Raw genomic sequence first — 144,179 nt, 5'->3', positions numbered from 1 at the left:
TTCACCACATACAAAGGAAACAGCATAAGACTAAGTAGTGACTATTCAGCGGCCACCATGGAGGCGAGAAGGCAGTGGCATGACATATTTAAAATTCTCAGAGAGAAAAATTTCCAACCAAGAATACTTTATCCAGCAAAACTCTCCTTCAAATTTGAGGGAGAGCTTAAATTTTTCACAAACAAATGCTGAGAGATTTTGCTAATAAAAGACCTGCCCTACTTTAGATACTAAAGGGAGCCCTACCGACAGAGAAACAAAGAAAGGAGAGAGAGAAATAGAGAATTTTGACATATATAGAATATTACATCCCAGGTCACCAGGACACACATCCTTCTCTAGTGATCACAGATCTTTCTCCAGAAGGGACCGTATGCTGGGACATAAAAACAAGCCTCAGTAAAATAAAATAAAATAAAATAATGAATTTGTTCAAAGAACATTCTCTGACCACAATGGAATACAAATAGAAGTCAATAACCATCAGAGACTTGGAGAATTCACAAACACCTGGAGGGTAAAAATGAGGGGGAGATGAAAACATTCCCGGATAATCAAAAGCTGAGGGACTTCATCACCAGTGATCAGTCCTATAAGAAATGCTAAAGGGAGTTGAGCAGGCTGAAAAGAAGGGACACTAAACAATTGACTGAAACTACATGAAGAAATAAAGATTTCCACTAAAGATCACATAGTAAATATAAATATCAATACTACTGTATTGTTGATTTATAACTCCACTATTTACTTCCTACAGGATCTAAAATACATGAACTATAATGATAAATCAGTGGTTTTGGACTCAATGTAAAATATGTAATTTTTGACAAGAACTACATAAAAGTGGGGGAATGATGGAGTATAGGAACATAGTTTGTGTGTCATATGGAAGTTAAGTTGGTATCAAAGAAAAACAAGATTGTTATAGATTTAAGGTGTTAAATTTAAGCCCCATGGTAAACACAAAGAAAGTATCAGAGAATATGACCATAGAGATGAAAAGTAGAGTAGAGGTTCTGAGAAGTGGGGGAAGGGGCAATGGGGAGTTAAGAAATGAGAGTAGAGTTTCTCTTTGGGGTGAAGGGAAACTTCTAGAAATGTATGGTGGGAAGGTGATAGCATTGCAACATTCTAAATGTGATTAATCCCACTAATGGAATGCTAGGGAGGGGGTGGAATGGGAAGATTTAAGCTATATATATGTTTCCACAATTGGAAAAAAAAAAAAAAAAAGACAGTCTAAATAGATGACAATTAAATGCCAAGGATGATCCTGGATGGAATCTGAGGATGGAGGAGAGAAGGCTCAAAGGGACATAGATGGGACACAAGAAAAAAAAAAAAAGGAAAAATAGAATGTAAGCTTTATATCAATGTTGAATTTCTTGAACTTCTTAGCTGCGCTTAATGAGATTGCATAAAAGAATGTTCTTGTCCATGGGAAAGGTATATGTGAATTATATGGTTTGTTCAAAGATATCTGCAGCTTGCTCTCATATGTTCAGAGGACAGAGCAATAGATGATGGATGATAGATAGGGAGGGAGGGAGGAAAGGAGAGAGGGAGGGAAAGAAAGAAATGGTGGTGTGACAGGATCTTAAAGGTGATGGATCGGGGTATCAGGGGATGGGGGTCGGGGTATGATGGAGTTCTATGTATGGGGTTTGTACTGTTTTTGCAACGGTTCCTGTAAGATTGAATTTATTTCAAAATAAAAGTTATTAAATTAAAAAAAAAAATCAGTAGTGTTTCTATATACTAGAAATGACCTGTATACTAGTGATTACCTAACCAAGGAAGCAATTCAGAAAAAATTCCATTCACAATAGCAACTAAAAGAATCAAGTATCTAGGAATAAAAATAACCAAGGATATAAAGGACCTGTACACAGAAAACTAAAAAACATTGCTAAAAGAAATCAAACAGACCTAAATAGGTGGAGAGACATTCCGTGTTCATGGATAGGAAATCTGAATGTCACTAAGAAGTCAATTCTACCCAAGTTTATCTACAGGTTCAATGCAATTCTAATCTAAATTCCAACAACCTACTTTGCAAACTTGGAAAAGTTAAGTTATTAAATTTATTTGGCAGGGGCCTCAAATATCCAAAAACATCCTAAAAAAGAAGAAGAAAGTGGGAGGAATTATACTTCCTGACTTTAAAGCTTATTAGTGGTCAAAAGCCACAGTGGTCAAAACAGCAAACTATTGAAACAAAGATAGATATTTTGATCAATAGAATCAAATTGAAAGTTCAGAAATAGACCCTCAGATCTATGGTCAATTGATTTTTGACAAGGCCCCTAAATCCACTGAAATGGGACAGAATAGTCTTTTCAATAAATGGGGCTGGGAGCCCTAGGTAGCCACAGCCAAAAGAATGAAGGAGGACCCCTACCTCACACCCTATACCAAAATTAACTCAAAGTGGATCAAAGACCTAAATATAAGAGCCACTACCATAAAACTCCTAGAAGAAAATATAGGGAAGCATCTTCAAGACCTAACATTAGGAGGTAGCTTCTTAGACCTTACATCCAAAGCAGAAGCAATGAAAGAAAAAATAGATAAATGGGAACTCCTCAATTTTAAACACTTCTGTGTTTGGACTTTGTCCAAAAGGTGAAGAGGCAGCCAACTCAATGGGAGAGAATATTTGGTAACCATATATTTGACAAGGGTTTGATATCCAGTATATATAAAGAAATCCTATAACTCAACAATAAAAGGATAAACAACCCAATTATAAAAATGGGCAAAAGATATGAATAGACGTTTTTCCAAAGAGGAAAAACAAATGACTAAAAAGCACATGAAAAGATGTTCATCTTTGTTAGCTATTAGGGAAATGCAAATTAAAATCACAATGAGATATCATCTCATACCTACAAAATGGCTGTTATCAAACAAACAGGAAACTACAAGTGTTGGAGAGGCTGTGGAGAAATTGGAACTTATTCACTGTTAGTGGTAATGTAAAATTGTACAGCCACTGTGGAAGATTTACGACCCATCAATTCTGTTACTTGGTGTTCTAGTTTGTTAATGCTGCCGGAATGCAAAATACCAGAAATGGATTGGCTTTTATAAAAGGGGGTTTATTTGGTTATACAGTTACAGTCTTAAGGCCATAAAGTGTCCAAGGTAACACATCAGCAATTGGATACCTTCACTAGAGGATGGCCAATGGTGTCCGGAAAACCTCTGTTAGCTGGGAAAGCACGTGGCTTGTGTCTGCTCCAAAGTTCTGTGTTCAAAATGGCTTTCTCCCAGGACGTTCCTCTCTAGGCTGCAGTTCCTCAAAAATGCCACTCTCAGTTGCTCTTGGGGCATTTGTCCTCTCTTAGCTTCTCTGGAGCAAAATTCTGCTTTCAAAGGCCATCTCCAAAATGTCTCTGTAAGCTGAACCTCCTCTCTCAATTCCAGTGCATTCTTCAAAGTGTCCCTCTTGGCTGTAGCAAGCTTGCTTCTTCTGTCTGAGCTTATGTAGTGCTCCAGTAATTTAATTTAGACCCACCCTGAATGGATGGGGCAATACCTCCATGGAAATTATCCCATCAGTCACCTACAGTTGGGTGGGGCACATCTCCATGGAAACACTCAAAGAATTACAATCTAATCAACACTGATACGTCTGCCCACACAAGATTACGTCAAAGATAATGGCATTTTGGGGAACACAATACATTCAAACCAGCACACTTGGTATATATCCAGAAGATCTGAAAGCGGGAACACAGACATTTGCACACAATGGTCATAGTGGCATTATTCATAATTGGAAACAATCCTAGAGTCCATCAACAGATACAAGGATAAATAAAATGTGATATATACATATGATTGATTATGCAGCAGTAAGAAGGAATGAGGCCCTGAAGCATGTGACAACATGGATGAACCTTGAAGACATAATGCTGAGTGAAATAAGCCAGACACAAAAGGACAGATATTGTATGATTTCACTAATATGAACTAACAAGAACATTTAAACTCTGAGTTTTAAAATTGCAGAATATAGGATACTCTTCTGGTTTGCCAAAGCTGCTAGAATGCAAAATACCAGAAATGGATCAGCTTTTACAGTGAGGGGTTATTAGGTTACAAATTTACAGTTTTAAGGCCATAAAACTGTATCCTCAGCAAAAGGATACCTTCATTGAAGAAGGGCCAATGGCATCCAGAACACCTCTATGGCTGGGAAGGCACATGGCTGGCATCTGCTGGTCCTTTGCCCCAGGTTGCATTGCTTTCTCCAAAATGTCTCTAGGTTTCTGTCTTAGCTTCTCTCTCTCAGCTCCTGTGCATCCTTGCTTGTTTCTCTCTAAGTGTCTAGGGTCCTCTCTTAACATCTTCAGAGCAAACTCTGAGCTTCATCTCTTAACTTAACATTTCCAAACATCTTTCTGTCTGCGATTCCAAACATCTGGATCTGTGTCAGCTCTGAGCTCTCCCTCTCTCCCTGAGCTCTCTTAAGGAGTCCAGTAAACTAATAAAGACACATTTGAATGGGCAGGGTCACATTCCCAAGGAAGTAATCTAATCAAAAGGCCCCACCCACAATACTTCTGCCCCCAAAAGATTGGATTAAAAGAACATGGTTTTTCTGGTGTACATAATAGATTCAAACCAGCACAGGTACCTAGAGATAAACAGAAGCTAGGGAAGGGGAATGGTTACCTAACATGTACAGAATTGTTAACAAGGTTGTACTTAAATGAATGGATAGAGGTGATGGTAGCTTGTTATTAGGATTATAAGTAATGGTGCCATATTGTAGTTGAATTTGATTGAAAATGACTGTTTAAAGTCATGTATGTCACTGGTTAACAATACAAATATAAGTTGTTACATTAACTACTACAAATGCAAATAATAATAATAATAATAATAATAATAATAATAATAATAGAGGGGCTTATGGGAACAAACATAGCTATTGCAAACCATGGACTACAGTTAACAGTAACATTTCAATATTCTTTAATCAACAGTAGCAAATTTACTACACCAATACTATGAGTCAACAATAGGAGATGATAAGGGGTATGGGAGAATTAGGGTTTTATTTTTTTTTCTTATTGCTGTTCTGGAGTAATGAAAATGTTCTAAAATTGATCATGGGGATATATGCACAACTATGTGATGATACTGTGGGCCAGTGATTGTATACTTTGGATGATTTGTACAGTGGGTGAATATATCTCAATAAAATTTTTTTTAAAAAGGCAAAGGCTACAACAGGTGATTCTTAGAAGAGTAAATACAAATACCTAAAACCTATAAGATGGTTAGCCTCACTAGTATTCAGAAAAAAAAAAAATGGAGATTAAAAGGGTAGGATCTATTTTCACTCACCAAATTGGCAAAAAAAATAAAAAATTTAATAACATTATAAATATTTACAAAGGTATGGGAAAACAAGTACACAAAAAGTGCTGGTGGACATAAAAACTAGTATAGCCACTTTGAAGTCAGTATGTCCATGTTCACATACTCTAAGATCAGTAATTTCAATTCCTATTATCTATTCAAGACCAAAAACACCAAAAAGATTTGGTGATTCCCAAACAAACCTCACACAGATGTGCGAATAAGCAGATGAAAAGATACTCAACATCACTAGCAGTTAAGGAAATGCAAATTAAGAACACAATGAGATAGCACTTCATACCTATTACAACAGCTAAAATAAAAAATGCTCACAAATGCTAGCAAGGATGCACAGAAACTGTCTCTCATGCCCTGCTGGTGGGAACATAAACAGTGCAGCCACTCTGGGAAACAATTTTGCAGTTTCTTAAAAAACTAAAGATACACTAATCACATGACCCAGCAATCCCAGAGAAATAAAAACTTGTATCCACACAACGCCTGTACACAATTGTTCCTAGCAGCTTTATTTATAATAGCAAAAATTTTAAAAATTGAAAACTAAAATGTCCTCAATAGGTGAACAATTAAACAAAACCATGGTATGTCCATAACACGCACTACTACTCACTAGTAAAAAGAATTAAACTATTGATACATGCAATAACTTGGATGGAGTTCAAGGGCATTCTGCTGAATGAAAAAAAGACCATCTCCAAAGGTCACATACAGTACAATTCCATTTATATAACATTCTTGAAATGGCAAAATTATAGAGATGGGAAACAGATCAGTGGTCACGAGAGGTTACAGATGGTGGGGGGTTGGTAGATGAGTGTGACCATAAAGGGATGGCACAAGTGAGATCTTTCTGCTGATGGAACAGTTCAATCTCTTGACTGCAGTGGTGATTATACCAATCTACACAACTGATTAAGTGACACAGAACTACACACACCCATTTTACCAATATCGTTTCCTGGGGAAACTGGGTGAATGGTACACAGGGCCTTTGTGCTATTTTTGCAACTTCCTGGGAATTTGCAAGTTTTCAAATTTAAAGGTATAAGAAATAAAATAGAAATAATAAAGGCAATACTAAATTATAACATGAAACTTACACAGATGCTAAAATAAAATAGCTTCTTTCCAGATTTTCTGATTGTGAAATTGTAGATCATTTCATCAAAAATGGTGCCCCTGCTGGGTTGGGTAGTAGTTAGAGCACACGTGCACTTGGTCTTACTATTCTTAGCCAAGAAGCTTCTAGCTCAGTATTTTTTTTTAATTATAGATTGAGATTCGTTCATGAATTGTGAAGTAGAGTGACAAGCTACCAGTATTTATTTTGAATGAAATAGAATAGAGTCACCTAGAAAATATCAGAATGCAACACCTACAGTAAGGAAAAGTATAATTTCATGAAAGTTAAAAATTTTATATGTGTGTGTGCACACTGACTGGGTCACAACCTAAAATATATTTCTTACTGGGGGTGCTCTGGTTTGCTAAAGCTGCCTTTATGCAAAATACCAGAAATGGATTGGCTTTTATAAAGGGGCTTTATTCAGTTACAAATTTACAGTTCTAAGGCCAAAAGGTGTCCAACAAGAGGATACCTTCTTTGAAGAATGGCTGATGGTGTCTGGAAAATCTCTGTTAGCTGGGAAAGCCCTTGGCTGGCATCTGCTGATCCTTTGCTCCAGGGTTCTTGTTTCAAAATGGCTTTCTCCAAAATGTTTCTGGGCTAGCATCTCCAAATGTCTCCAAGCATCTCTAAGCATCAGCTCCCAAGCATCTTTCCAAAGGTCTGTCTCAGCTGCTCTCAGGGCATTTTGTCCTCTCTTAGCTTCTCTGGAGCAGACTTTGGACCAGCATCTCAAAATATCAGCAAGCATCTGGGTCTCCTGGCTTAGCATATCTTGGGGCATTTTCCCTGCTTTTTGTGTGAGCTCCCTTTAGAGGACTCCGATAAACTAATCAAGACCTACCCTGAATGGGTGGGGTCAAATCTCCATGGAAACATTCAATCAAAAAGTCACACCCTAATCAAAAAGATTAATCAGTCTGTCCCCCCAAAAGCATATTTTTTAATGCAGTCTTGTGGACTATGCTTTTGGGGGGACATAATGTATCCAAGCTGGTACAGGGATTACCAAAGATATTTTTAGAAGACATCAACCTAGAGCAAAGCCTTCCCATATTCACAAGGAAGTGTGTACAGGGGAATCTAGGGATAGACCAGGGGCAATTACAGAAAACGGGGAACCGAAACATCAGCAGCAGGGGAATAGCTAAAGAAACTGTGATGCTGTCAGACTATGCAACACTGTTGTGCTAGCTTCCTATTGCTGCTGTAACAAACAAATTACCATAAACTTAGTGGCTTGGAACAAAAAATGTAGTATCTTATAGTTCTAGAGGGCAGCAGTCCAGTACAGCTCACGCCAGACTAACATCAAGGAATCCACAGGCTGCGTTCCTCTCTGGGCTCCAGGAGAGAATCCATTTCCTGCTCACTCAGGTTGCTGGCAGAACAGCACATCCTTGCACTTGCAAAACTGAAGACAACATGTTCTTGCTGACTGTAAATTGAGGGCGGTTCTCAGCTGCTAGAGGTCACCACACTCCTTGGATCATGGCCATCTGCTTCTATCTGCAAAGCCAGCAAGAGCATGTCCTTCTCCCATTGCACCTCTTGGACCTCCTCTTCTGCCTCCCTCTTCCACTTATAAGGACCCTTGTGATGATATTGGGCCCACCCAGGTAATCCAAAATAATCGGCACTTTTGAAGCTCCCTAACTTTAATTACATCTGCAAATTCCCTTCTGCCATATCACAGATTCCAGGGATTGGAGTAGCTATATTTGGGAGGCCATTATTCCACCTACTACAACCATGAAGCTGTTTTTTAAAATGAGGTGGAACTCGGTATACTGATATGGCTACAGCTCCAAAATAAATTGTGTTGAGTTAAAAAAACAAGAATGCTCTATAGTGTACATTACCTCACATGCTTTTAAACATATATGCAAATACTACAGATTTTCCATGGGTGTGTGTATATGTATATAAATGCATAGAATAAAGGTCTGGAATGATATGCACCAAATTGATAATCACCAACTGACAGCCTCTAGGGAGGCAGGGAAGACACCATGATTGAAGGGGTCAGAGGGGACTTCAGCCTTATTTAGTATGATTTCCTTTTCAAAAATGAGAATCTATTCATTCATGTATTATTTGGGTAATTAAAAATTGTTAATAATACTAAAGTTTTAAAAAAGGATACCAACATTCCTAGGAGCCAAGTATAGGTAGATTCATGGATAAATGTTTGTTGAATTCCAGCATTAATTAGTCAAGTTTTTATACATTTTATTTCATAGACAAAGGGAAACGAGAACCAGGGAAACCAGCCCCAGAAACACATTTGCCCCATCTACCGGTGTCAGCCAGAACTAAGTGTTCAGTTTCTGTGGTACCAGCACCTCAAGAGTGGGCCTGACCAACAAGCACATGAAATGATGCTCAATATCATTTACCTTCAGGGAAATGCAAATCAAAACCACAATGAGATTCCACTTAACCCCCATTTGGATGGCTATTGTGCTGTTTTGAAACTGTTATGGATCCCAGAACAGCTATGATCTTTTAATCCAATCTTGTTGGGTGGAACCTTTTGATTGAGTGTTTCCCTGGAGATGTGACTCACCCAACTGTGGGTGAGAACTTTGATTTAATTATTTCCATGGTGATGTTACCCTGCCCATTCCAGGTGGATCTTAATTAGATCACTGGGGTCCTTTAAGAGAGCTCATGGAGAGAAGGATCTCGGAGAAGCTGACAGAGACATTTTGGAGAGAAGCTAAGATAGTAATCCAGAGTTTGCTCTGGAAGAACAAGTAAAGATGCAGAGGAGCCTAAGAGATGAAGCCCAGAGTTTGCTCCAGAGAAGCTAAGAGAGCACTTGCAAATGCTTAGTGAGATACAACCAGGAGAACCAAGCAGAGAGCTGAGAGAAGCTAAGAGAAACAGAAGCCCAGAGACATTTTGGAGAAAGCCATTTTGAAACCAGAACCCAGGAACAAAGGACCAGCAGATGCCAGCCACATGCCTTCCCAGCTGACAGAGGTGTTTCAGATGCCATCAGCCTTTCTTCAACGAAGGTATACTCTTGCTGATACCTTAGTTTGCTTAGTTTGGACACTTTTATAGCCTTGGAACTATAAATTTGTAACCTAATAAATCCCCTTTATAAAAGCCAATCCTCTTCCGGTATTTTGCATAATGGCAGCCTTAGCAAACCAGAACAGTTATTATCAAAAAAAATGGAAAATAGGTGTTGGCAAGGACATGGAGAGACTGGAAATTTTGTGCATGGCTAGGAAGAATGTAAAATGGTGTAACCACTGTGGAAAACAGTTTGGCAGTTCCTCAAAAAGCTAAACATAGAATTACCATATACTCAGAAATTCCAGTTCTAGGCATATACCTAAACTGAAATCAGGGACTCAAATAGATCCTTGTACACCAATGTTCCTAACAGCACATTCACAACAGCTAAAACCTGAAAACAACCCAAGTGTCCATCAATGGAGGAATGGATACTCAAAATATGATATATCCATAAATGGAATATTATTCAGCCATAGAAAGGAGTGAAGTTCTAATACATGCTACAACATGAATGAACCTTGAAAACATTATGCTAGGTGAAATAAGCTAGATGCAAAAAGAAAAATGTTATTTGATTCTGCTTATACGAGGCATCTAGAATAGGCAAATCATATAGACAGAAAGTAGAATTGTGTTACCAGGGGCAAGAAGAGTTATTGCTTTAATGGGTAGAGTTTCTGTTTGGAATGATGAAAGTGTTCTGGAAATAGGTAGTGGTGATTATCGCACAACACTGAGAAAGCACTTCATGCCAGTGAATTGTACACTTTAAAAATGGTAAAACAGTAATTTTAGATTCTGTATATTTTACCACAATAAAAAAAACGTTAAAAAGAGCAAAAAATTAAAAATAAAAAGAGTGGGCCTGAATGGCCAGCAATGAAATCAGGTCTTCTGCTTTCCTCTGCCAAGGTGGGAAAAAAAAAAAAAAAAAAAAAAAAAAGGTGGTGGTAGAGGGGAGGGATCCTCACTCATTTCAATTTCAAGGCTGTGTCCCAGAGCGTCAAGAGCACCTGCAGCTCCCTGTCTAGCCCCAAAGCCACCCTCCCAGCAGAGGAGTACAGGCCAAGGGAAGCCCAGTGCCTCTCCCGAGGAGGAATGCACACAGTATAGGATGTACATAACAGGGTAAGGAAAGAGCTCAAGGCCACTGTGCTTCCAGCAGTACTCCAGCTCCACCTCTCTACACACACAGGAGCACACACATGCATAAGGAGAATGTTGCATTTTTGCCAGGCCCTGCCCCACTGGCAAATCCCATTCTCTCTAATGCCCCAGAAAAAGGTCACAAGCTACTTTGTCTCCTATTTCCCAGGACCCAATTGCAGACCTGGGCCTTGAGTATAACCCCCAGCCTTCTACAAAGAAGTCTGCAGATCAGGGGTCAAGATAAAGCCCAGGACCGAGGAAGGGCAGTGACTCCAGACCCCAGCACAACGTGCCACCACTTTCTCCACCCTCCCACCCCAACCCCAAAGCTCCTGCTCTCTCCCCATCAGCAGATTGATGTGGATCCTCTGTTCTCTGCCTCACACTCACATGAAGGAAACCTCATACCCACCCAGATAAACCGAGTTACAGATGAAGCAAAAACGCTTCCTCGAGAGCATGCTCTATGGGAAAGCGTACTTTGCTCTTCGTTCCCCGGCCTTGTGGTTATAGAGATCCGAGCCCCGGCTGCGGACCCTCACCCCTCTGAGGTCGATTGGGATGCCCCAAAGAGAAGGCAGCAGAATATGAGACAAGGCAAAGGGGCTCAGCTTGAAAACTTTTCTGGCTACAACCTACAAGGTCAAATGAACCCCAGACCAGGAGGATACCGAAACAAAAACCAGAAATTTCACCAGACCAGAAAACTAAACCACTATTAAGGAATTTTTTCAGCAGGAGGGAGAAACAGCAGCCGGCTGGTTGCTAAGGATATTCAACATGGGTCTGAATTATTAGTAGCCCACCCAGACCCCAGGAGATGAGACAATTAGCAGGCAGTGCCAAGGAATTCAAATTACGTAATTAACTCCGAGACCCTTCTGGCCTCCATGCTAAATTTATCCAGGACCACCAGGGTTCCAGTATATTTTAAAGGGAGAGGGGCTATCTCCATACCCAGGGGGGAAAGGGCCAACAATATAGAGGAAGTAAGGAAACTCCTGCACAAAATAGGACTGGTACCCTGGGTATCTTATCTTAAGGCCTACCCCAATAAAGATTTTGCTCAAGGGGAAAGGGAGCAAATTAGTTGCTGAGAGCCTTAAAATGGGGTCCGGGTTGCCATTCTCATTCCAGGAGGGAGGAAAAAAAAAAATAGGCAATTGGCTGTGTCACTGAAGAATCCAAGCCCACCCCTACTGGCTTGAGAAACTCCAAACAGATGCCCACTGGCAAAGAATTAATGAGGCCCAACTGTTACTTAAAGGGATTGAGATGATGCGATGGGCATACCATTTCTTTTGAGCACACAGACAAAAGAGACACTGGTTTGTCTCTGGCCCTGGCACCAAGTCATGGAAAATTTTCTTACAGTGGCCATATTAGTAGGTAGCCTTGCTCAGCCTTATTAGCAGGGCTCATACTATCAGGAGGTTGTGGACAGGGGAGAGCTGTTGGCAGGACACAGATCCTGGTATGCAGCCCCAGGCAGCCACCCTACAGAGGGCCACCAGCTCCTCCTCTTGCATATCAAAGGCCCAGCATGTGCCCTCCAGGGAGTTGTGACTGTCGGAACAATTCATTAAACGGTTACCCTGAGTGGCAGCGCTTTTGTCCTTACTTTCCCCACTTTAGGTATTGATGCTTAAACACACTGCCTGGAATCAGTCAAATCCTTGGCTCCCTTGGTAGGATGCTGTTCCAGTTTGCTAATGCTGCCAGAATGCAAAACACCAGAAATGGACTGGCTTTTATAAAGGGGGTTTATTTGGTTACACAGTTACAGTCTTAAGGCCATAAAGCATCCAAGGTAACACATCAGCAATCGGGTGCCTTCACTAAAGGATGGCCAATGACGTCCAGAAAACCTCTGTTAGCTGGGAAGGCACGTGGCTGGCATCTGCTCCAGAGTTCTGGTTTCAAAATGGCTTTCTCCCAGGACGTTCCTCCCTAGGCTTCAGCTCTTCAAAAATGTCACTCTTAGTTGCTCTTGGGGCATTTGCCCTCTCTTAGCTTCTCTGTAGCAAAAGTCTGCTTTAAAAGGCCATCTCCAAAATGCTGCTCTATAAACTGCAGCTCCTCTTTCAGCTCCTGTGTGTTCTTCAAATTGTCCCTCTTGGCTGCAGCAAGCTCGCCTCTTCTGTCTGAGCTTCTATAGTGCTCCAGTAAACTAATCAAGGCCCACTCTGAATGGGCGGGGCCACACCTCCATGGAAATCATCCAATCAGAGTCATCACCCACAGTTGGGTGGGTCGCATCTCCACGGAAACACTCAAAGAATTACAATCTAAATCAACACTAATACACCTGCCCACACAAGATTGCATCAAAGATAATGGCATTTTCTGGGGGACATAAAACATCCAAACCAGCACAGACCCCCTTGGAACTGCTCCTGACAATCAAGGTGATAAATGCTGCAGTATCTCCTGAACCAAGGTATATGCTGCGCCGGCAATAATCCGAGGTCTCCTGAAAAGGGGAGTCAGTAAACCTACCATCTCCCCATAGAACAGCCCTAGTGGGCCAGCTCTTAAAGCCTCCACCAATGAAGGGCCATTAACCATCAATTATTTCAGCCTCCATGCACAAGTCCTGCCCATCAAAGCTCCTATTCCTAACATCATCCAATTAATAAAGATATACATAGGAGCATGGGCAATTGCTTTGCTGTGACAGATTTGGCCAGCGTGTTTTACTCAGTGTCAATACCAAAAGGAAAAGAAATTCCTAACTGCTATTGCCAGGGCCTTAACAAATGGCCTTTAAAAAACTGCTTACGACTGGCACTATGTAGCTGACAGCCGATTAAGGGGCAACTCTAAAGGGGGCCTCTGAGAGGACTTAGCCACACTAACACATCATTTACAAAAATGAGGCTGGGAAACAGCACCCTTTTAAACACAAGGGCCATCAAAGTCTGTCAAATTCCTGGACATCATCTGGTCCTCGAAGGGCGCCTGGATTCCCACCATCAAACACAAGCCCACCTCAGACACAAAGACATGCCCAGCACCTATGAGGCTTATTCATGTTCTGAGATAACACATCCCACACCTCTCACCCTCTTTACAGCCCGTGTACAAAATCACAGGCACATCTGCTGCTTTCCGCTGGGGAGAGCCCAACAGTGCACCTTACAATTGATACGACAGGCCATTTCCCAAGCCATGTTCCTTGCCCCACCAATAATAGACTTTAAATCAGAGGCCTTGGTTGCCACTGAATAGGCCTCTTGGAGTCCTTGGACTAAGCTCTGGCTGCTTATTGGGCTCTTAAAAACAGGTGCTGACAAGGCCACAACAGGTTGACCTGCGCACTCAGATTCCCATAATGTCCTGGGTGAGAGAAAATTCCCAGCAGGAGCTCAGCACAACCACTGAAGTCTCATCGGTAAAGTGGAATGGTAAAGTGGAGAGGGCTAAACCTGACAAACAAGGCCTTTCCAAATTACAGAAGGATGCAATTTGTAATTACAGGAGGATGTAATTCCCCCATGCTTAGCTCCTAGCCCACAGATCTTAAGACACTGTGAAGGCACCCTCATTGCCCCCTCCTCTAGCCAAGGAGGGAGCCCCCTGGAAACAACTGTCTGACGTGGAAAGAGAGTCAGTATATCTCACTGATGGCAATGCTATCATATGCAACACAGCTCGCTAGAGGACCACAGCATATCACCTGGCGTCAAGCACCCCACTTACCCATGTTATCTGTTCGGTGCCTGCACAGTGGGCAGAGCTGGGAGTGGTCCAGATAGCCTTCCAGGATGCTCTGAGCTGCCAGTTGCCCAATCTCCAAATCTTCACTGATGTTTGGGTGGTGGCCAAAGAGCTGACATGGGGGTCAGGCTAATGGACACAAAATAATTTTCCTATAAAGAAAAGTTCTTGTGGGGGGAGGTCCACAATGAAAAGAGCCTGCAGCCTCACCCATTTCCTTACATGCTCATCTCACCACACCAGAGTCACTGTTCAACGACATGGCTGATACAATTCTTTCTTACACAGAATAGCCAGTGAGCCCCTCAGAAACTGACCACTCAGGCCTCCCAAGCCTCCCCTACAACTAGTGGTCTGGGCCCAAAACACCTCAAGTCTCAGAGGCTTCTTTGCCCTGGTAGAGTGGGCACATAAAAAGGGATTGCCTCTGGGCTCATCGCTGGCTGGCCAAAATAGTTACTAATGGCTGTGATTTGTGCTCCAAAACCAAACAATGGCATCCCATAGATGGGGTCACATTCCATGGCATGGGTTTAAACCCTTCTCTCATCGCCATATTAATTACATGGGGCCACTTCCCATCGCTTCCAAAGCCACTGGAAAGTAAAGATTACAGCTCCCAAACCAAGCAGTGGAACAGCCTGGGTTGCTTTTAGAGGTTGTGCTGGTTTGTATTTATAATGTCCCCTAGAAAAAGCCATGTTCTTTAATGCAGTCTTGTGGGGGCTGATGTATTAGTGTGGATTAGGTTGGAACCTACTGGCTCAGTATTTCCATGTAGGTGTGGCCATGCCCATTCAGCGTGGGCCTTGATTAGTTTACTAGAGTCTTATATACGCTCAGACATAAGGAGCTCACTGCTGTAGCTGAGACAGACATTTTGAAGACGGCCATTGGATGCCGACACTGACATTTTAGAGAAAGCCATTTTGAAATGCAACCTGGGAGCAAGCAGACGCCAGCCACGTGCCTTCCCAGCTAAAAGAGGTTTTCTGGATGCCATTGGCCATCCTTCGATGAAGATACCCAATTGTCAATGCGTTACCTTGGACACTTTATGGCCTTAAGACTGTAACTGTGTAACTAAATAAACCCCCTTTTATAAAAGCCAATCCATTTCTGGTGTTTTGCATTCTGCCAGCATTAGCAAACCAGAACAGAGGTGAATACCAGTCACATCAAAAAATGACCCCCCTTTTCCCTGCCCTGAGTGCCCATTACCCATACAAGGTACAACGTCTGGGCTGGCAAACACCAGACATAGAGTGAGCCCTGAGAGAAAGCATTATGCAATCTCAACCACCTGTGCCCACTGAGCATGGCTGAGGACCCAAAGCCATCCAATCTTTATATAAAATGGGTCCATGGGCACCAATGCCGCATAAATTTTTCTCAGCCCAGGCGTAATAACTAAATAAGAGTCTCATACAGCACCAATGGCCTGGCTATTGTAATCAAATCAAACCTGCATGGCTAATTGCCTTCTACCCCAGCCAGCTGGAAATGCTATTCTAAGACAATAGCTTAGATTGCAAAGAAAGCCTACAAAAAGTCAACACCCAATTGGCCTATCAGCATAGACAAAACATATTCTTCTTATGGAGGGAAATGCAGGGGGCTGCATGGGAACACACAGCCAAACTCTTGGCTAGGTGCATCCTAGACGACCCCCTAAAAGTCTTGAAGCTCTGTGATGACAACCATTTTACAAAACCAACAGAGATATCATGACTAGAGCTGTCCAATGGTATTTAAAAGCCCATGACAAAATTTCCCCATCCTTTATGGATTGCTACTTGGGAGGGATACCCACCCCTGGGTTGGCCCCCTGGGGGCACCACCTCAGATGACATCGCCCCAGCCCAGGACCATGTCACTGGAGAGGACTTCACCTCAGGTCAAATCCACCACAGGAGTTAGAGTGCAGGACTCAGAGCGCTGCTTGCAGCTCCAGGGCTCAGACTTGGAATTATACCCCACAGAGATTGCCAACCAGCTGCCCAGGGAACCTGTGCAGTACCTTGAAGGCTGCAAAACCATTAGCCACCCCCTCCACAACCATCAGTGCGTCTGCTGGCCAAGAAGCAGGGAGTGTGTGCTATGACCAGCAAGGCCTCCACATACACATCAACAACTCAGGACAAGTCCACTATAATTTACCAAAGATGCAATGGCAGATACACATTATTAATAATATCTCCAATACTTGGTTAACATGTATCATTCCTCCTCACTATCTTCAGGCCTGCACAGAACATTTTCTCATGGCTAAGCCCCACTGCCTGGGGAGACTGGCTCCACTAGGCTTCCAATTATAGTCTTAGGACTAGTTTCAATTATGCTTCTGGTACCCTTATTTAGCCTGATCATTCTAATAATGAACAGCTTAAATATATCCCTAAGTATCTTGACACTCAGATCATAGCCATCTTAAAAAATGATGCTGATGCACTATGGGGTGGACAGTAATGGCATAAAAGAAATTATACTTGGTGCTTCCTCATCCTGCCTGGCTTAGTCTAAGTTTCCCTTTGAGCGACCATCCAGTTAGCCCTGCCCTGAGTGTACCACAACTCACAGGGCCTGTACCTCCATACAGTTTGGAGTGTTTGGAAGGTTTGGATGATAAGAACCACCCTTAGCTTCTCCAAATGGCCCCTGTCTTTTTTTCTCTGAACATGGCCTCTTGCCCTTCTGTGCCACATAATTGACTAGCAAGGCCTATATCTCCTTATGGCTTGGATGATGAGAAGCTGCCCTCAGCTTCTCCAAATGGTCCTTGTTGCTTCTGCTTTTCACACCATATAGTTTGAAATTTCTAATCCCAGTATCATGGGAAAGCCCTACCCTCTTGTTTCAGTTTGCTAAAGCTGCCAGAATGCAACATACCAAAAATGGGTTGGCTTTTAACAAATGAGGATTTAACAAATGAGGATTTATTAGTTTACAAGTTACTATTCTAAGGCCATGATAATGTCCTAATTAAGGCATTAACAAGAGGATACCTTCTCTGAAGATGGACGGCTGGCATCTGGTGTTCCTCTGTCACATGTAAAGGCACATGGCTGGTGTCTGCTGGTCCTTCACTCCCAGGTTTTGTTGCTTTCAGCTTCTGATTCCAGTGTCTTTCTTTCTGAGCATCTGCGGGTTCTCTCTTGGCATCTCCAGGGCATTTCTCTCTCTCCAAACTCTCTCCAAATGTTTCTGTCTTTTATCCTCTCATAAAGGACTCCCGTAAAGGATTAAGACCCACCTTGAGTTGGGTGGGTCACATCTCAACTGGAACAACCTAATCAAAAGGTCCCACCCACAACAGGTCCACACCCACAAGAATGGATGAAAAGAACATGGTCTTTTGGGGGGTACATAACGGCTTCAAACCAGCACACCTCCCCTCTGGGTCACAATAACAGCAAGAGCCCAGGACCCACATGTGCCTCTTCCCCACCTCCTCCATGGACCCTCGCAGGAGCTTCTTTCCAGGCCAGTGACATTCTCTGAGTTTTGGCAAAGTGATCTGCAGTGAGCCATGCTGGGCCCACTCCTAGCACTAAGGATCCAGTAGACCCTTCCAACCACCCTTCATCCTCCTCCTCCTCCTCCAGGGCCTTTGATCTAACAAAGCTGTCCTTCATGCATTCTCGGCTCCCTGTCACCTCAATCACCCAAAGAACTTCCACACAACATCCAAAACACCCTCCCAAATAGTTCTGGCCTAAGTGAAGGCAGCCCAAAGAGAACTTATTTATACACAGAGAGAAACATGCTCTTCCCTGGCTGAGGATCTGGCCCCCATCCTTGCCCACCACCTAGTGAGAGGAGTCTGGCCTTGGCGAAGCTCTGTCCAGTGAGATGTCCACAGTCTCCTCAGGACCTGGTCCAGGATGCAACATTTCAGAAGAACCAGAGACGTTGGACTTCAGGCCTCCTGTGCTCATCTTTAGTAAACGTAAAATACATGTCTGAAAACCCAGCTCCCTTTGAAGACATTCATCAGCTCCTTGGGCACTTTCATCACTCCAATTCCATGGTCTGATTGAGACACCTAAATTGATTTTTCTGGAAATTGCAGGTATTAGCTGAATCTCCATTATGCTCCCTCTCATCAAACAGTGTTAAACTCCAGGTGGAGTGATGACCTGGTTCTGGGGCTCATGTGCCCTGCCAGCCTGGCCTGCATGTGGGACTTTGATGGAATTTGATTATCAAATCTGCATCTCCCATCTCAGACATGAGCCCCAAAGGAATTTCTATCTTGATTATTTGTGCTGTCATTGTTTTCAGGTTCTGCAGCTGTGGGAACATTTTCTTTCTACCCACAACAGTCTTTCTGAGCAGTAAGAGAAAAACACTGGTGTTCTCTACCCTTCCCCCCAAATATCCTCTTCTCCAGGTACCGCCATGAACTCCCAGCAGTGGCCAAGCACTAGAGATGTGCACAGGCCCAAGCTTTGCAGATGAGACAGAGCAGGTATGAGGCGCTCACAATCTGGAGAAAGCAAGACATGGAGGAGATGCAAGCAGGAGGGTCCTCAAGGCAGGGGTTCTAAAATGGCCACCGCAGGAAATGGCTCTAGCAGCCCCACCACCAAAGAGCTGTTTGAAGTTAATAGATCCCTACAAGGCACCCTGCTCTGGAAACTCTGGTCTCCTGTCCAGGGTTCATGAGCCCAGGACTGGGGTCCCTCACTGTCACCAAAGCAGGACAAGGACACAGAGGAAATCAGGGCCTTCCCTGTCTGAGGCCTGGCCTCTTTGCACACAGCACCCCCAACCCCCCAAGACCCCAGATAGTCACCCATTATCGGAGATGATGAAGAGAAACCCCAAGAGAAAATAGTGAGGGCTGCTGTGTGAGAACAGGCATGACTGAGACATTTTTTTGAACCAGAGAAGATAGGGGCAGGCTGGCAGACGTCAATACAGAGTTTAGAGAAGAAAGAGGGGACAAAGAAGGGAGGAGTCAAGCCCAATATGGCCACCTTCTTAAGGGATACCGGGGAAGGTGGTGGCACAGGAAATTCAGGAAGGGGGACAGGGAGCAGAGGCTGGTGCCTAACAAAGTGCTCCACCTCTGGCCCAGCCGTGATCCTCTCTTCTCTGGGGCCTGGGGTTTGCCAGAAACTTGGATCCTGGCCATAGCTCCTAACACGAAGTCAGACAGAGCCTGTAGTAAGCAAGCAAGTATGGACAAGTTCTCTCTGGACACCCCAAAGCAGGCAGACCAACCACCCTCCTTTCCTGGGACTGAGGAGCTTCCCAGAAACCAGACTTTCAAGGGTTAAGATCAGGTAAGTCCAGAGCAAAACATGATGGACTCCGAGGAGAACCCAGGAACACAAGAAAAGCTCTCAGATCCAACTCCCAGAGATAAATTTCTGCCACCTTTCTCTTCAGTTCTCATAATCCCAAAATTTACTGAATCCAGCACCCAAGCCAAGTGGCTTACACTGCAGGGCTCTAGGACACACCTTCATCTTGTTGACCACGTCCTTCTTCACAAACCTGGCAAAGGCTCCCTCATCCTGGGAGAAGGTGATGCGTACAACACCAGACAAAGCCCTCAGGTCCGTATGACTTTGAAGCCTCTGCCTTTCCAGTCCCCAGGGCTCAGCCCTCACCATAAAGGGAGGAACAGAACCACCAGTGCTGCCTGTGCCATCATCATAGCTTTATAGACACTGCCTTGAGAGGGGGCTGCCTAAACACAAAAAGAGCAGAGCTCAAGGATATTAAATACAAATGCAATTTGGTCGGGGCAGTGTTTCGGGTCAATGGGGATCCTTTCTGATTACCCTATAGTCTTGGGCCCAGGGGAAAGGGGAGAGCCAGGGACTGGGTACAGCTTCTTTCCAGGCCAATGACATTCTCTGAGCTTTGGCAAAAAGACCTGCAGTGAGCCATGCTGGGCCCTCTCCTTGCACTAAGGACCAGTGCATGGAAAGAGGTTCTGACACAGGGAAATGGAAAGCCAGCCATACTCATCTGCCACCAGCTACTCAAGTCCAGGGATGTGCCAGAGGGAACCAGTGAAAGTTGATACGGGTTTTGCAGAGGAGCAGCAAGGCTTCTGTTGTGAGACTTATTATGAAGACCACTGTGGGCCATGATGGATTCCCTAACTGGAATTCCATTTGTTAACCAGTCAGGTGTTACGTGAACAAGTGTCCCCAGGGGTACAAGGCAATTGAATATCTCAACCTTCAGTTCCACTTTACTGGAGCAGGACACACCATGTTGATTTGATGTATGAATGCAGAAGGACAAACGATATAAAATATGGAAATATTCTTCAAGATAAATAATTTTGCAAAGCTAGATAAACTAGATGGAGATCTTTCCCTTCAATGCTTTTTCTACTTTGGCTCATTTTGATTATCTTTCTTTTTCCTCATTTAAGAATACTAGCTATGGAGGCCTTCGAGGGAAAACAAGGTGCACAATAGAAAAGTTAAAAGTGAAAAGAAATTCTGTAGCTAACCAGCAACCCAGGTGTCAGTGTCCTGAGAAAGGACATATTTGTGGGAATGGTGGGCCTTCCAGCTGCATTTGCCGAGCACCCCTCAGCCTTTCCCAGGACCTCAGGACAAAACACCAGTGAGAGAGTGAGAACCCAGAGGGCAGGAGAGCATGAGGGGAATTTGACCAACATTGCTTCTTGTTTCCATTGACAATTTCCTAACCCCAGAAGAGGCAGGCCCGTGTGGCAGCCTTCTCTCTGTACTTATACCCCTGGGTCTTTGGAAGATAAACAGAAGGTTTCAGGAGTTTAAAGTGCTTTCTTCAAGGGCAGGTCAGAGCTGAGCTGACACTCTGTTCTCCTCCATGAGACCAGCACTTCTCTGCACTCAAAGGGGCTGTGAGGGAACTTTCAATAACATTTCCTATGAGAGGTGGTAGCGTTGGGTGTGTGGCAAAGCCAGAGAGGAAAAGCGGTCCCACAGCAAACAACTAGTAGAGCCTGACTTACAGGCCCAGCTGTTTCCCGCTGCCTCTTCTGATCTGGGATTTTGCTCATGTGCTATAAAAACCGGCAGAACTGAAATAGAGTGGAGACGGGAGGGTACCTTTAGAAACTTTAATAAGCTACTTCCTTTACAACCTGGTTGCTCAGAGTAACTCCAGATCCCCACAGGGTGCCTCCTAGTCACTTCTACCGTTAACAGATGAAATGTGTTGAATTGGTGGCAGATGACTATCCTCACGACTCTGAATTATCTTCCCATTAAATCAGATTGCTAATAAAGTAGCTTTAATGTAGAGTATGAATCTTTGAGCAGTAACTGCTTACCTCAAGTTTTTGTACTCAGTATCCCAAAATGAATCTCTAAATCTCTAAACAGAAGAACATCTGTCACAGCAGCAGCTTTAGTCAACGTTAGACAGCAGGGCCAACCCCAGGCCCCCACCAGGCATAACGAGGCCTTCTTGGCCATGCACACGTGCCCACAAGCAGCCTTCTCCTCCTAAAGAGTTGACAGTTGACAATACAGGACCACCCCCCAAATGTGCCTTTCCTCCCCTGCCCCAACCATGCACAGAACCCTTAACCACACCAAACATTTATCTTTCTTCCATGGCCAAACACTTAGGTAGGGGTAATCTGGAACAGAACAGTCTTCCCCAAGTGGAGAGGCACAGTGCTGGTGTGATTACCTTCCATTATGGGTTGAATTGTTTCCCCCCAAAAGTTATGTTGAAGTCCTACCCTTCAGTACGTGTGACTGTAACCCTATTTGCAGATATATTCAGGTTAAGAAGATGTCGTACTGTTTTAGAATGGGCCTAATCCAACATGATGGTATCCTTATATAAGAAGAGAAGAGAGACAGACTGACAGACACACACACAGGAGAATGCCACATGACAATGGAGATAGATATTGGAGTGATGTGTCCACACGCCAAGGAATGCCAAGAATTGTCAGGAACCACTAGAATCTGGAAGAGGCAAGGAAGGACTCTCCCCTAGAGCCTTCAGAGAGAGCCTGGCCCTTCAATTCAGTCTTCTGGGCTCTAGAACAGTGAGAGAATAAATTTCTATTGTCTTAAGCCACCCAGTTTGTGGTGATTTTTTACAGCAGCTGTAGGAAATTCATACACATTTCCAAAGTCCTTTAATTTGGTCACAGAGTCAATTGGTCCCAAAATCTAAATCATCAATGATTCTGCTCTGGGAAGAGAAGAGACAACATAGAGCTCAAAGTCTTTCTGGCAGCATGGGAGAGACTAAAATCCAGACTCCAAAGGGTAAGTTAGGGATTCCAAAAAATACCTGAACTGAAACACCACCTACCCTCTATTTTAACATTTGTGCCGTGCCAGGCCTAGTGGTGAGCATTTGCTTTATCTCACTTCATTCTTGCAACCACCCAGGAGGTTGGGATTGTCATCCCCAATTTACAGGTGCAGAAACCACAGAGGTGAGTGGCAGGTCCACTAGTAAGTGATAGAACCTGGATCCAAACCTAGGTCTGTATAATCACAAACTGTCTTCTAGCAATTAAGACAATTGTACACACACACCTCTAAAATGTACTTTGTGCAAAGACATATTAAATGAAAATAGAAGTGTGCGGCCACGACCTTCCTAAGATGCATGTCAAATCCTCCATTAACACTGATGGACACGGTTGGCCATGCTTCTTCCATGTCAAGACCCTCCTGCTGAAGACTTGAACTCTGACCTTGCAATCTCACCAAGGACTTTCCCAGGACACGCAACAGTCCTGTCTCAGGGCTGGTCATGGCATTCCTTATGCAAGATCCAGGCCTAACACACAGTGTTTATGAAGTCATCATCTCCACCACCACAACAAGCAGAAAACAAAGGCAGAAATAGGGTCTCTGTTTCATTACAAGCTGAAGCAACACTTGTAGATTTAGAAAAATTAAAATCTTTGCTCACAGTCCACCAGCCACAGCAACGGGAAACAAGCAGGACTGTGAAGCACGCAGCTCACGTGGGCAGCCAGGAACTGCTGTTGAAGAGCAAACTCAGAAGGAAACAGAGAAACTGAGTCCTGACCTAAACTCACTTGAATTTCAGCAAATACCCATTTCTACGCAACAAGGCACCTTCCCTGAGGAGGGATATCGGTGAGGTGGGGCTGGCACCGGGGCTGAGCCTGTGGTCTAGCCCAGCTTGGCTGCTGAGATGCAGCCTTTTCTAAGAACGCCCTACTTGTGATGCTCCAGGATCCAGGGGTGTCTCAGGCCAGCCTGCCAGTTTCTGGGCCCCATTTGGGGTCAGCACAATAAGAACAACAGATCTTGCTATCAGTGAGCAATTGCAGGGCTGGGTCGAGACAGGTGATGTCGCTCCTATCAAATTTGGCCAAAGCAGGAGAACTCCTAAAACTGCCAGTCCTTCCTGGCACTGGAGATTAATCAATAGTTTAGAAATTAATTCGATATATAAAGGGTCCAGTCCAGTATCTGGAACATGGTAGTTACCCAATAAATACATGGCAATTATCACTCTTACTCTTATCAGTGAGTCAGTGTGGCTTTTTTTGTGATCACCTAAGTTACAGATGAATGCATCTGACATAAATGTTCCTTAAGTACTGCTGAAGAGTTTCTATTACAATTAAGTATTAATTAACTTAATGATCGTTGTAGAAATCCCAATTATAACTCGGCGTTGTGAGTTATCAAATTCAAGCTCAGCTTCTCTTTCCACTGCTTACTCCCATCTCCTGCAATAAGATGTTTACGGTTTCAATTATTTTAGTTCCAACCACCGTGATCACTGTACTTAAAATTCAATCGGGCTTCTAATTTTAAACATCTTTTTTGTGTATGGCGCCAACAGTTGACAAGCGTCCTGAATTTAACATCTGTTCTCAGCAGTAAATTGTTTTAAATTTGAAAATGGAAAACACATATAAGGCAATGATGAGCAGCCCTTGCACAAACGGTTTGTGGCTGTGCATGAGCAACTTCCTCCATGACGGCAATGGGGGGATAGATGGGCCTGTAGGCAGCAGCATTAGCTAAGCAAGAAGGCTGAGCAAACTGCTTGGACACCCAGCTGCCACAGGGTGCCTTTTGCCTAACAGATAACAGGTTGTTTTATCTGTACCCAGCAACTTGCTAGGCAACTGTTACCGGCTCACTCTTGTTTAAACCCAGTAAACTGAGTTTCCCCAGAGCTATGAATAAAAGTAGGGTCTCTAGGGAAATCTCTCACAAGATTTCAGACAGCCCTCTCTGGGGATCTTGTTGACCTCCGGTCAAGAAACCATCTCCGCATGGCTCCTCCCTCCTGCCACAACTGCCACTGGCCTCTGTGTTGCTGTCACTGTCCCTGCTAAGAGTCCGCTGTCCAGGCAGATGGAGGTGGGACAGGGGGAATTGAGCTGGGAATCATCTCGGATGTTGTTCCCCAGCAAGACTCATAGACTGGGGTATGAGCTGATAGAAAGAGGGAATGCGGTGAGGGCTGAAGGTTTTTTCACAAAGTGAGACAACCATAGAATCATTAAGTGCATGAGAAGAAAGCAGCAATTTTGGCAGGTAGGTGGCTCAATCAGATGCTAATTATACTCAATCGGTAAAACTGTGAAGGTAAATAAATACGAACTGTTAGAAATATACTGTATCATTAAGGATGTGTGAAATTTTCAGTTAGGAATTTTAATACTGTAGTTCTCTAGGACAAAGCTTTCTTAACACCCCAGCCTTCCACTGGGCCTTCTACAACTGCAGCTCCATAATTCAAAAATTTTCCCATATAATCAGCCCTGACTCAAAACCTTCCTGCCTTCTCTGCCTTGAACAAATTCTGGCTTTTGAGGGAGAATCTGGCTTTCCAGGGCCCTCGGGATGGGAAATGTGGTCCTTTCCTCCCTGCTCTCTTATCATTACTTCCCCAACTCCAATATCCTCCTTATATCACATGATTGGCAACTCACTCCCCAAATACTTTGGCATCTGACACCCATATTCCCCTCCACTCCCAGTCCTTCCCTCCTCCTGGGTGACCAAATCCACGTAGGTAACCCATCCTGCACCCTGACCACTTCACATCCAGAGGCCTCAGATCAATATCCATGACCTCCTTCCACTCCATCTCAGCCGCGCATAGTCACACCCTGCACCTTGTCATCTACTGATATTCCCCTGTCAGAGTCACGAATTCAAACATCACACTCTGGGACCACCACCTCCTGTTTCCAGCTTGTTAGAATACTGCTGCTCTGGACATTCTTTGAATGGTCCAGGACCCCCAGCCCTTCGTCCCTGCCCTTCCTTCCCAATCCATCAGTGCAATGCTGGGACATGAATAGACAGATCAGTTAAATGTGGTTATCTTTTTCCCGATGCAAATTTGAATGCTTTTATTGCTTCACCAACAATGTAATGCAGGTTTTGACTTGAGATATATGTGTATATGATTTTTAAAAATCACTTTCATGTCATTTGAGCAAAAACCTGAAGGAAGGGAGAGAAGAAGTCACATGGCTTTCTGGGAAGAACATTCCAGGCAGAGAGAACATCAAATACAAAAGTCTTGAGACAGTACCATGCATGGCAAGTTCAAAGAACAGCCAGGTAGCCAGTGTAGCAGGAGCGAAGCAGACAGGGGGTCGTGGTGGGAGATGAAGTCAAAGAAACAGCAGGATGGCGAACAGAGGTGCACCACGGAGGGTCTTAGCAGCTATGTGAGGGCAACGGATTTTACTCTGATGAGAGGGAAACCATGAGAAGGTTTTCAGCAGAGAAGTGACAAGATTCAACTTGCATTTTGAAAGTTCCACTCTGCCTGCTGGGTTCAGAATAGGCTACAAGGCAGGGCAAGAGTGGAAGCCAGGATTCCAGGTAGAGGGCTACAACAATAACCCAAATAAGAGGTGGACAGGGAGGTAAAAGTGGTAAGAAGTAGACAGCTCTATTTGGAAGGATATCTTTTGAAGTTTGAACCAACCAGATCAATAAATAGAGACAGATACAGAAAGAATGAGGCAGGTACAGATGCATATCTGAAAGGGCATCATCTTTTATTGCTAAGGGAAACATGTCACAGAATGGTATACATGATCCTCCTCACACTAACCACAGTATATGTTTTTATATGCAAAGGAAAATATTTAGAATGACACATACCCAAACTGCTAACCATGATGGCCTTTGAGGAATCGAGACAATAGAGGATTGGAATGGTGAGGGGGACTGTCATCTTTTCCTTCATATGCTTTTTCTGCAGTTTGGTAGTGAGCTCCCCTTCACAAGAGGTGCTCAATCCCGGGCTAGGTGACCTCTTCACGGGTAAGTCACAGAAGGGAGTCGCGCATCATGTCAGATGACATATTGAATCTCAAGAGTCTCTCCAGCCTTGGGCTTTCTTCCCAAGCTAAACAACGTGAGAGGTATCCCCAAACCCCTCTGAGCCTCAGTTCCCTCCCTGGTCAGACCAGGATGACAGTGAGATAATGTCCATAGCGTGCAGCACACCAGGCACGCATAGACACTCAGAAAGCATGAGCTCCTCTCCCCTCACCAAAAAGGATTCCAGAGAAGTCCAGGAAGTGGGGCCCCAAGGACTTGGAGTGCCCCAGGATTCCTGGGCTCCAGGGAGGCAGGGAGGCAGGGAGGCGGCTGGGCTGAAAAGGACTCCAGCACCTCCCCCAAAAGGGCCAGGGTCTACCTCAGAGGAAAAGGCAGGCCTGCTTCCCCAGACCACCACAGGGAAAGGTGAAGCGTACTGTAGAAATACCCCACTTTGCCAGGAACAGCACTGAACTCCCCAAAATTTCAAGACAAGTTCAGAAGTTCCTGATGACTCGTGACTGTTTCCTCTTGGCTTGGGAGAAGACCAAGGGGAAAGGGGAATAAAAGCTAAATGCTATTTATCTAAAATCACTAATAGTTTTTGAGAAGCTATAAAATGTGCGTGCTCTTGCCAAATGTCAGAAAAGCTTTGATCTCCGTTTTGGCCGGAAATGATCCGTTCCCTTCCTAATGCAGATATATGGGCTTTGTGCCTCAATCTCTCCAGTCAGATGCACAGCACATTCTTAATTATTTTGAAATGATTAAAAATGGAGCCATAAATCCATGCTTTGACACTACATGGTGATTTGACCCCCAGACATATCATAATGGGTTATTAACAATGCTTCCCAAATCCATTGAAATTTTTTTCCAAAGCTATTCGCTAATTAATAGCTGTTCACACAGTGATCATTTTTGAATAATTATAGAACTGAGCCACATTATTTTGTGATGAGAACATAATTATGTCCATTAAAATTATTTGTATAGTTTTTAACCTTCTGCCAGGAATAAATGAGGCTAGTCTAAGGGAACACAAACTTCGTGACAATATCTAGAGGTTATCTCCTCTGTAACACTTCCCAAAGTTTACTTTGTAACCCAGAAACTTAGAATTTGCCCTTCAAGTTTTCCAGAGCTCCTGTAAGCAGATGACACTAAGGAAACATCTAGGAGGGAGAGCCCCATAACCTTACATCCTTCATGCCCCCCACTCTGTGACCATTGGGATCCCTTTGGCCTCTGGTCTTCTCCCGCCATGACACCCCCACCCCCACCCCACCCCTCCAGTCCATCCTCCTGGCTAAGCCCCTAGCACTCCTACTTCCTTTGCATTGCTTCAAATCCTTTGACTGATTGTGACCGTCTGGAAGGCAAGTTCTCATCTCCCTCTCTCTCTGTACAGAGAGCCAGTGAAACTACACTTTCCTTGTCCAAAACGACATTACCACGTAGAGACAGGTGTAGGAGCTTGCTTAGTTCACAGTCGCATTTGAGAAGCAGGCTTGCTTTCAGGTCTAAAGACCTGGCTTCTTGCTGGGAGTGCCTGAGAGTGGGTTTGGGGTAGAAGGGAGCTGCCTTACTGCCTTCCCAGTTAGGAATCCTTCCCAGACTCTGGGGGTGTCCTGCCTCCAAGACAGGTAAAACAAGAGGCCCCAAATCCACGGGGCACACTTGTACTAAAACTTTTCATTAATTATCTAAAATCCTAACTCGACTGTGCATCCTCTATTTTTCCTAACAACCCTAGATAGGGGTGAGATGGAAAGCAGGGGTCCACCTTTGGGCACCCCCACTCCCAAGCAGCCCAGGTGATCTCCCTCACTCTTAAAGCGTAGTCTGACGAGGGGCTCGGAGCCACAGTCACTCCATCCCCACCAGCACAGGTTACGTACATATACTAGACTCAAGTTCAGAGCTCTCCAGGGCCAGAAATCAGACCTTGGCCAGAAGTCTTTTTCAAAATAACTGCTTCTTCTTGCCTCGACTCCTGCCCCAAGACCACTTTTCTGTGTATACCCGTCATCTGGATGACTCAACTCCTGCCCTAAGCGTCCACCTTCTCCCCCTTCTAAGGAGGCAGCCTTCTCTCCCTGCAGCGCCCTCCCCCCAGAACCTCTGTGGACAGCAGGCAGCTCACCCCCCACCCCGAGGGCGCAGGCAGGGATGGCTCTGTACACTGGTAGCTACAAGTCCAAGAGAGAATTTCTCTCGCACCGTGCAGGCAGGTGGTTCCAGTGGGTGAGGCAGGAGCGGCGACGGCGAGGTTCACTGTGGCGGGCGACTGGGCCTCCCTCTCCCCCTCGCTGCGGGCTCGCCCCTGGAGACGAGGTTTCCACAGCTTCCTGCCAGTCCCCAGGTTCATTCTTTCATTTGGTCAGCAGATTGAAATTTGGTCAACAAGTTGAGCCCCTACAATGTGTTCTAGACACTGGGATATATTAAAGAGGAAAAGGACAAAGATCTCACAGAGTTTTGCAAGGAGCCATATGCCCAGAAATGCCAAACCTCAGAAGCAAAATAGTAGCAGCTCAAATGGGAAGCCAAACTCTCAATACTTGAAATAAAAAAAAAAAAGGAAATTTGGATTGAAAATATTATCTCAAGAAAAACTGAGAGATGGGCTAAATAAACTTTAAAAATGATAAAACAACATTAATAAATACATTCAAAGATGTTCTTTGGGGAAAGCACAAATTTAAATTAGTCAAAACTCTGACAAATATTAACAAAAAGAATTTTAAATAACAGATGAAACAGATACAGAGGAGGTGTTAGAAGCGTGAGACACTTATCAGCTCTTATTTTTCACTAATGAATTTGAATATCTCAATGAAATGGATGATTTTCTGGGAAAAACAAAAATTATCAAAATCAACCCTATAAGAATATTTTTTAAAGACCGGTAATCTAGGGAAAAGTTGAACAAGTTATCAAATAATTACCTCCATAAAAGGTGCTAGTTCCAGATGTTGAATTTAACTTTTAAAAAACTCGTAGTTCCCATGACATATGAACTGTTCCAACACATGGGAAAAGATGAACAGAAACATAATTTATTTTATGAAACTACCACAATTCTAACAGCAAAATCTTAGAGAAATAGAAAAGGAAAAAACCTCTATGGATACTCCTCACTTATTAAAATAGGTATACTAATCCTAAATAAAATTCTAGAAAATAAAACTCAACGTGAATATTAAAAGAATAGTGCATGACTGTAAAATCATGCTTACCTCAGGATTTCAAATATGGTTAATGTTAAGAAATCATTCAAATAATCTCGCATATCAAGGCATCAATTTTTTTAATGATCATTTTATGTTTAGACTCATAAATTTCAACATCCATTCCTCATGAAAATTCTAAAAATTGGGAATAAAATGATACTTGCTGAACACAATAAAGCACATATTGTATAAAGAATTTGTCTTCCATGAGGATACTGCTTACATCAAATGATTGTATTTTTAATGATATGACACCAGTAACAATGGAAATATACACATATATACACTTACGTGTGTGCATGTTTCCCCTTGGTTATTCTCAGATTCATTTTTTCCCCATTTAGCATTTTTGAAATAAGAATCTTGCAATCAATGTGTAAGACTAATATTAAGTAACTCTTTTCCCTCCTCACCCCATCCCCCAAAAAGCTACTATTTAATTGATGGCACATCTTACAATGAATATCTTCAATTTGAAGAAATAACACATCTCAAATGAACAACTCACATCATTCACACCAGTGTAACACCTGAGTTTCAACATGAAAATCAAGAACAAGATGGAGATGCTCATTATTGCCATTATTATCTAACACTGTTCAGAAAGTTCCAATCAACACAATAAGAATTAGTGTTTAAAAAGTAACTATCAAAAATGAGATAACTACCAAAAATACTATCATTTTCACTCTTTCACTAATGATATGATTGTATTCCTACAAGATGCAAGATAATTTAATCTAAAAATACTATCAAAACTAATAAGAAGAGAGCTCAGTGCAGTGGATGAAAATATACAAAACTCAATGGTTGGCAAGGGTGAGGAGAAACAGACACACTCATACGCTCTTCATAAGAATTTAAGTTGGTAAGATGCTGTCAAACAATTTGGTATTGTGTACCAGGAGTCTTCAAATGTTGAATTAGAAAAGTTAATTCCACTTATGGCAGATACTATTGCCATCCCAAAAGCCACCCCTCCTCCTTTCCTTTTGCTTGAGGAACAATGTCCTGTTACTTTTTACCAGAGAGATCTAGATCATGTAAAGCAAAGTCTGCTAGAGATAGTCATCCCTGGAAAGAGAGAGCCCTTTAGGAAAAAGCCCTTTTGTTCCTACTCCATTCCTTCCTCCTAGAGATTCTGTCAAGCAAGGATGTGATGCTTAGAGCTGTGGCAGCCATTTTGGGCCATGAGGGGACACACTGCCAACACACTGAATGATATAAAACATCTGGTCTCCTGACAACATCACTGAACCATTGCCCCAGGCTAGAAAGTCTTTCCCCTAAACTCACATCTGAACACATAGTAGGCATCCATTATTCATGGCCTTCTAGTATCTTTTTTAATAACCCCTTGGTATTTTGGTAGTTTCACACAAGTCCTACCTGCCCATATTCAGAACCCAAAAAATCCATTTATCAGACTTCCTTATTGCTAGGCTGAGGGTGTGCATCCAGGTGCTGCCAATCAGACCCACCCAGATGGGACTTGGACTCGAAAGGAAGAATGTAAAATGGCAGCCAACTGCAAGGATCTCAGTCTTCTAGTAGGTGTGGTGTTGGAGGCAACTGGTCCTTCTAGAATCCATGGCAAAGCTCCTGGAGTCCAGTCCCTGGAGTGATCAGTGTCAAGCAGAAGGCAATGGCAGCTGTGGTGTTCCACTTGAAGAGTCCCACAATGGAGAGCAGCACTGCATAGCTCCCAGCTGTGTTGCATCCAACCTGAGCTCTCTGCACCACTCCATCCTCCGGACCTGCTTAATCTCTTGTATCAAGAATCCTTTCTGCTTAAGTACCAGGATTCTCTCATTTGAAAATAAGAAACTTGACCAATAATTTCACCTCTAGCAATCTATTCCAAAGAAAATAATCCAAAACCTAGAAAAAGCCTATACAGTGGACTATAGCTGTAATCAGTAGTGGTAAAAAAAAAAAAATCTTGAAACAAATTAAATGTCCCACAATGAGACTTTAAGTAATTTTTAATAAAGTTACCTGCAATCTATAAACTCTAGTAATATGACAAACTACTCTAGACAATAATACTTTAGTACAAAATCATATTTAGTTTGATCATAGCATTATTAATAGCAATAGAAGTTTCAAGTTGTTCCGTTTGTCCAGTGAGTACCTCCTGTGGTAAACACCCTTGGGGGTGTCTGTCCAGCCCATAAATCATCCCATCTTTCCTGAGAATTGCCTTCCCACAACCACAGGAGTGGGCCCTAGCATCCTCATGAGCCCACTTCCCTAGCCACAGCTAACGTGGGGACACTGCCTGACCCAAGGTGGGTGAGCATCTTCTCCAGGAATCTGGACTCAGAGTAAACTTATTAATTTCCTCATGTGACTTGAACTGGGGGACAAGTAAGAGCTCAGGGACTACAATTGGCCATCTTCTTCTCTGTGGCCAGGAAAGGAGGGAAAGCAGGCCTGCAGGGAGAGGAGAGAGAGAGCACTGACAGCTCTCCAGGTTCTAGTCTCAGTCCCTTCTTGGGTCCCAGCTTCCTTCCTGTCTTTGAGTTCTGGAAGAAACTCCTATGTCCTTATAAAATTTTTTGCCATTAACTAGTTTAAGTGGGTTTCTGTTATTCAGAACCACAGACGATTTACTAACACGTTTCTAAAGATGAAACCTCAGGATACCACGGACAATCTAAGGGCACCTCATCCTCAGATTCCTTCTCAACTCTGCCCGCCTCAGCGTTTGCCATCCCCAAGGCCTCCCCTTGTACCTCAGCCTGCATGGCCAAGCAGGGTTTCCCAGGCAAGTCTGGCCAAGCTAGCTTGGTGACAGTGAGTTGTGCTGCTCCTTGGCTCCCTGCATTGGGTTGGGGTGGGGATGGGGAGGAGAACAGGAATAATCCAGAAAGCCTAAAGCCATCATCATAAGAATGAGCTTGCCTTGACTGGAAGGACAACAACAATTTTGGAACTGGGAGTTGCTTAGAAGCATTTGGGCAGAGCCAAGAAGAGTAAGAAAGCCAGCCCAGAGATTGGGCATTTTGAAGAGAAAGCAGAGCTCCATGAAGCTGCTAGAATATCCAGGCTTCACAGAGATAAATGGGTAAAAGACAACATTTAAGGAATTTGCTTTGGAACCCCTGCCTGGTAGTCCCCTCAAGGAAACCTGCAGGAAAGCTGTTTCTTATTCTCCCCAATGGATTTGAAGTCAGATGTGCACATCTTTTGGATGTTTAATTGTACTGAGATTGTCTTAATGAAAGGAGGTCCAGTCTTATTCTGATTTCAAAGGGAGGAAAGCCAATCCATGCACTATTCAGAGGATAAAGGATGAGATTTCGTGGTTGTAATCCCAATACTGAGGGGGAAGGGATCCATGGAAAGTTTCATACATTTTCTGAGAAAGCACTGCCAGTGCCTGTACATTCAGACAACCCCCCAGAGAGCAGAAGGTGGTCTGGTGTGCAGAAAGCCCCCAGCTGTCCTTCTGCACTGCTGGCAATGGAACCTCTCCAGAAGCCCTGCTTGAAATGTAATTCAGTTAATGGGGATGAGTTGTCTGCTGATCACAATGAATAAAGCCTTTGCTGATGTGGAAAATCCAGAGCCTCAAAGGTCCAAAACTGACATGTTTCCTCCACAATGCCCTGAGAGAAAGCATTTTCTGGAATGTCCATGTCTGCACATGTGAGAGCAGTTATTATCCTCCCACATGGGTCAGGAATATTGTCCGGAAAAGAAATTCCTTTCCATCTTGTCTCCCCTCTCTCAGTAATTCAGAATCCTTTGAGATGCTCTCATCTCCTTCTTCCCCTATCAATCACACTCTTCATTCCTGGATAATGTGGAAAGTTCTACGAGGTTTGCATAAAAAAGAGGATTGACCTGTCATAAAGAACTCCACACACATAGTCTTACAAACACACCACTGCCCCCCCATACACATCGTGTCCCAACCTGCCCCCAAAAAATGACATAGGTGGCTCACCAGGGAGTTGACAGTTCTAATTATGGAGAGAGACTTGATTAGCATAGCTATAGCAATGAGAATGCTCTAGAGAATCCAATGAAAGATTGGAGATGTGCCAGACATGTCTGGACACAGTACAGAGAGCCAGGGAAGAGAAATCTGCTGCTGTGCTGACCATGATAGGGTGATGTCCTCAACAGGCCTTGGCCAAGGTTGTGTTGGAATGAGCCTGCTTCATTCATCCATTCTCCATCCTCCATCAACCTACCCATCCAATTATCTATCCACCCAATCATCTATCTTCTTTTACCCACTCCATCTATTTATCCATCCATACACACATTAAACTATCCTCCCATCCATCCCCACATTCACCATCCTCTATTTTCATCTACCTTGTCATTCATCCATCTTTCCACCCAATTACCCATATGTCTGCCTGAGCTTCATCCGGTTACCCATGCATCCAGCTGCACGGTCTTCAGTCTCTAGGTTCATCTCTGTCCTCAAAAAATCATCCTGCCACACATCCATCTACCCATCCCTCTACATAACCAGACCCCCTGTGGTTACAGAAATGACTCTGAGCTGCTTCCCACCCCAGAAGAGCTCTCAGCCTAGTGAAGAGGGTTCTTATGACCAAAGCCCCTACGATGACCTTCTCTGTAGATCTGAATGGGTCACTGCTGCTGTTCTCACCTGGGCTCCTCAAGCAGTACTTCCTGGCTGCCCCACACCCAGCCCCATCACAGACTGGCCCAGGGATGGTTTCCCAGCAGGCTCAGAAGAGAGAAGAAACAGTCATATGGAGCTGCTATGGACTGGGTGCCACTCAAGTGCCCAGACCAGTCTGGAAGGGGTGCTTTCATAGGTGCAAAGGGTCCCTCATCTATAACGCATCCTCCCTTCAGCCTCAGATTAGTTTCCTGGGGCTACCGTAACAAACTACCACAAACTGTGTAGCTTAAAACAAAAGAAATTCATTTTCTCACAGTTCTGCAGGCCAGAGTTCAATATCAAGGTGCTCCCTCTGAAACCTCTAGAGGAAGATCCTTCCTTACCTCTTCCAGGTTCTGATGTCCCAGATGTCCCTTGGCTTGCACCAGCATCACTCCAATCCCTGTCTCCATCTTCACAAGGCCATCTTCCCTCTTCTTCTTCTAAGGTCACCAGTCATATTGAATCAGGGCTCACCCCAATCCAGTGTGACTTCATCTTAACTTGTTCATATATGCAAAGACCCTATTTCCAAATAAGGTCACTGTTCCGTTTTGTTAATGCTGTCATTATGCAAAATACCAGAAATGGATTGGCTTTTATAAAAGGGATTTATTAGGTTACAAATTTACAATTCTAAGGCTGTAAAAAGCATCCAAACTAAGGCATCAACAAGAGGATACCTTCACTGGAGAATGGCCAGTGGCATCCAGAACACCTCTGCCAGCTGGGAAGGCACGTGGCTGGTGTCTGATGGCCCTTTGCTCCTGGGTCACGTTTCAAAATGGCTTTCTGCAAAATGTCTCTGGGCTTCTGACTCTCTTAGATTCTCTCAGCTTTCTGCTTGGTTCTTCTGGAGTGTTTCTCCCTAAGCATCTGGGGGTCCTTTCTTGGCTTCTCCAGAGCAAACTCTGGGCTTCATCTCTTAGCTTAGCATCTCCAAACATCCATCTATCTGCATCTCCAAGCATCTCTGTCAGCTCTTAGCTTCTCCCGGGGGCAAACTCTGGATTACATATCTTAGCCTCTCTCCAAAATGTCTCTCTCAGCCTCTCTGAGATTCTCCTCTCTGTGAACTCTCTTAAAGTACTCCAGTAAAATAATCACTAGATGGGTGGGGTCACATCTCCATGGAAACAACCTATTCAAACATCCCACCCTAATCAAAAGACTGATAAGTCTGCCCCCACAAGACTGCATTGAAGAACATGGCTTTTGTGGGGAATATAATAGATTCAAACCAGCACGGTCACATTCATAGGTACTGGGAGTTAGGACTTTAATATGTCTTTTGGAGGGAAGGAATTCAACCCCTAACATGTCACTAGACCAGTGCTATCCACTAGAAATATAATGCAAGTCACGCATATAATTTTAAATTTTCTAGTAGCCGCATTAAAAAAGTAAAACTAATTTAATGATGTATTTCATTCAACTCAATATATCTAAAATACGATTTCAACATATAATCAGCATAAAAATTATAATTAGCATAGTTGACATATTTTTGGTACAAAATCATCAGAATCCAGTATGTATTTTGTTCTTATAGCACATCTCAATTGGGAAAAGCCACATTTTAAGGGCTCAGTTGTCACATATGGCTAGCAGCCACCATAGTGGACAGCACAGCTCTAGGCCATACCACCATCATTCTAAGACCAGACCAGGACATGAGGCCACCCTAATGATTTGCAGCCTTTTCAAACTGATATTTGAGCCACATCTGCCTGGCAGTTAATCAGAAGAAGAGCTGAATATTGTGTTCAGGAAGAATAGAATCAAAGGTGGGAGGGGCGTTGAAGTTGATATAGCCCTTCCTCTATTATCCTAAGCAATTAAGTTCCACATTTCTCTCAAAAAACTCAGGCCCAACAGTTACCAGACTGGCCTCCTCCAAACACAGGCAGCAGCTATTCAACCATGCCACTTGGAAATCTATCCCCACTCCCCGGAAGGCCTGCAAGGTAATTCCTACCAACCACATGCTCTCTGGGGAGATGTTCTGTCATTGCAGCTTTCACCATCTTCTTGAATGTCCAGGGCTATTAGATCTCCTTAGAGATAAGGCTCCGGGGAGCTGTCCAACCAGGCTGCTTCTTTTCTTTTTTTTCCCCAATTTAAGTAGGATTTACTGAGAGCCTGTAGGGTACATGTAGCAAGCCTGCCTCTTAATACATCTTGATCACCACTCTGAGGCAGTCTTCTCTCTTAAGGTGAATCCTTTCTTCTCCAGGATCAAAAAATAAGTCTGGGAAAATACGGAGACACTGATCTCTGAGGCCAGAGACTGCCCAACTCTACTGTATTTTGGGTTCCTATGACTTCATTGGACCCTCAGAGCAGCCTATGGAATGGAGAAGCTATGGATTACTGTATCATTCTAGAGATGAGAAAACTGAGGCTCAAAGAGGCTGAGAAATTTACCCAAAATCACCTAGGGTATAAATGAAAGCAGTGCAGCAGATTAGATTCCAGACTGTCCAACTGCCCACTCTGCTCTCTGCCCCCTTCCCTCACATGCAGCCTCCCTAGATTGAGGTGTTAGAAGCAGAGCAAGGAGACTCAGAGGGTCTCTTTCAAGGTCCCAGAGCCATTCTGTCCCCAAGCCAGGCCTACAAGGATGAACGCAGATTCTGGGTTATCACTGAAGATCCCTCACCATCTGGTCCCACCCTCCTCCCATCCTCTCTCCCATTCTTCTCAGAAAGAGCACCCCCTGGCCACCCTACCTGCAAGATGCCTTCAACAAACTCCAGGACTTCACACCTCTGTGCCTTTGCCAGTGCTGTTCCTTCTGCCTGGCATGCTCTTCCTTCCCTTCCCTCCTCTCGGAAAAGTCCTCACAGCCCTCAAGACTCAGCCAGATTTAGCTCAACAAAGCCTTCTCTGAGAGCCCCAGGCACGATGATAGCTGCCTCCGTTTGTTCCCTATGACCAGTACACTTGCTTGTTGGTACTCGTGTCTTAGTTGCCTCTCCAAACTCTGAGCTCCCACAAAAGCCAGATAAGGGACCTGTTATCTCAACAGTACCCAACATGCTGGGACTGCCACATAGCAGGGCCTCAGAAAACATTTATTAAATAATCCAATCAGAAATGTATAACACACTAATAGCCTGCATCACCAGTGGGCCAACTGGGCCCCCACGATTAGACTCAGCCTCTGTCCATTTCTCTGGAACCCCATTTTGCCTCTGGATACCAGCCAGCCTTGGTACAGCAAGGCCATCGGGAAACCCCTCCACACAGTTGCACGTGCAGGCCCCCTCCTGGAGTGACTCTCCCTTGGGGCCCAACTTCTATCTTCAACCCTCTGGCCTCATTGCCGCAGGCCTCTCATGAATCCGTAGCACTGCCTCCCTCTCCAAAGTGACATCCCCTTGGCTCTTGATGGGGAATATCAAAAGTCATAGGTAATTTAGTTTGCTTGAAAGCATATTGGAGGATTATTTATCTGTGTTCTCTAGAAAATGAAGGCCACAGTAGATCTTACTGATTATATTACCCCACAGAGAGATAGAAATAATTCTGAAGGTGGCAAGTTAAATCACTACTTTGTAATTTACTAAAACAAAACTAATACCCAAAGAAATGTTTTCTCTGCCATTTTATAGCAATTTCACCATTAAACTGTCTTTGATTGCAATTCATAACTATGCATAAAGAAAAAAGAAAGAGGATATCTTCAGCCCTGCCGAGAAATTGATTCTCTGAACACCAATTTTCCCTATAAGCAACAACTAAGACATCATTTCTAGAGTAGCCAGAGCCCACCAAAAAGGACGAGTAGGAGGGACCGGGGCCACAATGCATGAGCAAACTGCTTCCTCCTCTCTCCTGCCCAGAGAAAGCCACCAAATCTTCCTGGCTGATGCTTAGGCCAGGATGGTCCTTGCTGACACAGCCGCAGACAAGTCAGCACAGCAGGGTTCCCAGGCTGCAGACTGCCAGGGAGCCCTGCAATCTGGGAATCAACATCTCTGGCCTTCAAAGTCCAGGGGCGTGTGTGCCTAAAGGCCCCTGGCTGGAGTGGGGGTGGGGGCCAGCTCCTCATAGACATGGATTCCAGGAGGGTCCATTTACCAGGCCATACAGAGGATGGCCAGGGTCACTGAGAGAGGTATAGGGGATCACTGGCCTTCTTCAGCTGCAGCCCCAACATTGATGGAATGTACCTTCCCATACTCAGAACACCTCCAGAGGCCAGTACTCTGCATACTCGGGTTCTGGAAGCCCATGGCCAGCAGCCCCACAAAGCCGGAAAGAGGCTGGCCCCGGGCCCCTTGCTTGGCTGGTCAATCCCACCACACTATATACACTCTCCTTAGGCCATCTCCCCCACTCCAATGGATTCTTTTACCACCAATAACTCCCAAATAATTACCATCAGCCAGCTCTCTACTCTCAGTGCCAGATTCAAATATCCAACTGCTGACTTCACAGCTCCTCTTAGAGGTTTCAAACTAATAGACATTTAAAACTCGAATCATCCAAATCTGAATTAGTGATTTTCTCTACCAAACCTGACGTTCCCTCCTTAAAAGAGTTGACACCTTCAACCATCTACCCATCATCCCACCGGGCAAGCCATACCTAGGAGCCACCCTTGGCACATACCAAGTCAGATGATTCTACTTCTTAAATATCTCTCGAATAATGCTCTTCTCTCCATCTCCATCACCCTGGACCAAGCCACCACAATCTTACTGGACATTTGCAGTAGTCTCCTAACTGGTCTCCTTACTTCCACTCATGCTGCTGAACAATCATTTTCAATCAGATACTGGGGTAAATCATTCTCTGTTTAAAATCCCTCAAGACTATTCCACTGCTCTTAAGATAAAGACTATATTTTCTCCCTGGCCTGCCTGGCTCTGAGTGGGCTGGCTCCAGCCTGCCTCTCCTATCCCATCTCCCACGATGGTCCCTTGCACTCTCTGTACTCCAAGCACCAGTCTGCATTTGGTCCCTTGAACTCTCCATGCTCCCTCTGCCGCAGGACCTTTGCACGTATTCTTTCTCTGCCTTATTCCCAACTCCCACCCTATCCCCTTTGATTAACTCAAGTTTATTCTTCATGTCTCAGGTTAAACAGCACTCATCACAGTTTATAATACTGTTTTCATATTTGTGGTTATTAAATGTCTGTCTCCACTAGAATGTAAGTTTCATAAGGGCAGGGTCCATAGAATCTATTTTGTTAATCACTACACCTTCAGTGAATGGTTATTGTACAAATGAACAACAAAAAATAAAGAGAAAGACGGGGTTCCCATGCCACGGGCCAAGCACTTTTTCTTGAAGTAAAGACATACTCTCCATACAACTCAGCTCAGGTGTCAGCCCCTATGCCCTGGAGTGGCCCTTGACCCCAACAGCAAACTGACCCTTTATCCCTCTCTGAGTGGGAGACTGTGGATGGCACACCCTCAAGGCCCCTCTGAATAAGAGTGGTGACACCATAGAACAACGGGTAATAGGCTTCTTTCTCAGGAATCTGGGGCTCACCAAACCAGAACCATTGACCCACCCGTAGGCAGCTCTGTCTTCCCTTGTCTGTCCTCACCCCCATGTGCAGCCTCATCTCACAGGCTCCCCAGCATACTTCAGAGAAGAACATCCTACCTGAACAACCCACAGGAAAAACCATGTGTATGGGGAAGTGTCCCAGGCTAAACCTGGGTGGCTCGCTACTGGCAAGCTCGACAACGTGGTAGGATGGCCCTCCTAGGTGTCCATCTACCAAAGCCTTAAGGCATCTCTCCCCGGAGGGTCCCATCCTGAAAGAAGGGCCAGGCGTGACGAGCTGAACCCAGGCAAAGTCTGGTGGTAAGAACGTGTGACCAGCTCAGTCCCTGATGATTTACCCTGAGTGAGGGAGGAGAGGGCTATGAATAAAAACCAGAGAGCATGCTCCCACAAGCACCTTAGTGCTATAGGATCCAAGCAGACTGGCTGTAGGACCTCCAACTGAATCAAACATGAAATTAGTGATAGAGTTTTGCAGCTCCGAAAGTCAGAATTACTCTGTATAGCAACTGTTAAAGAAGCTGAAAAAGAGATCAGACTTCAATTAGAGATATGAAAGAAATGGATCTGGTTAGGACCAAGGTAAATCAGAATACAGGGTAAAGGATGATATTGTCTGTATTTTCAAACTCCACTTCTGTGTGAGATCAAAGGAAGAGACATTTATTTGGTCCAAAACTTAAACTTCCTGTAGCTCACAACCTAATTTAACCTGTGTGGTCAATTTATTTAAGCAACCTAATTACATGGAACCTAGAACAGGGAATGAGATCTTGTTATTCTGTGAAGGTTAAGGGAACACCCCAATGCATTTGAGAATATTTGGGGCAGAAAATTAAAAAGTATTTGCAAAGTCCCCTTGAGGGACTGGGGGAAAATGTAGAACTATTAAACTTCTCCTCCTGAGGAATTTCTGATACTCGCTCAAGCATTAGAGACTCCCAATTTATTAAGCCAAGCCTTCAACCTTGAGGCTTGCCCTTATGAAACTTATCTCGGCAAAAGAGAGGCTATGGCTACTTATAATGATGCCTTAGAGTTTCCCCCAGAGAACCTCTTTTGCTGCTCAGATGTGGCCTCTCTCTAAGCCAACTCTACAAATAAACTCACCACCCTCCCCACTATGTGGGACATGACTCCCAAGAGTGTAAATCTCCCTGACAATGTGGGACATGACTCCTGGGGATGAGCCTGACCCTGGCATAGTGAGACTGAGAATGCCTTCTTGACCAAAAGGGGGAAAAAGAAATGGAACAAAATAAACTTTCAGTGGCTAAGATATTTCAAATAGAGTTGAAGGCCATTCTGGAGGTTACTCTTATGCAAGCTTCAGCCAGATATTGCAAATCGCCACAGTATGTCAAGCCCCAACCAAAAGTATCCCTGAAAACCCTCAAGATACCCTGGGCTCTATTTAAGACCCTACAAAAGTTGTACTTAAGTTTATTTTTTCAGAAACTTAAGGCCTCCAGATTGATCCTAAGCCAGATAAGCCCTGAAACCCAGAGGTACCAGTCTCTCCAAGAACATCAACCAGTTTCATTCCTCTACCCCATAAGGTCAACACCCTTTCCAGCATGAAGAAGTTAAAATGGTCATTGCCCAGATATCCTGAAGATGGAGAGAAAGATCAAATGAGAGGGAGGAGGTGCAACTGAGAAATTAGGATTTAACAAATAATTATGACTACTGACTCATTATATAGATATTTCTTTTTAGTTTCTATGGTATTCTTATTAGCTAGAAGGAAACATCGGAAATTGTTGAACTGTAATCCAGTAGCCCTGATCTTTGATAATGATCATATAGCTATATAGCAAAAAAAAAAAAAAAAAAAAAAGTCAGTTGCCCATGTTTGTATGAATCTACTTCTGGATGTTTTATTCTGTTCCACTGATCTATGTATTTATCTCTAACAATACTATACTGTCTTAGTTAACCTACCTGCATTGTACGTCTTAAAACTGGGTAGAGTACAATACTAGCGGTCAATAAGGAGGGGGATAAGGAATTTGGGATATTTGAAGTTTTTTTCTTTTTATTTCTTTTTCAAGAGTAATGCAAATGTTCTAAAATTGATCATGGTGATGATTGCACAACTATGTGATGACACTGTGACCCAATGATTGTATACTTTGGATGGATTGTATGGTGTGTAAATATATCTCAATAAAATTACATTTTTTTAAAAACGATGAAATTAGTAGACATGCCTTCTCTCTACTTCTACATGAGCTCAGGGTCACATGGTGAACCTGCAATGCCCAAGAAGATGGCTCCCAGAGAATATCCCAGGAAAGGCTGTGGTGTCAAAAAGAGTGGCCACGGCAGAGAGGATAGCACCCTCAGAATTGAAGCAGGGCCCAAGGGACTTGCCAGTGCCCAGAAGGCACCTGGAGCAAGAGAAGAGAACAACCACAGCCACCATCACGGTCCCTGACACGACCTGCTCATGGACATACAAAGGGATGCACGGGCTACTTGAGGAGACCATGATGGGAACTTCTGCCTGATGGGCACAACAGTCAGGGAAATACATGCAAGCCAGGAGAGAGTTTGGATCTCCCAGTTACTTTACAAAATTTGTAAACTTGAAATGTTCCCCAGAGACTCAGACCTTGCAAATCTAAGTCTAGGGAGACAGGTTTATAAATCATTAATACATTGCTGAGTAAAGGTATAAGCCAGGAGAATATTAGACATAAATCAGACAAATGAGGCTGCAGCCCCATCAATAATGAGGGGAGTTGGACATGGGCCAGCAGCACCTAAGTCTTCATGGGCACTTGGTTCAGGGGGGCAGGGGACAGGGAAGGGTGGGGGCCCGAGCCTCGCCTCCCCCACCAACCAGGCCACCTCGAACCCTCGGCCACTGGACTTGAATCTCAGGAAGGCAGACACAGAGTCTCGTTCATGGTAGAACTGAGGATAGGTTGTGGAATGGATGACAGGATGCAATCGGCAGTTCTCACAGCTGCCTGCACTGATGAAGGCACCCCAGCCAGGCCAGGGGCGAGAGAGGGCCACGGCCACAGCAAGAATGGCTCCTGGGTGAGCTCCTGGAGAAGCAGAATAAAAAGATGGTAGATGGGATTTCCCTGTTTTGGGGTTTGGGCTGAGCCCCAAAGCTCAGTATACCTAGAGGAAAGGACTGCACACTCCAAAGAGAGCAGCCAGGCCCACCTGAACCGGACGTACCAAGAGGTGGCCAAGCAGGCCCTCCACCCATCCACCCTGTCACACCAGGGGCCTCCTGCAGAAGGAACTCTTAGAAGAGGGAGGATACTGTGGCATGTCCCCTCCAGAGGAGCACGAGGAGGGTGCTCTGCCCCCAAGCCTCCACCTTGAGAGCGCCACTCTGAAGAGTATGGGTGCCACCGTGGGGCTCCTGAGCTGTGGAATCACAGGTGCTGGTGCCTCCTCAGGCCTGGAAGTGTGGGGATGCGGGGTGGGGATTAGAATAAGACAGAATTCCTCCACCCGTTTTACACACACAAGACGGAGCCTCCCTGGGTAGGCAGCAACTGTCCAGGATGATGCAGGCTGGGTGGGCTCAGCCCCCGTCTCACCCCCCACCCAGGTGGCAGGTGCCAACTCCATCTGGCGCAGGGAGCATGGGGACAGCCTGTTCTCCCCACGGTGACCAGGCTCACCTTGAGAGAGCCTCCTGACCAGCTCCTTCTCCTAATTACACCTCAGGGAAACTGGGATTGGGACCACTCCCCAAAGTCCCCTCCATCTTTACCCAGGTCCACACACACACACTCACCTCTCAGGGCCAGAGCACCGGGCAGGGCTGGAGTGGGCAGCAGGGAAAAGGCCAGGCTTTTTCCAGACCCCCAAGGGTCCTAAGTGCTCTCTGCCCTGACCATCACTGCAGCTCTCTTGGTTATGACAGATAATCTCTGTGGAGAGCAAGGCAAGGACAAATCTGACTCATGCTCCCTGCCCCCATTTCACCTCCACCCATGGTGACCAAGACACTCTCCTGCTACAGCAGAGATGAGGTTCCAGTGTGAGTCGGCAAGAAAGAGCACCCTTTTATTTTATAAATTACTTTCCTGAGAGAAGGTATAGAGCTGAACCAGAGCAGTTGGAATGTTTTTAAAGATTTGTTTAAAATGTTTAATGTTTTTTCCTAGGAATGTCAGTGTGGAGTGAACAAAGCCCAGGCTCTGGGGCCAGCCTCCCTGCGTCCCGGGCCCAGCTTGCCATCTGCAACCTAGACTGCCTTGTGCCATCGGTACAGCGAGCTTCTACTGAGCACCTGTGACATCCCAGGCACAGGGTCTGGGGCACAGCAGTGTACAGGTTGGACATGGTTCCTGCTTTCCGGAAGCTTACATTCTAGTAAACAAGGTAAGTACCAACTGTGATGAAGTTTATGATAATAATAAAAAGAGCTCATATTTCCTGAGCACTGATTCTGTACCAGACACTAGTCTCAGCATTTTTAACTCATCTAACCCTATGAGGAAAGTTCTGTTATTATCTCCATTTTACACATGAGGAACAGAGAGGCTAAGTAACTTGTCCAAGGTCACACAGCCAGTAAGTGGGGTGATCAAGGACAACAAGCCCAGGTGTGTCTGGTTCTAAGCCCTCTCTCTCAACCCCCTCACTGGGCACCTCTTGTGATAAGAGGTATGAAGGAAATAAACGGTGATGAGGAAGAGCAGTTGGCAGAGGCCCTCTTTACATAAGGCAACCAAGGAAGGCCTTCCTGGGGGAGGGAAGAGAGACCTGAAGAATGTGAGGGAGAGAGCCAGGGGGATCCCAGGGAGAGGAGCTTTCCAAGCAGCCAACACTGCAATACAAAGCCCCTATGCAAAATCAAGTTCTGTAGAGGAGGTGGGCAGTGGAAGGGGATGAGGCCAGAGAGGAGCCAGGACCCAGTTCTCTCGATAAAAAGTGAGAGTTTTTAATCAAAGTGCATGAGAAGTCCCTGGAGCTCTTTAAGCAGCAGAATGACACGCTCTCATTCACTCTGGTAGCAGGGGCAGGACCTTGGACACCCAGTCTCCATTTCCCCCTTGTCAGAGGGTTCCTGCCACATCCACAGCCTTCGGGGAGATCACACAAGTGAAAGCCCTTTGTGGATGGAAAACAGAAGTCTCATGCATTCACCTGGGTCGGGCAGGAAGGTGCTGGGAGCCTCCCAGAACAGCCACGCCCAGGGTGCTCCACGGTGGGGATGATAGGTCCAAGCCCGCCCCCAGGGTGAGAGGTACAAGATACAGGCTCATTTCTCGAGTGAGGCCAGAGCCCCAGCTGTCAGGGAGGGCACCTCTGAATCCAGCCGGCAGACAATTTAGCAGAAGTACCCGCCAAGCCGGCCTCTCCTGCCACTAATTTCCTATTTGGGTCAAAAAAAGTCTTTTTCCTCCAAGATCTGCAAGGACCTGAAAGCTAATTACACCGCAATTTCTGGCTGTGCCTTGAGTTCCAAAGTTTTCTCTGGCCGTTTGGAGTGGGGGTGAGAAAATGCCTGGACGTGGGCTGGCTGTGGGAAAATCTAGGATGCATTTCTTGGCCTCAGCTCATACTTGACGCTGTGCCTAATGCTGAAGGGTTTTTCTTCCCACTCACCCCCATCCCCACATAGCTGAGCACCGCCATGGGGAGAAGCAGGCTCAGAAAAGACCTGCTCTCTTAAACACGAATAATAACGCCAACAAAACTTATCTTTGTTGAGCCAGATGCTTACTAAAGGTTTGTTTGTTGTTGCTGCTGTTTCTTATTTAACCCTCACAATAACACTGAGGTAGGTACTGATCTTACACCCACTTTACAAATGAGGAAGCCCCAGAGAGGACAAGTAACTTTTCCCAAAGTCACACAAGTGCTGGAAGCAGGATTTGAACCCAGCCTGTCTGGCCCCAGAGTCTGTATTCTTCATGCCTCACCAAGAGGACATTATTACAACAGAGACCCAGGGTGGGTTTATCCCACATGGAGTGCCAAAGCCTCCTTTAACCTGACAAACAAAAACAGCCGACGTTTATTTAGTACTTGCCCGGTGTCAGGTGCTGCCCTAACACCTGATACACATTATCTTGCTTAATGCTCACAGGTATGTTCTATTATTATCCCCATTTCACAAAGCAGGAAGCTGAGGCTATGAGAGGCTCCAGGGTTGGGGAACAGTGGAGCTGGGGTTTGGGCTTAGGCTGTCTGAGCAAAATGGCCCAGATGTGTGTTTGTTGCTGAGGAGCCCATTACCCTGGGGTGCTCTGGGGCAGAGCGGAGTCAGGGAAACCTGTCTTGGTCCGGGCAGGGACTGGCCACTGACCCAACTGGTAAGCCCCAAGCCAGGCAACCTCTCTAAATGCCTCAAACCCTGGAACTCAGTCCTGCAGACCCACTGTGTTCCCTGGGAATGCCTCACCTATGAACACAGAAGGGAGCCAGGCCAGAGCCTCCACCCAGCCCAAGGACATTCAGGAGCACCACCCTCCCCGAGGCCCGTACACACAAGCACAGCCACACCAGCCTTGCTCAGCACCTCTCCTCCTTTAGGAGCAGAGCAGGGTGGGGTGGACTGACGGTGGTTGGGGGATCTGGGCAAAGGACTAGAAGTAAAACGTGACAGCCCAAGGGCGAGAATGAATGGAGGCCCAGAGGAGCTACAAGGGGCCATCTAGAAAAGGGGTGCTGCCCACCCTCCCAGCCCAGATAGCAGCGTGCAACCAGCATCTTCCCCTCTCCTGTACAGGCCCATGCCAGCCACAGGAAGGAGGCCAGATGATCCATGGGTGAAGCAGCTCTTTCTACCCCTCCCCCCCCAGCCCCTGTTGCCCCAAGTGCCCTGCTCCTGTGGGCAGCCATCTGCTCCCCAGCTGTTTGGTTCAGCCCTCCCTCTCCCTTCTCTTCCCTAGTTCTACTATCCTTGCAAAGTAGCACCAACCCAGATTATAAGCTCCCTGGCTGTCTAGAAAAGCACAGATAGGCCCGAGCTCAGATGCTTCTAGCTCTCTTGCTACAGTGTGGCAGTGTCAGGCTCCCCAGATGTTGTTTACTAATAAATCCCTGAGAATTTATAATAAAGTTGATGGCGCCTAACGGATGGGCCCAGGACAAAAGGGAGCCAATTATCCAATACTCTCTGCTATGATCTTGAAACAGATGTTTGAGTGTGTAAAATTATGGCTGTGGTTGGAAACTGCAGATACAATTCCAACCTTCCCTTTTATTGCTCCTCATAAATGTTAAATGCGGAAAGATCCACATCTGAAATACAGTTGTTGCCATTTTGTCCTGCATTTCTGAAGCCAAGGATACATTTTGGAGCTATTGTCCTGACAATTACTCTGCAACTCCACTTAATGGTATGCAGAAAAGAACCAAATTCATCAGTCTGCTGGCACAATGTAGAGCAAACCCCAGACAGAACACCCCAGGGCTCTATCCTGACAAACCCCTGTCCTGGGATAGAGGTAAAATGGGTCAGAAGCCCCTGCCTCCGCAGTTAATACTACAGGTGATTTAAACCTGGACCATCGCCCTCCCACCCATCCAGAACCCCAGTCAGTCGACTTTAATTACGTTTATATGGGCCAAGTAGTAAGATGAGTTCTTGCACATTTGAATGTGATTTGCATACAAAGTTACACCTGGTTCTCTGGACTTTCCCTAGGCCACCCACATTGGAAACTTCAGGAAGCCAACTGTGCAACTGATGCTGCCCATGGACGTCCTCACACAACTGCCCATAGGAGTGGGGGGTATGGAAGTAGGAGATAGAAAAGGGGATCTGGGAAGGCAGAGCCTCACCCCAGAATTCTCAACAACAAAATTTCTTGGTCTCTTTTCTCAAGCCCAGGGCTCTTCCCTATAGACCAGCGGCTCTGCCTGCTGACAAGGCAATACTGGAAACTCCCAGTTCCAGTGCAGTCTCAGAGCACATGGGCCTGGAAGCCCCTGAGAATCCCCAACGCAAAGGGACCTTCAGACCCCAGTGTCTGGATGTTTCCACCTACCAGAAGGCGTCTCCTTTGCTCTGCCTCCCACACACCAGCTATTGTGTTCCCACATTTGACCACTGGTCCTGCCAGGGGCCTGTTTACAAATAAAACGGCTCTCACCCTGACCCAACCCTCCCCACGCTGCTGCTGGTGGCCCGGCAGTCATGGCAAGGGATGTGCACCTGAGGAAGGAGTCTCACTGCAGGTGCCACCTCGTGACCAGGTGACAGCCAGGCCTGCCTGGCTGCAGGTTGTCAGGAATGACCCCTAAAGCCTGAACACTGGGACCTCTCTGCTGGACAGGGTCACCTCTGCTTTCTCTCTGAGTTCTGCCCCACAACTGTTCCCACCGCCTACCTCCCACCACTACAATCCACAATCAACTCGAGTTATCTAAAAATTTGACAAGATAAAGTTGTAACCTGGGCCATTTTAACACAAATAGGGCTGAAAAAGAAGGGAAGCTTAATGACCACCGAGTCTGAAATCAGAAGAAAAAGGTCTAAGAAACAGGCATGAAGAAAGCATCACCAGAAGCTCCTTAAAGACTGTCCAGCTCATCCCCCAAGAGCCCAGGGTGAGAGGGAGGTAGAGACAGCAATCCACGTTTTCACCCGGAGGGGAAAATTACCACTGATAGCAAATGTAGATCCACCGGGAACGGGGTTGGTGGGGGGTGGCAAGCAGAAAAGACACTCTTACTAAGAGCAGCAACCCTGTCATCACCACCCTGGACTGTGTCCTTGGAGACCAAGGCCAAGTGTATTGCTCTTTCCCACTTGCTTTAGAGAAAAGATGAGGCTACTCACTTCTCAGGGAGCCCACTGAATGACCTCAATCACTGCAACTATGTTCTGGAGCCAACTCTGCCAGACAAACCTGTCAAAGCCATCTTACATCAGAGTGGTAGAAATTGGGGAGGTTGGTTGAACACAGACAACAAATGGCCAACATTCTTGAGATCACAGGTGTCAGCCCTGCCTGGCCTCAACCTCACCCCAAATCACCTGTGTCCTCAGGAAAGCAACGCTTCCTCCTGCGAACCCACCCAGCCCCTTTCCCTTCACCCTCAACTCCCACTGCCTCGAGTATCAGGGGTTGGAGAAGGTGAGGGTTTTGCAGAGAAGAGATCTTCCAAACCGATTATTCTGCTTGGAGCTCAAGGAGCCCCTACTCTGAACATATAGCATGCCTTTCTTAACATATGAAACTGTATTTTCCTATAAAGCAGATCCTCTGATTCTACTCATAACACATGTAAGCCCCCATTTTTAACCTTGGAAACCTGGCCATCATCCTAGGCCTCCCCTTCTTCCTCACTTACCAGTGAACCACCAAACCCTAGGAACATCTCTCAAAGTTAACGGCCCCTCTTCTATGGCCCGAGCAGCCCTACCTCAGCTCCTTACCTGCCTCCCTGCTGCCAGCTGGCTCCTCCTATCCCTTCCCCACAAACAGCCTGGTATCTCTCAAAATGCAAATCAAACCCCCACTGTGTCCTAGCTTTAAAACTTTCCATGGCTCACCAATACCCTCAAGGAGAAAATCAAGACCCTTGGTCCAGGTACAAAAGAGGCCCCTTTTGCCTTAGTGTGAAAGATACAAGGAGTCCGAGCTCCAGGAGCTTTGGGCCTCCCCTGGACGGCACTTACATAGGTGACTCACCAGTTGCCTCTTGCAAGGAGAGCCAGGCATCAGAGACACTCCCCGAGGCCAGGCCCCGCAACTACCCGTCTCCCTGCCCCGGCTCTGGGTGGAAGTGCTGTTCCTGCTGAACTGCTCGGCCCCTTATCCTGCCTGTTCAACAGCACCTCAGACAAAGGCACCCGGGGGCCGGCTCACCCAGGTGCCCACACAGCTGCATGGGGCGGGATGAGGAAGTGTTCCTCTTTCCCCCCTGCTTTATAGACCCTCTCAGGGGTCCCTGTGGCCTTCCTATAATCTGACCTGACTAACCCACCACCCCCATCTCCAGATGGTTTGTATCATCTTGAATTTCTAAAAGGCCCCTTTTCCCAAAAGCAAACAGCCTCTCAAACCCTACATGAAGTTATGTCAGCCAAAATGGGGGAGGGAGGAGCCGGGTGCTTTAACGAGCTGACTCCACCCACTGGTGGTACCCACGCTGACCAGCAGTCCCTTAACCTTCTCTCTGGCCACCCTCTGCCCTCACTTTCCACCCCAAACTGTTTGAATATGCCTGCAAGCTGTGGTCAAACCGTTCCCTCTGCCTCGTGCTCCCTCACTAAGCCCTCCCTCTCCACTGATACAGCCAACTCTCAGTTGTTCTTGGATTCTCAGCTATGGGTCACCTCAGGCGGCTCCAGATCCCCTCACACTTCTCTGCATCGCTACACCTGCAAGCTGATTGTTAATTATCTGTTTACATGTAAGCTTCCACTAGACTAGCAACTGTGTGAAGACATGGGCCACTGTGGGCTCTGGTGATATTTGCATCCCCAGGCCAAGGTGTATCCCGAAGGCTGCTTAAAGAATGTAGAAAGAACAAACAAGCCAACAAATGAAGTCCAGGCTCTCCATATGTTGGAACCACTTGGTATCTCCTGACGGGGGGCCACTGCACGTGAGGCCGGTAAGCCCCCGGCTCCCAGTGAAGTCCCACCCCAGCCACTGCTGACAGCCTTTTCCTGGGGGTGGGTGCCGTCACCTCCATGCCAGATTGTAGGGAGGCATTTATCTTGTACACTCAAATTAACAGGAAGCCATTTCATTAACAGATAGTGCTGCTTCATGAATTAGTTCCCATTTAGGGCTTATTTTTAAAGTGTCCTTAAAAGCTTGTGGAGCAGGCTGAAGAGCTGAGTCTGATTTAATGGAAATTGCTGACATGGATGTCTCACCTGGGAATACTGGCAACATCCAGGCCTTTCTCTTGAAGTGTGAGGACGCCCCCTCCCTCCAAACCACAGAACATCCCTCCAGTTTGGGGAAGGTGGTGGGCCGGGATGTGCACACCTGAGGTTAGGCTCTAGAGACTACGGACTCAATTAGAGAAGGAAACTCAACTCAGCAAATGCTTCTATACCCCCGGGAGAAGGCATCAGCCTGCCCAGAAGAAAGACACACACAGGGAAAGAAGTCACAGGCCCACCTACCCAGGGAGGGCCAGGAAAGAGGAGAGCCCCGTGGGAAAAAGCAGGCGACCAGTCACCAGAGAAGAGAAGCGCAGCACACGGGAGACAAGTCTGGGCAAACTCTTCGAGCCTAAATCACCCCCCACACACACACCCAGGGCCAGTGTAAACTGTAGTATTCAAAGAGACACAGTATTGTAGTCAGAAATAATTTCAAAGAAATTCCAAACTTTACTTGGCATTTCTGGAAGCACATTTCGTTTTCCTCTCTTCCGATTCCCCTCAATCGCATTATAAAGTCCCTCCCTTTCCGCCTCCCATCCACAACCCCCCTCAACTGTTTATCGTGTAATTCAACAGCCACACTGGTCTCATCTATTTCCCCTTTACCTATTACCCAGAAACGCTATCCCAGTTCTCAAAATGTGGTCTGCAGACCAGAAGCATTGGTTTCACCTGAGAACTGGTTAGAACTGCAAATTCTCCAGCCGCACTACAGAGGGACTGAATCGGAACCCCTGGGGTGGGGCTCCGCAATCTAGACTAACAAGCCCTCCGGGTGATCCTGAGGCATGCTTAAGTTTGCAAAGCTGCTGCTTTACTTCAAAGGAGACTCCAGGAAGTGATCCACAGCAATATTCCTCCCTCCCTTTTACCCTTCTCTCTTGTTCCCATTTTCCTTACAGAAATCTGGAAATCAAGCTGGCCAAGAGAGAACCTGCAGAGTGTGGGCAATGGCAGAAGACAATCCTCTTTAAAGGGGTGGGAGACATGGTAGAGAAGGCCCAGGAACTCACACACCAATAAAGCTGGTCTCTTTCATGACACTCAGAACTGGGTTTTCCACCAAAGAAAAGGAACACAAAACTGGTCATTGGAAGGTTCACACTTAATTCTGTCATTCTGAAGCTGTTCCCTCGCTTTGACCCCCCAAGAATTCAGAGAGTCAAACAGCTGCCTCCTGGGAGACTCTTTCTGCAGCAAGAGATCCTACCCTGTGTAGAGGTCAGTGCTTTGTCCCTGCCCCTTCCTGGGGCTACTAATGGGATCAACCCTGAGCCAAAGGAGTGGCTCAAATCAGAAGGAATAATGGGACTCTGGCATGAGGTTGGATGGATTCATGTCATTCCAGGGGTAGGAAGCAACACCTCGTCCCCCACCCAGGGGGTAGTGATCATGCCACACAGAAGGAGGTCAGTGCATCTCTGCTCTATGAGTTGCTCTTCACCACTGTTCCTCACAAGCCTGGGCTCCCAGCCGAGTAAGGGCAAGAAGAAAGTATCTCTGCAGCCCTGGTAGCCATGGTAACTAGAAGTTCATCCACTAGGATCAGCTACTCGTTGCACAGCTATTGGGGCTTCAAAGGGCAAGTTACATGCTTGGCATTAACAGTATCTTTATCCTTCTTAGTTGTATTGAATTCCTTCCACATCCATCATCTCATGTGATGGACAAGACGGGTGTTACCTCAACTCCAGCGATGAAAAAACTGAAGCTCCTAGAGGTTAAGTCTTTACTAGTCAAATATATTCCACAATCAGCATCACCTGGCAGCTTATCAGAAGCGTAGAATCCCAAGTCCCACCCTGACCTAATGAACCAGAATCAGCCTTTTATCAAGATCTCAGATGAACTTGAGAAGCACAGGCCTGGGTGATTGACCCAAGGTCTGGGGTCTGCCCCAAGATTTTTCTTTTATAACTATTATACCACACTTTGGGTGGTAAGGATTAAGAGCAACATGCGACAAAAGATGCTTTCTAGCTTGAGCCCTGTGATAAACCACATCTATTTTGCTTTTAGCTACCCTAAAGGAGAGGAGGTGGCTTTCTGTATTCTGCAAGCTTATGGGACTCCGCCTGAAGTTTTTGAACGAGCTGATTCACACCTGCAGGCCAGCCACCAGGTAAAGGAAGGATGCTGCTGCCCCCACGTGGCAGCTTCAACACTGCAGCCCACAAGAGAATATATTCTAAGAGAGCTCTGGCTGGAAGAGGGATAACAGATTTTTAGTGCTACTCCCAATAATGCTATATTCAGAGCTATTTTGGGGAGGGAAAAAGCCCCAAATTCTAGCTACACAACTAACTGAAAGATTAACTCTCTTCAAATCAGCTGGAGTTGCGATTCCTTGCTTCCTTGCTCTGCCCTCTTTCCATTCTCTGAGCTTTGCCTGCTTTGGCTCTTTCCTCAGTCATAAAGTGGAGAGTTGGGTAAGATGATTTTAAGCGTAGTTCTAATGTTCTGTTTCTTTCTTCCACAACCACCAGGCACTGAAATATTGTACTGTATTCAAGTGTTCACTGAGCAAATTCCACATTCCATGGGAAGCAGAGACTAGGTCCTTCAGTAATGGAGTATGAAGACAGAGCCGGTAACATATAAAAGCCCCCTCATTCAGCCTGAGCCTTCCCTTAAAATTGCATAGGCCCTCTCACTTTTCTGAGTCCCATCCCACACAGCTCACTTGGTCCTCATGGCAACCTCACGAGTCCTAGAAGCCTCCCCACTGGCACTGCTGAAAGGTACCTTGTCATCAAGGACATCCTCTTCTGGAACATCTACCGGTCCAGCCTGTTCTCAGAAATGCTTTGTTGGGATTTACATCCTGGAAGCTGAGCCATTGAGATGGTTTTCCAAATGTTTTCAGCTTTCTCTTCCCCAAGCATTAACTGAGTCTAAGTGGTAGATGAGTATATTTTAAAATAAGATTTAAAGTGCATGTAGGAGGGGAAACAATGTGAGACCACCCTAAGTGGTGGGTAGGGGCCTGCTAACTTGTGGTAAGGAAAGTGGTTCACGTCCTCTTTCATTTTCTCCACTTCCACTGATCCAGGCCTCTAAATCTAACAGTTCACCTGGCCCTCAAAGATATAAACCTAGACACAGCTATATGAAAAAGGCCCAAGACAAACAGCTTTTTATAGTCTCTTAAATTATTTGTTCTGTGTTGTGCTTAAAGCTGCCAAATCCCACTGAGGAGTTAGAAGTAAATATTCTGTTCTTCATCTCCTCCCAGCATGTGCCAAAACTAGACTGACAAGGTCAGGACTAGCCTAATACTTGCTCAGCGATATTGGAAAGCATTTTTATTCTTTTCTTTCCCTGATCCCCCAGAAATTTACTCCCTCCTTTATCTTTCTAGATTTATCCTCCTGCTAAGCTTGGCAATTTTCCATTTTGCCTCTCAGTCTGATGTTTAAAGTCACCTCCATTTCTATACGTCTTGCAGCACCTGCTCCACATAGCAGCATTTAGCTCACAGAGGACAAGGGCATTTCAGGTTTAAGGGTCATGTCGAGTACTGCGCCAGTCAGAACCAAGGCAGAACCATCAGCGAAGACACAGCAACTCCAAGACTCCCAAGGTGTTCAAATAACTGGTAGGAACCATCCGCATTGAACACATTGAATTGTGGGCTCAGGCTGCTGCTCAACCTCCCTCTTCTCCTAGCTGATCCCTCATTTCAACCAGGCCAAACTTCTTGATCAAGTCTTCTCCACCTGCAGCCTTGCCTCAACCCCTGGAGTATGACTCCCACCCTGATCAAGTGCCCCTACTCTGCCACCGCCCTTTCTCATACTTCCCCAATTCTCCCTAACATGCCTCTTGCATCATCATTTCTCTCTGACTGCTCCTTCTGTTCCTTCAAAGCTTCCATTTCCTCTTCCTGACAACATCCAAACATGACTCTTCACTCCGTAAACCAGGAACTCCTAGAAACTTCCTTCCATACCCACCTGAGGCTTCAATATCTCTCAACTATATCTTGTTCTCTTCCATATATACAAACTCCCACCAAGACCTCTACATTCTCATAGGCTTGAAGCTCCACATGTCTAACATGTCCCTTATTTCAGGTTTGAAACCTTAGAGCATTTTTTTTAAAATACTTGTTTTTTTAACAAAAAACTCATAAATGTTCATTATAGAAATCTTGGAAAACACATACAAGCAAAACTAAGTAAACAGAAATCACCTAAAATCACACCCATAGGAGGAAAACACTTCATTTGGGAGCATCCTTCCAGTTTTGTTTTTTAGGCAAACACATTTCAGGTTGTTTCAAAAAATGTAATACTGTGCATAGTGCTTTTTTTTGTTTTGTTTTGTTTTTTTGATTTGTCATTAGAATTTGTGTATTTTATATCATGTAGGAAGTAAATAGTGGAGTTACAATTCAAAAATTATTGACTTCTATTTGTATTCCATTGTGGTCAGAGAATGTGCTTTGAATATATTCAATTGTTTGTTTTTTTAATTTATTGAGGCTTGTTTATGTCCCAGCATATGGTCTATTCTGGAGAAAGATCCGTGATCACTAGAGAAAAATGTTTTTCTTGGTGATTTGCGATGTAAGTTTCTATATATGTCTGTTAAAATTCTCTATATCTCTATCTCCTTTCTTTGTTTCTCTGTGGGTAGGGCTCTCTTTAGTATCTGAAGTAGGGCAGGTCTTTTATTGGCAAACTGTCTCAGCATTTGCTTGTCTGTGAAAAATTTAAACTCTCCCTCAAATCTGAAGGAGAGTTTTGCTGGATAAAGTATTCTTGGTTGGAAATTTTTCTCTCTCAGAATTTTAAATATGTCATGCCACTGAGTAGTCACTACGTAGTCTTATGTTGTTTTCTTTGTATGTGATGAATTGCTTTTCTCTTGCTGCTTTCAGAACTTGCTCCTTCTCTTCAGTATTTGACAGTCCGATCAGAGTATGTCTTGGAGTGGGTTTATTTGGATTTATTCTATTTGGAGTTCGCTTAGCATTTATGCATTGTATATTTATATTGTGTAGAAGGTTTTGGAAGTTTTCCCTAACAATTTCTTTGAATACTCTTTCTAGACCTTTTCCCTTCTCTTCCCCTTCTGGGACACCAATGAGTCTTAAATTTGGATGTTTTATTTTATCTCTCGTATCCCTGTGATCCATTTTGATTTTTTTGATTTTCTTTCCCCTTTCTTTCTTTTGTTCTTTCATGTTCTGTTCTGTGGTCCTCTAGGATGCTGAGTCATTGTTCAACTTCCTCTAATCTTGTATTATGAATATCCAGAGTCTTTTTAATTTGGCCAACAGTTTCTTTTATTTCCATAAGATCTTCTATTTTTTTATTTACTCTTGCAATTTCTTCTTTATGCTCTTCTAGGGATTTCTTTATGTCCTTTATATCCTGTTCCATGTTCTTCTTCATGTCCTTTATATCCTGTGCCACGCTCTCATTCTTTGATTGTAATCCTTTGATTAATTGCGCCAAGTACTGTGTCTCTTCTGATATTTTGATTTGGGTGTTTGGGATTGGGTTCTCCATATCATCTGTTTTTATAATATGCTTTAAGATTTTCTGTTGTTTTTGGCCTCTTGGCATTTGCTTTGCTTGATAGGGTTCTTTCAAGTTATAAAAAATACCAATCTAATTTTTCAGACCTACAACTTGGTGGTGTACACTTTCTCTAACTAACCAGCAGATGGCGTCTGCAAGTCACCTATTCCCCTCAAGTCAGTTCTCCCCAACTTTGTCTTTGTGGTGTGTGGGGAAATGATTCTTGTGGGGTTCAATTGGTGCACTAAGTTTGGGTGTGTTGTTGGTGCTGTCTGCCCTGAAAGTGGGGCGTGTGTCTGGGTGGTCAGGGAGGCAGGGCAGCTTTAATAATCAAATTTCCCAGGTGTTCCCGGAAATTCAAGGCTGTTGCAAGAGTCTAAGCCTTCATTTCAGTTTTGCCCCAGATTTTCTCTGCCGCTGACCCACAAGTCCTTGGTGTTGGCGTAGCATCCCTGGGTTTTCTGAGCGGGCCCCCCCTTCTCAGCTGTGATCTTCCAGGACCTCTGCTGAGGGAAGGCTGTACTACGTCAGAAGTGTGCGCCATCCCTCAAGGGAAGCCCCAGGCCACCGGGACATGCCAGGGCGCTCCCAGCCTGATGCAAAGATGGCTGAATGGGGCGTCTCAACCTCCCCCTTTTCGCACAGCTCCGCCTTCCCAGATCCAGGACAATTAGCTGTGTGTACACCCAAGGCCATTGTCCACAGCCGATATTGTGGTGTGTGCACGGTGCCGTGGGATACACTCCCCATCACACTGGGTTTCTTGGTGTGGATCTGGGCTGTGGGTCCAGCCCCAGGCAGGAGTGTCTCCAGCTTGCCGGGGAGCCTGCTGCAAGCAGCGTGGTTTCTTTCTCCTTTTGGCTCCCCCCTCTGTCCCCCCTGGCCCTGAGAAAATCAGCAGGAGGAATATATCCTCCACGCCAGACACTGAGAGGTTGGTACAGCCCGCTCCTGCCGTGCTTCACTGCGCGGTTCTCACTGTTGTAACTGCAGCCACTCCTGGTTTTTTTTTTTTTTTTAAAAGAACTAGTCCATCTCCGAACGCCAACCCCTGGTTTCCCCAGACTGCAGCGCAGCCACGGGACTTTCAGCCGGCTTACTCACTCATTTCAGAATGCAGACTCCCGGTTTCACCAAGTGCACAGTCCCTGTGGTTTTAGCAAACCTTGTCCAGCTGGTGCATTGCTGGAACTGGTGTTCTGGGTCACTTTCTGGTTTTTATCTAGTATTTTTCATGGAGGTGTTTTTTTGCCCTGTCTCACCTAGCCACCATCTTAGGTTCTCCCCTGCACATAGTGTTTTGTAACCTGCACTTGTCACGTAAAAATTTACAAAAGGAGGGATCTAAGATGGCCGATTAATGAGATGCTTGGCTCATTTCTCTCCCAGAAAAACTAGGAGTCAGGCAGAAACTGTCGGCAACATCAGATCTAGGGCTCTGGAGGTTGGGGAATCTCTAGGAAAGGACAGAATGAAGAGACCAAGAAGCTGCGGTGAGAGATTGAGAGTAACTCCCCTCATCCCCAGCTCCTGGTGCCTATTCCCTATTCTTGGAGCAGAAAGTGTCTGGTTCTCCAGTCTCTAGCAGGCAGGCAGCTCCAGACTGAAAGGGTAGTGGATGTCCACTCTCCCAAGACCAGGGTGAGACATGATATAACACAGTGCCAGCTATTGGCCCATGATTTTAGACTGCTGGGACCACCAGTGGTTACAACCCACTATGCCACTATTTGGAGTCCCACAGAGAGATAAGAAGAGCCCACATTTTAAGGGCGAGGGGAATAGGTGGCCAAAGAGCATTACCTACTGGCAGGTGAGGAAAGCACACTTCTAAGAAGACATCTAAAAGGCTTTTGGGTAAAGACCACCATATGCTGGAAAGGACAGGAAAGTGCATCCTTGGGGAGTGGAATTAAATGCTTTTAGGCATCTTACCTGACCTTCTCACTGGGGCCTTGTAAAGCTGGTGTGTGGCCCTTTCATGCATCCCTAGCCCAGCCCTGGTTGGGTAAAAACTGATGAACCAAGGGTCAAAGAAGAGCATAAACACAGATCCAATCAACAACAAAAGCTTGGACAAGAGAAGGAATCCAACCTTCAGAGAAAACTCACCAAGATAATCCGATGCCCAGACCTAAGCAAAAAATATTAAGCCATATTAAGAAACAAGAAGATATGGCCTAAAGGAACAAATGAAAAAGTCAGAGGAAAAACAGAATCTAGAACTAATCAAAGATGTTCACACAAATCTCCTAAACAAATTCAATGAGATGGCTAAAGAGCTAAAGGAGCATCACACTGGGTGAGCATAAAGAAAAATTTGAAAGCATGCGAAGAAAAATAATGAATCTTATAGAAATGAAAGGCACAATAGATGAAATTAAAAATACACTAGAGAGGAACCTAAGATGGCAGCTAGGTGAGACAGGGCAAAAAAACACCTCCACAAAAAATACTAGATAAAAGCCAGAAAATGACCCAGAACACCAGTTCCAGCGATGCACCAGCCAGACAAGGTCTGCTAAATCCACAGGGACCGTGCATTTGGTGAAACTGGGAGTCTGCGTTCTGAAACGAGTGAGTGAGCTGGCTGAAAGTCCGGTGGCTGCACTGCGATGTGGGGAAACTGTGGGTTGGCGTTCGGAGATGGACTAGTTCCTTTTATTTATTTATTTATTTATTTATTTATTTATTTTTGCACTTTATATTCATTTTATTGAGATATATTCACATACCATGCAGTCATACTAAACAAATCGTACATTCAATTGTTCACAGTACCATTACATAGTTGTGCATTCATCACCAAAATCAATCCCTGACACCTTCATTACCACAAACACAAAATAACAAGAATAATAATTAAAGTGAAAAAGAGCAATTAAAGTAAAAAAGAACACTGGGCACCTTTGTTTATTTGTTTGTTTCCTTCCCCATTTTTCTACTCATCCATCCATAAACTAGACAAAGGGGAGTGTGGTCCTTATGGCTTTCCCAATCCCATTGTCACCCCTCATAAGCTACATTTTTATACAATTGTCTTCAAGACTCATGCGTTCTGGGTTGTAGTTTGATAGTTTCAGGTATCTACCACCAGATTCATTCATTAGAACCTAAAAAGGGTTGTCTATATTGTGCATAAGAGTGCCCACCAGAGTGACCTCTTGGCTCCTTTTGGAATCTCTCTGCCACTGAAGCTTATTTCATTTCCTTTCATTTCCCCCTTTTGGTCAAGATGTTCTCCATCCCACGATGCCAGGTCTACTTTCCTCCCCAGGAGTCATATTCCACATTGCCAGGGAGATTCACTCTCCTGGGTGTCTGATCCCATGTAGTGGGGGAGGGAAATGATTTCACCCACCAAGTTGGCTTAGTAGAGAGAGAGGGCCACATGTGAGCAACAAAGAGGCATTCAGGAGGAGGCTCTTAGGCACAATTATAGGGAGGCCTAGCCTCTCCTTTGCAGCAACAGTCTTCCCAAGGGCAAGTCCTGTGGTAGAGGGCTCAACCCATCAAACCACCAGTCCCTTATGTCTGTGAACACATTAGCAACCATTGAGGTGGGACAGGCCAATACCCCTGCATTCTCCAGCAGCTCCTCAAGGGGGCTCTGCTTAATTTTTTTTTTAATTTTTTTTTAAAATCAACTGTATAAAAAATTTTAAAAATTAAACAAATTTAAAAAAAATACAGTGAAAGAACAACAACAAAAAAAAAAAAAAAAAAAACCCAGGAGCGGCTGCAGTTACGACAGTGAGAATCACGCAGTGGAAGCACAGCAGAAGTGGACTCTGCCAACACCTCGGTGTCTGGCATGGAGGATAGCCTGCTGCTGATTGTCTCAGGGCCAGGGGGGCAGAGGGGAGCCAAAAGGAGAACGAAACCGCGCTGCTTGCAGCCATCTCCCTGGCAGGTGGGGGGCACTCCTGCCCAGGGCCCGACCCACAGCCCAGAGCCACACCAAGAAACCCACTGTGACAGGGAGTGTTTCCCACAGCACTGGGCACATACCACAATATCGGCCATGGACAGTGGCCTTTAGTGCACCCACAGCTAATTGTCCCAGAGCTGGGAAGGCGGTGCTGTGCAAAAAGGGGGAAATTAACAAGCCCCATTCAGCCATCTTTACAGCAGGCTGGGAACGCCCCTGCATGGCCCAGAGGCCCAGGGCTTCCCTGGAGGGCCGGCGCACACTTGTGACGTGGCACAACCTTCCCTCAGCAGAAGTCCTAAAAGAGCACAGCTGAGAAGGGGGACCTGCTCGGAAATCCCAGGGACCCCAGGCCAACACCAAGGACTTGTGGGTGAGCGGCAGAGTCAATCTGCAGCAAGACGGAAATGAAGGCTTAGACTTTTGCAACAGCCTTAAATCTCCAGGAACACCTGGGAGGTTTGATTATTAAAGCTCCCCTGCTTCCCTAACCACCCAGACACACACCCCACATTCAGGGCAGACAGTACCACCAAGACATCCAAACTTAGTGCACCAATTGAACCCCACAAGAATCAGATCCCCACACACCACAAAGACAAAGTTGGGGAGAACTGACTTGAGGGGAATAGGTGACTTGCAGACACCATCTGTTGGTTAGTTAGAGAAAGTGTACGCCACCAAGCTGTAGATCTGACAAATTAGAGATTGGTATTTTTTATATCCGGAAGGAACCCTATCAAGTAAAGCAAATGCCAAGAGGCCAAAAACAACAGAAAATCTTAAAAGTATATGATAAAACCAGATGATATGGAGAACCCAAACCCAAACGCCCAAATGAAAAGATCAGAAGAGACACAGTATTTGGCACAATTAATCAAACAATTACAATCGAGGAATGGAAACATGGCACAGGATATAAAAGACATGAAGAACACCATGGAGCAGGATAAAAGGGACATAAAGAAGACCCTAGAAGAGCATAAAGAAGAAATTGCAAGAGTAAATAAAAAACTAGAAGATCTTATGGAAATAAAAGAAATTGTTGGCCAAATTAAAAAGACTCTGGATACTCATAATACAAGATTAGAGGAAGCTGAACAATGACTCACCCTCCTCGAGGTCCACAGAACGGAAAATGAAAGAACAAAAGAAAGAAAGAGGAAAAAATCAAAAAAATCAAAATGGATCTCAGGGATATGATAGATAAAATACAACACCCAAATTTAAGACTCATTGGTGTCCCAGAAGGGGAAGAGAAGGGTAAAGGTCTAGAAAGAGTATTCAAAGAAATTGTTGGGGAAAACTTCCCAAACCTTCCACACAATATAAATACACAAAGCATAAATGCCCAGCGAACTCCAAATAGAATAAATCCAAATAAACCCAATCCAAGACATATTCTGATCAGATTGTCAAATACTGAAGAGAAGGAGCAAGTTCGGAAAGCAGCAAGAGAAAGGCAATTCACCACAAAGAAAACAACATAAGACTAAGTAGTGACTACTCAGTGGCCACCATGGAGGCGAGAAGGCAGTGGCATGACATATTTAAAATTCTGAGAGAGGAAAGTTTCCAACCAAGAATACTTTATCCAGCAAAACTCTCCTTCAAATTTGAGGGAGAGCTTAAATTTTTCACAAACAAATGCTGAGAGATTTGCCAATAGAATACCTGCCCTACTTCAGATTCTAAAGGGAGCCCTACCAACAGAGAGAGATATATAGAGAAATTTAACAGACATGTATGGAACACCGTATCCCAGATCATCAGGACACACATTCTTCTATAGTGATCACAGATCTTTCTCCAGAATAGAACATACGCTGGGACATAAAACAAGCCTCAATAAATTTAAAAATAAAATTGAATTTATTCAAAGCACATTCTCTGACCACAATGGAATACAAATAGAAGTCAATAACCATCAGAGACTTAGAAAATTCACAAAAAACTGGAGGGTAAAAATGAGGGGGAGATGAAAACATTCCTGGATAATCAAAAGCTGAGGGACTTCATCACCCATAGATCAGTCCTATAACAAATGCTAAAGGGAAATGAGCAGGCTGAAAGGAAGGGATGCTAAACAATTGACTGAAACCACATGAAGAAATAAAGATTTCCAGTAAAGATCACATGGTAAATACAAATACCAATACTACTGTATTTTTTATTTGTAACTCCACTATTTACTTCCTACAGGATCTAAAATATAAAAACTGTAATGATAAATCAGTGGTTTTGGACTCAATGTATAATATGTAATTTTTGACAAGAACTACATAAAGGTGGGAAAATGGAGGAGTATAGGAATATAGTTTACATGTCTTATTGAAGTTAAGTTGATATCAAAGAAAAACAAGATTGTTATAGATTTAAGAGGTTCAATTTAAGCCCCACAGTAAACACAAAGTATCAGAGAATATGACCATAGAGATTAAAAGTGGAGTATGGGTTATGAGAAGTGGGGGAAGGGGCAATGAGGAGTTAAGAAATAAGTGTAGGGTTTCTGTTTGGGGTGAAGGGAAATTTCTAGTAATGGATGGTGAGACGGTGATAGCATTACAACATTCTAAATGAGATTAATGCCACTAATGGCATGCTAAGGAAGGGTTGGAATGGGAAGATTTAGGCTGTATATGTTTCCACAATTGGAAAAAAAAAAAAAAAAGCCTAAATAGATAATGACAATTAAATGCCAAGGATGATCCTGGATGGGATCTGAGGATGGAGGAGAGGAGGCACAAAGTGACACAGTTTGGGCAAAAGAAAGAAAAAAAAGGAAATATAGAATGTAACCTTTGTATCAATGTTGAATTTCTTGAACTTCTTAGCTGTATTTAATGGGAATGCATAAAAGAATGTTCTTGTTCATGGGAAATGTATATGTGAATTATATTGTTTGTTCAAGTATGTGTGCAGCTTGCTCTCCTATGTTCAGAAGACAGAGCAATAGATGATGGATGATAGGAAGAGAGGGAGGGAGGGAAAGAAAGAAATGGTGGTGTGACAGGATGTTAAAGTTGGTGGATCAGGGTATCGGGGGAGGGAGGTCAGGGTATGCTGGAGTTCTGTACATGGGGTCTGTATTGTTTTTGCAACTGTTCCTGTAAATTTGAATTTATTTAAAAAAAAAAAAAACACTAGACACACACAACAGATTTGAACAGGCAGAAGATAGGATCAGCAAGTTAGAAGACAGAGCATCCAAATCAAATAACAGAGAAAGGAATAGTAAAAATTGAGCAGCATCTCTGGGAATTGATTGACAACTCAAAGCCTACAAACATTCGCATCATGGATGTCCTAGAAGGAAAAGAGAAGGGAAAAGGGGCAGAAGAAATATTTGAGGAAATAATGACCGAGAACTTACCAACTCTTATGAAAAGCTTTGATCTCCATGTCCAGGAAATGTGATGTACTACAAACCAAGTAAATCCAAACAGACCTACTCCAAGACATGTAATAATCAGAACATCAAATGCCAGAGATGAAGAATTCTCAAAAGCAGCAAGAGAAAATCAGTTCATTACATACAAGTGATGCCCAATAAGACTAACTACCAATTGCTCATCAGAAACCATACAGCGAGAAGGCAGCAGTATGATATATTCAAGATACTAAAAGAAAACTGCCAGACAAGAATTCTCTATCTGGCATGACTGTCCTTCAAAAAATGAGGGGGAGTTCAGTATATTCATAGATAAGCAGAAGCCGAGAGTTCATTATCAAGATACCCGCCCTACAAGAAATACTAAAGGGAGTCCTGCAGGCAAAATGGACAGGAGAGGAGAGAGAGGTTTGGAGGAGAGTGTAGAAATGCAGATTAGCACTAAGGGTAACTAAAAGGGTATAGGAATAAAAATAAGATACAACAAAAACCAAAGGAAAAAATGGCTGAAGTAAATACTGTCTTTACATAATAACACTGAATATTATTCAATTATAAATACACCAACCAAAGACAAAGATTGGCAGAATGGATAAAAATATGAGCCATCTATATACTGTCTACAAGAGAGTCACCTCAGACCCAAGGATACAAATAGGTTGAAAGTAAAAGGCTGCAAAAAAGATATTCCACACAGAGTATCCAAAAAAAAAAAAAAAAGTTGGGGTGGTTATACTAACATTGGACAAAATAGACTTTAATTGCAAAGCTGTTATAAACAACAAAGAACATTATATATATTAACAAAAGGGACAATCCGTCAAGAATAAATAACAATCATAACTAAAAAGGCATCTAACCAGGGTGCCCCAACATACATGAGGTAAACAGTAGCAAAACTGAAGGAAGAAAGACATTGCTATAATAATAGTTGGAAACTTCAACACACCACTCAACGTCAACAGATAGACTATCTAGACGAAGGATCAATAAACAGAGAACTTGAATAATTTGATAAATGAACTAGGCCTAATAGACATGTACAGAACAATGCACTCCCAAGACAACAGGATAGCCATTCTTCTTGACAGCTCACGGATTACTTTCCAGGACAGACCACATGTGGCAACACACAACAGGTCTTAATACATTTTAAAAAACATAAATTATACAAAGCACTTTCTCTGATCATAATGGAATGAAACGAAAAGTCAACAACTGGCGAAGGACTGGAATATGCATATAGAATTTACAGAAAATGCAAAAATGTAACATACTCAATCTGTGGGTCAAAGAAGAAATTACAAGAAAAATCAGTAAATATACTGAGATGAATGAAAAAGACAACCTAACATATCAAAACTTATGGGATGTAGTGAAGGCAGTATTGAGAAGGAAATTTATAGCCCTAAATGCCTACATTAAAAAGGAAGAAAGAGCTTAAATAAAAGACCTAATTACACACCTGGATGAACTAGAAAAAGAACAGCAAACCAATCCCAAAGCAAACAGAAAGAAAAGAAATAAAGATTAGAGGGGAAATAAGTGAAATTGAGAACAATAGAATCAACAAAACCAGAAGTTGTTTTGAGAAGAGCAACAAAATTGGCAAGCCCTTAGGCTAGACTGACGAGAAAGAGAGACAGAGAGAGAGACAGAGAGAGAGAATGCAAATAAAATCAGAAATGAGAGGGGGACATTAGTACTGACCCCACAGAAATAAAAAGATCATAAGAGGATACTATGAACAACTGTACAACAAACTAGACAACTTAGATGAAATGGACAATTTTCTGGAAACACCCAAACAACCCACACTGACTCCAGAAGAGAAGATCTCAACACAACAATCACAAGTGAAGAGATTGAAACAGTCACTGAAAACCTCCCAACAAAGGAAAGCCCAGGACAAGATAGCTGCACAGGTGAATTCTACCAAGCATTCTAAGAATTAATACTAATCCTGCTCAAGCTCTTCCAGAAAACTGAAGACAAAGGACTGCTACCTACCTCATTCTATGAAGCAAACATCACTATAATACCAATACCAGATAGAGAGACGAGAAAGGAAAATTACACACCAATCTCTCTAATGAATACAGATGCAAAAATCCTCAATAAAATATTTCCAGATTGACTCCAACAGCACCTTAGAAGAAGTGGATTTTTTTTATTTTTAATTAAATTCAGTTTTATTGAAATATATTCATACCATACAATCATCCGTGGTGTACAATCAGCTGTTCACAGTACCATCATACAGTTATGCATTCATCACCCCAATCTATTTTTGAACACTTTCCTTATATCAGAAAAGATCAGAGTAAGAATAAAAAAAAAAAAAAAAGTAAAAAAGAACACCCGGAGAGGCGGGGCAAGATGGCAGACTGGTGAGCTGTATGTTTTAGTTACTCCTCCAGGAAAGTAGGTAAAAAGCCAGGAACTGCGTGGACTGGACACCACAGAGCAATCTGTCTTTGGGCATACTTCATACAACACTCATGAAAACGTGGAACTGCTGAGATCAGCGAAATCTGTAAGTTTTTGCGGCCAGGGGACCCGCGCCCCTCCCTGCCAGGCTCAGTCCCGGGGGAGGAGGGGCTGTCAGCTCCAGGAAGGAGAAGGGAGAATTGCAGTGGCTACTCTTACCGGAAACTCATTCTACTGATTCAAACTCCAACCATAGATAGACTGAGGCCAGACACCAGAGACTCTGAGAGCAGCCAGCCCAGCAGAGAGGAGACAGACATAGAAAAAAAACAACACGAAAAACTCCAAAATAAAAGCAGAGGATTTTTGGAGTTCTGGTGAACACAGAAAGGGGAAGGGCGGAGATCAGGCCTTGAGGCGCATATGCAAATCCCGAAGCAAGGCTGATCTCTCTGCCCTGGGCACTTTTCCTTAATGGCCCTGGTTGCTTTGTCTATTAGCATTTCAATAACCCATTAGATCTCTGAGGAGGGCCGTTTTTTTTTTTTTTTTTTTTAAATCCTTTTTGCTTTTTCTAAAACAATTACTCTAAGAAGCTCAATACAGAAAGCTTCAAAGAATTGAAATTTGGGCACATCAAGTCAAGAGCAGAACTAAGAGAGCTCTGAGACAAAAGGCAATAATCCAGTGGCTGAGAAAATTCACTAAACAACACAACTTCCCAAGAAAAGGGGGGTGTCCGCTCACAGCCACCATCCTGGTGGACAGGAAACACTCCTGCCCATCGCCAGCCCCATAGCCCAGAGCTGCCCCAGACAACCCAGTGTGACGGAAGTGCTTCAAATAACAGGCACACACCACAAAACTGGGCGTGGACATTAGCCTTCCCTGCAACCTCAGCTGAATGTCCCAGAGCTGGGAAGGGGGAGCAGTGTGAATTAACAGAGCCCCATTCAGCCATCATTTGAGCAGACTGGGAGCCTCCCAACACAGCCCAGCAGCCCAGAACTGCCCTGGGGGGACGGCACTCACCTGCGACATAGCACAGTCATCCCTCAACAGAGGACCCGGGGTGCACAGCCTGGAAGAGGGGCCCACTTGCAAGTCTCAGGAGCCATACGCCAATACCAAAGACTTGTGGGTCAGTGGCAGAGACAAACTGTGGCAGGACTGAACTGAAGGATTAGACTATTGCAGTAGCTTTAAAACTCTAGGATCATCAGGGAGATTTGATTGTTAGGGCCACCCCCCCCTCCCCGACTGCCCAGAAACACGCCCCCACGTACAGGGCAGGCAACACCAACTACACACGCAAGCTTGGGACACCAATTGGGCCCCACAACACTCACTCCCCCACTCACCAAAAAGGCTAAGCAGGGGAGATCTGGCTTGTGGAGAACAGGTGGCTCGTGGACGCCACCTGCTGGTTAGTTAGAGAAAGTGTACTCCACGAAGCTGTAGATCTGATAAATTAGAGATAAGGACTTCAACTGGTCTACAAACCCTAAAAGAACCCTATCAAGGTCAGCAAATGCCACGAGGCCAAAAACAACAGAAAATTATAAAGCATATGAAAAAACCAGACGATATGGATAACCCAAGCCCAAGCACCCAAATCAAAAGACCAGAAGAGACACACCTAGAGCAGCTACTCAAAGAACTAAAGATGAACAATGAGACCCTAGTACGGGATATGAAGGAAATCAAGAAGACCCTAGAAGAGCATAAAGAAGACATTGCAAGACTAAATAAAAAAATGGATGATCTTATGGAAATTAAAGAAACTGTTGACCAAATTAAAAAGATTCTGGACACTCATAGTACAAGACTAGAGGAAGTTGAACAACGAATCAGTGACCTGGAAGATGACAGAATGGAAAATGAAAACATAAAAGAAAGAATGGGGAAAAAAATTGAAAAACTCGAAATGGACCTCAGGGATATGATAGATAATATGAAACGTCCGAATATAAGACTCATTGGTGTCCCAGAAGGGGAAGAAAAGGGTAAAGGTCTAGGAAGAGTATTCAAAGAAATTGTTGGGGAAAACTTCCCAAATCTTCTAAACAACATAAATACACAAATCATAAATGCTCAGCGAACTCCAAATAGAATAAATCCAAAAAAACCCACTCCGAGACATATACTGATCACACTGTCAAACATAGAAGAGAAGGAGCAAGTTCTGAAAGCAGCAAGAGAAAAGCAATTCACCACATACAAAGGAAACAGCATAAGACTAAGTAGTGACTACTCAGCAGCCACCATGGAGGCGAGAAGGCAGTGGCACGATATATTTAAAATTCTGAGTGAGAGGAATTTCCAGCCAAGAATACTTTATCCAGCAAAGCTCTCCTTCAAATTTGAGGGAGAGCTTAAATTTTTCACAGACAAAGAAATGCTGAGAGAATTTGCTAACAAGAGACCTGCCCTACTGGAGATACTAAAGGGAGCCCTACAGACAGAGAAACAAAGACAGGACAGAGAGACTTGGAGAAAGGTTCAGTACTAAAGAGATTCGGTATGGGTACAATAAAGGATATTAATAGAGAGAGGGAAAAATATGGCAAACATAATCCAAAGGATAAGATGGCCGATTCAAGAAATGCCTTCACGGTTTTAACGTTGAATGTAAATGGATTAAACTCCCCAATTAAAAGATATAGATTCGCAGAATGGATCAAAAAAAATGAACCATCAATATGTTGTATACAAGAGACTCATCTTAGACACAGGGACACAAAGAAACTGAAAGTGAAAGGATGGAAAAAAATATTTCATGCAAGCTACAGCCAAAAGAAAGCAGGTGTAGCAATATTAATCCCAGATAAAATAGACTTCAAATGCAGGGATGTTTTGAGAGACAAAGAAGGCCACTACATACTAATAAAAGGGGCAATTCAGCAAGAAGAAATAACAATCGTAAATGTCTATGCACCCAATCAAGGTGCCACAAAATACATGAGAGAAACATTGGCAAAACTAAAGGAAGCAATTGATGTTTCCACAATAATTGTGGGAGACTTCAACACATCACTCTCTCCTATAGATAGATCAACCAGACAGAAGACCAATAAGGAAATTGAAAACCTAAACAATCTGATAAATGAATTAGATTTAACAGACATCTACAGGACATTACATCCCAAATCAACAGGATACACATACTTTTCTAGTGCTCACGGAACTTTCTCCAGAATAGATCATATGCTGGGACATAAAACAAGCCTCAATAAATTTAAAAAGATTGAAATTATTCAAAGCACATTCTCTGACCACAATGGAATACAATTAGAAGTCAATAACCATCAGAGACTTAGAAAATTCACAAATACCTGGAGGTTAAACAACACTCTCCTAAACAATCAGTGGGTTAAAGAAGAAATAGCAAGAGAAATTGCTAAATATATAGAGACGAATGAAAATGAGAACACAACATACCAAAACCTATGGGATGCAGCAAAAGCAGTGCTAAGGGGGAAATTTATAGCACTAAACGCATATATTAAAAAGGAAGAAAGAGCCAAAATCAAAGAACTAATGGATCAACTGAAGAAGCTAGAAAATGAACAGCAAACCAATCCTAAACCAAGTACAAGAAAAGAAATAACAAGGATTAAAGCAGAAATAAATGACATAGAGAACAAAAAAACAATAGAAAGGATAAATATCACCAAAAGTTGGTTCTTTGAGAAGATCAACAAGATTGACAAGCCCCTAGCTAGACTGACAAAATCAAAAAGAGAGAAGACCCATATAAACAAAATAATGAATGAAAAAGGTGACATAACTGCAGATCCTGAAGAAATTAAAAAAATTATAAGAGGATATTATGAACAACTGTATGGCAACAAACTGGATAATGTAGAAGAAATGGACAATTTCCTGGAAACATATGAACAACCTAGACTGACCAGAGAAGAAATAGAAGACCTCAACCAACCCATCACAAGCAAAGAGATCCAATCAGTCATCAAAAATCTTCCCACAAATAAATGCCCAGGGCCAGATGGCTTCACAGGGGAATTCTACCAAACTTTCCAGAAAGAACTGACACCAATCTTACTCAAACTCTTTCAAAACATTGAAAAAAATGGAACACTACCTAATTCATTTTATGAAGCTAACATCAATCTAATACCAAAACCAGGCAAAGATGCTACAAAAAAGGAAAACTACCGGCCAATCTCCCTAATGAATATAGATGCAAAAATCCTCAACAAAATACTTGCAAATCGAATCCAAAGACACATTAAAAAAATCATACACCATGACCAAGTGGGGTTCATTCCAGGCATGCAAGGATGGTTCAACATAAGAAAAACAATCAATGTATTACAACACATTAAAAACTCGAAAGGGAAAAATCAATTGATCATCTCAATAGATGCTGAAAAAGCATTTGACAAAATCCAACATCCGTTTTTGATAAAAACACTTCAAAAGGTAGGAATTGAAGGAAACTTCCTCAACATGATAAAGAGCATATATGAAAAACCCACAGCCAGCATAGTACTCAATGGTGAGAGACTGAAAGCCTTCCCTCTAAGATCAGGAACAAGACAAGGATGCCCGCTGTCACCACTGTTATTCAACATTGTGCTGGAAGTGCTAGCCAGGGCAATCCGGCAAGACAAAGAAATAAAAGGCATCCAAATTGGAAAAGAAGAAGTAAAACTGTCATTGTTTGCAGATGATATGATCTTATATCTAGAAAACCCTGAGAAATCAACGATACACCTACTAGAGCTAATAAACAAATTTAGCAAAGTAGCGGGATACAAGATTAATGCACATAAGTCAGTAATGTTTCTATATGCTAGAAATGAACAAACTGAAGAGACACTCAAGAAAAAGATACCATTTTCAATAGCAACTAAAAAAATCAAGTACCTAGGAATAAACTTAACCAAAGATGTAAAAGACCTATACAAAGAAAACTACATAACTCTACTAAAAGAAATAGAAGGGGACCTTAAAGATGGAAAAATATTCCATGTTCATGGATAGGAAGGCTAAATGTCATTAAGATGTCAATTCTACCCAAACTCATCTACAGATTCAATGCAATCCCAATCAAAATTCCAACAACCTACTTTGCAGACTTGGAAAAGCTAGTTATCAAATTTATTTGGAAAGGGAAGATGCCTCGAATTGCTAAAGACACTTTAAAAAAGAAAAACGAAGTGGGAGGACTTACACTCCCTGACTTTGAAGCTTATTATAAAGCCACAGTTGCCAAAACAGCATGATACTGGCACAAAGATAGACATATAGATCAATGGAATCGAATTGAGAATTCAGAGATAGACCCTCAGATCTATGGCCGACTGATCTTTGATAAGGCCCCCAAAGTCACCGAACTGAGCCATAATGGTCTTTTCAACAAATGGGGCTGGGAGAGTTGGATATCCATATCCAAAAGAATGAAAGAGGACCCCTACCTCACCCCCTACACAAAAATTAACTCAAAATGGACCAAAGATCTCAATATAAAAGAAAGTACCATTAAACTCCTAGAAGATAATGTAGGAAAACATCTTCAAGACCTTGTATTAGGAGGCCACTTCCTAGACTTTACACCCAAAGCACAAGCAACAAAAGAGAAAATAGATAAATGGGAACTCCTCAAGCTTAGAAGTTTCTGCACCTCAAAGGAATTTCTCAAAAAGGTAAAGAGGCAGCCAACTCAATGGGAAAAATTTTTGGAAACCATGTATCTGACAAAAGACTGATATCTTGCATATACAAAGAAATCCTACAACTCAATGACAATAGTACAGACAGCCCAATTATAAAATGGGCAAAAGATATGAAAAGACAGTTCTCTGAAGAGGAAATACAAATGGCCAAGAAACACATGAAAAAATGTTCAGCTTCACTAGCTATTAGAGAGATGCAAATTAAGACCACAATGAGATACCATCTAACACCGGTTAGAATGGCTGCCAATAAACAAACAGGAAACTACAAATGCTGGAGGGGATGTGGAGAAATTGGAACTCTTATTCATTGTTGGTGGGACTGTATAATGGTTCAGCCACTCTGGAAGTCAGTCTGGCAGTTCCTTAGAAAACTAGAGATAGAGCTACCATTCGATCCAGCGATTGCACTTCTCGGGATATACCCGGAAGATCGGAAAGCAGTGACACGAACAGATATCTGCACGCCAATGTTCATAGCAGCATTATTCACAATTGCCAAGAGATGGAAACAACCCAAATGTCCATCAACAGATGAGTGGATAAATAAAATGTGGTATATACACACGATGGAATACTACGCGGCAGTAAGAAGGAACGATCTGGTGAAACATATGACAACATGGATGAACCTTGAAGACATAATGCTGAGCGAAATAAGCCAGGCACAAAAAGAGAAATATTATATGCTACCACTAATGTGAACTTTGAAAAATGTAAAACAAATGGTTTATAATGTAGAATGTAGGGGAACTAGCAGTAGAGAGCAATTAAGGAAGGGGGAACAATAATCCAAGAAGAACAGATAAGCTATTTAACGTTCTGGGGATGCCCAGAAATGACTATGGTCTGTTAATTTCTGATGGATGTAGTAGGAACAAGTTCACTGAAATGTTGCTATAGTATGTAACTTTCTTGGGGTAAAGTAGGAACATGTTGGAAGTTAAGCAGTTATCTTAGGTTAGTTGTCTTTTTCTTACTCCCTTGCTATGGTCTCTTTGAAATGTTCTTTTATTGTATGTTTGTTTTCTTTTTAACTTTTTTTTTCATACAGTTGATTTGAAAAAAGAAGGGAAAGTTAAAAAAAAAAAAAAAAAAGAAAAAAGACAAACAAGGAAAAAAAAAAAACAAAAAAAAAAAACGATGTAGTGCCCCCTTGAGGAGCCTGTGGAGAATACAGGGGTATTCGCCTACCCCACCTCCATGGTTGCTAACATGACCACAGACATAGGGGACTGGTGGTTTGATGGGTTGAGCCCTCTACCATAAGTTTTACCCTTGGGAAGACGGTTGCTGCAAAGGAGAGGCTAGGCCTCCCTGTATTTGTGCCTAAGAGTCTCCTCCTGAATGCCTCTTTGTTGCTCAGATGTGGCCCTCTCTCTCTGGCTAAGCCAACTTGAAAGGTGAAATCACTGCCCTCCCCCCTACGTGGGATCAGACACCCAGGGAAGTGAATCTCCCTGGCAACGTGGAATATGACTCCCGGGGAGGAATGTAGACCCGGCATCGTGGGATGGAGAACATCTTCTTGACCAAAAGGGGGATGTGAAAGGAAATGAAATAAGCTTCAGTGGCAGAGAGATTCCAAAACGAGCCGAGAGATCACTGTGGTGGGCACTCTTACGCACACTTTAGACAACCTTTTTTAGGTTCTAAAGAATTGGGGTAGCTGGTGGTGGATACCTGAAACTATTAAACTACAACCCAGAACCCATGAATCTCGAAGACAGTTGTATAAAAATGTAGCTTATGAGGGGTGACAGTGGGATTGGGAATGCCATAAGGACCAAACTCCACTTTGTCTAGTTTATGGATCGATGTGTAGAAAAGTAGGGGAAGCAAACAAACAGACAAAGGTACCTAGTGTTCTTTTTTACTTCAATTGCTCTTTTTCACTCTAATTATTATTCTTGTTATTTTTGTGTGTGTGCTAATGAAGGTGTCAGGGATTGATTTAGGTGATGAATGTACAACTATGTAATGGTACTGTAAACAATCGAAAGTACAATTTGTTTTGTATGACTGCGTGGTATGTGAATATATCTCAATAAAATGATGATTAAAAAAAAAAAAAAAAAAAAAAAGAACACCCAAATCACCCCCCATCCCACCCTATTTTTCATTTACTTTTTTTTTTCATTGTTATTGAGATTGTTCAGATACCATAAAATTATCCAAAGACCCAAAGTGTACAATCACTTGCCCCTGGGTACCCTCATACAGCTGTGCATCCATCATACTTAATTTTTGTGCAATTTTTAGAAACTTTTCATTACTCCAGACAAGAAATAAAGTGAAAGATGAAAAAAGAAAAAAAGAAAAGGAAACTCTAATCCTCCCCATCCCTAACCAACCCCCCTCAATTGTTGACTCCTAGTATTGCTATAGTACATTTGTTACTGTTTATGAAAAAATGTTGAAATACTACTAACTGTAATATATAGTTTGTAATAAGTATGTAGTTCTTCCCTATATGCCCCTCTATTATTAACTTCTAATTGTATTGTCATACATTTGTTCTGGTTCATGGAAGCGATTTCTAGTATTTGTATAGTTGATCATGGACATTGCCCCCCATAGGATTCAGTTTTATACATTCCCATCTTTTGACCTCCAACTTTCCTTCTGGTGACATATATGACTCTGAGCTTCCCCTTTCCACCTAATTCACACACCATTCAGCACTGTTAGTTATTCTCACATCTTGCTACCAACACCCCTGTTCATTTCCAAACATTTAAGTTCATCCTAGTTGAACATTCTGCTCATACTAAGCAACTGCTCCCCATTCTTAAGCCTCGTCCTATATCTTGGTACCTTATATTTCATGTCTATGAGTTTACATATTATAATTAATTCCTATCAGTGAGACCCTGCCATAATTGTCCTTATGTGTCTGGCTTATTTCACTCAGTATATTGCCCTCGAGGTTTTGTCATCAACCCATTTTTTTTTTTTAATATGGTTTTGTTTACTCACCATACATTCCATCCCAAGTAAATAATCGATGGTTCTCTGCATGGTCATACATTTATGTGTTCACCACCTTCACCACTATCTATATAAGGGCATCTACATTTCTTCCACAAGGCTGGAGGGAGAGTCAAAGAAGGTAGAGAAGCAAAAGAAAGAGGGAAAAAAATGACAGCTAGGAAGCAGCAAAAGGAAAAATAATCTTAAATCGAAGTAGAATAAAGAATCAGACAATACCACCAATGTCAAGTGTCTAACATGCCTCCCCTATCCACCCCCCTTATCTGCATTTACCTTGGTATATCACCTTTGTTACATTAAAGGAAGCATAATACAATGATTCTATTAGTTACAGTCTCTAGTTTATGCTGATTGCATCCCTCCCCCAATGCCTCCCCATTTTTAACACCTTGCAAGGTTGACATTTGCTTGTTCTCCCTCATAAAGAACATATTTGTACATTTTATCACAATTGTTGAATACTCTAGATTTCACCAAGTTACACAGTCCCAGTCTTTATCTTTCCTCCTTTCTTGCGGTGTCTCACATGCTCCCCACCTTCCTCTCTCATCCATATTCATAGTTATCTTTGTTCAGTGTACTTACATTGTTGTGCTACCATCTCCCAAAATTGTGTTCCAAACCATGCACTCCTGTCTTCTATCACCCTGTAGTGCTCCCTTTAGTACTTCCTGTAGGGCAGGTGTCTTGTTCACAAAGTCTCTCATTGTCTGTTTGTCAGAAAATATTTTGAGCTCTCCCTCATATTTGAAGGACAGCTTTGCTGGATATAGGATTCTTGGTTGGCGGTTTTTCTCTTTCAGTATCTTAAATATATCACACCACTTCCTTCTTGCCTCTATGGTTTCTGCTGAGAGATCCGCACATAGTCTTATTAAGCTTCCTTTGTATGTAATGGACCGCTTTTCTCTTGCTGCTTTCAGGATTCTTTGTCTTTGACATTTGATAATCTGATTATTAAGTGTCTTGGCGTAGGCCTATTCATATCTCTTCTGTTTGGAGTACGCTGTGCTTCTTGGATCTGTAATTTTATGTCTTTCATAAGAGATGGGAAATTTTCATTAATTATTTCCTCTATTATTGCTTCTGCCCCCTTTCCCTTCTCTTCTCCTTCTGGGACACCAATGATATGTACATTATTGTACTTTGTTTCATCCTTGAGTTCCCGGAGACGTTGCTCATATTTTTTCATTCTTTTCTCCATCTGCTCCTTTGCGTGTAGGCTTTCAGGTGTTTTGTTCTCCAGTTCCTGAGTGTTTTCTTCTACCTTTTAAGATCTGCTGTTGTATGTTTCCATTGTGTCTTTCATCTCTTGTGTTGTGCTTTTCATTTCCATAGATTCTACTAGTTGTTTTTTTTTTGAACTTTTGATTTCTGAAGTATATATGCCCAGTGTTTCCTTTACAGCCTCTATCTCTTTTGCAGTATCTTCTCTAAACTTTTTGATTTGATTTAGCATTAAATTCCTGTATCTCAGTTGAAGTGTACGTTTGTTCCTTTGACTGGGCTGTAACTTTGTTTTTCTTAGTGTAGGTTGTTAATTTTCTGTTGTCTAGGCATGGTTTCCTTGATTATCCAAATCAGGTTTTCCCAGACCAGAACAGGCTCAGGTCCCAGAGGGAAGAAATATTCAGTATCTGGTTTCCCTGAGGGTGTGTCTTAGAAAATTGCTCCACCCTTTGATGTCTCAGGTCACCACTTTTCTGCCCAGCAGGTGATGCCTGTTAGCCTATAATCCTTGACTGGTGTGAGGAGGTATGGCCGTGTTCCCCCAGGCTCTGGGGTCTAGTTCTGAATGGAAAGGGCCCCACCCCTTTCCTCCTAGAGAAGACAGACCCCCCAGGTGGAGGTCATTAACATTTCCATGGTCTCACTCTCTGCTTGTGCTGTCTCCACCCTTCTCTAAGTCACAGCCCTGGAAACTGAATATGACTGGGGCTTTCTCCACTGAGCCAAAAAAGAAACAGATAGTCCCCTTCAGGCCCAGTCCAAGGCAACCCTCTGGCTCTCCAAGGTCAGTTGTCACCCAAAGCCTCTGTGTTTTTTGAGCAGTTCACACTCGCTACTTAAAACCCCAGTTGGAGCTCAGCTGAGCTATATTCGCTTGCTGGGAGAGAGCTCTCTGGCACCACGAGGCTTTGCAGCTCGGGCTATGGGGGAGGGGGTCTCACAACTTGGATCCGCAGGTTTTACTTACAGATTTTATGCTGTATTCTCAGGCATTCCTCCCAATTCAGGTTGGTGTATGATGAGTGGATGGTCTCGTTTGTCCCCCCGCAGTTATTCTGGATTATTTACTAGTTGTTTCTGGTTTTTTGTAGTTGTTCCAGGGGGGCTACTTAGCTTCCACTCCTCTCTATGCCGCCATGTTGCCCCACCCTTTTCATTTACTTTTTGTCCCCATTTTTCTACTCACTCATCTACACAATAAAGGGAGTGTGATCCACAAGGTTTTCACAATCACACTATCACCCCTTGTAATCTACATTGTTATACAATCATCTTCAAGAGTCAAGGCTACTGGGTTGGAGTTTGATAGTTTTTATTTCTAGCTATTCCAATACATTAAAACCTCAATGTACTTGTGCCTTATGCACAAGTACATTGTACCTTATGCACTATATAGTAGTGCATAAGAATGTCACCAGAGTGACCTCTCAACTCCATTGGAAATCTCTCAGCCACTGAAACTTTGTTTCATTTTGCACTCCCCCTTTGGTCAAGATGTTCTTAATCCCATGATGCCAGGTCCAGATTCATCCCCAGGAGTCATATCCTGCTTTGCCAGGGAGATTTACACCCCTAGGAGTCAGGTCCCATGTAGCGGGGGAGGGCAGTGAGATCACCTGCCAAGGTGGCTTAGAGAGAGAGAACCACATCTGAGCAACAAAGAGGCACTCAGGGGGAGACCCTTAGGCACAACTATATGCAGATTTAGCCTCTCCTTTGCAATAACGAGCTTCATAAGAGCAAGTACCATGCTAGGGGGCTTGGCACCCCAAAATCGCCAGTCCTCAACATTTGTGAGAACATCAGCAACAGTCCAGGTGAGGAAGTCCAACACTTCCTCGTTCTCCCCCAGCTCCTCAGGGGGGCCTGCATATACATTTTTATTCTCTGCCCAAATTACTTTGGGAGGTGTCATTATGTCACTCTCACCTACACAAACTTACCGTATCTCAAAGTGGATTTTATTCCAGGTATGCATGGGTGGTTCAACACAAGAAAACAATCAATGTAACACATCAAACAAATCAAAGAAGGACCACATGATCATCTCAAATGTAGAAAAGTCATTTGAAAAAATCCAGCATCCTTAATAAAAACACTTCGAAAGATAGGAATTGAAGGAAATCCTACAACTCAACAAAAAGAGAACCCAATTAAAATATGGGCTAAACCCCAAGGAGCTGGGGGAAAGTGCGGAAATGTTGGATGTTCCCACCTGGGTAATTGCTGATATTCTCAAAAACATTGAGGATTGACAATTGGTATGCCAGGCCCTCGATCTTGGGGCTTGGCTTTGAGATTTGTTACTTCAAGAGGTTAAGCCTACTTGTAATTGTGCCTACGAGTCTCCCCCAGAGAACCTCTTTGTTGCTCAGGTGTGGCCTCTCTCTCTAGCTAAGCCAACTTGGCAGGTGAAACCACTGCCCTCTCCACCAAGTGGAATCTGACACCCAGGGGTGTAAATCTCCCTGGCAACGCAGGATATGACTCCCGGAGATTGAGCCTGGACCCGGCATTGTGGGATTGAGAAAATCCTCTTGACCAAAAGGGGAAAGTGAAATGAAATAAAATAACGTTTCAGTGGCTAAGAGATCTCAAATGTAGTAGTGAGGTCCCTCTGGAGAGCATTCTATGCACTATATAGATATCCCTTTTTAGTTTTTAGTGTATTGGAATAACTAGGAGGAAATACCTGAAACTGTCAAACTGCAACCTAGTGGCCTTGGTTCTCGTAGCTTACATGGTGTGACTGATTGTGAAAACCTTGTGGCTCACACTCCCTTTAACCAGTGTATGAATGGATGAGTAGAAAAATGGAGACAAAAACTAAATGAAAAATAGGGTGGGATAAGAAGAATGAAATGATTTAGGTGTTTTTTTAAATTTTTTCTTATTTTTATTCTTTTTGGTGTGAGGGAAATGCTTGAAAATTGGGGTGATGACTGCACAACTGTATGATGGTACTGTGAACAGGTGATTGTATACTGAGTGATTTACAGTATGTGAATATATTCAATAAAACTGAATTTAAAAAAAAACAGGCCAAAGAATAGACATTTGTATGGCTAAAAGCACATGAAAAAATGCTCATCTTCACTGGCTATTAGGGAAATGCAAATCAAAACCACAATGAGATATCATCTCACAGCTACTAGAATGGCCAGTGTTAACACACACACACACACCACACACACAAAACTACAGGTGTTGGAGAGAATGTGGAGAAATTTACTGCTGGTGGGAACATAAAATGGTAGTCACTGTGGAAGACGGTATGGCAGTTCCTCAGGAAGCTAAATATAGAGCTGCCATATGATCCAGCTTATTGGTATATACCCAGAACTAAAAAGCAGGGAAGCGGACATTTGCATTCCGATGTTCATAGTGACACTGTTCACCAAAAGATGGAAATAACCCAGGTGTCCATCAAATGATGAACAGATAAACAAAATGTGGTATGTAAGTACAATGGAATATATTCAGCCGTAAGAAATGAAGTCATGATGTATGTGACTACATGGATGAACCTTGAGGACATTATGTTGGAATGAAGAAACAGAAGGACAAATATTAGTATGAACCAAATATAACCAGCAAACTCACAGTATTAATAGCTAAAACATAGGTCACCATTAGAATGAGGGCAGAGATTGGGGAGCTGATGCTTGATTTGTAAAGAATATGTAATAGTTAAACAGCGAAGATACGTGGGTACGATTGTGGTTGAAAAGTAAAAGTTTAGGGTTGTGTATGTCACTAGAAAGAAAGCCAGGGGATGAAACATGGGACTGTATAATATAGTAAACCCTCTTCAGGGTGAAAATGTTCTAGAATTGATTGTGGTGCTGAATGCACAACTGTGAATATACAAGGTATTGATTGTACACTTTAGATGGACTGTATGGTACATGAATTGATCTCAATAAAACTGCTTTGGGAAAGAAAGAAAAAAAAAAAGACCAGTCTGTTGGAGCCACTTTCAGGAAAAAAAGAAAAAAACTATTGAAATAGATCAAGTGAATGTGTGTTGCCAAAACCAGATTAAGAAACCAAACCTCACTAGCCTTCTGAAGCCTGCCTCGCATTGCCTTAGTCACTACCTCACAAAGGATAACTACTATTCCAATTTCTAAGCCGTTTCACATTGGGGCCATTCTTGAATCTTTTTCCCTTTTCCTCCAACTACCAAGTCTGCCATTTCCCCCTTCATTTGGCTTATTCCCTCAACCATGAACTATTTTTAAAGCCACACTACTTTCAACTTACCCCAGACCCAACTTACTCAGCACACATCACTGTCACATGAACCTTCCTAAAATGTCCTCTCTCTCTCAGGCTCAAAGATGCAAAAAGCACATTCATCAATATGACAAAACAATCTGTTTTAGATTAACACACACACCTCACTGAAAGGGATTGGAAAAAATGGGTGCTGTCTTAAGTAACTTGGGAAATGGAAAAAAAAAAAATCTGAATAGCCCCTACACTAGAACCTCAGTCTCCGCACTCTATGAACCCTTTCTACCATCTGACAACACCCATTCAAGCACGCTTTTCATGCTTGAAAAGCATCTCAAGGGCCACCCAGTTTAAATGCTTGAATCCTTCCCCTGAGAAGTATCCAGGTACAAAGCGCAGTTCCTCTTTCCAGGTGCTCCTAATACCTTTACATAAAAGCTATGCTCTGTACGCTCTGTCCACTCCTCTCAAGGACAGCTAGAAGCCCAAGAGGAAACCAAATCTGTTAGATGCTTCTTGAAGGCAGGTGGAACAGATTCTGTCGGTAGGTTCTGGTAACTAAGCTCCTCCTAGGACAGCCTGAGCACCCGAACTGTGTAAATGGCAGAAGCCCTTCTATGCCCCCATGTCTTACACAGTTGAAGTCTCTTTCAACACTTCAGACCCTTCCAGCACCCATCACCACCCCACACATGCACACTCTAATAAAAATACACACCACGTTAACAGTAGAACCAGCTCTGCCTTGTACTTTGGAGAGTATCAGTCCTATCACTTACCTTTAATATGGCCATAACCTGCCTTCTGCTAGTGTCAAAATTTCAAAGTACAGCCCAGTTACAAGGAACAAGATGAGGTGTCCTATATCAGAGGAACTGGGCCAAGACCCACCAGGGAGACTATACAGGGTAGGGAGAGAAAAAGAGCAACTTTTTGCCACCCAGACTATTCTTCTCCAGACCAAAGGTCTCTGACAAAAGTTAACATCTGAATTTTAGCTAAGAGAGCTTAATCCTGAAGAAAAGTTCTTAATGAAACCACACAAGCACACACATACACCAGTCCAGCATCCTTCATTATGAAATTAAGGAAACATTCCTTTGAGTGTAAGACAGGTTTCTTTTATTAGTTTTTCCTAAACTTGTTTCATGTTCACTGAATTTTTTCTTAGTGTAAGAACGTGACCTGGAGCTTTAACAAACCAATTTGGATAATGCAACCTGGATAAATGCTTGTGTGCACATAAGTCACCAATAATCACACTCTGGCCTGGCCTCCATGTAAGTCCAATTCGTATTAAAGCCTTTCTAAACAGACAGCAAGCAGACCACATCATCTCATTTCTAGTTTAAACTTCAAATTCACCCCAACCGAACACCCATACTTTCCCCCACACGCACATTAAAAAAAAGGTATTTTTAAGAAATGGCTAATAAGGACTGAGTCGGTTGCATACGAGTTAGCTTAATCCTGCAGCCAGCACTTTGAAGTAGCTATTGGCCTCACAGCAAGCCGGATGGAAATCTTGAAGGATGACAGGTAGAGAATAAATGAGGATGCTCTAAGGACAGGGCCCAAGTCCTGGTGCCATGGGTCTTTCATGAATCTTACACACCAACATACACATACTTCCAAATTTCTCCTCTAAGCATTGATTCTCAGTAGCACTTTAGAACTTGTAATACCCCAAAATTTTTCGGTTGTAGAGATGGACAGAAACTTATTCTAAATATTCAAGGTGTCTTATTTCTAACAACATAGGTTAAAATTAACAGAGAAGCACTCTGTTATACAGAAAATCAATTGTTAACAAAGATCCAAAACACAACCAACAACACTTAAAACAGTTTCTAAGGCAGGTACCAGCTCTGGCCTCTAATACCAGTATTAACAATTCCCTGCCCAACATGCCTCATTCATATCAACACTGCCCAAAAGAGCAGTCCCAGGGAATGCTTTGGTGCACCTGACATCAACTGCACAGTAAGAATGAGGTGTTGATAACATCAGGCACGTTTCTTTAACACTAATTTCAGACTCATCCAGTACAATCCAGTGTATCTTTTTTTTTTTTTTGTATTTTCTGTCAGCTGTTTAACATGTACAAATTGGCAGGTTCATGACAGATATTAACACTTAACACACAAGTGATTGTGTATGAGCTAAAAACAACTTTTAACTCTTGTCCTAGAAGTTGACGCTCTAACTCAAATTTACACAGAACATCTCCCACCTGAGTAAGCAGGCCAGGTTAAATATCTTTATGCCATAATTAACAAGGAACAATCGCTCCATTAAATTTACCATGCCTATAACCAACAATACATCTACCCAATTCTAACCTTCTGAAGAGACTTAGACTTTGACGCTTGGGGATTTAGTGAACGTAATTTCAGGAAGAGCCTCCAGGTCTTTTAAAAACCTCAGTTAATGACTTGCTCCAGGTGAGGGGGTCTATGTTCCAAGAGGAGCATGTGGCATCTGTAATGAGCGCTCTTTTACTGGGGAAGCTCAGAGCATACCTTTGTTGCTCTATGTTAATCCATGCCATGCCATGCTCTAGCCCTTAGAAATAAAGGGAGACCCACCCCATCCCCAAAACAGGCAGGGAGCCTTTGTGGCAACCTCAACAACAGATTTTTGAAGCACAATTAATTGAGCTCCTGCCATTTATATCATAACTAAAAGTCTGCTTGATAGCTAGTTAGAGCTTTTGCTATAGCTCAACTTTCCAAAGCAAACTTATCTTTGTAGAAGCATGATTAAACACAAAAGGAGTGTAGCTTAAGCTCAGTACAACCAACTGGGCTTCTAAATAGTACCTTATGAAAAAAGATACAATGCACTTAATTTTAGTATCTAGCTATTTAGAAGTCAAAATGCTCCATACATTACCTATATCCCCTCCCCCCAAATCCCCTAAAAACTGCTAAGAAATCTCCAGTATTTGCTTGCTCTAGTTGATATTCAGAACAAAACTGACAACTTAAAGCTTTATAATAGTCTGTTTTAATATAAACAAGTGTTAGAATCAATCAATGTCCATTTCAGGAAGTTTCTTGTCTGAATCTGAAGGCACAGCTGTGTCTGTACCCTGCTCAGCAGCATGAGGCCCTGGATTGTCTCCTTGTCCATCCACTGGTCCATTCTGCTCTGCATTTTTTTGCTCTTCTTTTGGAGGTTCCACTTTGGGTTTGGGCTTTGAAATTATAGGGCTACAGATACTCATGAGCTCCTAGAATGGTAGGAAAGAAAATCATTGTTTCTTATAAATTAGTAAATTTTTACATGATATTATATACCTAAGCCCAGTCTCTCCCACCCCATCCCCAACCCAGAAGCTAAGATGCAAAATAAAGTTCCCTTCTAAACATGACTTTAGTGACTATTAATAATAAATAACAAGACTGCGGAAAAAGAATATTAAACACTTAAAGTCATAAATCACCTTAATTTTAGCTTCAATCTCTTTTGCCTTGACAACTGGATCCATGGTCAGACTCTGCTTGTTCTGCAGATTCAGCTTGTTATTCATCCATTCCATGGCCTCATTCGTGCTTTTCTCCACTTTCATAATGTCACCAGGGTCCAAATGGTCATACTGGTCCTCCTGCAACCAGTAAGTAGTCAGAAGAACTTAAAGGATGATTGATACACTCTCCCCTCCCCAAATATTGTCTAGGTCTCTGCTGTTTTTTCAAAAGTTACAATCTTTCAAAAAATGAAGCACATTTAGCCTCACAATCCAAAGAGACATCTACTTTCTAAAAAATTTCAAGAAAAAAGGAAGAGTAACCCCAATTTTTAAAACACTCAGGAAATGGAAGTAAAGGCCAAGAAATACATAAAGTAACAACCAAAAGGCTTTATCAGTATATACAAGTATACATGCTTTACATGAAATCTTATGAAGATACTTTCATAGTAAAAAAAAAAAAAAAAAACACCACCACATTTCATTAGATAAGAGAGCAAGGTTTCAACATGCTAGTTCAGAACCAAAACCATAGTGAGTACAATTTTTTAAATGAGGTCTTGCCAAACAAAATTTTAAAAATAATACAAGTTCAGTTTACCACTCTTCAAGTTTCTGACACTGACAATAATCAAGAACTTGGAATATGGTGGAGTGGAACATGAACTTTGGAGGCAGACCTCAGGCTGAAATCCAGCTCCCCCAACTTATTGGTAAACTTGGGTCCTGCTTAACCATACTGAGGCTAAAGAAGTTAAAAGTTACTTATAAATGTTGATATTACCAGCCTACATCATAAGGGTACCATGGATTGATGAGGTATTATATTCATGGAGTGTTTATCATCTAGTGCTCAAAAACCAATAAGCAGTTTACTTGAGACAGCCCTACATCTGCATAATACCTCAAGTTATATGTCTAATGTATCTTAGAAAGACCAGGATAGAGCATGTAAGTCAAACACTGAGGAAGTATTTCACAGCACAAGAAAGAAACTGAACAATTCTGCTCAATTCCAAATCCCACCTATAAAAGTGAAGCAAGAACAACCCAAATGTCCTTCAACAGACGAGTGGATAAATAAAATGTGGTATATACACACGATGGAATACTACGCAGCAGTAAGAAGGAACGATCTTGCAAAACATATGACAACATGGATGAACCTTGAAGACATAATGCTGAGCGAAATAAGCCAGGCACAAAAAGAGAAATATTATATGCTACCACTAATGTGAACTTTGAAAAATGTAAAACAAATGGTTTATAATGTAGAATGTAGGGGAACTAGCAATAGAGAGCAATTAAGGAAGGGGGAACAATAATCCAAGAAGAACAGATAAGCTATTTAACGTTCTGGGGATGCCCAGGAATGACTATGGTCTGTTAATTTCTGATGGATATAGTAGGAACAAGTTCACAGAAATGTTGCTATATTAGGTAACTTTCTTGGGGTAAAGTAGGAACATGTTGGAAGTTAAGCAGTTATCTTACGTTAGTTGTCTTTTTCTTACTCCCTTGTTATAGTCTCTTTGAAATGTTCTTTTATTGTATGTTTGTTTTCTTTTTAACTTTTTTTTTTCATACAGTTGATTTAAAAAAGAAGGGAAAGTTAAAAAAAAAAAAAAAAGAAAAACAAGGAAAAAAAAAGATGTAGTGCCCCCTTGAGGAGCCTGTGGAGAATGCAGGGGTATTCATCTACCCCACCTCCATGGTTGCTAACATGACCACAGACATAGGGGACTGGTGGTTTGATGGATTGAGCCCTCTACCATAGGTTTTACCCTTGGGAAGACGGTTGCTGCAAAGGAGAGGCTAGGCCTCCCTATGGTTGTGCCTAAGAGCCTCCTCCCGAATGCCTCTTTGTTGCTCAGATGTGGCCCTGTCTCTCTAGCTAAGCCAACTTGAAAGGTGAAATCGCTGCCCTCCCCCCTACGTGGGATCAGACACCCAGGGGAGTGAATCTCCCTGGCAACGTGGAATATGACTCCCGGGGAGGAATGTAGACCTGGCATCGTGGGACGGAGAACATCTTCTTGACCAAAAGGGGGATGTGAAAGGAAATGAAATAAGCTTCAGTGGCAGAGAGATTCCAAAAGGAGCCGAGAGGTCACTCTGGTGGGCACTCTTACGCACACTTTAGACAACCCGTTTTAGGTTCTAAAGAATTGGGGTAGCTGGTGGTGGATACCTGAAACTATCAAACTACAACCCAGAACCCATGAATCTCGAAGACAGTTGTATAAAAATGTAGCTTATGAGGGGTGACAATGGGATTGGGAAAGCCATAAGGACCACACTCCACTTCGTCTAGTTTATGGATGGATGAGTAGAAAAATAGGGGAAGGAAACAGACAAAGGTACCCAGTGTTCTTTTTTACTTCAATTGCTCTTTTTCACTCTAATTATTATTCTTGTTATTTTTGTGTGTGTGCTAATGAAGGTGTCAGGGATTGATTTAGGTGATGAATGTACAACTATGTAATGGTACTGTAAACAATCGAAAGTACGATTTGTTTTGTATGACTGCGTGGTATGTGAATATATCTCAATAAAATGAAGATAAAAAAAAAGAAACAATTGGAAATAATATGGTTTTCGCTCAGTAAAAATAACCTTTAGACAGTATGTTACAATAACCAATCTATGATCATTCCCTGTTTTATATGACTCTCCTTTGTAACATGGAACTTAATGTCAACCAAGGATTATAACTTCCCCTTTGGAAATCCCCTAATTGCCTTTGTAAGCTAATGTAACTTGCTGACTATTTTGAGACTTATTTTGGTTTGAGATCTCACTGTTCAGTCTACCTTTCAATAAACCCACTTTATTTATTATTAAAAAAAAAAAAAAAAGTGAAGCAAGAAATTCTAGGCTTCTTAAGATTCTGTAAGACATACATTACATTAACGTCCAAAATGAAACCAAAAATGTTAAACAATATTTGAAGAGAACAACTGCTATGTAATGTTTCAAAACTTTATAAGAAAAAAATTAAAAATAGATACCTTGCTTTTGAAAGAGCTGATTACTTTCATATACTGTTGGATTTGTTTCCCTAGTTCTTCAAATAATTTTGGTCTTTCTTCAGATTCCTGGAACCGTATCTTAATAGGTTGACCTAGATTCTTTAACAGAAGAGAGAATACATAAATTTCTTATAGCTGCGGCAGCTAAACCTATCAAGAGTAATATTTTTCCTGCTATTACCAAGAACAAATATGGATTAAAGTATATTTAGTCTCCATGTGCTATAATCTGAATGTTTTTCCCCAGCCCGTTGGCAATATAAGTCTGTCTGTCTCAGGCTGGATATAACTATTATACCCTCAATGTTGTTCCACGTGGAAACACTTCAATTTATCAACTAAGAAGAGCCCTAGTTCGCAAAACCCAGTTGGGAAGACCACCAAAAATTAGGTGTTTCCTGACAGATAGGCAACCTGAAATATGAAGTCTACTTGCCAAAAAAAAATGATAAATTAAGGGAAAAAAAACCCAAATCTGATGGGACCTCTATATCTAACTATCAATATACAGTATAATGTTAAACACCACCAAGGAGATGAAAATCAGCAAAATCCAGACTAGGGGCACATTCAACAGAACAAACGATTCAGTTTCTTCACCAAATAAATACGGAAAGAAAAAAAATGATGGAGGTAAAACTACAGTCACAGATTTAAGAGACATCATCAACAAAATGTATGGACCTTATCTGGATGCTGGTTCAAACTAAAAAAAAATAATTTATGAAACATCTGGAACATAAGAACTGACTGAATATAAGGTAATATTATTAAGGAATTTTTTTTAGGTGTGATAATGGTACAGAGCTTGGGGTGATTTTCTGTTAAATACATCCTGAAATATTCATGGATTAACTATAACCTAAAGGGACTTGCTTAACTTAACTAGGAATGGGAGGGAGTAGACATGAAACAAAATTGGCCAGAAGCCAGTAACAGGTGACGCTGTTTGTCTACTTTTTTATGTGTTTGACATTTCCCATAATAAAAAGTGAAACAGTCTTTGCTATTCTTGCCAGAATTATATGAAACTGCAGGCATTGTCCACTTAAGAGGTTAGTTATAACATCCCAGCATTCCATAAGAAACCAAGTAATATGAACTAAAACTAAAGGGAAATGTTAAAAGTTCATTCTTGTGCATCTGCATCTATAATTATACCAAACAAAAGACCTCAACTTTAGATAATTCTTTGCACTTTTAACCCTACTATTTAAGGATCTCACCACTATATACACACTGCGGGTGCTTTTTTAGGGAAGGGACTACATCTTGCTAGTCTTTGCATCTCCTCACACCAAAAATATACTCAATCTCTATAGCTTGGTGAAACATTTAAGTCCAAATCTAGTTTTGAAAAAAATTATTTTATTATGATGTTCTGAAAGCAAGAAAGATAAAATAGGCCTAAGTCATAAAGGGCATAGTTCTTCAAACATCATTTTTAGCCTGCATTCTTAACTTGGCATAAGAATTCCTCCCAATTTTAACTTATTTTCCTTGGGAGCTACAATAAGGGTTCAGATTACCTCTGCTCACAAAAGCCACTTACTTTTAATTCAGCCAATTTATCGACATAAACTTGCTTTGACTGGTCCTCTCCATCCTCATATAACCAATTTTCAGTATCCTCTAGTTTCAAAGTAAAACTGTTACGATCCTAAAGATAAAATTTTCTAATTAGGTGAATCAAAAATCAGTTGAATTACTAATGAAGTCACAGGCACAGTCTGCAATGATGTATCTGGGATTTGAATTAAAATACGGGCGGGATGAAAACAACCCAAGTGTCCATCAATCAATTAATGGATAAACAAAACGTGGTATATACACACAATGGAATATTGTTCAGCCACAAAAAGGAATGAAGGTCTGATACATGCTACATGAATGAACCTTGAAAAACATTATGCTGAGTCAAAGAAGCCAAACACAAAAGACAAAAATTAGTATTGTATAATTCCACCTATATGAACTATCTAGAATATGCAAATTCAGAGAGACAAAAAGTAGATTAGAGGTTACAAGAGGCGGGGGAATTTTTGCCTAATGAGTTTCTATTTGAGGTGATGAAAAAGTTTTAGTAGTGAATGGTACTGAGAATAGTATAACTGTTAATTAATGCCACTGAATTGTATGGTTAAAAATCACAAATTTTCTGTTAAATATAAATACACTGCACAATTTTTCTTAAAAAAGAAAATACAGGTGGGAGAGGAAAGATGGGGGATATACAAAACAAGTTGGCAAAATGCTGTTTTGCATGATAGATACATGGAGATTTTCTATGTCACTCTCTCCTTGAAGGTATGTTCGAGTATATTTCTGGCACAATGGAGTAAATTTCAGAATTAAATTGCATTTAAAAACTAGTTCTTTGGATGATTGTATGGTATGTGACTATATCTCAATAAAATTGAATTTTTAAAAAGTGAGTTAAAAAAGTAAACATCAGGAAAAGTGAGCTGACCAAAGAAAAATACTAGGTAAATATAGCATCAAATGCGTCAAAAAGTGATATGTAAAAAAAAAAGTGGTGCACAACCTTTGTGAAACACTGCACTAATAAAGAAATATAAAATGTTATAAAACTTTTTTCCAAAAAAGAGGCCATTAAATAATTTTACTGTACACGGAGACCGACTTCCTTCTAACACATTTAAAGATACTCCCAGAAGACACCAAACAGGCAGGCACATTGTGACACATACTTACATCTTCACTCACAAACTTCTCATATTCACCACTAAGCTTCTCTCTCATTTCATACACATATTCTTCCACTGCATTCTTAGCATCGTTCCGCTCCTTCTCCAGTTTATCCTGCATGATCATCTTACCCTGAGAACAGTTTAAATTAATTAGATATTGGGACAACTGAGATGACTTCCTCCTAAAATACTAAATATAATTTATAAATACTAAGAAATTTAATCGTAAAAGTAAAGAATCCTTCTTCCCCACATCCTTTCAGCTCTGCAAGTCATCTAGAAAGGAGAACTGGAAGCATTAGTCTTCAGTGAATTATAAAATTCAAGGTAAGAGATTTTTATGGATATGCTTAGAAATAGGCAAGTGACAGAAATATCAAAATGTAGAAACTCAAAAGCAAAAATATGGACAAGAATACAGAACAAATCAACTCTAAGAAGCTATGTCACAAGATGATATATGCTATTGTATTATATTTACTGTGAAATACCAAGAAAAATAAAATTTATTTGTATAATATAAATGCTAAAGATTCTATATAAAACAACCATCTTAAGACCTAGTGAATACTGATAAGAAACCTCATAGAAAGCATTAAATCCAATAAATGTGTTCCACGGTCCCAAACCATGCATCATTCACCATAACAAGTGTTACTATATTTATACATTGGGTAGCAACAGGGAAAGGAACTAAGCAAAATAGCATTACCATTAATAATACTATGTGGTTTATTCTGTTGATTATTAGCCCACCACCTCAAACATTCCAATCTCTGATAAACAAACATACACACCAAACATGAACAATACCTGCACTAAACCAAAGAGAAGAGTCAAAGATCCTAGAACACAGCTTCCAGCAATACAGATACAGAATCACCACAAAAGGATTTGGGATCTACCATTTAAACTTCCCTTTGCAGAACCCGAAAATCTAAATTATTTTCTCAAAGTCCAAACAATCAGAAGTGCATCAAGGTCACCAAAGACAGCATCTGAACACTATGGTCATACTGATCAGCTTATTGCTCTAAGAGACTTTAAATAACAACCTCATTTTCAATGTACAAGTTGAGCATCTCTCTGTCTATCTGCCATAACAGGTGATTCTCAATTGGCAGGTCCACTGTACTGGTCTTCACTTTGGCCTTCTTGGCTTGAGGTGGTTGGTCCATTTTTTTGTCTTTTGATCCAGCTTGAGAGGTCTAAAATAATAGAAATCCAAATGGAAGCAGTTTAAAAGGTTGGTTTTGCTATTTTTGGTAACTTCATTTGTTTTATGATGACCTAAATAACTAGATTTCTTATAATATCTAAAAATTTAAACATATATAAGTAAAACAACCTCCCATAACACCATGATCAACATATAATCACTATTTAATCTTATTTTCTTCCCCTGTTATCTAAACATATACATATACATATGCACATAAAATTAATGGGGAAAGGGTATGATGTCTTTATGGCTCATTAACCTATTGTCCATGTGATGTCTAGAATGTCTGTAGCTATGGATAGCTTTGTAAGGAGAGAAAACTCATTCCACTGCACCAGGGCCAGCAATGGGAATCCATTTAACTATCTCTGTAATTTCAATGTGAGTTTCTTTGGGGTTATAACCTTTTTTCACACACCTATAAATTATATTCACTTTTTCAAATTGCCTAGTCATATTTTATCTATTGTTATCTTGAGATTTTAGTGATTTTTTTTTCTCCAAGTGATGGGCTCTCCTAGTTTTTTTCTAATCTTATTTTATCGATGCAGCTTTTTAAAGTTGGATCTATTCATCTTTTCTTTGTAATTTCTTTCATTGCTTTTATGCACTGAAGGCCCTTCCCTATTCAGATTACAAAAATAGTTCACATTTTTTACTTTTTTTTTAATTAAAGAAAATTGTGGGTTTATGCAAAAATCATGCATAAAATACAGGGTTCCCACATACCATCCTACTATTAACATCTTACACTGGTATGGTATATTTATTACAATTGATGAAAGCAGAGTTTTATAACTGCACTATTAACTATATAGTCCATGGTTTAACTTAAGGTTCAATGTTTGTGTTGTGTGGTTCCATGTTTTGTTTTCTTTTTTTAATTTTTATTCTGGTAACATATACAATCTAAAATTTTCCCTTTTAACCACATTCAAATATATAATTCAGTGCTGTTGTCCTACCATTACCACCATCCATTCTTTTTTACTTCCTTTTTAAACTTGCGAATTTATATGGAATTCAGTTTGCTCTATGATATAAGTCAAGAATTCAATATCATTTCACTATCTCCTATCCAAATAACTTATGTCAGCTGATAAAAATCTATGCATCATTTATATTTCATTTCCCATAGAAACAATATAAAGAATAGCACTTTTGTTACTGAGCCACCCCATGGGAGCCTAAACTTCCCATAGCTCCAGGGCTCTGTCTGTGTGTGTTGGGGGTGGGGGTGGGAGACTGTATTTCTTTCTCTTCCCAAACTTCCATATACACACAGGAAAACAAGTACTTCTCTCCCACTGCTGCCTTCAACCCACCCAACAAAACGAAGGGTTTTCCATTCTGGAAAAGGCCGACAGTAAGAGTACAGGAAATGTGAGAAAGACTTTCCCCTGTTCATTTATTTTAAGACTAAAGTTGACATGAAAATTGGTAACAGACTTAGGTCACCTCAAGGATTTGCCAAACTTAAAAATACCACAATGAAAAATACCTAAGAGGGTGAGATTACACATTTGCAACTTCATAAGTAATTTAAAAGAAAAGGTGTTTTCAACACTGAAATTTAAACATGAAAATTCAACAGTTAGAAATAAAGAATAAGTAGGTTTCAAAGGATTAAAAAATGTTATATATTCCTTTAAATACTTGGGAATAAATATATTATTTACATTACCTGCAAAATGCAATTAAATGCATTAACATTTAAAATAGTATCTTTCAAGAAAAAGACCAAATTTGAAAAACAATTAAGTCTCATTATTGTTTGCCAGTAAAGAATAAATTACTCATGAAACTGACTACCCGCAACAGCCTTTCAGAGACTAGCAGGAACCACTCAGTGGCCTGGTAAAATTAGGGCTTCTAGGTGTTTTCTTCCTATGTATCAACTAGAAAAGAGTTCAATAGCCATCTTGCAAACGGTACTTTCTAAACACTCTACAAAATCTTGCTAAAATATTGTTTAAACAAATGAAGAATTCCTAATATAATACCTTCCAAGACCCAGAGCCTCAGCAGAACCATGTATGGTAGGAAATTCTATAAACCACATCCTAAAATATAACCCATACCTCCATTTCTTCAGACTCTGCCTTATTTTCTGCTGGTGTCTGCTGCTGTTGCTCTTCAACATGTGGTTCCTCCTGGTCCACTTGCATCTTCTGAAACAACAGGTCACATCAATTCTTGAAACTAAGTAATGCTAGTGAAAGCCTTCATCACACGTTGGCAAAGTCACTTAATACAGAATTCCTACTGAATTTATCAGCAATTAGCAGACCTGCATTCAAATACTAGCTACGCCACCTGTGTTACCTACTGCAGGGACGTGTACCTCTCTGCATTTCAGTTAATATATCTGTTTAATGAAGGTAACACTAGGCCAACCCTTATATAAAGAGTGACTGGAATTTCTTTGTAAACCATTAAGTACTTGTCAGTGTCTAATGTGGCATCATTTAACACAATCTATACACTCTAATCTGAAAAGAGCATGAGTTTCACCAAGCTTCCTCATGAGCAGACTTCTCTGAAAAGTCTTAACTTTTCCCAGTTCTTAAATCAGCCTTTTCATCCCCAAAAGTAAACCCATTGCCTGCATAATGGGAGGTGGACACCTTGATAATTCTTGTTAAAAGAACAAAACCTGACCCAAAAAATGTAAGAGAAGAGAGAAGTTTGTGGAGACTCTAAAGCCTACAGCACATTAGAATGACCTGGGAGGCTTTTAAAACTACTGATATCTGGGCTACCAACCACAAAAATCTCCAGGGGTAGGAATGGGGGATGGAGAAGGGGGATGCTGTTTTCTTGTAAAGCTCTCTCCAGGTAAATCTAATAAACCATAAGGGACGAGACCGGGGGCCTGATTCCAACAAATGTGTACAAATCTATTCTACTTGTACAAATAACCAACCAACTGAAATTCAGAGCATTTCCTCAATAAACACAAAGGATCAAGAGTAACTGAAGTCGAAAAGTTGGGGAGTCTGCTGAGAGGAGTCAACTATGTTCCATTTCTATACAAATCCTATGTATATTTTTCTGCTAGATCACCCATCCTAGAAGAGGATGCATGCAAGCCCTACTTCCAGTGGTTCTGTCACAATGTTTATCCCTTGTCACAAAGTCTACTAGCTAGAATTTCTAGATAAGTAATCTCTGAGCCACCATAAATGGTTTACGATATCTAGATTACCTCTTCCTCCTTTGCATTCTGATCTGTTTCCATAGGTTCCTCATTTTCCTCAGACTTCTGTACTTCCACTAGGGATGCACTGGACACACTGAAAATGCCATGTACATTTACTCGAACTTTAACTTTCACTTTTGAACTGGAGCCATCAGACTGGGGAGTGACTTTCTGAACTGAAAACTGAGCTAAACAACATGGGAGACAAAAAGAGAACACATAATCTAAGAGAATGAATTCAGACATAAATATACAACCACAATACCAGGTTATGTCCATTTCTTAACAACGGATCAGTAACTGACATGACACTTCAAATAAGCAAAACGGCTAAGCTTAAATTTCTCCTTTCACATCTAGACAACTTTTATTATCCTGTCTCAATTAGGGACTAAGACATCTCCTAATTTCTTCTCTTCCTTCAGAGCATTCTTATTCCAACTCATATTTGTATGTAACTGTCAGAAAATTCCTAAAACACAGAATTTGTCACATTATCCTCTATTGAAAAACCCCCAATGATTCTTCATTGCTTCTGTGATTTACTGAGAAACTGCCATTTCTAGATCCAGTTACTGTATCAGGGTTTTACTTATATTTTTTGAATCACAAAAAGTTCTACAAAGTGTAAACTATCAGTATTATTCCTATTTCACAAATGAGGAAAATAGAGTAAGCTAACTTTCCCCAGCTTCTAAGTGTCATTCAAGATCTTCCTAATACTTTTACCAATGTGTTCTAGGTCTGTCATTATTATATAGCTCTAGTTTCTCTCTCTTCACAACTGGTATATTTTACAGATTATAAGAGCCTCCCAGAGTCTATAAATATAACTCCAGTCAACATGGCAATAAAACCTGTGATGTATTGCTTCTGTATCAAACTTGCCTAGTGATTTTCTGTATGCTAGAGTTAGAACTGAATTTAATTCCTCACAGTACCACCTTATGCACAAGGTAGTTGCAGGATGTGCGTTAACTGAAAAGACCATCGGGCTGCTTCTGTACCTAGTTTTCTTTTCTGCTCTAGAGTGTCTAAATTTAAAAACAGTATATTTGTTCTGTTATTCTCATTCTCCAAGTATTTATAAGCCTTTTTTAAATTCCCAACCCTATACTTACCGATAGCAGGATCTGGATAGGGCAATTCCTGAGGAGAGCTGTAATAGGCCTCAAGAGTGAAAGGTTCCTTTCTGTAAAATGTGAGGACTTTAGAGAAAGGAGCAGCATGATTTTTTGGAAAGACTTCACAGTCACTGAACAGAGGAAAATGACAAAACACAAAAATTTAGGATACCACTTTACCTATGTCCTCTAGGTTTGTAATTACTGTATAACTCTAGTTTCTCCCTCTCCTCAACGGGCATTACTTTCAGATTATGAGGGTTTCTCAGAATTTATATATATAAAGTTAATAAAAAAAGGAACATACATGAATAAGCACCATCAAAGGCATCAAAAATTTCAGCAGAACCAAGCATATCAAACTGAATAAAAACAATTTATTATGATAACTAAAATAAGCAATCACTTCACTTTGTAGACTATAACAAAATGTTACAGATTTGTACAAGTTGAAAGGAAGGATCATACATTATTCAGATCTAGTAATGAGTTATTAATCTTAAGTATAAAAACGATTAAAACAATTACATTACCTTGACCCTTCTTCAGCTGGAGAATTCCATCTCAGAGATATTGGATACGGTACTACATCAGTGATGGAAAATTCTCTGACTTTGAAGGCAGGCGACAAGATTGCACACTAGAAAAATAGTTTGTTTTTTTTAATTCCATTTGACAAGTATAGATATTATGAGCTGATAGTATCACACCTATAATGACTTCAAAAAACCAGTATCAATTGTTTTAAATATTTATATTAATAATTTAATGGTGTATGAATAAACAATTTTACAAAATTCTATCAGTTGTCCAATTATCTATATTACCTAGTTATTCCTTATTTTCTATTAACCTCCAACCCTTATTTTTCATATAGAGACAACAGATCATCTGTCAAATTCTAGTAGTATTTCAGGCTTAGAGTTATCTATGCTTCTAGTCAATTAAGTTATCCTTACTACATGCAGTAGAGTACAATTCCTTTTATGAACATCACCTCTGCTATCCATTTTAAAACAGGTTTCAGAATCTTAGCTTAAATCACTGCAAGCTAATCTCAGGTTATCACATGGATACACAAGTCACTGCCATCTTGCCACAATGGTCTATAAATGGCAACCTGTGGAAAAATGAAACTCACCTGCAATGCACAGCCTCGAGTGACAGCTTCATCAGCATTTAATGTTGTACTAAGTTCTTTACCAAAAAATTTACTTATCTTCTCTTTTATTGCAGGAATTCGTGTAGCACCACCTACTATCTCTACTGCATAAATATCTTCTTTCTTTAACTCTATTATAATACAATTAGACATTAAGATTAAAATATTTCTTTAAAGAAGTATTTTACAATGACATAAAAGAACAATACCTTAAACAATTTTTAAAAATCAGATACATAACAAAACTCCACTCTTCCCCACCACAATACATTACATATGTGTGCTTGCACATACATATATAGAAACAGGTGGGTGTGTTTTGAGTCTCAAAAAGGATGGAAGAAAAGAGGTACAAAATACTGGGGCCCTATAGTTTATATGTTCTGCAATCTTTAAAACAGTTCCACCCAAGGAATAGCTAAAATACCAACAACTGGACCAAACATAAATATGTACATAGACTAGCTACAAGGAAAATAAGAAAGCCACAAAATGCTGGGTGACCCCTAATTTGGCATGAAAAAGTGTAGAGAGGTATCCAGAAGTATATCCAGACCACAAGCATAGTCCAGATTATAACAGGCATTGTCCCCTTATATCAGAAGGAGAAGAGTGCTTCAAAGCTCTGCTGATGCTTATTTTATCTAAAAAACACTAACAATTTCTTGAGGAGGGATACATAAAGAAACAGGCTGACTCAGTGTAGAAAGAACATGCTACTTGGCCATGATCAGTTTGATTTAAGAGTTCAGCCTGTGTCAAGCTGACAGGACCTCTCAACACTCTGAAATACCATCCAACACAACAGTGAACTCGAGGAAAACATGTAGAACAAGGTTTTAGAAAAAACAGTAATATATTCCTACCTCCGACTGTCACCTTTTACTCTGGGATAAAATTAAAACATCCTGTTAAACTTTGTGGTTATCATTTTCTCCCACTGCTGTATCTCTCATTCAGCAAACTAAAGAATCACTGACAGAAAAGCTTACAAAACTATGACATAAGCACTGCAAAAGAATTTTTACCATCATAAAATAGTTGAGATGTTTATATCCATCTCTGAGTCTGAATTAGGTTTCCTGGAAAATCCTAATTTAGGTTTCCCTGAACACAAATATATAAAGATGGGGGGAAGAGTGCTGTTGCACGTGAAAGATATAAAGCTTTACACAACACTGAAGTAGCCCAGCCAATGAAATTTATACAACTACTTGAAAAAAAATGATAATAAAATTTTCCAAAGAGTCTAAGAGACACAAACAATTCAATCACAAAAATACTTACTGGCTTGTTCCAAAACACTACGAAGTGGTGGCTCCACTCTAGCTAAGATATCATCACACATCTCCAGAAATTTGCCTCTATTTAAAAAAACAACAACAGATTATACTCAAAAAGGCTATACAATAGACTATACTCACAAAGATAGACAACAATCAGTGGTGGCAAGGATGTGAAGAAACTGCAACCTTTATGCATTGCTGGTAAGAATGTAAAATTGCACAGCTGCTTTGGAAAAGAATTTGGCAGTTGCTCAAAATGTTAAATATAATGTTAAATATGTGGTTACCATGTAACCCAGCAAAGCAATTCCACTCCTAGGTATATATCCAAGAAAAAAGAAAAACATACATCCACAAAGTAACTTGTACAAGAATGTTCAAAACAACATTATCCATAATGGCCGAAGAGTAGAACAACCCAAATATCCATCAACTGTATTCAGCAATAAAAAGGAACGCACACAACATGAATGTTCAGAATAAATCAATCAATCCATAGACACAAAAAGTAGATTAGGGCTGGGAGAGAGGGAAAAGATGAAGTGATAGCTAAAATAAGTAGAGAGTTTCTTTTTGAGGAGATGAAAACATTCTAAAAGTGGACTGTGCTGTACAACTCTGTGACTATATTAAAAACCACTTAATTAACCATTTTAAAGCGTAAATTTTATAGTGTGTAAATTATATCTCAATAAAACAAAAAACAAGAGATACAGAATATACCCACCAGAATGGCAAAAGTTAGACCGCTAATACCAAACACTGTGAGAACATGGAACAAACAGAACTCCTGTATGTTGAGAAATCTAAAATGACAGTTTTATTCCAAACAGCCAAAAATTGGGAAGAGCCAAAGCAGAAAATATTAAACCTGCAATGGCATACAGAAAAGGAAAAAATAATATATGCAACAACTCCTAGATGAATTTCAAAAACATTATGCTGAGTAAAAGAAACCTTACAGAAAGACTATATACTTTATTTATAAGAAGTTCTTAAAGAAAAAAACAAAAAAGGTTAATTTAATCTACAGCCCCGCAAAACAGAAAAATTACAACAGTGGTTTTCCACTGGGGATGGAGGCACGAGGAAACTTTCTGACATGATAGCCTATTTCATATTAGGGGTATTAGTTATACATGTGTATGCCTTTGTCAATACTCAGCAAATGAACAACACTTGTGTATGTCATTCAATAAAAAACGAATCAAAAAGAAAACCTGTAAAATAGTAAACTCTGGTTAATATGTATAAATTTTTTGGAGAAGTATACAGATGTCTGCAATTTCCTTTGAGATGCATCAAAAAATAAAAATGATGGGTACATCCAGACCCATGATCAAATTTAGAACATTTGTATTACTCCAGGAAAGAAATAGGAATAAAAAATAAAATCTAAATCCTACCACACCCCTTACCACCACCACCAACCCCAATGCTGCTGTTGTTACTATTATTATTGGAGTAAGGAAAATGTTCTAAAATTGGTTGTGGTGATGACTGCACAACTATGTGATGATACCATGAGCCAGTGATTGTATACTTTGGGTTGTTTGTATGGTGTGTGAATGGATCTCAATAAAATTGAAAACAATAATAAAACACACACACAAAAGAAATGATAATTAATGATACTAGAAAAGAGAAGAGAAAGCCACTGCAGTTCTGATTTTAAAAAAAGTCCTACATCAAAACTCATCGACATGAAATATAAAGTACCAAGATATAGGACAAGGCTTAAGAATGGGGAGCGGTTGCTTAGTATGAGCAGAATGCTCAACTAGGATGAACTTAAATGTTTGGAAATGAACAGAGGTGTCAGTAGCAAGATGTGAAAATTAACTAACAGTGCCAAATGGTGCGTGAATGAGGTGGAAAGGGAAAGCTCAGAGTCATGTATGTCGCCAGAAGGAAAGTTGGAGGTCAAAAGATGGGAATGTATAAACTGAATCCTATGGTGGGCAATGTCCATGATTAACTGTACAAATATTAGAAATCTCTTCCAAGAACCAGAACAAATGTATGACAATACAAATAGAAGTTAATAATAGAGGGGCATATAGAGAAGAAATATATACCTATTGCAAACTATATACTACAGTTAGTAGTATTTCAACGTTCTTTCATAAATAGTAACAAATGCACTATATCAACACTACGAGTCAACAATTGAGGGAGGTTGGTTAGGGATATATGGGAGGAATCGAGTTTCCTTTTCTTTTTTCATCTTTCACTTTATTTCTTGTCTGGAGTAATGAAAAGGTTCTAAAAATCGAACAAAAATTAAGTGTGGTGATGGATGCACAGCTGTCTGACGGTGCCAGGGGCAAATGACTGTGCACTTTGGATCTTTGGATGATTGTATGGTATCTGAACAATCCCAATAAAAAATTAAAAAGGGAAAGAAAAAAAAAAAAGTCCTACATTAGCACTGAACAAATACTGTTGTACTATGTTTGAAGGATGGAAAAACTGTTTGACAACGCTTATATTTATTGAGAGCCCAAAAAAAAAGGCATAACAAAAGATATCTTTGTTTACCAAGATAATCTTTTATCTTTATCTTTGTAAACAAAGATAATTGTTGTTTACACAGATTAATCACTCTCAACAGAAAAGTCAGCAGCAAATTATTACTCAAACAGTGCAGCTAAAATTACACAAATCTACCTACAGTTTCACATACTATACTTTTATGACTATTGTCCAGAATTCATGTGAAGCTAGTGACTGTGAAACAGAATGATCCATGCAGAGAAGAATCTGCTGCATAGTAAAAGAATATATGGCATTGGATTTGCTCATTGTCTTTCCCCCAGAAATTAATATTTTAAACCACTGTGCCTATGAGATTTACCAAATTTACACAACATAAATGTTAAAAGAAAAACAAAAATGATGTGTAGATAAAATGGATAGATGAACAGATGTGATATCACAAGAATAGTACATGTTATCAGTAGGAATCAGGTGGCAGGGTAAAGGGTTCAATGTAAGTTCTTTCACTTTTCCTGCATGATTGAAAATGTCCAGTAATAAAATGAAAAGATAGGTATAGGGAAGAATCTAGGAATACAGGAGCAGCAGCAATACAGTTTTTTATGTTTATTTTTAAACAGCTTTACTGTGATATTATTTGCATACCACAAAACTCTCCTATTTAAAGGCTAAAAGTCAATGGCTTTTAGTATATTCACAACAGAGTTGTGCAACCATCACCACAATCCATTTTAAAGCATTTTAATCACCCCATAAACAAACTCTGCACCCCACAGTCACCAGCCTCCAATCTTCCCACCTACCTCTCAGCCCTAGGCAACCAATAATCCACATTTGGCTCTATAAATTTGCCTATTCTGAGTACTTCCTATAAAGAGAATCATATAACATGTGGTCCTTTGTGACTGCCTTCTTATACCTAGCATAAAGTTCCTAATGTTCATCCATGCTGCAGCATGCATCTGAACTTCATTTTAACAAAGAAGAATATTCTAGATTATATTTATCAGTTGATGGAGATTTGGATTTTTTCCACTTTTTGGCTATTAGGAATATTATTGCTATTAACATACGTGTACAAGTTTTTGTGTGGACATGTACTTTCACTTCTCTTGGATATATGAGTGGAACTGCTGAATCATGTGGCAACCCCATGTTTAAATTTTTTGAGGAACTGCCAAATTCTTCTCCCAAGTGGTTTCACCATTTTACATTCCCACCACCAGTGTATTAGGGTTCCAATTTTTCTGCATCCTCACCAAGTACTTATTAACTGGTTTTTCTTTAATATAGTCAACCTAATGGGTATAAGGTGGTATTTCATTGTGTTTTGATTTGCATTTCCCTGGTGGCTAATTATGTTAATCATCTTTTCATGTGCTTACTGGCCACTTGTATACCTTCTTTGGAAAAATATCTATTAAGACTTTTGCCCATATTTTAATTGAGTTATTGTTATTTATTGAGTGGTAATAGTTCTTTGGATATTCTAGATATGGACATTCTAGATACACATAGTCCATGTTGTTGAACCTCTTCATATCCCTTCACATAAATGCATAGAGGAATCAGGATAACAAAACCAAAAACCCGTTAACAACACCTACAACAAAACTAGGCAAAACAGTATCCCATGTGCCAGTTTGAACCTGTTATGTACCCCATAAAAAGACTATGTTCTTTTAATCCATTCTTGGGGTGGCAGACGTATTATGGGTGGGATCTTTTGATTAGCTTGTTTCCATGGAGGTGTGACTCCATCTATTCAAGATGGGCCTTAATTAGTTTACTGGTTTCCTTAAGAAAACTCAGGAAGGAATTGCTCAGCTGACACAGACCCAGATGCTTGAAGATGCAGACAGAAAGACGTTTGGAGATGCTAAGCTAAGAGATGAACTTCAGAGTTTTGCCCCCGGGAGAAGCTAAGAGAGAGAAGCTGAGAGAGAGACATTTTGGAGAGAAGCTAAGATATGTAATCCACAGTGTGCCACCAGGAGAAGCAACCAAGGACCCACAGGAGCTAAGACAGAAGCCCAGAGACATTTTGGAGAAACACACTGAAACCAGAAGCTAAATCCAGGGGAGAAGGTTGAGCAGAGCCAGCCATGAGCTTTCCCATGTGATAGAGGAACCCCAGATGCCATCAGCCTTTCCTCAGAGTAGGTATCTACCTCTTGATCCCTTAATTTTGACATTTTCATGGCCTTAGAACTGTAAATTTGTGAACTAGTAAACTCACTGTAAAAGCTTATCTATTTCTAATATTTTGCATTCTGACAGCTTTAGCGAACCAAAACACCCCACAAACCCCATACAAATGGGTAGAAACAGACCACTGGCTACTATAATTCCTCCAAAGTACCAGCATCTGTGCAGAGTAGCAAAGGGAAACAGCAGGACACACAATGAACCTAAGAACTCCAGAATAACCAAAGTTCGATGGGCCAATTTGAAAACAACAATTGAAATCAGGGATTTGCACACTCCAAACACAAGCAACATAAAAGGTACTAGATAACATATAAATGGACCACAGAGAAATGAGCCCAATAAACTCTCTACATAACAAACCTAAAGTTCCCCCAAAGAAAAAGCATATTAAGGAAAAACGCCAATTAAAAAAAAAAAAAAAATCCAAACTGAACAGAACAAGGATAATAGAGGAGAAAAGATGTGAGGGAGGGAAACAGATCTCAGAAAATTAAGAAGCCACTTTTTTTTTTCAATATTTCACACACACAAAAAAGGTGTTCTTTATAAATAACGTCTAGTATCTAGAATATATAAAGGAACAGGGCACTCAGAAAACCCTTACATCATACTCCCCCAATAAAAGTTCAGGAACACTTATTTCACCTAAAAATGAGTGTAAGTTTTTAATGCAAATCTATACAGAAAAGATTGGTAGTTGCCCAGGGCTTTAGGGAAGTGGGGGACTAAGAAAATGGAGAGTTACTAATAAAGGGCATTGAATTTCTTTATGGGTGATCAAAACATTCTGACATTAGTTAGTGGTGATGGTTGCACAATCTTGTGACTTTACCAAAAACACAATGAATTGCTTTCAAATAGTGAATTTCATGTTATCTGAACTACATCTCAATTAAAAGTGATACAGGAAATGAAAAAGCAACAAATGAGGATTACAAAAACACAGAAAAGAACATGAGCTAAAAGAATAAACATCAAATGAAAACTTATCCAGAAAGTACACAAGAGCAAAGAAACTCGATAATGCCTTAAAGGATTGGAAAGAAAATGGCCAATCAAAGGACAAGAAAAGAGTAAATACTACACATGTAATACAAGAAAACATACTTTAAATTTAAAAGGCTTGAAAAATTAATTGTTCTTTTTCACTTTCATTTTTATCCTTACTACTTTTGTGTGTATGGTAATGAAAATGTTCAAAAATTAATTTTGGTGATGGATGCACAACTATATGGTGGTACTGTGAACAACTGACTGTATGCTTTGTCTGACTGTATGGTTATGTGAATACATCTCAATAAAATTGAATATTTTTAAAAAAAAAAAGGCTGGGAAATTACATGTTGAAAAAGCACACTGCATTATTGGGGAAAAAATAACCTAAAACAACTAATACTGAAACAAATTCTAGTTAAATTACTGGATTTCAAAGAAAGAAAAAAAAAAGAAAAAAGACCTTTGGGTATCTATGCAAAAGAATTAATGAGTAACACAAAATTACACTGTTAGACTTTCACAGGAATTCTGTATGTGCCACACACACACACACACAACAGGGGCATTACTCCTTTAAGATATTCAAGGAAAGAAAACATGAGCTAAGGATGTTCTATCCAGCTAAAAGGACTTGTAAGTAAAAACACAACACCCTCACATCTATAGCCAACATTTGACTAAGGGTATTGTGCCAGTTTGTATATATTATGTCTCCCAGAAAAAGCCATATTCTTTGACGCAATCTTGTGGGGGCACACTGATTAATCTTTTTGATTAGGGTGTGACCTCTTGATTAGCTGTTTCCATGGAGATGTGACGCACCCAATGTAGGTAATACCTTTTGATCAGATTATTTCCATGGAGATATGGATCCCACCCAGCCAGGGTGGGTCTTGATTTAATCACTGGAGTCCTATAAAAGAGCTCACAAACAGAAGGACCTCAGAGAAGCTGGGAGTGAATTTTGGAGAGGAGCTGACAGACACAGTTTGGAGATGGCCACTGAAAGCAGACTTCCACTAACACTTAGGAGATGCTAGCCCAGTGTTTACAAAGGAGAAGCTAAGAGAGGACAAAACACCCTAAGAGCAACATTCTGAAGAAAGCATGGGAGCTGAGAGAGGAGCTGGAACAAAACCCAGGATCAGTACATGCCAGCCACATGCCTTCCCAGCTAACAGAGGTTTTCTGGACACCACTGGCCTTCCTTCAGTAAAGACAAACTCATGTTGAAGCCTTAATTTAGACATTTTCATGGCCTTCAGACTGTAAATTTGTAACCAAATAAACCCCCTTTATAAAAGCCAATCCATTTCTGGTATTTTGCATATTGGAAGCATTAGCAAACCAGAACAAGTACCAAGTCCATCCCATTTGGGAAAAAACAGTATCTGCAATAAATGACGCTAGGATAACTGGATAACCACATGCAAGACAATGAAAGTGGACCCCAACTTCACACCATATAAAAAATTAATGCAAAATCAAAGACCTAAATATAAGAAGTAAAACTAAAACCACTAGAAGAAAACACAGGAAAACATCTTCTGGATCTTGTGTCAGGCAGTGGAGTCTTAGACTTTACAGCAAAAGCACAAGCAACAAAAGAAAAAAATAGATAAATGGGAATTCATCAAAACCAAAAATCTGTATTCGAAGAACCTTATCAAGAAGTACAAAACAGGAAAAAATATTTGGAAACCATATATCTCAAAAGGGTTTAACATCCAGAATATGTAAGAACTCCTACAACTGAACAACCAAAAGACAACCCAATTTAAAAATGGGCCGAGGCCTCCCCCCTACGTGGGATCAGACACCCAGGGGAGTGAATCTCCCTGGCAACGTGGAATATGACTCCCGGGGAGGAATGTAGACCTGGCATCATGGGACGGAGAACATCTTCTTGACCAAAAGGGGGAGGTGAAAGGAAATGAAATAAGCTTCAGTGGCAGAGAGATTCCAAAAGGAGCCGAGAGGTCACTCTGGTGGGCACTCTTACGCACACTTTAGACAACCCTTTTTAGGTTCTAAAGAATTGGGGTAGCTGGTGGTGGATACCTGAAACTATCAAACTACAACCCAGAACCCATGAATCTCGAAGACAGTTGTATAAAAATGTAGCTTATGAGGGGTGACAAGGGGATTGGGAAAGCCATAAGGACCACACTCCACTTTGTCTAGTTTATGGATGGATGAGTAGAAAAATAGGGGAAGGAAACAAACAGACAAAGGTACCCAGTGTTCTTTTTTACTTCAATTGCTCTTTTTCACTCTAATTATTATTCTTGTTATTCTTGTGTGTGTGCTAATGAAGGTGTCGGGGATTGATTTGGGTGATGAATGTACAACTATGTAATGGTACTGTGAACAATCGAAAGTACGATTTGTTTTGTATGACTGCGTGGTATATGAATATATCTCAATGAAATGAAGATTAAAAAAAAAAAAAAAACAAAACAAAAAAAAGACATAATGCTGAGCAAAATAAGCCAGGCACAAAAAGAGAGATATTGTATGTTACCACTAATGTGAATTCTGTGAAAAATGTACAATGTTTTATACTGTAGAATGTAGGGGACCTAGAGATACCAATTAGTGGAGGGGGAATGATAATCTAATAAGAACAGATAAACTATGGAGGGTAATCTCAATGTTATGGGAATGCTCAGGAATGATTATGGTTTGTAAACTTTCTTGGATATAGTAAGATCATGTTGGAAGCAATAGAGTTATTTTAGGTTTTTTTTTTCTCTTATTCCTTTGTTTTCTTAGGGGTTGTTAATTTTCTTGGGGTATGGCAGGAACATGTTGGAAGCAATGTAGTTATTTTAGATTATTTGTTTTTCTTACTCGTCTGTTTGGACATGGTTTATTAATTTTCTTGGGGTATGGTAGGAACATATTGGAAGCAAAGTAGTTATTTTAGGTTATTTGTTTTCCTTAATCCATTGCTTTGTTTAAAATGTTGTGGGGTTTTTTTTGGTTGTTGTTTGCCTGTTTGTTTTTAATTTTTTGATAAACAAAGTTAAAAAATTGAAAAAAATCAGTAGAAAAATGGGAGTAAAAACTAAATGACAAATAGGGTGGGATGGGGGATGGTTTGGGTACTCTCTTTTCACTTTTATTTTTTATTCTTATTCTGATTCTTTCTGATGTAAGGAAAATGTTCAGAAATAGATTGTGGTGATGAACGCATAACTATATGATCATACTGTGAACAATTGATTGTATACCATGGATGACTGTATGGTTTGTGAATATATTTCAATAAAACTGAATTTAAAAAAAAAAAAAAAAAAAAAAAAACTAAAGGACAAATGGGGTGGGATGGGGGGATGATTTGGGTGTTCTTTTTTCACTTTTATTTTTTATTTTTGTTCTGGTTCTTTCTGATGTAAAGAAAATGTTCAGAGACAGATTGTGGTGGTGAACGCATAACTATGTTATCATACTATGGACAGTGGATTGTATACCATGGATGATTGTATGGTGTGTGAATGTATTTCAATAAAACTGAATTTAATAAAAAAAAAAAAAAAAAAAAAATGGGCCGAGGCACATTTTTACATTATACACATTAAATCTATATAAAACATGAGGGGTTAACTTACAGGAAGTACTGAAAGAATATACTTTACAATGTTCACTTCTTCTGGTGGGCAAAATTAGGAATAATTTTAATCTTTTTGGTACTTTTCTGTACTTTCTACAGCAAATGTGTAATTTTTCAATTAAAAAAAACTTTACTCACTGCCAGTTTAAAAAAAAAAAAAAAATGGGCCAAGGACTTCAAAAGACATTTCTCCAAAGAATACATACAAATGGCTAATGAACATATTAAAAATATGCTCAACATTATTATCATTAGGAAATCTGAATCAAAACCACAATGAGATACCACTTTGCATTCTCTAGGATGACTGTAACAAAAACAAAAAAGCAGGTCAGTATTGGCCATGAAGGGACAAAAGTGGAACCCTCAGATACTGCTGGGAGGTATACAAAATGGTGCAACCACTCTGGAAAACATTTTGGAACTTCCTCAGGAAGTTAAGTATAAAATTACCACAGGACCCAGCAATCCCACTTCTTGGTATGTACCCAAAAGAACTGAAAGCAGGGACTCAAACAGATCTAAACACAGATGTTCACAGCTACATAATACACAACAGTCAAAATGCGGAAACAACCCAAATGGCCATCAACTGATGAATGGATAAACAAAATATGGTACCTACATACAGCAGACAATTATTCAGAGTAAAAACGAATGAAGTTCTGATGTATGCTACACAACATGGATGAACTTTGAAGACATCACATGGAATGAAATAAGCCATGCACAAAAGGACAAATATTGTACAATCTCATAGACACAGAGAGTAGTTTACATGGTACTAGGGTACTAGGTGCAGGGATTGGTATGGGATATGCATAATGGATAAAGAGTTTCTGTTTGGGGTGATGGAAAAGTTTTGGTAATGGGTGTAGTGACAGCAGCACAGCATTATGAATGTAATTCATTAACACAATGGAACTGTATTCTTGAAAGTAGTTAAAATGGGAAATGTTATGCTGCACATATGGTACCACAGTTTTTAAAAAGCATAACCATAACAAACTTATCAACATGAAGAACTTAAGGAACACTTCTCCCCATGTGCTGTTCCTTAGGAATCTACAGCATATCCTTCCAACAACCAAACTGATGAGGAGAAACTGACATGAAGATTGTTTTTCAAACCCATTAGGATGGCAATAATCAAAAAATTGGAAATTAAGTGTTGGCAAGGATGTAGAGAATTAGAACCTTCATATATTGCTGGTAGGGCTGTGAAATGGCGCCGTGGCTGTGAAAAATAGTCGACAGTTCCTTAAAAAGTTAAGCATTGAGTTATCATTTCACCCAACAATTCCTCTCATAGGTACACGCCCCAAAGAACTGAAAACAGACATTCATATTTTACACAAATGTTCAAAGAAATACTATTCACAATAGCCAAAAGGAAAAAGTAACCCTAATGTGTATCAATGAAACAATGGATAAAAAAATGGCAGCACAGACATAAAATGGAAGATTATTCAGCCATAAAAAGAAATGAAGTACATGTTACAACAAGGCTGAACCTCAAAAACATGCTAAGTGAAACAAGCTAGATATAAAAGGTAACATTCTGTATGATTCCATTCATCTGAAATATCAAGAAAAGGTAAATCCATATAAATAGATAGAACACTAATAATGCTTACCAGGAGGCTGAGAGGAGAGGCAAATAAGGAAAGACTGCTTAATGGATGTGAGGTTTTATTTGGGGGTGAAAAAAATGTTTTGGAAATAGATAAAACATGGGAATTGTACAGCATCATGAGTGTACTATATGTCCTGAATTGTTCACTTTAAAATGGTTAATTTTATGGTGTGTGAATTTCACCTCAAGAAAGGAAAAAAAACATAAACAAATGCTATAATGTCAGAAATTTAAAATCTGGATACATCAGTTTAAAAAAAAGACTGGTGGCAAACATTAAAGCACAAATCAAGACTATAAAAGAGTAGAGAATGGCTATATACTCTGACAATGTAAATACAACATGAATTTTTTTTTAAAAGATGGGAATTACAATATCTATTTAATTACTTTAGCCATATAGCACTTAACTAACAATTTCTGAAACACATACTAGTGTGCCCTTATTATGCCCATAAAACATGAGACTGACAGAAAACTACTGTTAAATAAAAATGAAAACATCATTTTCAAGTAGAGGGAACAGGCAACATCAAATTTGGTTACTAAGCAACAATAAATGCAATCTCAATTCTGTTGAGTATAGCCCAGGCCACACTTCCCCAACAAGCTGTCTTGCCTCAATTCTACCAGTAGAGTTCACAACCAAAACAACATCTTTTTTCCCATCATCCAAGCAATCCAACCAGGCAACAATAACACGGAGAGTTTTTCTGAGGATACCCGTGAAATGTCAATAACTCAGAATTCTTACAATGTAGTATAAAAAGAGTTGTTTCTCTCCTGTTATCCTGAACAATTCAAATATAATTTCTAAATCAGTAACTAAATCAATATCACTTTAACACACCATTAAAGCACTTAAACCCGATTTTAGGAAAATTGATAATGTATAACAAATACATATGTAAAGAACAACCTAGCTTTTTGAAATATTTAATTAACCAGAACAAAAATGTTACTGAACGTTATTAAAACGTTTATTAAAATAACATTAATATACAAAGCAGGATCCTGAAAGACCTCTAATTTTTGTCTACAGAATTCAAACTCAAGCTATCACTTGATAGTCATGCTGATTTTAACAATTACCTAATTAAGGTTAATGTAAGTGGAGAAAAACAATTCCTTTTATTTAACATCAAATTATTAATAAACAAAATATTGCAAGGGAGTATAGGGAGGGAATGAACAGAACCTACTTCTCTCCCAAAAGCAGAGAGTGGCCAGCCAGAAACTGTCCAAATCAAGTGTTTTGGAGAACCGAAGACCACAGGAATTCAGTATAACATCCAGGGGAAGTGTGGGGCAAAGAGCTAAGTAAACATGGTCAAGGACTGTAATTCCATCCAGAGTTCCTGGTGCCCCTACCCTACTCTGGGGAAAGAATGGCTGGCAACCTAATCTTTGCCAGCAGTAGGGTGCTGTGGACTAAGACAGCTGCGGGGGTCCTCCGCCCCAAGTACAGAAGGGGGACATAGCCCAGTACTGAGCCAAATATTGGCTGGTGAAGTAATAACACAGGATCTTGTAGCTTCAGCCTGTTCCAGTCAGATGCGACCAAGCGCCATTGTTTCAAATGCCTCAAGAAGGAGCTGGCAAACAGCCAAAACAGCCTGCCTTCCTAGGACAGAGGGGAACAGGTAGCAGAAAGCACCATCTCCTCCGGAGACCAGAAAGCACAGCCTGGTGATGCAGAAGGGGGGAAAAGGGGGCTTTCCAGAGTCTCTAGACAATCTCCTAAGGGCCCTTTGGATCTGGACTAAACTCCCTGAACCAGTACCTGGCCCTGTTTTGGCTACAAAATACTGACGAAGCACCTTTCAAAGAAAACCCTTGACACAAACCCAATTAACGACAAACTACAAGACAAGACAGAGAAACCAACCCTCAGTATGAACCCAATCAAGATAAACAGATGCCAAGATATCAGCAAAAAAATCACAAGCCATACCAAAACTCAAAAAGATACAGCCTAGTCAAAGGACAAATTAAAAACTCAGAGGAGATACAGAATTTGGAACTAATCAAAAATGTTCAAACCTATTACATCAATTCAAGGAGATAGCTAAAGAGATAAAGGATATTAAGAACACACAGAGTGGAGGGATGTCATCAACATGGCGACATACATAGCTATTGAATACTTCTCTCCAGATATTCAACGAGAAAAATTACAATTCTAAATTGTCTGAAACCCTAGAGGAGGATACAGATTGGAGAAGGACCCTAAAAATGCTGAATAAAGAAAAAGAAATAGCAGGTAGGAATCTTCTGTCCCAAACCAGCCGGTCCTCTCCCCTCCCCCACAATTGGTCTCAGTGGGGGAAAGACACAGAATCAGCAGACAGGAACCCTTTCAACAGGGGCACAGACTATAAAATCTCTCACAGCAGTGAGACATATCCCTACCATTTGAAGACCCGGGATCAGCGAGGACATTTCAAGGACCAGGTCATGGAGGGACAAAGAGACTGAGAAAATGTGAGCAGAGACTGCGTTTCCAGACCCGAGTCTGAGAGTCCTTCCCCCACCCCATGAGGGAAGCAACAGCTAGCAGCAGTTTCCTTGCCTTGGGGGCGGCTGGAGTTTCGGGTCAGCTGAGGGAGTCCTCTGCCACAGGTGGAGCTCCACATCGAGCCACATTTTGGCCAGTAAAGTGAGGGTATAAGAATCCTGTAGTTTCAGCTCACTTCTGTAAATGCAGCCTGTGATCGGAGGCAAAGCAACTTCTGAGGACAATTAAGTTACCAAACAGCACCATCTGCTGGACAATGTGAAAAGTGCAAGGGAACTGAAACACTTAAAAAGATGCTCCAGATCCTTTCTTAGGACCACAGGAACTGGTCTACACACCCTGTACAGAAACCTGGCCCTGTTTTGGCTAAGAAATATTGAAGACCCAACTGTTAGAGCAGGGCTCTGAAACAAACCCAGGTCTTGCTGACAGGCGGAAAACAGAGCAAACAGATGTGTATTACCACACATAGTGGGTTCCCAGTGCCTACCTCCCATCACTGTGGAAGACCACTTTTGGCACCTGATTTTGAGGGAAGCACTAGGAGACAGAGCCAAACTGACAACTGGCAAGCAACACAAAGAACAGATAGAGACCAAAGACAACCAACAACAAAACCAAAGGCAAAAGAGAGAAAACAACCTCCAGAATAAAACTAAAAAAGAAAACCGGACGCCTAGACAGCAAAAAATCACAAGCCACACCAGGAAACAGGAAAATATGGCCATTCAAATGTCACCTCAACTGAGATTCAGAAGTTAAAAAAAAAAAAACTAATTAAAAATGCTCAAACAAATCTTCTAAAGTAAATCAACAAGGTGAAAGAACCATGTGACAAAGAAAAAAGATGAAGGACATAAAGAAGACACAGAGACCACACAGAAGAATTCAAAAGTTTGAAAAAATCAAATGACAAAACTTATGGAAATGAAAGGCACAACAGAAGGAATGAAAAATGCAATGGAGACATACAATAGCAGACTTGAAGATGCAGAAGAAAGTATCAGTGCACTAAAGGACAGGACATCTGAAATCCTACACATAAAAGAACAGATAGGGAAAAGAATGGAAAAATATAAGCAGTGTCTCAAGGAACTGAATGAAAACATGAAGCCCATGAATGTAACTGTTATAGGTGTTAGAGAAAGAGAATAGAAAAGAGGCATAAAGAATAATGGAGGAAATAATCAGTGAAAATTTCCCAATTCTTATGAAAGCCATAAAATTACAAGTCCAAGAACTGCAGCATACCCCAAACAGAACTGATCCAAATAGACCTATTCAAAGACAATGATCAGATTATAAAATGTCAAAGACAAAAAGAGAATTCTGAAAGTTGCAAGAGAAAAGTGATCCATCACATACAAAGGAAGCCCAATAAGACTAAGTGCAGATTTCTCAGCAGAAACCATGGAGGCAAGAAGGCAGTGGTATGATCCATTCAAGACACTGAAAGAGAAAAACTGCCAACCAAGAATCCTATATCCAGCAAAACTGTCTTCCAAAAATGAGAGAGAGTTTAAAAAACTTACAGATAAACTAAGAGAGTTCATGAACAGGGGACCTCCTCTACAAAAAATACTAAAGGGAGTGCTACAGACAGACAGGAAAAGACAAGAGAGAGAGGATTTAAGAAAAGCATACAAATGAAGGTATCAGGAGACAGGAAGAGTGTAGAGATGGGGATGTCATGCTGAAGGAGTACAGAATATACAAGAGGATTGAGTGCACAGATCCAGAAATGAATAGCAAAATACCGTGTGATGGCAGCACAACACTGTAAGTAAAGTGAACAAAGAAGACTGTGAGTACTGATGAAAGAGGAAGGTTAGGGACAGGCATGCCACCAGAACGAAAGAGAGAAGATAAAAACTGGAACTGTATAACTTAGTGAAACCTCGAGTGGTCAACGATTGTGATTAAAACGTAAAAATACAAGACTGTTTTTACATGAGGGAGGGAGAACAAAATGTCAACTTTGCAAGTGCTGAAAATGGGATGGTAGTGGGGAAAAAATACAACCAATGCAAACTAGAATCTATAGTTACCAGTAACATTGTAATATGCTTCCAATAATTGTAACAAAGGCAATATATCAAAGCTAAATGCCAGGGGGATATAAGGGAGGCATATGGAATTCCTGCTATTTGGTGTTATTGGCTTTTTTATTGTATTTTATTTAATTTTTTTTTTATTTGTCATTTTTTCTTTTCTCTCTCTTCCTCTTTCTTTGCGGAAGAAATGGAAATGCCCTCATATAGACTGAGGTGGTGAATACACAACTGTGATTATACCAGGAAGCACTGATTGTCTCTTCTTAGGAGAGAATCTATGGTGTGTCAATAAAACTGTTCAAAAACAGAGGGATACAGTGCAGGAGAAAATGTGGAGAAAGGCATGTACTTAATCACTGTTGGTAGGGAAGTAGAATGGTGCAGCCCATCCAGAAGGCAGTGTGGTAGTTCCACAGAAACATAAGTGTGGGGTTGCCATATGGTCCTGCCACACCGTTACTGGGTACATATTTGGAAGAACTGAGAACAGGGACACAAGTGTACATTTGCACAGTGGTGTTTATGGTGGCAGTCTTCACGATTCACCATGGATGGAGGTGGCCTAAGAGTATATCAAATCATGAATGGAATGGCAAACTGTGATGTATACATACAATGGAATATTGAGCAGCTACAAGAAGGAATGAAGTTGTGAGGTATGTGACTAGATGAATGAACCTTGAGGACACTACGTTGAGTGAAATAAACCAGAAAGGAAAAGACAAACATTATAATGACTCACTAATATGGACTAACTATAACGTGCAAACTCTGATCAGGGAACTACTTATGATAACGGTTCCTAGAGTGTAAGCTTTTACAGAAGTTAACATCTATTCCAGAGTTGTAATGGCTGTTTCTAAGTTCTGAGAACAGAAGTTAACATCTATTCCAGAATTGTAATGGCTGTTTCTAAGTTCTGAGATGCTGAGCTCTTTGTGTATAATCTGGTCGGTCTCTGGAACTTTGGGTATCTGTGTGACACCTAAGACTCAGAGCCAGAGTTCAGCAGCTATGAATGTCACATTACACCACACAGTAAATGTTAAAGAGGCTGAAAAAGAGATGAGACTTCACTAAGAAATATGAACGAAATGTATGAGGTTAGGACTAAGATAAATCAGACTAAAAGCTAAAGGACAATACTGAGGGTGCGTGAAACTTCAACTTCTGTATGAGACCAAAGGAAGAAATGTTTATCAGGTGCAAAATCTATATTTTCTGTATCACACCATATAATTTAACTTGTATGGGCAGTTTATTCAAATACCATAATTACACAAACTTTGAATAGGGAGCGATATCTGGTTGGTTAGTACAGGTTAGCATGAAACCGTCAACATTCCAGAGTAATTTGGGCAGAGAATAAAAATGTATTTGCAAAGCTCCCTTGAGGGACCGAGGAAAAACGTGAAAATATTAAACTTCACCTGAGGAATTACTGATATTCTCACAAGCATTGGTGACTACCAATTTAGAAGGCCAAGCCCTCGATCTTGGGGCTTACCCTTATGAAGCCTGTTACTGCAAAGGAGAGGCTGTCTACTTATAATTGTGCCTAAGAGTCACCCCCAGAGAACCTCTTTTGCTGCTGAGATGAGGCCTCTCTAAGCCAACTCTGCAGGTAAACTCACTGCCCTCTCCCTTATGTGGGACAAGACTGCCAGGGGTGTAAATCTCCCTGGCAACGTGGGACTTGACTCCCAGCTATGAGCCTGGACCTGGAATCATGGAATTGAGAAAGTCTTCTGGACCAAAAGGGGGAAGAGAAATGAAACAAAATAAAGTTTCAGTGGATGAGAGATTTCTGATGGAGTCAAGAGATCACTCTGGTGGGCATTCTTATGCACTACATAGATATCCCTTTTTAGGTTTTAGTGTATTGGAATAGCTAGAAGTAAATACCTGAAACTATAGGCAATGGTTTCTTAGACCTTATATCCAAAGCACAATTAACAAAAGAAAAAACAGTTAAATGGGGCCTCCTCAAAAGTGAATACTTCTATGCTTCCAAGGACTTTGTCAAAAGAATGAAAAGACAGCCAACTACATGGGGAGAAAATATTTGGAAACCACATATTTAATAAGAGTTTGATATCCAGAATATATAAAGAAATCCTACGAACTCAACAATAAACAGACATAGCACCCAATTTAAAAAAATGGGCAAGAAACATGGACAGACATTTTCCCAAAGAGGAAATACAAATGGCTAAAAAGCACATGAAAAGATGGCCATCTTTACTAACTTCAGGGAGATACAAATCAAAACCACGAGCTATCATTTCACACTCACTAGAATGGCCACTATCAAACAAACAGGAAACTACATATGTTGGAGAAGATGTGGAAAAACAGGAACACTCATTCACTGCTGCTGGGAATGTAAAATGGTACAGCCGCTGTGGAAGATGGTTTTGCGGTTCCTCAGGAAGCTAAGTACAGAACTACCATATGATCAGGCAATCCCGTTACTAGGTATATACCCAGAATATCTAAAAGAAGGGATGCAAACAGACATTTCATACCAATGTTCACAGTGGCATTATTCAGTTACCAAAAGATAGAAATAACCCAAGTGTCCATCAATAGATGAATGGATAAATATAATGTGGTATATAAATACAATGGAATATTCAGCAGTAAGAAAGAATGAAGTCCTGAAGCACGCACCAGCATGGATGAACCTTGAACACATTAGGTTGAGTGAAATAAGCCAGGCACAAAAGGAATGATTGTATGATCTCACTAATATGAACTAATTATAACATGTAAACTCATAAAGATAAAATCTAGAATATAGTTTACCAGGATATAGAATGAGAATAGAGAATGGGGAGCAGAGACGCTTAATGTGTGCAGTATTTTTAACCAGGTTGAATTTAAATGTTAGAAAAGGGTAGAGGTGATGGTAGCACATTTTGGCAAGTGTAATTAAAGTATTGAATTATGTGTTTGATTGTGGTTGATAAGGGAAGTTCAGAGTCAAGTATGTCACCAGAAGGCCAGCTAGAGCTTAAATACAGTGAATTCTGTGGTAAATGATGACTGTGATTAACAGTACAAATATTAAGAAGTTATTTCATGAACTAGAACAAATGAGCATCACTATTACAAGGAGTTAATAATAGAGTGGTATATACGGAAAATGCACCTATTGCAAAATATGGACTACAGTTAGCAGCAGCAGTAACTTAATATTCTTTCATGAATAGTAATAAACATACCACATCAGTGCTAGGGGTCAATAATGAGGGTATAAAGGGTATGGGATGTTTGGTGTGTTTTTGTTTTTGTTTTGAAGTAAAGAAAATGTTCTAAAATTGTAATGATGAATAACACCAACTATGTGATACTGTGAGCCACTGATTTGTAGACGCTGAATGGATTGTATGGTGTGTGAATACATCTGAATAAAACTGCATTAAAAAAAAAAATATATATATAGTTACCTATTCATAGTTCCAGATACATCAACATCATTCATAAAACATTCAATGTTCAAAGGGAGGTCTGAAGCATTTGCACTCATCAATTTCTTGAGTTTCTCACATTCTTGAGACAGTCTTAATAATGCACGGATTTTGGACTTTATGTCTAGCTTGTATTTCTTCCCAAATTCTTCGCAGAAATGATTTACTAACACTTCATCAAATTTTCTGCCTCCCAGTGTTGTGTCAAATGCAGTGGCCAAAACCTTAGAAAAAATATAATAACCAATCAATCAAAAAATTCATCACAATATATATTTAACAGGTAAGTTGTATTTTTAAAAAAGGTGGGGAGCATTACAGTTGAAAGGTGGCATTATGCACGTCATTTAATCTTTGTTACCACCGCACTGTGAAGATAGACACCATAATCCCCAATTTACAGATGTTGCTAGAGTTCTAGACAGATCAAATAATTTGCAGATTCCAAAGGTATTAAGTGGCAGAGGTGGAATTCAAAACCAAACTCCTCCTAAATTCCAAAATCCATGCCCTCACAAATCTGACTCCCAACAAGCTATATCATATTCAAGGTCAAAGGCACAATTAAAATTTAAAACATGTACGCCAATTTCTATATAATCAATGCCAAGAGAACTCAAACACATTAACATGTCACATACATACTTCTAGTCTTATCACGGTCACAAAATTCTGAATAATACCAAAGTCCTAGCTCTAGATACAGTGTACTACTAGAAAAGATGCTAAGACCTCGACTCTATTTAACACAGAAATCTCATTAGCTTGAGTTATCCATTTTCCAAATCTCTAGCAGATTAGAAGCAAACTAGATCTAATTAGATTCAATAAAGAAAGACAGGATATATAAGTGATGACAACCTTATGAAGAAATAAAACCAATAAAAACAATTTCTTCAAATAATGTTAAATGTCATGGTGAATTTTTCTTAGAAAGTGGGAAAAAAGACCCAGAACTGAAGAGTATGATTCCAAATTTTGTTTTCTTAAAAGACTAAAATGAAAAACATCAAAATGTTAGAGATGATAATATCGTAGATGATGTTTTTTCTTTTTACAGACATGTTTTCCAAGTTTGGGGAATGTCTTCATAATGAATATTTTAATAATTAAATTTAAAAGCAATCAAAAGGATTGGAAAACTGACAGCTGACATTAAAAACAATTTAGAAAAACAAAAGCAGATGGCCATTAATACACATCACTGATCCAAAGCCAAGGTTAAATAAATAATGTCCAGTATCTCCTATTTAAAAAGACAAAACCATAGGATGGGCTTCAGAAATAGTTCTACTAATGATTAAAATAAAGTTCTCCAAAGTTTGCTTTCTCTTTAAAAAAAAAAAAAAAAAAAAAAGAACAGGGTCGGGGTTAAAAACAATATAAACCAGAACTAATATCAAGTAGAACCAAGCTTATTTTTCAAAGAAACAAGACTGCAACAAATAGTCTCAAAATGCTCTCTAAACCTACCAAATATTTTTGAGATAATCACTCCCCATTAATTCCCCACAAGCAGGTAGTGGTGCAGTTTAGACCCTCACACTAGGAACCTTGATACAGGACTCAAATAATTTAAGCTAATACTCAAAAAACCCTTGGTTCTTAAGCAAATTCTAAATTAAATAATCTAGAACTAGACAGAGAACTGATCTGATATCCTATTTTGGAACTAACAACCAACAAACAACTATGACTGTGATCATCTCTCTGGCTTTTGCCTCTTGACTCTCCTTTCCTGTTATACTTACAGACTTCTCTGTATATTATAAAACTGCTTTCTCCAGAGGTCTAAGCTTCCCAGAATATCACTCCTCATCTGGTTTCTTTTGGCCATCCAAATTGTAATCCCCCTACCCTTTTCCCAGAATACTCAAACCCTCATGAACAAGGGAGCTCTATCCCCATCCCCTCAATCCTCAGTATAAAATGTAACAAGGGAGTACATAATGAAGAATCCTAACAAGACTGCAAAGTAAGGATTAGTTTCCCCCTATGATGAGAAAAACGAGGCTCAGGGAACTAAAGAGCTTTTCCTTCAAAGTCTACGCTCTTTGCTTCACACTATGCTGCCTCTTGATAAGTTACTTTGGGCTCACAACTTCCAACCTGCCCCTACAATACCTAGTTTCTAGTTCAGGTGGCTCTTAACAAATTTGCAAAAGTGAAACAAAATTCTTTAACCAATTATTTAAATTACCTCTCAAAAATTACTACTTATCATACATATAAAAGTCTTTTTGGAAAATGTATACTTACTTTCAGTTTTCCTCTATTAAATGCACAAACAGAAACTTGGTAAGCAGAATGCCCCATGTCTACAAAAACCACATTTCTTGGTTTCTCTTCTAAGGCAGGAAGATCTTGTTTATAGATTCCATAAGCAAGAGCAACTATATAAGAAAAAAAGTAGATTCAATATAGTATTTAAGTAGAAACTTAAAATTGATTTAAAGGGTGGTGGAATAGGTTTTGGATACAGTGAATGGGACTGCATCATGAACTTAAGATAAAATCAAATTCTTTATAAACTTTGCATAATCTATTTGTAAAAAGCATGCAATTTCAAAGATTTGAATGCTGATGTTCATTTATGCCTTCTTACAGTTTCCAATGGACTTTGGCAAGCTTTTTCAAACCAATTCCTACACTTGCTGAACATAGTTCCCAAATTTTCCTACTTGTGTGCCATCTCAGCATTCCCATATATCCTGTTCCTGAGATGCTGCTTTACGCCCCATTCCTCTGACTCACCCAAAGAGCCTACAAATCAGAGAAAGGGCCAATCTTTAAAGTACTTCTCAGCACACACAATAAGTGCTAAGAGAGTATGAAAAAATATTGGTCAGGTTAATTCTTCATATGTGACATTATGACACACAGATGGAAAACCGAAGCAAAATAAAGATCAAGTAAACTAAGATTTCACAACCTTCAAAATTAAGCAAGTCAAAAAACAGAGTTAAATCGCCCCTTACCTGCAGTAGTTTCATTCATTAATCGCAGACAATTGAGACCAGCAATCTGTGTTGCATCCATCACTGATCGTCTTTCTGCATCAGTATAGAAACAAGGAACCTACAAAATATTTTGAAAGTTATGGCGATTCCTTATTTAACATGCACTGCCCAAAAAATACAATAAAATCCAGAAACATCCTCAAATACCTGTAGCAATTTATTCTGTGTACGATCACAGAAATATTTCAAACCAGTAAGGAAAAATTAGAATATTCTATAAGTAGGGCTGGGATAAACGGATAGCCATACAGAAAAAAAAAAAAAAATTAAGTTGCATCCTTACCTCACACCTAACACCAAAATATATTTTAAATCAAAGATTTAAATATAACAAGTCATAAGAGTACCAAAATGAAAAAGAACGTTAGCGTCAGAATAGGGGAAGTCTTTCTAAATGTAACATAAAACCCATAAGCAAAAAAAAAAAAAGGATTAATACATTTGACTGCATAAAAAAAATTCTAATGACCGAACAGAAAAAAATTTTTGCAATTCAAATCATAAAAGGACAGAGAGCTAATCTCTGATATATGAAGAACTATAAATCAAAATGACGAACTCAAAATAAAATGAGCCAAGGGCAGGAACATTTCACAGAAAAGGAAATAGAAATGGCTCTTAAATAAAAAGATGATTTCAACTTAACCTAAATTTTAGAAAAATTAAAATCATAAACTTTGATACCATTTTTCACCTATAAGACCAGCTAATACACAAACAAGCTATACTGGAGAGGCTGTGAAGAAATAAGCCCTCACATACATTGCTTGTGGAAATGTAAACTGGTACAAATTCTTTAAAGAATATATATATAACACAAATTTTCCCATTTTAGTCATTTTTAAGTGTATAATTCATGGGTGCTAACTACATTCACAGTGTTGTGAACACAGTGTTGTGTATCACCACCATCCATTACCAAAACTTTTTCATCACTCCAAACAGAAACTCTGTACCCATGAAGCAGCAACTCCCCAGTCCCCCTGGAAACCTCTAACCTACTTTCTGTCTCTGTGAATTTACTTATTCTAGATATTTCATATCTAGTGGGATCCCCATAAATTATCTGTCCTTTTGTGTTATGACTTACTTCACTCAACAAAATACGATTACAAGGGTCAAGCATGTATCAGTACTTGATTCCTTTTTATGGCTGAATAATATTCCATATTCTGTACATAACATATTTTGTTTATCAGTCTGCCTTTTTGTAGACTCTTGAGTTGTTTCCAGCTTTTAGCTATTGTAAATAATGCTACTTTTTGGTGTAAAAACATCTGAGTCCCTGGTTCTTGATTCTTTTGGATAGATACCTAGAAGTGGAATTGCTAAATCATATGGTAATTCTATGTCTAACTTTCTGAGGAAACATCAAACTGTTTTCTATAGCAGCTGCATCATTTACATTCCCCTGTAACAATGTATAAGGGTTCCTATTTCTCCACATCCTCTCCAACACATGTAGTTTTCTGTTTGTTCCATAGAGGCCATTCTAGTGGGTGTGAAATAGTATCTCGTGGTTTTGATTTGCATTTCCCAAATAGCTAATGATGTTGATTATCTTTTCATGTGCTTTTTAGCCATTTGTATATCTTCTTTGGAGAAATGTTTATTCAAGTCTTTTGCCCATTTTTAAATTGGGTGGTTTGTCTTTTAATTGTTGAATTGTAGCAAATTTGTGTTTTGTTGAGTAATGAAGATGTTAAAAAATTAATTGTGGTGAAGAATACATAAGTATGTGGTGATACTGTGAGCCTCTGATTTTATACTTTGGATGGACTGATTGGATGGATTTATTATCTCAACAGAACTGCAAAAGGGGGTAAAAAATCAATTGCCACCGATGGGTGGTCTATTTCTGAGCTCTCAATTCAATTCCTTTAGTCTATATAATCTATCTTTGTGCCAGTACCATGCTGTTTTGACCACTGTAGCTTTGTAATAAGTTTTAAAGTCAGGAAGCGTGAGTCCTCCAACTTCATTCTTTTTTAAAGATGGTTTGGCTATTTGGAGCCCCTTATCCTACCAAGAAAATCTGACAACTGGCTTTTCCATTTCTGCAAAGTAGGCTGTTGGAATTCTGATTGGGGTTGTGTTGTATCTGCAAATCATTTTGCATTTGACAAAATCCAGTATCTTTTCTTGACAAAACACTTAGAAAAATATGAATAGAGGGAAACTTCTTCCACACAATTAAGGGATATGCAAAACCCTCTGCTAACATCATATTCAATGGTGAAAGCCTGAACATGTTCCCTCTAGCATCCAGAATAAGACAAGGATACCCACCATCATCACTGTTATTCAACATTGTACTGGAAGTTCTAGCCAGAGCAATTGGGCAAGAAATAGAAATAAAAGACATCCAAATTGGAAAGGAAGAAGTTTGCAGATGACATGATCCTATATACAGAAAGTCCCAAAAAACCTACAACAAAGTTACTAGAGCAAATAAATGAATTCAGCAAGTGGCTGAAGTGGGTCAACATACAAAAATCAGTAGTGTTTCTATATACCAGTAACAAGTAACCTGAGGAGGAAATCAAGAAAAAATTCCAATTACAATACCAACCAAAAGAATCAAGTATCTAGAAAGAAACTTAACCAAGGATATACATTTGACTTTTGAATCCTGGAACGATATTACCTTTATAAAAAGTAAGGATTATTGTTTTGCAATAATCAATATAGAAATAAAGTATAGTATACCCAGACCCTATTTACATAGCAGCCAGATGAACCATAGTGCCAAAAGCTAAAATAATGGTTGCTGAAGAGTTAACACCAAGCCAGAGACTGTAATCCTTAGACAGTCCTGCTTGTAAGACTGGCTCTTGGCTGGTGTCTAAAAACTTAACTGCCATCTAGGAATTTGACTGATAAATAGTTACCTACACTGACAGAAAATTTTCCCTAAATATTAAGAGTGGCTCACATTTTTTTTTTATAGGTCAAAAAGGATTTTATTCACATAAAGGGATGTAAGCAGGTACAGTGAGGTGCCCCCAGGAGGAAAGATCCGAAGTGGCTTCAGAGGTTCTCTTCAGAGGCTCGGGTGGTGCTGAGGCCTCCTCAAAGGTCATGCTGGGTTGTTTCAGGCACACCCAGGAGGTGCTAAACAGGCACACGAAAAAGACAAGATGAAGTCTACTGCTGCCTTGTCTTTAATGCTACAGAGACAGCCAATAAAAATGGAGAAAAAGACAGCATCTATAAGAGATATGTTACTAATTCAACAAAAGAGTGGCTTGGTGTGCCAAACACTATGCTAGATACTTAGAAGGAATCCAGGAAGAAGAGCACTTTAAGATGAACCTTGAATGATTAAGACCTCAAGCAGGCAGAATAACAGAAGGCCTGAGCAAAAAGGAGACAGAAAAGAATATTCAGAAAATGAAGATTAGTTTGATAAATTTTTAAAATAATCATTGTAACCTAAGGCAAAAAAAATTTTCTTTCAGTTAGCAGCTTTCTTCTCTCTGCTTCTTCATGTGAATCTCTGAGACTGTGTAGAAATCAAACTCACCGAAACAACACAGTCAACAACAGGCTTCTTAAGAACATTTTCTGCTGTCTCCTTCAGTTTGGACAAGAGCATGGCAGTCACTTGCTCAGTGGTAAAATTTCGCTCTTCCTCCATATATTTTACCTGCAAGAAAACAGAAAGGATTCGGATTCCTTGTATTTGTTTATTCATATCCAAAAGCCTAAATTTATGTCCTACATATTCAATGGAACATTATCTTAAGAGGAAATTGAAGGAAACTAGATTGGGAAACAAAATAACTTGGTCACTATTAACTTTTTAAAATGCTTGCCAAACATGGTAGTTGGAGATGGAGGACCACAATCTAAACAATGTCATGACCAGCACAAAACTTGAGACCATTACCTATGCAAAAGCATAGGGTGTAGCTCACCATGACCCATATTGCTCCTCCATAAAGGAAACTAATGGTGATAACTATTTTGCCACTTGACATAATTTGTATGTTACTTTGTTCACTGTATTTATTATCCATCTCCCCAATTAGTATCCAATCCAACCTTCTTTTAGCTGCTGTCCCAACTCACCCTGAGTGCCACCTTCTCCTCACTCCCCAATCCAACCATAATCTAACAGCTTCTCATTTTATTGCAAGATAAAGAAAAAATACCCCTCTCCATGACCCTCTTTCTAAGCCACCCAGTTGTGGTGTCTCAAACACCAAATCTCCTCCCTTTAAACCCACCTGCCTGAAAAGCTCATCCATTCTTCTAAATTCTTCATACCACCTCTAAGTGCAAGACAGACAAATATGTCCATCCTAACCATCACTGGCCTCTCACACCTCTTCTGTGTGACCAACTTACAGTACACTTCATCGAGGTTTCCATGGATGTCCCAGAAATACCAAAGCTTAGTATCTAAAAAACCGGACTCATTTTTCCCCCAAAACATCTCTTTCCAACCTAAGCTATATTGTCAAGAGTATGACCGTATATCTGGTTAGTGACTTAAAAATGTTAATTCCTTTGCTTGTTCTTCCAAAAGTGCATTTCCTAAATTCACACCAGAAAGACCACTATATCCATGAGCAAGACAAGCAGCAATGGCAGTGTTAACCTTAAACCATCACTTCCCAACCCTCTTAACCCAAATTAATAGTGAAATCTGTGACTTCCAACCAAAAGGCAGATAGAGCATTCAAAAAACGTCATATTGCTTTCCCTAGCAAAAGCTTTTCCTAAGCATTTAAGTCTTTTCATTACAAACTGAATGGTACCAGAATGGTACTGCTATAAAGTGAACTGATGAAATAAAATACTGCATTTTAATTGTAAGGCACTATCTTGAAAACCTTACCTTTATACCTGTTAATCCAGTGGGCAACTGCACAACATCATATGCAAGTTTAGATTTTTCTGCCTCCACAAATGGATCAGAGAATGCACGGCCATGGAATCTTTTAAACCCCTGGACTGTGTTCTTTGCATTGGAAATTACCTAAAAGAAAGAGTATCGGAGTCAAGGAATGAAAAGACTACTATTAAATTTGAAAAAAAAAAATCAACAGCCTCAGATTAAATTAACATCATTTTAACTTCAAAAACTTCCTTCTTAAACTTTCAGTTTTCTTCAGACACTAAACCTTTCTGGGTAATGCCTGCTAGCATATGAAGTGAGGTGCAAGGGACTTAAATATGGTCACACAGTGGCAGGGCCAAGACCAGAGCCCTGCTCCTCCTACTCTTTCCTGAAGAAAGGCTATTACACCTATAAAAGTGTGTTCTGCTCTTAAACTTCTAATAAACACTTACATGAAGAGATATTTGGCTCTTAAAAGCTACCCATACTTAGTAGTAAAAAACTGTAGGGGCAAAAAGTTGTATAGTGGTATACCATAGAGTTAAATTGACACAAAAATTGTGTTCTTCTTTCCTGGGGAAAAAAAATTACCCATACTTAAGAAGGTCCAAACTTTCTGAAGACAATATGTATCAACTCAGAAATTCTAGTTAAAGAACTTAACCATAAAGACAAAAGTCACAGTCATTAAACAAAGATGAATGCAAAATGATATTGACAGTGTACTATTAAAATAGCAGAAGACAAAATAACCTGGATGGTCAATAACAGGGGACTAGTTAGATGAAGTATGTTTTATCCATACAGTGAAATACCAAACAGTGGGTATGATTATTTAGGAGATGAGAAGACAAGTATCTATGTAATATGATATCACTTTCATAGGAAAAAAGACAGAAAACATTACTATGCTTAGAGTATAAAAGGTTATACATTAAGATATTAACAGTAGTTTTTGTATAAGGGTATTACAGGTGACACTCTGATTCCTTAGACTTTTACATCTGCATTTTCTAATTTCTCTAAACTATTATAATTTAGGAACAAAAATGCTGACAAAAACATTTTAAAAATTTAAGTATGCACTTGTGCTTAAGATTTACAGGTCTCTTCCCAATGCAGAAGTAGGTGTAACAAGGCCCTATAGTAGGTACAGCAGAGTTCCTCTGCATCAGCTATGTCAAAAGGCACACACAGAAGTCCTTTTGTAAAACAACATGAGACCTCCAAAATCAGGCCCTGCTTCAGCAAGTGGCCAAAAAGAAACTTGGTGTCACAATACCTTTGCCAGTCTACAACTGGGTAGTTAGTTTAGAACTGCTCTCATTAAGAAAAACAGGTTTAAAAACTAGAAGAATCCATGAGAATTTTAGAAGGAAAAACATTTCAAAATAGCGCTCTACCTACTATCCAGTGGTCTCCTAAAACATCTTGAACTTCTTGCAAATGAGATTATTATAAAACATTCAAATTAATTAAAAACCAACTGGCCAAAAAACAAAAAAATACAAAAATTAAAAATAAACCAATTGGCCAAGCATCATTTTCTTGGGCTTATAAATTATACCCAAACAGAATTTTTAGGTCCTGCCTGGTCCAGAAAAAAGCTGATAATCACTCTATATGTTGCTCCAAAATGAACCATAAAAAGGTCAAACATACAACTAGATAATTTTACAGTGACAGCAGACACTCAAGCTAACAGAACTCGGGGTTCTGCTGCTCCGGTTACCCAGAAACCAGTAAAGTCAGGTTCCTGGTTTAAAAAATAAACTAACACCAAGTCCTTTAATGTGATTCTAGAAATATGCTTTCTTCCCCGAGAAACTTAAAAAGATGAAATTTAGAAACAACATTGACTCTAAACATGAGTAAGATGAAAAGTCCAATTAAGACAGCCTTCAAGGAAATACCAAGTAACAAGCAAGTATGCATAGACTAGATCCGGGCAAAATACATTCTAACAGTATGCATTAAACAGATTATACTGGCAATGCTACTTTAAAGAATCATTTCATTAAATCACACAAGCACATCAGAACGGGGATAAGGTCTGCTTCTGTCCATTTTAAACACAGGGCCTAACACTACTAGGAACGTAATGGATGCTCAAATAGTTGCTGAACAGATGGATGGACAAACCAGAGAGATTAGTCTCTGGGGGATGGCTGGGGGGGGGAGGGGTGCGGAATACCTGGCTTTTAGCAGCTGCTCCAATCGAACGATTCTTAGGACCAAAAGAAATGCAAGCCCTAAAAGAGAAAACAAACATTTCAGTGTCAAACCTCAAGGCAATATTACATCCAAAATAGGCAAGATTTCTGAGTCTCAGCTAAAAAGATATATATTTTAACAGTATTTAAGGCTATGATTTTCATTTTTCTAAATGAGTACAACCATCCATGGAATAGGCTGCCTCTTATTGAGAGTTCCGTCATTTAGATGTTGAAGCACCAGTCTGATGTGATGACCATCTGTCTAGAATGCTACAAAGAGAAGTGGACTAGCTAGTCTCCACCATCCTCTAATTCTTCAAGTCTTGTGTTCAAAATCCCAGTATAAAACAATACATTGATCATATCAATACATGAATAAATTTTCTTTATTTAACAGTGCATAACCTCACCAATATAGCCTACAAACCCTGAAAACAGTTCTCACACTGTTATACATTAGTAAAAAAGTAACTTTTCTTGAACTAGCTTCCAAGGATTCAGTATTTCAGACACTGAACTTCATTCCCACTGATGAAAGCTTTCTTCCAAAATAGCAATTCATACACTGCCTGCTGGTTAGATAGATGTATTTGCTGCTCACTTCAGGAGGCAAAACTGACACCTGCAAGAAGATCATAGCTATTTAAATACACTGTGTTTAAAATTAAAAAGTCAGTTATACTGGAGTTGATGCTTTTGCTATTATAACCCCTATGGTTTCCATTCTAATCCCTTTGGAAACTTGCCCTATGTTCCTTTCACTCTCATATATTTAATCACCTCTCTTTCCAGTAGCTTCTTTTTCAGTCTAAAATAAGGCCAATTCACCCATACCACCTGAAAAATCCTAAAAGATAAACTTCCCACAGTCGATTTCCCCCTCAAGCTAATGAGCTCCTCCTTCTTCCTACTTTAATAATGACTGCATAAATTGCTTGTGTATACTATCTCATTTATTCCTCAGAAAGACCCTATCTTATCCCCATTTTAAAGGTGAGGAAAAAGGTATTGTGCCAGTTTGGATGTACTGTGTCCCCCAAAACTCCATGTTCTCTGATGCAATCTTGTGTGGGCAGACATTGGTGTTGATTAGGTGGAACCTATTGGTTCAGTTGTTTCCATGGAGATGTGACTCAATCAACTCTGGGCGAGACTTTTCATTGGATTATTTCTATGGAGGTGTTGCCCCACCCATTCAGGGTGGGTCTTTATTGGATCACTGGAGAACTTTAAAAAGAGTCACACAGGCCCAGATGCAGCTGTGGGTGACATTTTGAAGAGGAGCTGCAGCTGAGAGGACAAAACATCCCAAGAGCAACATTTTGGAGAATGCCATTTTGAAACACAACCTGGGAGCAAAACAACAGCCATGTGCCTTCCGAGCTAACAGGTTTTCTGGACGCCACTGGTATGGTGAAGGTATACTTGTTGACGCTGTAGCTTGGACACATTTATGGCCTTGAGACTGTAACTTTGTAACCAAATAAACCCCCTTTATAAAAGCCAATCCATTTCTGGTGTTTTGCATAATGGACAACATTAGCAAACTAGAACAGGTATCAAGGAATTATATCACTCAGGGTCATGGAGTCTGAAAGCAAAAGTCAGGACCTCAGGTCATTTCCCCATACACTCTAGTTTTGATTCAACTACTCCTTGTCTCTATATCCTCCCGACTCCTAGTGCTTCCAATTTAGCAGAATGAATAAGAGTAGGAACTCTATATTGCTTTGACCCAAACTCAACTTTGTTAGATGATCTATTAAGTGAGTAGATTTTTTTTATTTAAATAACTTATTAGTCCTGTGCAACCTGGCAGAATGTGGGGCCTCTATGTGCCTCAGTGGCCCTTTCCAACCAACAGGGTAAGAAGTCCTGTGATCAGTGGCTGAGAGATTTCAAATGGAGTCAGAGGTCATTCTGGTGGACATTCTCATGCACTATATAGATAACACCTCTTAGGTTTTAATGTACTGGAATAGCTAGAAGTAAATACCTGAAACTATCAAACTCCAACCCAGTAGTCTAGACTCCTGAAGATGACTGTATAACAATGTAGATTACAAGGGGTGACAGTGTGATCATGAAAACCATGTGGATCACACTCCCTTTCTCTAGTGTATGGATGGATGAGTAGAAAAATGGGGACAAAAACTAAATGAAAAATAGGGTGGGATGGGGGGAATGACTTGGGTGTTCTTTTTTACTTTTATTTTTTATTCTTATTCTGATTCTTTCTGATGTAAGGAAAATGTTCAGAAATAGATTGTGGTGATGAATGTGTAACTATATGATGGTACTATAAACAGTTGATTGTATACCCATGGATGATTGTATGGTATGTGAATATATTTCAATAAAACTGAATTTAAAAAAAAAACAACTCCTGTGAGCCAACCTACCAGGGGAATTGCAAGCAGCTGAGCCCTGTATTAATTGTTGAGACGAGCATGGCACAGCTTGGATAGATATCATCAGATTTCCTTAGAATCCTAAACTCTGAGGGTCTAGATAGCACTGGGGTAGACCCTAAAGAAACACAGGTGTAAAGCTCAGTTTCTCTGCAAATATACCATCAATCACTGAAATAAATAAAAATCTCTTTAGTACTACTTAAAATTGTCTCCAGCCCATACAGCCCTTGAGGAAACTGTCCAAGGTAATCTTAAGCACTCCCTTCACTCTGTCTACTCCAAAAAGGCCGCCTAGCCTAGGTCTAATTAGTGATTGGCAAACCCACTGAAGGGTTAATTCCCTACTCTACCTCAATACTTTAACGCTATCTTGCTTCTAATTACCTTCCAAACAAAATCAACTACCAACAAATAAAGCCCAGATTCCTTCATCTTAATCCCAACCCCACCCATTTTCCAGCTGCACCTCACTCACCCCATGACCCATCACACTGAATGGTCTTCCAATGCTTCCTGGTCTTTGCTCACACCATTTCTGCCACCAGGAATACCCTGGTTCTTCCAAATCTAACTTATTCTCTAGGACAATCACCTACTTTGGGAAGCCTTCACAATCCTAACCCTGCCCCCAAGTAAAAATTAATCATTTCTGCCTCTTCAAACTTATCAGACTTGGCTTAATTTCTACTTAGCACCGACCAAAAACTGAATTATGATTGCTAACATTCTAACACAGTGTTTCAGCAAAACCATAGGTCACAACCTATTCATGGATCTAAAATCAATGGGGGGGGCGGTGAGAGGTCATGAACAGCAACTTAAAAAGAAAACACAACAATACACTGCATGTGTGATGGTTAATTTCGAGTGTCAGCTTAGCTAGGTTATGGTGTCCAGTTATTTTGGTCAAACACTGGCTTGATTGTTACTGTGGGGGTATCTGTAGATAGGATTAGCATCTATAATCAGTTGATACCACAGATGATCAACAATGGAGGCCCCCTCAGCAATGTGGGTAATCTCATTAAACCAGCTGGAAATCTTACAAGCCAGAACTGAGGATTTCAGAGGTCAGAAGAATTTCTTCCTCAACTCCAGCACTGGCCCTTGCAGCAATTTCCAGCCAGTCAGCTTCCCCTGAGGAAATTCAGACTAAGGATTTCAACAACACCTTTATCAGAGAGCTCCCAGCTTGTGGCCTGTTCCCAAGGAGATGAGACTTGCAAGCCCCCATGGTTACATGGGCCAATTCCTTTATACCTATGTGTATTTATAGGCATGTATGTATACCCATCCTGTTGGTTCTGTTTCTCTGGAGAACCCTGAATAATAACAGCATGTAAGGGTATACACTGTTTAATTTTAATTTTTTCCCCCAGTTTTATGTATCTATACCAGGTCTCAATTTAAAACGTATAACTTACTAAAACTCGAGGTCTTGGGTTTGCTGCAGACCTGCACTATCCCATACAGCAGCCACTAGCCAAACGTAAAAATTTAAATTAATTAAAATTAAATTTTAAAACTCAGTTCTTCAGCCACACTGGCCACATTTCAAGTGCTCAACAGCCAAGCATGGCTTGTGGCTACTACTGTTTTGGACATGCACATATAGAGTATTTCCATAATTTGCAGAATACTCTGTAATAGACAGAGATACTCTAGACAATATTCTCCTTGAAGTCACTTAAAAATTACTTTAAAAATCTATATCTGCATTCTTAACAGTAATAGTGTTTTTACATCTCAAGAGTCACAGCAACACATGCCTCAGTTCAAATTAGTCATCCCCCTTTTTTTGGTCTATGCATATACACACCACAAATAGTTTCCAAATTCTTACAAAGCAATCAAACATCACTAATGGAACTTCAATCTAACTTCACCATCTAATATAGCAATTAAATTTCAAACCTGCCATAACGCATGCAGGTATGGGGCAAGTCCAGTTTTCTTAACCATTCACTTAAAAAATCATCAATATAATTTTAGCACATAATTCTTAACATTCTGAAAAAGCTCTGTAACAATTAGCTAACTACTGCATTAAAAGAAATCCTTAGCAAAATGTTCAGATAGATTGTGGTGATGAACGCATAACTATGTTATCATACTGTGGACAGTTGATTGTATACCATGGATGATTGTATGGTGTGTGAATGTATTTCAATAAAACTGAATTTAATTAAAAAAATAAAAGAAATCCTTAGCTTTTCTACTTTGCCATATACTTGGCTGATTTGATCACACATTCAGTAAAAAGAACTCAGGCTCTAGAATCAGACAGCTTGGGTCCTACCAATTCCCTTCTCTCCCTCCTTCTAGCTGTATGATTGTGAAGCATTCCTTATCCTCTGAGATCCAATTTGCTCATCTCTAAAATGGGGTAAATAATGGGACCTACCTCATAGGTTTGCTGCAAACATTAAATTTGATAATCTCTTTTTATTCCTGATTTCAAGCTCTTACTTTTTTTAAAGTCTGATAAAAATTTACTCAATTACATTTTACACAGTAATACTAGTGAACTTTGTCCAAAAAGGGTATGTTTTAGGCTCATGTATGAAAGCAACAAAAGCTTTTTATCACTTAAGTCTCTGGATAATAAGAAAGGAAGAAAACCTTGCTGGCAATAACAATAAATAATTTCACAAAAGGCCAGGTGGCATACAAATAGTATATTAATCTATATATTTTCTTCGTATTTATAATAAATCCGTTTCTTAATACTATGATAGAAAAAATAATGAATCAATCCATATTATGTAAAAGAAACGGTTTGAGGATGATTTTATCACAATAAAAACATGCAAGAATTTCTCCCACAGCAAAGTACTTTTCAACATAATTGACAACCTTGGGTTAAGGTAAAACTAAGGTACATTAGATCAGCTTTACGTTATGTCCTAGAATCAAATATCAAGGGTATTACCATCAAGCCACAAAAAGCTCTTTAGTTTATCCAGGATTATTTAAATATAGTGGTTACCATGTGACAAGTTAATTTACTTTGTGAATTAGAAAAAGTATAAAAACACTAAAAATGGAAACGCATTAATCAAAAGCAGCCCACCCCAAAAAGTCATCAATAGGAACAAAACAGTATTACTGCAAGTGTATCATGTATTAAAAGAATTATATAATACATACCTTAATAACCAGACTAATAAATAAATGAGGTAAATTTTACCATCACTGGGCCAAATTGCTTTATTTAAGCACTTCAAGAATTTCAAAATATAAATACAAATTCTTGAAGTGCTTAAATAACATATAAATTCTTGATGTGCTTAAATAAAATATAAAGAAGTGCTTATATAAAATATAAAGAATTTCAAAATATAAATACAATTAACCTAACATCTAAGACTGGATACTTTGAGAGTTTTTTTTGATCCTTTTGAGATATGTAACAAAATATCATCTGAATGTAAACTTATCATTTGGTGTTGATAAATTATCATTCATGTAATCCCCATTTTGTATATGCACAGTGGAAATATTGTAGGACAAAAGACTTAAAATAAGACTGGTCAGAATTTTAAATTTCAGACTAATCCATATAAAAATTAGAGAAATAAATAAAATGAAATCCACAAAATAGATACAACTTGCTAACTCTTCCATATTCAATGGTCTGCTCTGAACAAATCCATCACCCCAAAGGTAAAAAAGAGGAGGAAAAATGTAAATCTCCTGAGCTTTAGTTTTGAGTTTATGCTCCAAAAGGTTGATATTAGTGAGAATTACACACCGTATTTAAAAATCTAAAATCTTTGTTTTTATATATCTATTTCAGTTATTAGTAGGTGATAAGAGTGAAAAATATTATACCAAATCATGTGTAAGTATGTATACCAGTTCTGGATAAAGAATTTACTACCATGCTACTGTTAATTATCTGTAACTACACTTTGTATAGTAATTGAGATGTTTACCATAACTACTGACAACCCTTTACATAGTATATCAATTTCCATTTTTACTTTCTTCTCTCCTTTACCATTTAAATGCATTATTTTAACTGTCTGATAAGAAATTTCACCTGAGAGATTCCCGGTGTCAATTGCTAAAGAGATTTTAAAACATAAATGGGTACACCATCTAATCCTGAGATGATAAGAAATTAAAACCCAAATGGTATTTTTAACTCAAATTTCTGCTTTAGGTTTTGTTGTGTTGTTGTTTGTTTGTTTTCGGGAATATGGCTGGCAGAATAGACAAAAAACAGGCAAAATCATCAGAACAAATACTGAGTTTCAGGAAATAGCTTCCCCTGCTGTTGTAAACTGGTGGTACAGTGTTGTTTGTTCCTGCTTTAATTGCTACAAAACAGGGAGGTGCAACACCTAGAAAAGTATCAATAAAAAAAAACTTTCAATGGCATGTTTATCACAGGAGATGTAATATTAATAAACAAACTAGACATAAACAGCTTTAGTCTAACAAATTTAACATAGTTAATGAAACGCTGTCTACAAAGTTCAGTCTGCTCTGATTATTTCACAGCTTTCCCTACTAGGCTTTCGATACTGGTCTCCTAACTAAATAGGAAAGCAGAGCAAAATGAAGCACTGACTCCAAAGCACAAACAAGAAAGAAATAAGAACAGCAGAAAGGGATAAAGGAACCCTGAGAGTATACTGAGAAATACAGAGCCTGGAATAGCAAATGTTTGCAAGAAAATACATGTAGCAAAATAATGTACTTGTACATAAAAGGTGTCCTCATACATGGATAAAATTTTTCCTAGAGCCTTGGCATTGTCCATTTCTCTGGGAACCTTCACATTCACTTTCTGAGGAAAATTTGTATACACAAAAACATAACAAAACCTGAAGATAAGAAAATGGACACAAATATAAGGAGCAACATTCTTGCTGACCCAGCTTCTGCCCAGGCTTTCTCCTTCAGATGGTCTCTGCGTTACTGGTGCCATGGAACCCCAGGTCCCCATTCCCCTCTGGGGTCATGTGGAGTACACCTATCTGCAATGGTTCAGCAACTCTGCCTTTCCCCATGGCTGCTGCAGGGGAGATACTCCCTTTTAAAGGGTTAAGTCAGAGACTGGCCCATAGTAAAGTATTAGCTATTACTATAGCGCCACTGAAGCCCTGGTACAAAAACAAACTAGTTTGCTACGAAAGTTCTAATTCGCTACTTCAAACTGTCCACTAAAATTCAGCTAGCCATCTTTAAAATCGTCTATCTTGTGAGAGAAATTCCTACTGCTTCCATTAAGAAAGAATAATGAATGAAGATCAATATGAAAAACAGCACAAACTGAAGATTATTGAAAATTAAAAGCTTACACAAAGAAACCTAATATTTAAATATAATGAATTTAAAGCCCAAAAGAGTAAGGTTACATACCTAGTCAAGTGTTAGGGGCCAGCACCAGAACTTAGTTAAGTGCACTGTAGTACAAGTTCATTACAGAAAATTAGAAGACAGAAAAGTATTAAGAAGAAAATAAAGATTATCTGTAATTCCACAAGCCTCCCTTCCACCAAAGACAGCCATTAGTAGCATTCAGCAATCCTCATAATGCAATCCTCATAAATCTACTGAGTTCTTAAGAAAAAAAAGGTAATTACTCTCATTCATTTGGTTTCTCCTCAATATACACTCTGAAAAGTTTTCAGTGGCTAAAATATTCCTTCAGGATTTTAAGATAGAAGAAGAATGGCAAGAATATTTAAAGGAATCATATCTACTACTTTCTATTCACCAGAAAAACCGAGAACTTCCAAACTTTACACACAGCAGACATCAAATCCTTATCTATGGTAGGAAACCTCTCTCATCCAAACTACTCAAGCTTCCTGTCCCACAATTTTCATTACAGAGCCTTCATATGCCAGACACTGTGCTAGGCATTCTACATTTGATACCCCCAAAAACTCTGAGAAAAGAAGTATCACTGACCCACTTTTACAGATTTAGAACTGACTCAAGTTAATGTATCCAGAAACACAGCTAGTAAATATCAGAGCCCAGGATTCAAAATCAGGGATGTAAGATTCCAAATCCCACACTCTTGTACTACCTACCAAACCCTGCTAAATTCATTCCTACTTCTGTATCTTCACTCAGACTGTCTAAATCCTTTCCCTCGTGAATTCTAATCCTACCTGCTCAAGACCCACTCCTGCCTTTGCTCAAGTCCCACCCCTCCCTTTCCTCAGCACACCAAACTCCACTGAGGTACTTCCTCAGAATTCAGCATTTTGTCTGTACTATATAACCTTGTCCATAATTGTAATCTCTTCTATTGACTGTTGCTTTATGTTATTCATATTTCCAACTAGAGTGGTTACCTCTCTAGACAGCAAGAACCATTATCTTACTTTCACTCTGCACTCCACACAACACTAAGTCAATGTTGCTAAATACATAAGTTCTCAAACACTTTGATGCTTGACTGACAGAAGAGTACTTTTCTTTCATTCTAAATTACAGGGTGACATTACAGGAAATTCATTCAAATAAAGTTCAAGACTCCTCTGTTTTAAGTCCTAGAAATAATACCCTTTTTCAACAGAGAATAACATTGTTCTCCCTTTCCTGAGTAAGAAATACTACTTACCAAACATTTATGTGCATGCTGATAGGATACGAAGAGCAGCAATTTGCATAAATCCTTAAAAGGTACAGTTTCATGTTAATATTTGTGTATAGAACTGCTCTCAGGATATCAGAACAGCTGTTGCACTATTAAATTCATTTTCTTGAACAATATATTTTTTAATGAGCTTTTTGGATAGTATTTAATAAAAAGCCATAGGCAAAACTAGCATGGAAATGGATAGTGTATTAGTCTGTATCTTCCAGTTACTGCCTTAGCCCTGAACTTCAAAATACCAAAAGGAATTGGTACCAAGGAGACCAAACAACTTGTACTTCTGAGATCTCCAGTTCCTAAAACACAGCAAATTCCACAATCAATAAGCTTTGCACATTAAAATAAATGCTACACTACGCCACCTCAGCAGCTGATCTCACTGCCCTCCCAGCTACATGGGACCTGACTCCCAGGAGTGTAAATCTCCCTGGCAACGCAGGATATAATCCTGGGGATGAATCTGGACCCGGCATCATGGGACTGAGAACATCTTCTTGACCAAAAGCAGGATGCGAAATGAAATGAAATAAAGCTTCAGTGGCTGAGAGATTTCAAATGGAGTCGAGAGGTCACTCTGGTGGACATTCCTACACACTATATAGATAACACTTTTTAGCTGTTAATGTATTGGAATAGCTAGAAGTAAATACCTAAAACTATCGAACTCCAACCCAGTAACCTTGATTCTTGAAGTCGTTTGTCTAACAATGCAGCTTACAAGGGGTGACAGTGTGACTGTGAAAACTTTGTGGATCGTATTCCCTTTATCTAGTGTATGGCTGGATGAGTAGAAAAACAGGGACAAAAACTAAATGAAAAATAAGGTGGGATGGGGGATATGATTTGGGTGTTCTTTTTTACTTCTATTTTTTATTCTTATTCTGATTCTTTCTGGTTTAAGGAAAATGTTCAAAAATAGATTGGGGTGATGAATGCGTAACTATATGATGGTACTGTGAACAGTTGAATGTACACCATAAATGATTGTATGGTATGTGAATATATTTCAATAAAACTGAATTTTTAAAAAAAAGCTACTCTGAAGTAGAACCCTAAAGGCAAACTTCCATAGATTTCGTTTTGGGGTCTCATATATAATCCATTTATAAAGAATAAAAAATACAGAAAGTAATTACCATTTTAGCAAATATTCAGGTATCTATTATATGCCAGGAGTTATTTACATATTTTTAACTCATTATATACTCACAACCACTAGTGTAGTAGAGAAATCATTTATGTTCCTAGTATACATCAACCCCTTAAATTTTGAGAAAGTATTCTAGAGATATGTACTGAACCTTTAAGCATATATATCCTTTGACCTAGCAATTCCACTTCTGGAAATTTATCCAACAAAAATAAAAGTATGAACAGGTAAACATAAATATAAGGTTACTTGTTGAAGTACGGTTTGTAATAACGAAAAATTAGAAATAACCCATATTTGAAGAAAACGTGTTTTAGCCATTATATGGAATATTACATATTTAAGAATGAGGCAGATTCACATTTATTGACTCTGAATGTCTAAAATATATTAAAAGAAAAACAGTTACAAAATACAATATGATCCTATTTGTTTAAACACATAAAAAACCTATATGTACGTTGGTAGAAGTCAAAGGGGAAACTATAGAAGGATACATGGCAAGCAGCAGGTAAACAGAGGGAGAGGAAACTATTTTACTTTAGCACTTTAGTGGTTTTATTGTTTCAGCAAACAAGTATTTTGTTAAATGAGTTTTAAAATTTTTTCATTTTTAATTAAAAGCTAGGAAAACCTAATTTGGAACCTAACGATACAAAGTTCCTGTAGATAACGTCTATTGATTTTTTTTATATAAAGTTGCATTTTAATTCTTAAATGATTCTAAGAAACTACTTTTCATAACTTCTGAGCTTTATCAAACAGGTGGGAAGGAAAATGTGGTGTAAGCAGCTGAAGCTTTGGATATGAATCAATTTTCCTTTTGATTCCAAAAGATCTAAGTTATCCTGCTTCTCTACTTAGTGCTACCCAATGTATAAAAACACTTAGTTCATAGAAAAATACTTATCTTGCACCACTAAGGTACCAGATATTACTGTCAGTTAACCAGAAACTATATATACTTTCATCTTTTGCTACTTCAAATTCCTACCATATTATTTTATTAGGAACTAAGTCTATGAGAATGATAATGTAAACAATTCATAAACATAACTATTTTCATAAGTAACTCTTTTCTAGCCTATAAATTATTCATGTTGGAAATTATGGCACAATTAACTTCTCTAATGTTGGCAGTCCAATAACATTTTTATACCAGAGAGCTTTAAGGTTGTACTCTATTGTAATAATCCAACAAAATATTTGGGGGGAGAAAAAAAAACAACAGGTTTTTCACCTTATTCCAAAGCTTATAGTCAAAAACTGTTGACACACACAATTAAAACTCCAAAATTTATTTCAAAGCCACCCATTTTTATCTCCCATGCTACTACACTAGTGGAGATCAACATCAATTCCCACATGGACTACTGCAATAGCTTCCCCAATATCCAAGCTTCTTCTCTTGTCCTTCTCAAAAAAATTCATTGTCCACACAAAAGTCAGTCCTATTTTTAAATATTAATTTGGACCACTTTCTACTGCACCTAGTTAAAAATTCTTAATAAAATCTACAAGGCCATGCATAAACCGGTACATTCTGCTTCTAATTCATCTCATATCATTCTCTCAAGTGGCTCACAGGTAGCTACAATCCTGTCAAGTGTGCCGAGCTCTTCGTGTCTCGGGTCTTCCCACTTGCTGTTCACTCTGCCTGGAACAGCTCCTTCTTCATACACCACCACCACGGTAAACTCCTATTCATCCTCCAGGTCTCAGCTTAAATGTCACGTCTTAAAGAGCACTTTCCATCTCCATTCTATACCCAATTTAAATTATGTCTCCCTGTTATATCCTCATATTATTCTATTCTTTTCCATCTTGGCCCTCATCAGTTTAAACTTAAATGTTTACCATTTGGCTTTCTACTGGCCATATCCATGGCACCTCAAAAACTGAATTTAAATCCTGTTATACCCACCAATTTATAATGAGGTATTTCTACCATAGCCAATCCTCTACAACCTGCATCTCATTTCCATGCCCATATTAAAACAAACTTACACCATGCTGTCTTTGTGTGCTTCTGTGTAAGATCCAAATCCATTCATTCACAACCACTACAAAATCTTTCTGCTCCCATTTTCTACCTAGCCCAAGACTCCAATATAGAAATCTAAGCTAATGAAAAACATAGTTCAGAAATTACTTGAATGCATGACTTTCTTACAAATTCCAGGGGAATATAAAGGAAAATATAGGGAAATCACAGAAGAAAATTCAAGTATTTAGGCAGTATTTTCCTTTTTATCACAATTATATGGTGTTTCTGGCCACCCATCACTTAGTCTTTGAGATAAATTGCAACCTGGGCAGATTAAGTTCTTTTTTTCTGAAACAACTCATTCAGTTCCAAGTAATGAAAGTCAAGATAAAACTATGTTTGTAGCTGCTGTCTAAAAGAAAAAGAGGAGCATAAGATGACACAAAATAATAGTCTAAAAGGAATGACAGGAACACTATTCTTTCCAATATTTGGGATTTTCTTCCTGTGTCAGTTTTGGAACTAAAGTATCTTCAGTTCTAGGCAGGAAAAGACCATGTAATTACATGCCTAACTCAGTGTTCTAGTCTTTTTAATCCCACGGGGAAGCAATCTTTACAGATAAAAGAAACTAGGATGCACAGAGGAAGACAATATCAAATAAGAGATTAATGCTGCTGCAAACAACAGTTTCCTAGTCAGCAAGAAAAGTAGCCCAACTTTTAGTTTAACCCTTTGTGTTGGGGAGAAGGAAAATGCTAGTCACTTGATAATAATTCAAAGCAAGAAAAAAAAAAGAGTACAGAGAATGATGAGCTTTACAGCAATATTTTTGTTTTTGTCTCTCCTGCTTGTAAAACCTGCACAACAGGGAGAAAATTCTGGGGAGTAGAAAGAAAGATATGGCATGTGTTGAGTAACAAACCCTTGACTTCAGAATCGCCCTAACACATCCAGGTCAACATTACTATCGGCTCTCTAAACCCAGTTTATAATCTAATCCATTCCTGAGAATTGTAACAATCTACAGGCACTTATATCTCTAGAGTTTCCCTCATTCTGCTAACCAAGAGAATCCACTAAGGTTAAAGAAACCGATATGATGCCAGAGGTTCTGTTCAGATGTCGCAGTTACAGGATTTCACGAAACTTACCACCCACTCCACATCTCCTAATTAGTTCTCCCCTTCATCTCCTCCTAATTACTTTATTTGAGGCTTCCTTTTATTTCTTCCTCTAAGAGATAAAGTTTTGGAAACCAGGGTACATTCGCCAAGTGACAAACTGACTATTCAATTTCAGGTGGATTTTAAGGTTGTTCACAATTTGCAAATTTTCTTAGGTTCTACTACACTTATAAAAACTGGTTAAATTACTACCATAAACTTTTCCCACTATAAAATAACATTACTTAGAAATTCTAATTATGTTAATAATCCTTTCCTCCCAATGCTACTTTCATTCTGCTTTGTAATACCACCCAAAATGCTAACTTTCTCTTTATCTAGTTAAAAAAAGTGAGAAATACAAAAGGGCCACTTCTTTCCGAATTCTTTTCTTAAGGCACAAAGAAGTCTGTGATTTGATAATGAATTTTACTGATAATTTTCCAGCTGATGTATGTAAGAAGCACAACAGGTATTATTAAGAAGGTAAAATTTAAGGATCATGACTACAATCATCTACAGAATTATACTTCAGATGTTTCACCGGAAATGAGATTAAATTCTCATTATACCATAAAGCCAAAATAAATTTGGAAACAATTCTGATGCTTACAAAGCTGCATCACTTAGCTCTTATTTCAAAAACAGTTCCAATGAAGAAATGAAGGAACACAAACACAGATAATAAGCATTAATTCACAGATTCACTCCTGACAGTCAATAGTGTCATTCTTAGGCTCTTAAAGAAAATTTCAAAGACTACACTGTATTTACAAGAAAAAGAATTGGTATGGTGTTAAGCTTACCCAAATTAACTACAATAATTTGTTTTCAGGAACTCTAAGCCCAAAACTAATTACCTTTAGACTCTAAAAGGGCTTAGGGAACCAAACATGTACCAGAAAACTGAGGCTTTCAAAGAAAGAACAATCCTCTCCCTTTCTTCCTCTCGATTGACATAGCTCTCTTTCCACCTGTGACTAGAAAAGAGTGATTTCTTTACTCCCAGCTTTCTGGGATGCCTGTTTGTACCCTTCAACAAGTACTTGAACAAAATTCTTCAGTGTACATTTCCCTAGAAATACAAATTATAACATAACACCGATTTTTTTTTTTTTAAAAAGGCTCTAAAGGATGGTGGTGGGTGGGTACTAACTACTAATAAAGATGATTTTCTTTGAGATGATGAAAATGTTCTACATTGATTATAGTAACGATTGTGGATATACTAAAAAAATAGTGAGTTGTACATTTTAATGTGTACAATTCCATACACCTGTTATTAAAATAAACAGAAACAAACCAGGAAAGGCACATCAAATTATGGCGTTGGGTTCTGGGCTAAGCTGTGAAGGGAAGGGACCTGTATTAGGTTTAAAACGAGGGACAGGAATTGGAAAACCGGGAAGTGTGAGCATTCTGGGTAGCAAAGATTAGGCCAGCATAGAGAGCTGTTTAAGTTTGGCTACCAACCTTCCTAAGAGGTATAAAGAAAGTTTACCGTAAAAATGATGGGCTTTAGAATAGAGGGCCTTCAATGGCCACACTGAGAACTTGGTTAATAACATGGAGCTTCTTAAAAAATTTTCAACAGTAAGACAATGGACTGAAAGGCATCTACAAAAGGCAGATTCTTTTACACTTATCAAGGAAAGACCTGTGAGTCACAGTTTTTTAGAGCTATGTCTATACTGGTCGCATAACTTACTATAGGTTCTAGAAGTCAAAGCGAGCCCTGAGTCATTCATTAACAATTTCGGGCTACACCCTAGTGGGAATATATTACCGTGAAACTGGAACGGTATTAAGGGACAATGCGCAGAGAACGACCCAACCTAGTTCAATACATTGCAATGATTTGGAAAACCAAGGTGAATGCAAAGGAATCAAACGGCATTTTTGCCTTCTGATACCTCCTCGTGCACCCCACTCTCGAAATCCCAGTCCATCCGCAACCCAGCCTCTGTGCTCCAACTCCCTCTCTTCCGGGCGCCGCCCCGCCCCCACTCACGTGGGACTCCGACCGCTCCACGGTCTCCCTGCCGGCGGTGGTTAAAATCCCTTTAATTCAATTAACTTTTATTAAGGGCCTCCTCGTGTGGAACTCCGAATTCCGTGTTGGACTCAAGAAACGTCAGTACGCCCTAGGCCTGCTCTCTGCCTCGTAAGTTAAAAATCTCCCATCTGTCCTTCGCCCGTGGCCTGCCTTCCCTCCAGCTCCTACCATGCCCCCCGCTGGCCCGAGTCCCGTCTCACAGTCTTCTCTCGACCCGCGGGTCACCGGCGAAAGACCTCCTCCTGGCACAGACTCACACTCCACCACCCAATAGGGGTCCCCTACCCACGCGGCCGTCTGCTCAGGATGGAGGTGACTCCTTGGCCCACGTTCCCCAAGCCACGAGGGTCGCAGACCAGAGCAAGCGCCGCCGCCACCCCTCCCCTACATGCGGCCGGCCTGACCCACACTCACGGGGTGCAGCGGTCGCTATACTCATTAGCGATCGTCTCGATGCCGCCAGCGCGGGCCACAGCGACGTAGCAGCTCTGGAAGCCCAGGTCTATGCCCACCACCGACATGGCGCCGGCTACTGCTCGGGCCCGGGTCCGGCCGGCTATACAGGACACGGAACCCGGCGGGGCTGGGAAGCGGAGAGGTGGACTAGGACGCGGAAAGCGAACCGCGTAGACCTGGGTGCCAGGAGTAATGAAGCACTGCGGGTATCCAGGCGAGCGCCCAAATCCTTGGAAAGGGGGCAGCCAACAGCACGGCTCGGCCGGCTCTGGCTCAGCGGCTGCAGAAGGAGCGCCGGTAGCGGGGGCGGAAAAGATCTCGAAAAATCTCGTCGCGACGAGAGCCGAGCTACTGCGCGAGATCTTCGAAGGAAAAGGAATTTATCGCGAGATCAAGCCGCTTTTCCTCCTGAGGTCCCGCCCTTAGTTACGTCAGAAAAGTACTGCGCGAGAACCTGGGAAAGAACCCGGTGGTTTAAAGAAGGTTGAGAAGCGGAACTGCTGTATTGAGTTTGCGCACAGAACCCGCCGCGGTGGCTCCCCACAGTGGCGGAAAGTTTTGGAGCACCTCCCTATCCAGAATAAAGTAGGCTAGCCGGCCAGAGGCAAAACACCTAGAAAACGCTGTTGGCCAACTTCTGCCATTTTGCTTTATCTCAAAGAAACTTCCGGTGGTGGGACGTCCTGCGCTTGCTTTTTGAGCCCTGGAAATTGGAGAGCCAGCTTATCTTTGAATTCCAGAGGACTACCCTCGCGGTAGGACGCTACTGGAACGTCATCCTGTGCTAGGCCTTATGTCGGGCTCTGTCAAAGTCAAATGCAGTACCCGTTCTAGCGGAGGTTCGAAATCCACTCCCAATCCCACCGACTTGCTGTTTTCTTTCAACCTTGTCGCACCGTTTTCTGAACCCTCGTGTCCTTAGATCAAACTGAAGGGCCCACAGGACTTAAGCCTTTCATTCCCCGACGCAAACACCTGCCTAGAGCTAGTTGGAGGTCCGCTCAGACCAGACAGTGGCAGGTTTACGTGAAGCTAACAACTCGAGCTTCAGAGCCCCTCACTTGCAGGGGCCCCTGGGAATGCAGAGAGTGGCAGAGTGTTCCAAGTAGGGAGGAGAGAGATAGACAGGATCAGAAAGCAATTGTATGTAAGCATTTCTGATAAATTTTCGAAAGAAATCTCAGAAGAAGGGGAGCTGAATCTCCACGTCTTCAGTAATTTGTTGTGATTTTTTATTTTAAATATTCACTGTATAAGCTTCAGCTTTGCAAAACCTGTACCAATCTCATCAGGATCCTAATATAAGGTAGCATATGCAGTGCTATATGCACAGAACGAGGGAGGCAAGGAAGACTTCTCAGAAAAGAGAAAGGCTTCGTTCAAGTTGAAACAGCAGTAGAGAGCTAACATGCGTTAAGGAGGACTACAAGTTCTGAATTGGAGTTATTTGAACAATGAAGAAAGTACATTTTCCCCTGTTTAAAGGGAGTTTATTGCTGCATTTCTTGCTACCTAAGGAAGCATCTCAGTCTCTAGGAGGACTGCCAAAAGCCCAGCTTGTTTGCCTTTAAACTTGCAAATTACCACACAGGAATTCTCATGTTTTGGCTAAT

The 144,179-nt window shown here is 40.6% G+C and overlaps 1 protein-coding gene and 1 pseudogene across 1 annotated transcript; both read right to left on the bottom strand.

Moving 5' to 3' along the window:
• Window positions 1-82,416: 82,416 nt before the first annotated feature.
• HSPA4 (heat shock protein family A (Hsp70) member 4) lies at window positions 82,417-142,889 on the bottom strand. The gene is made up of 19 exons (XM_037801269.1): window positions 142,525-142,889; window positions 126,691-126,748; window positions 124,494-124,634; window positions 123,174-123,296; window positions 119,606-119,705; window positions 118,887-119,020; window positions 116,607-116,851; window positions 97,626-97,702; window positions 96,318-96,469; window positions 95,710-95,816; window positions 95,174-95,307; window positions 94,059-94,240; window positions 92,932-93,021; window positions 90,684-90,836; window positions 89,633-89,758; window positions 88,470-88,577; window positions 86,897-87,016; window positions 83,859-84,020; window positions 82,417-83,645 (listed from the first exon to the last, which is right to left on the bottom strand). Exons 1-19 carry the CDS (start codon window positions 142,629-142,631, stop codon window positions 83,442-83,444), a joined length of 2,523 nt encoding a protein of 840 aa, XP_037657197.1. The 5' UTR covers window positions 142,632-142,889; the 3' UTR covers window positions 82,417-83,441.
• On the bottom strand, window positions 133,137-134,147 carry LOC119507938 (annotated as a pseudogene).
• Window positions 142,890-144,179: the final 1,290 nt, after the last annotated feature.

This window comes from Choloepus didactylus, chromosome 13 (genome assembly GCF_015220235.1).
Source record: "Choloepus didactylus isolate mChoDid1 chromosome 13, mChoDid1.pri, whole genome shotgun sequence".
In the NCBI taxonomy this organism is placed as follows: Eukaryota; Metazoa; Chordata; class Mammalia; order Pilosa; family Megalonychidae; genus Choloepus; species Choloepus didactylus.
This window is presented reverse-complemented; position numbering and strand designations above follow the sequence as displayed.

Excerpts from the sequence above, each read along its gene's own strand:
- HSPA4 (XM_037801269.1), bottom strand. The coding sequence starts at position 142,631 with ATGTCGGTGGTGGGCATAGACCTGGGCTTCCAGAGCTGCTACGTCGCT. Across the intron at positions 88,578-89,632 it reads AGAAGTTTGTGAGTGAAGAT|GATCGTAACAGTTTTACTTT; the intron begins GTAAGTATGTGT and ends TTTTATCTTTAG. Across the intron at positions 87,017-88,469 it reads ATAAATTGGCTGAATTAAAA|AATCTAGGTCAACCTATTAA; the intron begins GTAAGTGGCTTT and ends CTTCTGTTAAAG.